Source organism: Budorcas taxicolor, chromosome 14, assembly GCF_023091745.1.
Source record: "Budorcas taxicolor isolate Tak-1 chromosome 14, Takin1.1, whole genome shotgun sequence".
NCBI classification, from domain to species: Eukaryota; Metazoa; Chordata; class Mammalia; order Artiodactyla; family Bovidae; genus Budorcas; species Budorcas taxicolor.
Genome location: NC_068923.1, coordinates 57,619,309 through 57,763,487, shown reverse-complemented (window position 1 = coordinate 57,763,487; position 144,179 = coordinate 57,619,309). Strand labels below are relative to the sequence as shown.

Sequence of the window (144,179 nt, the reverse complement as noted above, 5' to 3'; positions counted from 1 at the left end):
TCCCTCCCTATATTTGAAGTTTTAATATGTGAGCTATGTGATTCTAGACCAATTTTTTTTCAATAAATTGTTCTATATGATTCATCTTCTACTTTAATGGTTTTTACTATTTTGTACTTGTTGCATATATTTTTGCTTGCTTGAATGAGAAATGAACATTTTGTAAATTGCTCCCAAGAAGCTAAATCACACTTGTGAAAGTTTAGGGAATCCAGAGAGATAATCAGAAAATGGAGCTTAGATTTCGTTGAAATACCTCTACTCAGTTGCCAGACTGTTAGTACTAAGCATTGAGATGAGGAAAAAGCTGGAACTCCTCAGTAATTGTGGCATGGGGCGGCGAAGGGGTGGGAGTGAGGGCGGCGGGGAGGGAGAGAGGGGTGGCATGCACAGTGTAGGGATTGACCACTCAAATGGCACTTGGTTTTAATCTCTTAAAATGAAGTAGGAGCAAAGGGCTATTTTCCCATGCACAACACATGAAAACTTGTCAGCCAATATTTATTCTGAATACAGAAGCCACACTTAGAAATTGCAGTTAGGAATGCATACTATTAATACATTACATGCTGAAACTCAATCCAAATGCTGCTGATATTTCAAGGTAAGCTGCTCACCCCTCACTGTTTTCCAAGACTGAACAAAAATGTCTCCATTCTCAGATAAAGCTGTGTCAAGGCTCAGCCCCATAGAGAGGAAGATGGAGCTATTCCAAAAGGAATAACCAAACCGCCCTGTTCCCAGCCTGATGCTTCCAGTTCTTGGGGAAAGATTCTTTGCTCTATCCAGATAGTTTCTTATATGCAGGGAGACTTAACTTGAGCTGGGGAGACTACCTCAGGACAGAGACCCACCATAGCTAAGTTTAAGACTATATGTCATTATGGCTCATGGAGGAAATTTGGGAGAAAATTTTCTTTCCCTAGGAAGTCTCTTCCTAGGGGAAAAATAGGACAAGATAACTTGTTCACATATTAATTTTTAAATTAATACACTTTACTTTCTATATGAGAAATTTTCTATTTCTCATATTGAATTTGCTTTATGATGATCTGACAATAAGCTATGATCAAGCCTAAGGAGCCTAACCCAGACCTTGCATACACAAAGTGAAAGTGAAAGTGAAGTTGCTCAGTCATGTCCAACTCTTTGCGACCCCATGGGCTGTAGCCTACCAGGCTTCTCAGTCCATGGGATTTTCCAGGCAAGAGTACTGGAGTGGGTTGCCATTTCCTTCTCCAGAGGATCTTCCTGACCCAGGGATCAAACCCAGGTCTCCCACATTGTAGGCAGGTGCTTTACCCTCTGAGCCACCAGGGGGCTCAATAAATATTATTGACTGATTTTCTAGACTTTCTCAAAGGCTACCTTTAAAGAATTAATTGTTAAAAGTTTGATGTCAGTCTTACATGTGAAACTGTTATCTCTGGGATTTGCGATCTGCCAGACTTAAGTTTTGCTCCACAGGGATATTATTAACCATCAAGTTCTATTAGGAGCTTGTACCAAATTAGTCTATTATATTCAAATAGAGGCCTGATTTGGCACTTCCATACCACATACCATTCTTCTCTTGATATCATGTCAATACAAATCTTCCTGTATGCTTTCTTTAACTCAGTTAGGCCCTGGGCTGACATTAGCATAATTGACCTAGAAATTATAATAGAAGCAAGAAAAGGTTTTAACAGGCTGCTGCTGCTGCTGCTGCTGCTGCTGCTAAGTCGCTTCAGTCGTGTCCGACTCTGTGCGACCCCATAGACAGCAGCCCACCAGGCTTCCCCGTCCCTGGGATTCTCCAGGCAAGAACACTGGAGTGGGTTGCCATTTCCTTCTCCAATGCATGAAAGGGAAAAGAGAAAGCGAAGTTGCTCAGTCGTGCCTGACTCCCAGCGACCCCATGGACTGCAGCCCACCAGGCTCCTCCATCCATGGAATTTTCCAGGCAAGAGTACTGGAGTGGGGTGCCATCACCTTCTCCATTTAACAGGCTAGACAGTATTATTTAGTCTTTTTCTACAATTCCCTTTTTATTACTGTTATTTCACTCTCTTTATTCTATTTACCTCCCCTTGTTGAAGCAGTGAGCCCTAAGAGACTGCTACGAAGCCCCCTTTCCTCAAAGACGAGCTCCTTAAGATGTCATCGGTCTTCACAACAAACTTCAAGGTCAGCCTTAGTAATTCAATGTTGTGAAAAGAAATAGGAGACTTTAGGTTAAACGCCCTTCCCAGACTAATCAGGAGCACAACTGTGGTCAGAACTCTTGTCCTGTGGCTCCCAGCTAAATCAGCTAGAAAAACAGTGCATTCCTCTACCACACCGTTGCTGGGACTGTTACCAGGACCATTCAAAAGGTGTAATATAGTATTATAATTGTGGGCCTATATTTTAACTATAAAAAATGTGAAACCACACTCCTTCTCAGGTGGGACCTGAAACCAGATGCACCTCAGACTGGGACTGGAACTCATGATCTCTGACTTAGGAGAGGACTCAATCCGACTGTCTTAATTGAAACTGCTCACCTGGGGTCAGGACTTACTGAAGCCCAGGTTCTTTTGTCTCATCACAGAAAGAATTCAGCACGAGCCAAAGTGGCAGGTGAAGAGTGAATTTATTAGCATTGAATGCTTATGAGAGATTTAAGCAAGCCAGTAAGGGAGCATAGCCCTGAGAACAAAGAGGGCTACATTTTTATAATCAAAGAAAAAGAAGGGAGGGGGAGAAGACCACCTTCATCCTCATCCTTGGTTAAACGTCAATGCTAACATCACTAGTTCCTCCTTTGGCCCTATGTGGTCTAACTGGGACTGCGATGGTACTGTTTAAATCACATGTATATTAGCAAGAGTGTGGTAACATATACTGAAATATGGTAATTCATCTCAGGTTTCAGTACAGTGTCCCCTTTTACCTAGTTTCTTTCCCCTTTCCCCTATATTCCTGACTTGGCTACGTGCAGAAATGCTACTCTACAAAGACCATTAATTCCCTGACTTTGTGGAATAAGATTCAGACTCTATATCTACTGTCTTGTATATTAACTATCAGGGTTTTTGACTTGAATGTGGTGCTTGAATGTTCCTGGTCTTTCTTCAAGGTACAGTAGATGAGTGGTCATTAGCCTACAATAGTCTCCCAAACTCCCTTAAAATTCCCTTTCCATCTTTAATTCCCTATTGGGATTTCTAAACTATTTAATTATCCTACTCTATCTCTATCAAATGGGCATGCTTATCCCTTTTAGGTGACCATTCACTGGGCCTTGATCTTTCAACTTATCTATTAGGGTTTACATCAGGATTGAATCCCGGGCACTGCATGAAATTACAATAATAAAAACCTTTTGATTGGAAGCTTTCAATCAGCCTTAATGTTGAAAACTCAAAAAGCACACTTCTTGCCATAGGTGTAGCAGGATAACCTAGTAGAGCCTGTTCTACTGGCATATATGCCCCTCTGGCTCTAGTCCCATCAAATCTTAGCAACTATCCAAGGTCAAGTTTTGTCAACACTTAGATGGAAGTCATCCAGAGAACACCCCAGGTGTGGCAGGAGATATGTTGATGATTCAGTAGTTGACATTATCCCTTCTGAGTCAATAATTAACCCCAGCATGCTATTATTGGCATTCTGAAGACTTCTGTAATTTGCATGGCTTAAAAATTAGACTCAGTAGAAACTATTGTTGGTAACAGTAGTCAAGAGAAAACACCAAGCCTGGTATAACTACATTTCAGAACTAATTGACTACATAAGTTTTCTCAAGATCTTCAGGATTTTCTGTAGAGAAATTTTTTGCCTTAATTTAACCATATAATTATAATTTCCTAGGAAAAATTACTGTGGACAAGATAGCCATGAAAATAGCATCTTGACAGAGTTGTGGGAATAGTTTTCTCATGCCAGAGAATTGCTTGAGTTTCCCGAATGAAAGATGGCCCTATGTGAGTTGCTTGCTGTTGAGCAGTGAGACTATAGAGACCCTTCTCTTCAGGAAAAGGTATGTATTTGAAGAAACAGTAGCTGAAATATTTGTGCCTTTTTATTCTAGTCATTTTCACTTATATTAAGAATGTAGATACTTACGTGTCATAATTATATCTTCCTTTCATTGAAACATAACTTCCTGACATTTAGGAGCAATAATCTCACTACTCCCCTTACATAAGGGATTAACAGGACAGCCATACTAAGTAACAACAATACATACAGCCTGGATTTCTTCCTGGTTCATAGTCCAGATGATACATTCTAGGTTAACAAGTTTATGATGGTAAAATGTTCAAGCAGCTTAAAAAAATCACTTTCAATAAAGATTTCTGAGGAAAAGAGACTAACCTAAAGGAAGCGTGCTGCTGCTGCTAAGTCACTTCAATCGTGTCCGACTCTGTGTGACCCCATAGACAGCAGCCCACCAGGCTCTCCCGTCCCTGGGATTCTCCAGGCAAGAACACTGGAGTGGGTTGCCATTTCCTTCTCCAATGCATGAAAGTGAAACGTGAAAGTGAAGTCTCTCAGTCGTGTCTGACCCTCAGCAACCCCATGGACTGCAGCCTTCCTGGCTCCTCCGTCCATGGGATTTTCCAGGCAAGAGTACTGGAGTGTGGTGCCATTGCCTTTTCCTAAAGGAAGCATGAGGAGGTGTAATTGATCCAGACATACTGACTCTACCAAGAAATATTTTTTTATGAAAGGCCACAGTTAGAACTGGACATGGAACAATAGACTGGTTCCACATAGGAAAATGAGTACATCAAGGCTGTATATTGTAACCCTGCCTATTTAACTTCTATGCAGAGTACATCATGAGAAATGCTGGACTGGAAGAAACACAAGCTGGAATCAAGATTGCTGGGAGAAATATCAATAACCTCAGATATGCACATGACACCACCCTTATGGCAGAAAGTGAAGAGGAGCTAAAAAGCCTCTTGATGAAAGTGAAAGAGGAGAGTGAAAAAGTTGGCTTAAAGCTTCACATTCAGAAAACAAAGATCATGGCATCTGGTCCCATCATTTCATGGGAAATAGATGGAGGAACAATGGAAACAGTGTCAGACTTTATTTTTGGGGGCTCCAGAATCACTGCAGATAGTGACTGCAGCCATGAATTTAAAAGACGATTACTCCTTGGAAGGAAAGTTATGACCAACCTAGATAGCATATTCAAAAGCAGAGACATTACTTTGCCAACAAAGGTCCATCTAGTCAAGGCTATGGTTTTTCCAGTGGTCATGTATGGATGTGAGAGTTGGACTGTGAAGAAAGCTGAGCGCTGAAGAATTGATGCTTTTGAACTGTGGTGTTGGAGAAAACTCTTGAGAGTCCCTTGGACTGCAAGGAGATCCAACCAGTCCATCCTAAAGGAGATCAGTCCTGGGTGTTCATTGGAAGGAATGATGCTAAAGCTGAAACTCCAATACTCTGGCTACCTCATGTGAAGAGTTGATTCATTGGAAAAGACTCTGATGCTGGGAGGGATTGGGGGCAGGAGGAGAAGGGGACGACAGAGGATGAGATGGCTGGATGGCATCACCAACTCGATGGACATGAATTTGGGTGAATGCCGGGAGATGGTGATGGACAGGGAGGCCTGGCGTGCTGAGATTCATCGGGTCACAAAGAGTCAGAAACGACTGAACGACTGAACTGACTTACTGACCAGAATTTGACATAGCTGGGAAACAACTAAATTAAGAGGCCACTTAGAAGCCAAAACAGTAAATATATAAATATTAAAACTTCTCTAATAAGCTCAATAATTTTTGAAAATTTCAGCTCTACTGAGGAATAACTGACATTAAAAAAATTGTAAGATATTTAAAATGTGCAGTGTGGTGAATTGATATTCATATGCATTGTGAAGATTCTCACAACAATCAAGCTAGCACACTCATCCCCGAACATTTTTATATTTTCTGGTTTTTGATGGAACCATTTAAGTTCTACTCTCTTAACAAATTTAAGTTACACAATACAGTGTTATTAATGATTGTCACAGTGTTTAACATTAAATATTAGATCCTCACCATTTCCTTGGTGCCTCAGATGAGAAAGAATCTGCCCACAATGCGGGAGACCTGGGTTCGATCCCTGAGTTGGGAAGATCCCCTGAAGAAGGGAATGACAGCCCACCCCATTATTCTTGCCTGGAAAATTCCATGGACAGAGGAGCCTGGCAGGCTACTGTTCATGGGATTGCGAAGAATCAGACACAACTTTCATTAGATCCTCAGATCAGACCTTATTCGTCTTATAGCTGAAAGTTTGTACAGTTTCACCAAGCTCATCCTATTTCCCCAGCTCCAGTGCCTAGAAATTAGTTTTCTACTCTCTTTAACTATAAGTTTAACTTCAATTTTGGGGTTTGGGGGAGGGGGTTATTTTTTAGATTCCATGTGTAGATGATACCATACTTGTCTGTCTGACTTTCTCATCGTAATACACTCAAGGTTCATCTAAACTGTCACAAACAGCAAGGATTTCCTTCTTTTTAGAGGCTGAATAGTAGCCCATTCTCTCTCTATATATATATATATATAATGTCTATAATATAATGTCTATATATTATGTCATATATAATGTCTATATATATGTATATTTCTATATCTCCATTCATGTATCTATGGACATTTAGATTGTTTCAATTTCTTGCCTATTATAAACAATGGCACAGTGAACGTGCGACTACAGCTATCTCTTCAATATCCTGTTTTTCCATCCTTTGGGTATGTACCTAGAAATAGGACTGTTGAATCATATAACAGTACTGTTTTTAAGCTTTTGAGAAACCATCATATTGTTTTCCATAGTCAGTACACATTACCACTAACAGGGCGCAAGTATTCTCTTTTCTCCACATGCTTGAAACTCATCATCTCTTATCATTTCGGTAGTAGCCATTCTAACAGGTGTGAGTGATATCTCGTTATGCTATTAATTTGCATTTCCCTGATGATTAGAGATATGGAGCATCTTTTCATGTACCTGTTGACCATTTGTGCATCTTCCTTAGAAAAATGTTCGGTTTCTATGGCTGTTTTTTAATCATATTGTTTGGTTTTTCATTATTGAGTTTTATGAATTCTTTGTATATTTTGGATATTAACCTCTTATCAGATATGTAATTAGCAAGCATTTTCTCCCATTTAGTAGGTTGCCTTTTCATTTTGTTGACAGTTTCCTTTGCTGTGCAGAAGCTTTTTAGTTCGATGTATTCCCACTTACTTATTTTGCTTTTTTGTTTTGCCTTTACTTCTGGTGTCAAACTCAAATTATTTTCAAGACCAATATCAAGGAGCGTATCCTTTGAATTTTCTTCTAAGAATTTTATGGTTTCAGGTCTTATGTTCAAGGCTTTAACCATTTTGACTTGATTCTTGTGTGTGGTATAGGATAAGGGTTCAGTTTCATGTTTTCACATGTGGTTGTTCAGTTTTCCTGACACCATTTCCTGAAGCAACTACATTTCTTTATTACATATTAACTGACTATATATTTATGTTAGTTATATATTATATGTTTGTTATATATTAACTGACTATATGTTCATAGGCTTATTTCTGGACTCTGCTTCTTTGATCTCTGTGCCTGCTTTTGTGTCAATATCACACTGTTTTGATTGCCATACCCTTTTAATATAGTTTGAAATCAGAAAGTATGATGCCTTCAACTTTGTTCTTCTTTCACAAGATGGCTTTGGCTATGCAAAGTCTTTTGTGGTTTCATATAAATTTTAAGATTGTTTGTTCTATTTTTGTGAAAAATACCATTAGAATTTTCATAGAAATTGCATTGAATCTGTATGTTGCTTTGGATAGTATAGACTTTTTCACAATATCAGTTCCTCCAATCCATGAGTATGGAATATTTTTCTGTCTGTGTCTTCTTTTTCTTTAATCACTTATAGCTTTCTTATAGTTTTCAGTGTACACATCTTTCATCTCCTCAGGTAAATTTATTCCCTGGTGTTTTATTCTTTCCGATGCAGTTGCAAGTAGAATTGCTTTCTCAATTTCTCTTGCTGATAGTTTGCCATTAGTATATAGAAATACAACATTTTTATATATTGATTTTGTATTCAGCAACTTTTCTGAATTTATTAGTATTGATTTATTGGCTCTAATAGTTTTTTGATGGAATCTTTAGGGTTTTTACATATAACATTACATCATCTGCAAATTGAGATAGTTTTATTTCTTTTCCAATTTGGATGACTTTTATTTTCTTTATCTTGCTTAATTGCTCTAATTGTTTAATTCCAGTAGTATGTTAAATAAAAGTTGTGAAAATGGGTATTCTTATCTTAGATTTCAAAATTAGATTTGATGCTAACTGTGGGCATGTCACATATAGACTTTATTCTATTGAAGTACGTTCCCTCTGTACACAGTTTGTTGAGAGTTTCTATCATAATTGGATGTCAAATTTTATTAAATGCTTTTTTCTGCATATATTGAGCTGATCAGATGATTTTTATCCTTTATTTTGAATGTGGTGTATCACATTGGTTGTGGGTACTACCTCTACATCATCCTTGCATTCCTGGAATAAATCCCTCTTTGTGAAAAATATTTATTTATTTAGGTCTTAGCTGTGGCTCATGCGATCATCCATTGAGGCAGGTGGAGTCTCGAGTTGTGGTGCACAGGTTCAGTTGTCCTGAGACTTGTGGGATCTTAGTTCTCTGACCAAGGATCAAACCCACATCCCCTGCATTGCAAGATAGGTTCGTAACCACTGGACCATGAGGGAAGTCCCTGGAATAAATCCCTTTTGGTCATGGTGTGTGCTTATTTTAACGTACCATTGAATTTGGCTAGCTGATATGTTGTTGAAAAAGTTTTTACATCTAAGTTTATCAGGAATATTGAACTGTAATTTTTCTTCTGAAGCACTAGATATGAAGTCCAAACCCTGTGCTACTCAAGGAGAAGCTGGGAGCTGTGAATTCCCTCCCAGTAGTATGTCATTGTGCCAGTGGCAGGAATTACAGTGAGACTGTGTCTTGGACTTTCCTATGCATTTTGATATGAGTGTCTTCTCTTTAACCCAAAGTGTAAGAGTCACTCAGCTAGCTTCTGGCTTTCTCTCAGAAGCAATTGCTCCATGTGGAGTTGTAGATTAGGAGCATCCATGGGAGGAAATGAGTCCAGGAGTCTCCTACATCACCATCTTGAACCAGAACTAAATTGTTGTTGTTGTTTTTTAATTTAAGAGCTGGAAGGGGTCTTAGAGATTAGTTCATACTTGAAGTATAAAATTAGGAAAGTAGCATGTGTGTGTATTCCTGACAACTCTAAGCAAAACGAGGCAGTAAAGGAGATCTATTCAGAGAGCTATGACCAGCCTCTCGGTAGTCAGGCCCTCTTCCAATTCTAAGGCTCTCTCTTCAACTTTTTCACTGTAACATCCTTTTCCAGACTATGCTTATCTGAATATTTTACAATGTGCCTCCCCTGAAATGTGCCTGCTCTAGCTCCACTTCCCCTCACTACTGGATAGAAACGGGATAATCTAATAGACTCACTATGAAAAAAAATCTATCAATTGTTAATAATAATGTAATATGTTATCTCCTTAATGTTACCGTTTTGAAAACTGCTACCCATGCTATAACCCACTGCTTTTTAAATTAATCAGAAAATTTAAAAAATTTTTTAATGTTTTCTGATTCATGTCCTTTCGATAGATAGGTGATGACTAGTGACAGTATGAAAGGCTTATATTTTACTTCTGTTTTTGGACAAGTGAATCTGAAAAACTGTGGGGTATTCATTTTAAAACAACCATTTTTAGAAACCATAATGCATTCACTGGTCTTTTTTTTTTTTCTTTTAAAAAGTAAGAGAATTAGGAGGTGGAGTAATATGAGTGGAAAGGGGTAAGGAGAAGCATTAGGAAGGAAGTACTGAATAAGAACAAGGAACAGTGCCATTAGGAAAGGACAAAATAATTATATATAGTGGAAGCAGAATGCTGTTCTTGTCAAATGAAAAGGAACATATAAATGCTTGCCTGAAATTAAGAGACTTAGTTAAAATTAGTAAAATATTCTTGAAAAAAAATAACCACTTCTGAAATTATGCTGGCAATTTAGTGTTATTTTATGTGTTACTTGTGGTAAGCTAGAAAAAGAATTTTGGCTAAGAAGGAACTCTAAAAAGTGATTAATGTAAGTCCCTTGCTTATACATATAGAAACTGAAGCACAGAGAATTTAAATGACTTGCTTAAGATTGAACAGCAGTAGAACTGACATGTGAGTAAATAGCCCCTAATATAATGCTTGAGCTTCCCCTGTAATTCAATTGGTAAAGAATCTGCCTGCAATGCAGGAGACCTGGGTTCGATTCCTAGGTCAGGAAGATCCCCTGGAGAAGGAAATGGCAAGCCACTCCAGTATTCTTGCTCTGGCCCATGGACAGAGGACCCTGGCAGGCTACAGTTCATGGGGCCACAAGAGTCAGACACGACTTAGAGGCTAAACCACCACCTCAATGCTCAGTGGTAGGTTGAATAATGGCCACCCAAAGATGTCCACATCATAGTTCCCAGAACCTGTGATATGTCACCTTAAATGTTAAAAAATAAATAAATAAAGACTTTACAGATGTGATTAAGGATTATGAGGATTATGAGACAGGGAGATTATCCTGGTTTATCTTGGATCAGTGTAATTACAAGGGTCCTTATAAGGCAAAAACAGAGGGGTCAATGGGTCAGAAGCAGAAAAGAGATGTGATTATGGAAGCAAAGCTCAAAGTGATGTCTTTTGAAAATGGAGGAAGGGGCTACAGTCAAGGAACACAAGTGGCCTTGAGAAGCTGGAAACTCCACTAAAGCCTCCAGCAGGAATGAAGCCCTGCCAACACTGTGATTTTAATCCATAAAACCCAATTCAGATTTCCGACCTCTAGAAATGTAAGAAAATAAAGTTGTGTTATTTCCAACCACCAGGGTCATGTGAATTTGTTACAGCAGCAATAGGAAACTAATATGCTTTCCATTTAAACAGCTTAGTTCCTTCCTTAAAATAATCATGAGTGTTATTGAAAGGAACAGCAAAATGCAGGAACTTCACTGAAAATTCAAATTTCCGTTACCAGATAAGCTGTGATACAGTCAGGTGACCCAACTGGCTAGTTTCCCACAGGCTGGCATATGAACTAGACTCACCATTTTAAATTAAAAAACAGTAACAGCAAAATTTAAAACAAGGTCCAAAATATGATAAAGGGATTTTAAAATAAAATGGAAGAATCACTTTGTTAAAAATCATTTGGTTACAAGGAAACAAATTAATTCTGGCTAGCTTGAATACAATGGAAACTAGAGGCTGGAAGGGAAGCCAAACTATAGAAAGAACAGGGACTCTTGTAGGAATCACTGTCACCACTTTTTCTGTCTTTCTGTCTCACTCTGCATAGGCCTTTGGTACTTCCTATCTTTGTGCACAGGCTTACCAGAAGCCTACCTCTTCTCATTCCAGGCAATCATGACCACCCAATTTTGACTTTTTCTTGTATCCCAATTGTAATCTAACAGATATTGATTGAAGTCACTTCCTTCAAATCTGATCTTCTGATCTTCAAGGAGAGAAATATTTGATTAGTCCACTTGGTCAGATGCCCACCACTCCAATTAGCTGGGACTGGTTGAGTCCCACGGGGACCAATCATGGAATTGTAGGGTTCTATGTTTCAGCTCATTAGAGAGTTCATGGGCACAGGATCAGAAAAGGGGAATATGCAGTATAGATCAAATGATCAATATGTCAATCATATCTCTAAACAAGTAGAGTGGAGCTGGATTCAGACAGAAATTTATAATATTATATGAATTGAATTTCTCATTAAATACGTAAAAGGATTCGCATTCAAGCAAAGCAGTGTAAAACAAAACACATCAATAAAAAACAGACAAAATGTAGGATCAATCACCTAAAGTATATGCTCAAAATTTTTTATGGAATGAACCAAATGAAAAGTTAAACCTGATTAAGCCAAATGAAGAAAGAGCAAATGGACAACAGAAGTAAATAACACTACAAATAAGAAGTAAAATACAACCATAGATACCGAGAAGAATTAGAAAAACAAGAGAGTGCCATGTACAACAGATGGAAAAAAGGTGAAAGTTATATAGAAAATGATAAAATATTACTCCAGTTCAAATAGAAAACCAGTAATTCAGAATTTTTTAAACGTAAATGATAGCTCTCTTCCCATATTTTTTCTTGTCTGCTACCCAGTAGACAAAAAATATCTCATAATATATTTAGATGAAAAGCCACTGTAATTTCACAGAACTTACTCCATATTATCATTTAGCTGTTACCTATTCCCTACTCACTCACTTCCAGATCACAAAATAAGAAAGCCTTCTTTAACCAATGATTTGTTTAAGCCCTCTAAAAGAATGGTGTTTTCATAAACTACAGTAGAAAATACTGGAATCTGCACCCCCTTTTTTCCTTTCCTTGAAGTTATTGCTCTTCTGAAATTTTAATGTCTTAACCAGATAAGTTTCCCCGGTACCTCAACAGTGTTGGAAATTGGACTGGACAGAAATTCTTCCTCAAATAACAGAAATCCTGCTGCTGCTGCTGCTGCGTCGCTTCAGTCGTGCCCAACTCTTTGCGACCCCATAGACGGCAGCCCACCAGGCTCCCCCATCCCTGGGATTCTCCAGGCAAGAACACTGGCGTGGGTTTCCATTTCCTTCTCCAATACATGAAAGTGAAGAGTGAACATGAAGTTGCTCAGTCGTGTCTGACCTTCAGCGACCCCATGGACTGCAGCCTACCAGGCTCCTCTGTCCATGGGATTTTCCAGGCAAAAGTGCTGGAGTGGGTTGCCATTCTAAATAACATCAAAGAAACTGCAGAAAAATTATCAAGGCTGAACAATTAAATAATGATGAGTTCTTTGTTACTGTCTTCCACCGAGGGTTTCCTGGCAAATTCTAGATTTTACCTTGTTTCTTGGAAGGTGCAGAATAGTAAATCAACAGCACATGTTATCTATATTTAGCAGATGGTAGAGATGAGATTCTGCAGAAAAGCTGATATGCTCAGCTTCTCACATCAGTGGTGGAAAGGAGGAATAGTATTCAGAACCTCAGAATCCAACTACATGACTCATTACCTGGAATATCCTTTCTCTCTGAGAATTCAAAATATCAGATTGCAATTGAATACCAAAAAATTATATTCCTTTAGAAAATCTGACCTCAGTTGGAGTTGGAATAGTAGGTAACATTATAGTTTTAAAATATTCAGCCTCCTCACTGCCCCTGTAGAAGGAGTATCCTTCCCTGTCTCTAGGCCTAGGGCTGGCCACACAACTTCTTTGACCAATGAGCTGTTGGCAGATTTGATGTCAGCAAGAGCTTGAAATGTGTTTGTGCAGTTATCTTCATGTGCCTCTGCATTTCCCGCTGTGTATGTGTTTGTCCCAAAATAAAGACAAGTGGGGCCAACCAAAGCCAAGCCTGCAGCTCAAAGCAGAGCCATCCAGCTGAGTCCAGATCTGCCAACAAGCAGACTCATAAAAAAATTGTTGAGTGGCACTGGGATTTTATGGTTGCAGAGTAAAAACTGACCAAACGTGAGAATGTGTGGTCTATAGTCTAGGGCCTGAAGAGATCTGATTGCTTTTCAATTCTGTTGCCTGAGTAATTTTTCCTAATTTTAACTCAGGAGCTTTAATTTCCCCAGGCTAAATTGATTTGCTCCAGCTCCCAGCCATTTCTTTAATTTTGCACTCAGCTTTGTTGTCAATACTGCTGCTCCAATATTTACAGCTTCAATGACCATCAGCTCTGGGTTGCTTGTTGATGGCCTTTAACTGCTGTTGCTGAGAGCAATTCACAGAATCCCCAGGAACGTTGAAGGTATTTACAGATTTGGTGTCTGCATACTTTTTTTAATCTTCTGCTATAGTTATAAGAAGGGATTCCCTGGTGGCTCAAACAGAATTTGCTTGCAATGTGGAAGACTTGGGTTTGATCCCTTGGTAGGGAAGATCTCCTGGAGAATGGGATGGCTACCCACTCTAGTATTCTTGCCTGGAGAATCCCATGGACAAAGGATCCTAGAGAGCTACAGTCCATGGGGTCACAAAGAGTTGGACATGAGTGAGAGACTTTCACTTTCTTTCTTTCATAGTTACAAAAAAAGATGTTTCTAAGGTCACTATTTGTTCAGGATGGTTTTCATCACTGTGAGAATCTTATTTTCACATAACATTTAGAAAGTATATATTTATTAAATGATAAAATCTAAGTAGAATCCCATATGATTAAAGCTAATAGGATATCAAAATTGCTTTATTATGTTATAGTTCAACTTGTGTAGCTATCTATTGAAGTACATAAGAGAATGTAATTCAGACTTTCAAACTGCTGAGTTTTCAATCTCAGCACTATTGACATTTGAGGCCAGACACTCTGTATTAGGAGTGGCTGTCCTGTGCATTGTTTAACAGCATCCCTGGCCTCTACCCACCAGATACCAGTAACACCCCCTCCCTAGCTGTATCAACCAAAGATATCTCTATGTATTTCTAAATGCCCTTGGGAAAAATTATCCCAGTTGAACGTGTTAGTCTCTCAGTTGTGTACAATTCTTTGTGACCCCATGGACTGTGGCTTCTGTCTATGGAATTCTCCAGGCAAGAATGCTGGTGTGGATAGCCGTTCCTCTCTCCAGGGGATCTTTCTAATCCAGGGATTGAACCCAGATCTCCCACATTGCAAGCAGCTTCTTTATCATCTGAGCCACCAGGGAAACCTCGGTGACAGCTGCTGAATTAAAAGATACTCTATTTTCATTTATCAGCTAAAAATACCTAACTCAGAAATTATTCCAATTTCCCATTTCTCCCCAGTGACTGTGCTAATCTGACTGGTCTCTATACTCTCACCAAACTCAAAGGTAGTCAGTCTTTCCTTATACCCGTCAAAGTTTAAAAAAATGTTCCACAGCACTGAAGTCCACTCGCAATGCAGCGATAAATGTGAAAGCAACTTTCATGCAGATAAATTTTTAAATAGGCAGGACCTGGTGAACATAGCATCATTTATGCTAACTTTATATTGAAACCAGATCAATGGAATATTGTAATTATGGGTCATATATAAAAAGCCTGCACATAGTCTTACTAAGGAGATCTGGAAATTACTATAATATTCATCAAAGTGATATTTTACCTGTATTTCATTGTCCTCAATTGTACAGAGTCAAATTTCTCTACTGATTTAAAGCTTTGCACTCCAGAACAGCTACAACGTCTCATTCTTATAATTAGACTGTATAAGATTTTTGCATGCAAACACCATAATCATATTTTGCTTTCAATAAAAAGCCATCTGTTTTCTAAAGGCTGCACTCGCAGGCATGCAATATTTCATTTAGATATTATAGTGTTGCTGTATTTTTCCTTGCCATGTGAATCACAGTCATTGCAAGTGTAAAGTCCACAAGGTTTGTGTCGCAATAAGGTTATCTCCTTTTCCAGTGTTAGTTTTGAGGCAGCATATCAATATTTTACGCCTAGACTGACATAGCAAATATGGGAGTAATTAAAATAGTTCAGTGGAGAGCCAGCTACACTGGCAGATGGTGAAAGCCTCTTCACCAACCATTTTTAAGCAGAGGCTATTAAGTCAAGGATGTGTTCTTTAAGAGAGCATTGGCTAATCTAATCTCCACCATTCCCTGAGTCTAATATTATTATACTATTCTTATTGTTAAACACTTTGATTTCATTCAATGAACCATTAAACTGTTCTTGGGAACTAAGTACTAGGAGAGGTAATGCCTAATATTTATCACATATATTATCTCTTTTTGTCCTCTGATAGCATGAGTATTGTTATCCCCATTTTACAGATGGAAAAATTGAGGCTTAAAATGATTAAGTGACTCCTTCCAACTCAGTGTCAAAGTAGAGATTGAAGCCCAGATCCGATCTGGCTATACCCCCACTACCCTGAAGTGATAGACCAGAGGTCAGAGTCATGATCATGTGATGAATCTGTCCAGCTCATAATGTACAAGCCGCAGATCTTTTCCACACACAGTACTCTCCATATTTCTTAAAATCCTGTGCCTTTTATCACTTATGGTAAGGTTCTATACTAAATAAGAACTGATTAGGCAATGAAGAGAACAGTGTTACCAAGTGTCCTGTGACAAATGAAGCTTTGTTCTCTAGTTTTTAAGTAATCATATTGGTTCAAAAATATAATTACATGCTCTGTGCAAAAACTCAGTTAAAAGGGAAGAATAAAACCTTATCATTTTCATTTTGTTATTTCCTTTAAAATTGCATATACCAATTTAGTGAAATGGTTTGTGTGTATAATTTGTATGTGTGTATATAATTTTTAAGAAGTTAAGTTTTGACTTTTAAATCTTAGGTTTAAGTCTTAGTTTTAAGTCTTAGGTTTCATGTTTATGCCATTCCTTTCCGCATCTGTACAAAGATTTGTAAAGAAACACAACTAAAAATAGATCAAGAACCTTGTTTATGGTACAACTTTTTTCCTGAGGGAAGTTAGAATACTATAAAATGAGACAGTTTATTGTAGTGTATATATTATTTCAGAGTAAGATGAGGAAACATAATGTTAAAACCATGCACTAGAAATGCTATTTCTGTATAAAAATAATGAAATGTCAGAATCAAAAAGAATCCCATAAATCACTATTATTCACTTCTGCTCCTTATTTTATTACTTGAAATGCATGCAGCTATGAATCTGAGACCTTTTCTCCTATTAAACTAACAATCGACTAAATTGACACAATTCCACACTCTCATTAATAAAAAAAGCCATCCTATCCAAATTACATGATTTAGTTTTATCCATTATTTGACCTTTTCTCATCTCGTATTTCTTGTTTATAGCTTCAAGCTTTGAAAGCTGGCTTGATTTATAAAAATATTTTCCTCCCAGCAAACAAAATAAAGCAAGACAGTTCCCACCGAGCACTTTATTGTGTTTGTATCTCTTCTTGTTCCAAAAGATATTTGAGAGGACTTACAAAGTGATGGTACTAATATGACAATATTAAAAGGGATAAAAAGTCAGAGCCAAATAAAATAAGAATAACAAGAGGGAAACCTTTATAATGTGATTTACATAAAAAGTGAAAGTGTTTGACCACTGAATTGCTATTATTTAATATTATAAACAAAAGAACACGCTGCAGATGTATGTGCTTCACTGGTTGTACTTTACTTTTCTCCCTTCCTATGGCCCACTCTTGGGGCTTCCGAGGTGGCTCTGGCTGTAAAGCCGCCTGCCAGTGCAGGAGACACAAGAGACTCAGGTTCGTTCCCTGGTTTGGGAAGATCCCCTGAAGGAGGGCATGGCAACATACTCCAGTATTCTTGCCTGGAGAATCCCATGGACAGAGGAGGCTGGCAGGCCCTGGCCCCTGGGGTCATAGAGAGTCGGACACGACTGAAGTGACTAAGCATGCTTCACAATATCTTTAAAATTGTCTGCTTCTTCTCGTTCCTATTACCTGACTTACTGCCAGATCCTTGTGAGCTGATAATTACAATAACCCCAGGAGGTGATTATTGAAGTAACCAGCCTATATACGCTTCCAGTCTCCAGCATTTCTTCACTTCCATCCATCATCCATGTGACTGTCAAATGAATCTTTCTAGACACCACATCCATTCCTCTTGCATGTACAAATTGTTGATGGCAATTCCTTATCTTTAAATTACCTTCCAACCCCTGCTATAATTACTGCATTACTTTAATACTCCTCAAATGAGCTGAAATTTTATTACCATCTTAACATACCAAACACAGTTCTTCCTCCATACACTTTGCCCAATTCCTTCCTCATTCACTCATGACCTCCTGAGTCTCTGCATATTTATAGTATTTAAATCCTTGTCATGCATCACAACCCAGCTCAAGACTACATTCCTGATATCTCTGATTCACAAAATGTTGCCGACTTAAGATAGTCACCATACATTGCACGATGAATAAAAAGACAATATCAGTCTGGAATTAAAACGAAAAGAAGCTATCCATAAAAGATTTCTGAACTACTATTACACTTAATACTTGCTACATTCATCTAGAAATAAATAGCATATATCTTTGTATTTCCCACCAATGAGAATATTTCTCTATAGGAATTAGCTGAAATAGAATGAGATTACCAGAAACCTCTGGAAATTCCATCTGGAATTGTGAATGAAGGTGGGTCATTAATAAACCAGCTCTAATCAGATCATGCCAAGATAATTGAGCCAGAGTAAATGTGTTGTAATTTAAAATACAAAGACAGTGGCACTGCCTGCAGTTGTTTGTTTTCCTTGCCATTGTTCAATATTGTACGGCTTAATTGATTGAGGTATGTTTTCTATACAACACTTCACTAATAAGAGCAAGCACAGCTATCTTTCACTTAAAGTAACTTTATATGTCCCTGAAAGCTCTTAAAGCCGTAAGGGCCAAGCCCACATAATGGTACTTCTCTAATTGCACACACATAGAGCGAAGTCCAAAGAGCACCTCATAAAGTCATTTGTAATTTGTCCAACCCAAAGACTGGTAACAATATCATGAAACTTTTTCATGTTTATGAGTCTCTTCTCCCTCTTTAATTTGACTGCCTCTCGAAGTCAGAAACCAGGTCAAATCATGCATTCAATAAGTATTATTAAACATTTGTTCATGAGGATTCATTGGAAGTTATGAAGCTAAAATGTATGAAGTATTCAGAGTTCAGAGTTGTAAGTAACAGAAATGAACCCTGGCCAATTTCAGGAGAAAAGGAAAACAATATATTAAAAAAGCCATTGGGTGGCACACATACAATCATGTGGGAGACTGGTGAACCATTAAGAGAGAATAGGCAGGAAGGAAAGCCATAAAATTGACTGGGCAAGAATACTGATGCCCCACATATGACCATGGGACATGGGAACTTTGGACTCTGGAGGCCACTCCTGGCACTTTACCTGGGAGACTAGATGTTGCTGTCACTTGTTGCTTCAGATTCAGATTCTACAGCAGGCATGTCTGATTGGACCCATAACCTGGGTTATGTGTGTGCACTCAGCTGCAAGAGGCTGGCAAAACCCTGACAATTCTTTTGAGCTTCAATAGCAAAAGGTGAAACAGGTTGATTGTAAGAGTAAGATCCAGATGTCAGAAACCACAAGTTACTTTTTTTCAAAACAGTATGTATCCACTACTATGTATTTTGATCATTTTCTCTTTAGAAACATCACCCTAGTGGGAATGTTCAGAACAGATTACAGAAGCAAAACCTGGGTTTCAATTTAAAGTTGAATGCAAAAGATTATGAAGCTACGAGGAGACAGAGGAAAAAAGGAATTTGAGAGAAAATGAAGTGATCACCTTGGCAGAACCTGGAGACCAGTTGAACCTGATAAGCAAAGGACAGTTGTTGATAATTTCTGATTTGGGGGACCATATGAATTAAAACAGAAAATTCAAGAAATCAGCAAATTTAGGGAAGATAATAAATATTAGTTGGGGGCAGATCAAGAATAAGGTGCATGTGACAGTTTGATTCAGAGGCTGGACTCAGCTGAAATTGTCTGCTGAAGTATCTGCACATTCACAGTGTCTCCATTCAGTTTGGGCTTCCACAATGGGTTTTATATAAGCAAGAAACGAAACTTTGCTGTGCTAAACCACTAACACTTTGGGATTTATTATTGTAGCAGAGCTGGAGTAACCGTGGCCTAACACAGTGATTACCAAACATGTAGCTACATCATGGTTGTTCAGTTGCTAAGTCGTGTCAGACCCTGCAACCCCCTGGACTGCAGCATGCCAGGCTTCCCTGTCCTTCATTCAAAGGAAAGGCTCCCAGAGTTTGCTCAAACTCATGTCCATTGAGTCAGTGATGCCATCCAATCATCTCATCCTGTGTCACTCCCTTCTCTTCCTGATAGCAATCTTTCCCATCATCAAGGTCTTTTCCAATGAGTCAGCTCTTCACATCAGGTAGCCAAAGTATTGGAGCTTCAACTTCAGCATCAATCCTTCCAGTGAATATTCAGAATTGATTTCCTTTAGGACTGATAGGTTTCTCTCCTTGTTCTCCAAAGGACTCTCAAGAGTCTCCTCCAGCACCACAGTTGGAATGTATCAATTCTTCAATGCTTAGCCAGCTATATCATATAATGAAATATACCTTCATTTACCTTGTCTTCTTGTGCCTGTTAGCCTAGAGGCCAGTCTGAGGGACGCTCTTCTGTTCCACCACGAGCAATCTAGAAAGTGAGCTTCTGCTCAGTGTAGTACATGAAATACACATGATATGGGCCTGGGTGCCCATCCTGTCATGCTATCTACAAAGAGTGGAGCCTTGGATAAGTTAGAGAATATTTCTGGGCCTCAGTTTTCTCATCTGCAGAAAAAGAATAATGATCATAGTACTTGTCTCAAGATTGTCCTGAGAGTTAAACAAGATGAAATATCAATTATGTGGAAGGTGGAAAAAATATGACCATAAGTTTTCTTAGCAAGACATGGAGCCTGTTTCCCCATTCCTTGAAATAAACCTGTTCTATTGATTCAGTTTGACTGATAATAGAATGTGGCACAAGTGACAATACTGGCAAATCTCAGAGGCAAGTGGTCTCGTAGTTTCTGTTTTCACCCTCTAGGAACATCGTCATCACCTTGCAAAGAAACTCAAGCTAACCTCCTGAGGACAAGAGATCACATAGAGAAAGTCAGATCTAGCCATTCCAGCGTTCTCTGCTGAGGTTGCAGATATGTAAATGAGGCCATTCAAGACCAGCCAACTGCAGCCACCTAAGTGATTCCAGGCAAGACTGGAAGAACCACTCAGTTGAAACCTGCCTAAATTGCAGAATCACGAGCAAGTAAATTATTGTTTGTTAAAGATACTACATTTTACAATGCTTAATTATACAGCAATAGAACTGATATATTGCCCGTGGAATATCCAGAGCAAATGTCCATCTGGGAGTTGGATATGAATCTAGAGCACATAGGAAAGATAATATGATCATCATGATGACAGGCAATGCCAAGAACTGCATGCAATAATCCAGGGTGAAGTCATATGGTTTTAGTCATGGGCAAAGGTGATCATTTAAACTAACTTTAAGATATGAGTAGAGAAAAGAAATTAGTGAAGGAAATTATAAAGAAGAAGCCAGTGATAAATCAAGCAAATCCATTAGATCAAACAAGTAAGAAGTGACTTTGGTGGAAATAATGTTTTTTGAGTTGGTATGAAAACCAGGTGGAGATAGGTTGAGACACCAACAGGAAGTAAAGAAAGAGACACTAACAGATATTTTTTGTAAATATTTTCTTATGACTAATAGGAAACAATAGGGTAGAAGTTGAGGTGGTTTTTTTTTCCCCAAAGCTGAAAAAAGATATTAGTTTGCTTATAAAATGGCATGAAATTTTTAAAAAATATATTCAAATTATTCAAAGGTTTCAATGAGATGTAAGGTCCCCAAGGAAAAAGTAAGAGATGGGAATAGGCCCAAGCAGAAGAGAGCAGCCTTTTTCAGGAAGAAGAGCTATAAATTCACTGACCCTGGCATGAAGAGTAAAAGAATAGGTATCAGAAAGGCTGATTCCTGGGAATGGTGCCAAAGACTGGGGAAGGGGAGGGGACAGACACAATCTACCGTAAATTAAGTGCCAGGTGGCAGCAGGAAAGAAACGTCATTTATGCCTAAAATCCTCTGTTTTCTCTGTAAAGTTAGAGATCATTTACCTTCCAAAAATTGAGATATATGCAGTGCTAAAAGACCCAAGGGACATGGCAAAGATTTGAATAGGCAATGGGACATAGTGTCTGTGGTAATTTAAATGTGGCCATGAATTCCTGGCAGTTCTTAGCAAGAGTGGAGTCTGTCTCCTCAGCCCTTGAAATCCAGTCAGTCTTATGACTTGTTTTCACGGACACAGTTCAGTTCAGTCACTCAGTCATGACTAACTCTTTGCGACCCCATGGACTGCAGCACGCCAGGCCTCCATATCCATCACCAATTCCCGGAGTCCACCCAAATTTATGTCCATTGAGCCGGTGATGCCATCCACCATCTCATCCTCTGTCATCCCCTTCTCCTCCCACCTTCAATCTTTCCCAGCATCAGAGTCTTTTCAAATGAATCAGCTCTTCGCATCAGATGGCCAAAGTATTGGCGTTTCAGCTTCAGCATCAGTCCTTCCAATGAACACTCAGGGCTGATCTCCTTTAGGATGGACTGGCTGGATCTCCTTGCAGTCCAAGGGACTCTCAAGAGCTTTCTCCAACACCATGGTTCAAAAGCATCAATTCTTCAGCGCTCAGCTTTCTTTATAGTCCAACTCTCACATCCATACATGACTACTAGAAAACCATAGCCTTGACTAGATGAACTTTGTTGGCAAAGTAATGTCTCTGCTTTTTAATATGCTGTCTAGGTTGGTCATAACTTTCCTTCCAAGGAGAAAGCGTCTTTTAATTTCATGGCTGCAGTCACCATCTGCAGTGATTTTGGAGCCCAAAAAATACAAGATGGCTGAAATAAATGTGACTGGCACATTGGTTCAAATGCAAGCTCTGCCACTTTGAGATGTGGGACCCATGGTAAGTGTATTCATTCATTCAGCACCTATTTGTTGGAAAAGAGACTCTCATATGTGCCAGATAGTAGGCAAAGTGTTAGATATATAGCAGTGAAAAAAAAAGGCAGGGGGTAACAATAGAGTCACTACCTGCTATGGTCTGAATGATCATGTCCCCTCAAAATTCACTGCTGCATGTGAAAGCCTAATGCCCAATGTGATGGTATGAGTAAGTGGGGCTTTTGGAAGATGCTGATGACCTGACGGTGGAGCTCTTATGAATGGGATTATTGCTCTTATGAAAGTGTTCCCTAGCTCCGTCCACCATGGGGGAATCCAGAGAGAAACTGACAATGCATAATCCAGAGGGGTCCTTCACCAGAACCCCATCATGCTGACACCCTGATTATGGACTTCCATCCTCCAGAACTGTGAGAAGTACAGTTTTGTTAATTATGAGCCATTGTTGTCACATTCGGGGAAACAAACTCACTCAGAAGGACAATGCAGATAGTGGAGTGCAGTTTATTACATCGGCGGGCCCAGGCAGAGTCTCCTCTTAGTCAGGGACCCCGAGCAGTTTTTGTGAAAACCTTATATACCCTAAGTGTACATGTGCAAACCCACCTCCCCAAATTCTCTGAAACTAGTCTGAACAAAGGAAAAGAAAGATACAATCAAAGTTAACCCGTGATTCGTATGCCTTAAGCCTAGGTGGACAATTATCAATAGGCCTGCGGTCCTACCCCAATAAACATAATAGAATTTATGATTCTATTTGGTTACACAGATAATTAGGGTATTCTTTTAGGCAATGGAAAGTCTAGGTATGAGCCCTGGGGCTCTTCCATGGTGTGTGTGGGGGGGGTGGGGGTGGGTTTGGTTTTCCAGTTGGTAAGTCATTTCCATAGATACTGGGCATATAGCTCAAAGTCCACAGTCGGGCCGAAGATGGAGTCCTGCTTTCAAGATGGAGCCTGTTCTGTCTGTTTCCTCCTTCACCATCAGTTTGTGCTGTTTTGTTATAGCAGCCAGAACAGACTAAGACACTATCTTTATGTAATTTATAGTCCTTGGAATTACTTACTCTGTGTCTCATTTGTCTTTTCTGGAAAATAACTGCTGGTAGCTAGCACTTCAGTTCAGTTCAGTTCAGTCGCTCAGTCGTGTCTGACTCTTTGCGACCCCATGAATCGCAGCACGCCAGGCCTCCCTGTCCATCACCAACTCCCGAAGTTCACTCAGACTCACGTCTATCAAGTCAGTGATGCCATCCAGCCATCTCATCCTCTGTCGTCCCCTTCTCCTCCTGCCCCCAATCCCTCCCAGCATCAGAGTCTTTTCCAATGAGCCAACTCTTTGCATGAATTGGCCCAAGTATTGGAGTTTCAGCTTTAGCATCAGTCTTTAGTGACCATTAAACTATGTGTATAACACCACTCTCACCCTTAACTGTGCTATTTTTATCTATTCTCTCAGCAGCCCTAAGAAGTAGGTACTTTTATTTTTCCCATTTTGTAGATGAAAAAGCTGAGATCAAGAGGTTAAATAACTTTTCCTAAAGTCAAACATCTGGTAAGTCGTGGAGCTGGATTTCAAATACAAGCCAACTGACTCCAAAAATCTCCCTTCCTATAAGGAAATTTTATATAAACTAATCAATTAATGTTAGTGGAGAGAGGAAAAGAAGAACAAGGGGAAAATGAGAGACTCACCAGAAAGAAATTGCCATGGAGCAGAAAAAATTGTGACCAAATATTTAAGAGTGCATTAAAGCTGGGGGATGGGGGAAGAGAACCTAACAAAACAATCACCACTATGAAAAAATCACCACTAAGACAGAAATGCAGGAACTCAGAAAAGAGATGGTCGCCTGCTAAGCAGGAGACTCAGGTTCAATCCCTGGGCTGGGAAGATACCCTGGAAAAGGAAATGGCAACCCGCTTCAGCATTCTTGCCTGTAAAATCCCAGCACAGAGGAGTCTGGTGGCAGGCTGCAGTTCATGGGGTCCCAAAAAGTCAGACATGACTTAGCAACTAAATAACAACAAGAAGATAACAGGAAAGGATGAATTATGAGCTAGAGGAATTTAGGAATACAGTAGGAGAAATATATAATAACAGAAATACATGTAAAATTTGAAGGAGATTCAAGGGAAACGAGTATTGATGGAAGTCCCATGATAGAAGCAGAAATTAAAATTTCATAAATAAGCAAAATGAAACAGAAATAGTTACTCAAGAAAATTTTTCTGAAATAATGATTTTACACATATTGAAAATCAACCATTCCCCAGGTTAAATTTACCCAGAATGATCCATGCTGAGAAATACACTCATAAACCTAATAGATTTTAAAAGAAAGAAAATATTTGAGACATGCAGAAAAACCCATCTTAGGTTGGTTTCAGACTTTTTACACATTTCAACATCAGAATACAAGGGAGGAAAAGCCTACAAAATCTTCAAGGAAAAATTGTGACCTTAGCATTTTATATTCAATTTAATTGCTTTTCAGTTGTAAGGACAACAGACAAATTATCTTGAACATTCAGGGAATATTGTTCCCATAAATCCTTATTAAGGAATCAACTAGAGGAAAGACTTCAGCCAACCACTGGCAGTGAAAATTGCAACCAAATGACTCTAAAACAGAGACTAGAATAAATATAGAAATAGAGTGATAAACTGGAACATTTTTAATTTCTGACAAATTATAAAAGGCATAATGAAAAAAAGAGTAAAAGAGGGGAAAGTTTAAATATAGAATAATTACTTAGGCCTGGATTCCCTAGAAAGAAGAACTTGCAACAAAGGCTTTTGTGTAAGTATTTATTGGAGAGTGTGATCTAAAGAGTGGAGAGAGGAATGGAAAAGGAACAGAAGGGCAGTGAGTCCACACAGAAATGTGTTATTGTTTTATAGACTGTTACAGATCCCACCAGCTTATCCAACATGGTTCATTGAAAAGTCTACCTTCACCCTACTGATGTGGGCTGCTGCCTTTTTAATATGCTAAATCCTTTTATTTTAGACCTATTTCTTGTTTTTCAGCTCAGGAATTTGTACCAAATTGTTTTTATTTTTGAAGATGTAAAATATGCTTGAATACGTGGAAGCACTGATCCTTCTCACAACTCCTCCAGATTTTTCTTGTCTATTCTTGTTTTATTTTCCCATTTGAACTTTAATACCAGTCTGTCTGACTCCAAAATAAAAATGCAGTTGCTATTTTTATTGAATCACACCTTTATGATGTGGATTTTTTTCATCCAAGAAATGATACATCTTTCCATACGTAGTTTCAGTAGCATTTTAAAATCTTAAGTAGATCTTTATATAGACCTCACTCTTATTCCTCCGAGAAGGCAATGGCAACCCACTCCAGTGTTCTTGCCTGGAGAATCCTAGGGACGAGGGAACCTGGTGGGCTGCCGTCTATGGGGTTGCACAGAGTCGGACATGACTGAAGCGTCTTAGCAGCAGCAGCAGCACTCTTATTCCTAAACATTTTATTTTTTGTTGTTGTTGCATAGAGTTTTTCTTCCCTTATATCAAATATGTAGACTGTTTATTCGCAACCTTGCATGCATGCGTGCTAAGTCGCTTCAGTCATGTCCGACTGTTTGCAACCCTATGGACTGTAGCCCCCCAGGCTCTTCTGTCCTTGGGATCCTCCAGGCAAGAATACAGGAGTGGATTGCCATGCCCTCCTCCAGGGGATCTTCCCAACCCAGGTACGGAACCCAAGTCCCCTATGTCTCCCGCATTTAGGCGGTTTCTTTATTACTAGCACCACCTGGGAAGTCCATTCACCACCTTATTAAGCAGTGTAATTTTGACTGGTCTTTGAGTTTTTGTTAAAGAATCCAAATTGTGTCTATATTGATTCAACTTTGATAGATATAATGTGTCTTGAAGTCAAGAGCAGCAGCAATCCTTTGTATCTGATAAATGATATTACTTGAACTCAGATCACATACGAAAGCATTATTCATCCTAGTTTAGGTATATAAAGTTATGATTGCTATTGATTTGTTTGCTTTTCTTCAAAATTAAAAACAATACTTATCTGCTATTTTTTATCATCATTAGGTAATCCATGAGTATTCTGGGAACATATTTACTATAATGTAGAACTTTATCTCAAGAAGAAACATGTGGCTTTTACCTTTAAAATGTTTTAATTATTCTGAGCTATGTCTTCTCTCTTATCATGAAACATCCAACTGATTTTCCACACGTGCCTCAAGCTATACCAAATCCTTCTTGAGCAGCAGGAATCAGAAGCATTGACTCTTTGGAGCCAGGAATGTAAAGGATCAAGCAACTATCACTGATCAGATCTTGGTGAATTGATGCATGTATAAAAGCAGGTAGGTGAACTGATGCGTGTAGAAATCACAATAGTCAGAAACCAAGCAAATAGATAGTAATCCAGGGTGAAAGGGCAGTATTGAGTGGAGAATGAGAAAAATCAATGGCAGAAAGACTAGACAGAAGCATCATATATAACTCATGAATGGAAAAAAAACAAAATTGTCCAACAAAAAAGGAAGAACAATCAATAAATGTGATGGGCTGTTATGCAGCTGTTAAAATGACAATTCTGGTAATTGGCTAGAAATACTGAAATACTGCGATTCTAAATGAATAAAATACAGGACAGGACATTGACAACAGTATCCAGTATTGTTGTTTTAATAAAAAAATCAACCATACATGGACAAAATTTGTAAGCAAATATGAATAAATAAATATTAGAGAGTTAGAATTATGGTTAGATTAAGAAAATAAACTTTTCATTGGTTTAACAATAGTTTTTTAAACTCTGTTACTAAGATATGGATTTAAGAGAATGTGAAAAGTGATGGCAGCAAGAAGACCTTTTACTAAGGCAGGCATCTGCCTCAGTCAAGACATTTCATATATTTCCTGTTAGTAAGAACGAATGCTTTTTAACCATCTCCTGAATATTAAGTCTTTCAAGCAAAAGTCAGGTCTTAACCATGGTTAGTATCAGCTTTGCAAATATCATTCCTTGCACTCTAATAAGAAATGGATAAAATGAATATGCAGACAATGAGAGAGGGAGGGAGGAAGTAAAATAAAGACATTTCATGCTATTCTCTCAAGGAAGGTATGAAAGAAATGTGTGATGACCTCTGTTCTCAAGGCGGTGAGAATTTAGGTGAGTGAGGGAGAAGGAGAAATGGACTTGAAATAACTGGCAGTAAAATACTCTATTTCCTGTTATCTCAAGCTACAGTAACAGATTAAACTAGAAAATAAACATATAAACGCAACCCCCTCAGTGTTTCTTAAGAGCAATGTGGGTATTTGTAATAGAACAGTTCTATAATTGTGCAAGACTGTTTCATGAATTGCAAGACGGTTTGCTCAGTATCTGAAACAGTGTTTCTCAATTTTTATTTCATTATTCCTATTAAGACTTTCCCAGACATTTGTCTTTATAAATCCACTGCTTTTTGCATACCTGGAAACATATAGTCTATACCTAATACTCTTTAAATGAATAAGGGTTGTATCTATTCAGGAAAAGTTTAAGAGAATTTAGGAATCAATGTAAAACTGAAGGTATACATGGATTCTGCAAAGAAGAAGCATTTCTCAGTTGGGGGACTATTAGGAAGTTGTTGTTGTTCAGTCAGGCAGTCGTGCCCAGCTCTTTGTGACTCCACAAACTGCAGCACACCAGGCTTCCCTGTCCTTCACTATCTCCTGGAGTTTGCTCAAACTCATGTCCATTGAGTCGGTGATGCCATCCAACCATCTTATCCTCTGTCACCCCCTTCTCCTCCTGCCTTCAATCTTTCCCAGAATCAGGGTCTTTTCCAATGAGTCAGCTCTTCGTGTCAGGTGGCCAAAGTATTGAAACTTCAGCTTTGGCACCAGTCCTTCCAATGAATAGTGTTGATTTCCTTTATGATTGACTGGTTTGATATCTTTGCTGTCCAGAGGACCCTCAAGAGTCTTCTCCAGCACCACAGTTGGAAAGCATTAGGAAGAAAGATTTTCAACTGTATGCTGGGGAACACAGAGAAGTCATATTAAGTATATGAAGAGGAGATCTGACTATGAAAAGTCTTAAAAACAATTCTTGGGAGTTAGGACTAAAAGCTGAAAGTGAAAAGGAAGAAATCATTATAGGACTTTACAGAGAAACATGATAAAAATAGTCTTTTAGGAAAATTGACCTGGCAACAGTATAAAAGATGAATCAGAAAGAGGAGAGAATAAAAGAATGTAGATTAACTAGAAGACTACCAGTAATTGGATGTGCACTTAAGAGATGAGAATTGTAAGGGGGGAAAATGAGAAGATTGAGATTCTGCCAAAGAGAACATGGCAGAACATTTCCTCACTGAAAGCCCTTGGTTGCAAGTAACTGAAACTGGCTTAAACAGCAAGGAAATATATGGACTCCCATTGCTGGATATCAAAAGAAGTGCACCCTTTCGGAGGAACTTAATCTAGTTTCCTTAACTCCATTTCCTCGAGAACCATTGACTCAGCATTCATCCACATGTTGGATTCACCCCCAAAGTGATGCTAACATAATGACCTCCTTTCCAGATGTCACATCCATACACGAATATATCCTGAGGAAAAACAGGAGAAAGAAAAAAAGATAATCACTTCCGAAAGTTCTCCTGGAAGAGTAAGAAAGAATTTCCCCAGAATTTCCCAGAAGAGGAAAAAATTCTCCTTAGATCATTCTGGTGCATTCCTGGACTTGGGGCATGGCAACCCACTCCAGTATTCTTGGCTGAAGAATCCCAGCGACAGAGGAGCCTGGCAAACTACAGTCCATGGGATGGCAAAGAGTTGGACACGACTGAAGCGACAGCATGCATGCACACATGTGGCCTACCTGGGAGAAGATTAGCTGATGGGTTAATCAAATGGACAGTCAGCAATGATCCTGGGGCCTAGGGAAAATATCAGAGCTGGAAACAGAAATTTAGCTGTCACCCTTATAGAAGGGAATGAGCTCACCAAGAGAGTAAGTATAAAAAAGGAAATATGACAAGTCTTATTCTCGTATTAGAGAAAGGAAAAATAGATACTAGTGGATCTAAAAGAAAAAAAAGAGCCATCAGATCAAAGGAGTAGTAAATGCAGTATAATCATCAGGAAGAAAACATCAAATGGTCCAAAGAAATATGAAGAGGAGGGCTGATAAAGCCAGGTTTGGGGCTAGCGAGGTATGAGAAGTATATGAGGAAGTCATTTAAATATTCATGAACAAATTCCAAAGAGTATCTAAGGCTGAATTCAAGTTCTCAGTGTAAATTTGCAATGGGTCAGGTAAGTTGGGTTTCTCTCACAAACCAGTATGACTTCTGCACAGACAACAGCAACAAAAGGATGATTCCATCATTGGGGGATGTGTTATTGGGTTTGGGAAAAGATAAGTAGTGAGAGAGTTTAGAGTCCTGATAAAGCAATATTAGGGAAGGGCTTCCCAGGTGTTGCTAGTGGTAAAGAACCCACCTGCCAATGCAGGAGGCATAAGAGACTCAGGTTTGATCCCTGGGTCAGGAAGATCCCCTGGAGAAGGGCAAGGCAAGCAAGCATTCGCTCAGTCATGTCTGACTCTTTGCGATCCCATGGACTGTAGTCTACCAGGCTTCTCTGTCCATGGGCATGGCAACACAATCCAGTCTTCTTGCCTGGAGAATTCCATGGGCAGAGAAGCCTAGTGGCCTACAGTCCAAAGGGTCACAAAGAGTCAGCCACAACTGAAGTGACAGCACCCAGTCACGCAAGGCAATATTAAATAGTTGACCATGGAACTTAAAGTGGAAAAGGTATTGTAGGCCAAAGGGTGCTGATGGACAGATTTCCCTTGTTTATCAGGTGACACAGACAGTGTTAGGTTCCATTCAGTTGAATTCGCTCTGTAACAGAGTAGACTTGCTAGCTTTGTGTTTCACTTTGAGTTACCGTGAAAATACAGCTTGAATAAGAACTTGGGTCCAGGTAGTTTTTTCAGAGGCAAGTCTAGGAAGAAGAGAGAGTCCCAGGAGTAAGACAGGGAAGTGATTAAAAACCCATAGCTTATTGTTACTGATTTCAACCAGCTTTAGCAGACAGTTCAGTATAGATACCAACATCCCACCTCAGGCTTCAGTGGTGCTGTCTCTAAGTTTCTAACCCAAATCTTTCTCTGAAGCCCAGCAACAGAGGTGAAATGGCAAAGGTGTTGACAAACCTGGGGCAACCCTCAGCCAAGGGGAAGTGGGACTGGGTCAGTCAATACCACTGGGTCAGTCAGGGTCTGTTGTACCAGTTGGTTACCAATGTAGGCAACTGATTTGATCCCTAGGTCGGGAGAAGATCCCTTGGAGGAGGGCATGGCAATCCACTCCAGTATTCTTGCCTGGAGAATCCCATGGACAGAAGAGCCTGGTGGGCTACAGTTCATAGGGTCGCAGAGTCAGACATGAATGAAGCGACATGCAGGTAAGCAACTGAGACTCAGTTCATTTGGTTCATGCACAAAAACTGTGTGGAAAGTCCTCAAGTACCCCATCGCGTTGCACACTGATAGAGGATTGCCTCCAGGTGTTCACTCCCTGCCGTTCCCGGCTGCACCTGCGCTGGTGATTCAGAGAAAGCCCCGAGGCAGAAAAGCAGAGTCACAACTTCAGGTTCTGGTAAGAGGCTGGCCAACGCAGACCACAGTCTACCACAGCTGCTCTGAAATCAGTCACTGAGGGAGCTGTGACACGGGCATCACACGCAGCTGCCACACCGGGGTGGGGTTTCTTACCCGCATCACTGGTGACATTTTGGACCAGTGAGAATTCTTCGTTATGGGGGCTTCCCTGTGCACTGTAAGATGTTTAGCAGTATCCCTGGGCTTTCCTCCTTAGATACCAGTTGCCCCCTGCCCAGTTGTTACAACTTAAAATGCCTCTAGACATTGCTAAATGTCCCTAGGGAGGCAAAATCCCCTTTCATGGAGAACCAGTGTGCAACACTGTAATTTTGGGCAAGTTTCTTCACTTCTCTAAATCTCAGTTTCTCATCTGTAAATTGAGCATAATAGAGGACCAACCGCAGGGGCTCTGTGTGTGTATGTGTTCAGTTGCGTCTGAAGTTTCTGACTGTTTGTTACCCTGTGGACCATAATCCACCAGGCTCTTTTGATCTTCTTTCATTACCAAACACCAATTAATGCTCCTAAGTGAACATGACTATGTGTCATTTGTTGTAGCTAAGTGAATGCAGGATGTAAAGGAAATAAAAGAACTCTGCTTGAGAAGTGACCAGTCGAAGTTCCATGAATGAAACAGGGCACTCAAAGCCGGGGCACTGGGACAACCCAGAGGGATGGGGTGGGGAGGGTGGTGGGAGAGGGATTTGGAATGGGGGACACGTGTATAACCATAGCTGATTCATGTCAATGTATGGCAAAAACCACCACAATATTGTAAAGTAATTAGCCTCCAATTGGAATAAATTAATTTTTTAAGAAAGAAGTGAATAGAAAATTAGAATATCCTATTCAAGAATCATGGAGAAGGTAATGGCACCCCACTCCAGTACTCCTGCCTGGAAAATCCCATGGATGGAGGAGCCTGGTGGGCTGCCATCTATGGGGTCGCACAGAGTCAGACACGACTGAAGCGACTTAGCAGCAGCAGCAGCATTCAAGAATCATCTTGCAGTGTTTACACCTTAGTATTTTGCAAAATAGAGATTTAAAATGTACATTTACTGAAACAAATTTTTCGAACATAGTCAGCAACCTCAGGCTTAAAGGCATGAATATTTCAGGTTTATTAGCATAAACTGAGTACCAGCATGCAAACACTGAAATGAATTTATGGAAATTGTTAATGATTCATTATACAGAATAATTAGATTTTTGTATGATCTGAGCAAATGCATTAGCAAAAACAATTATGCACTGATACAGTGAAAAACCACTCTCAGGGAAAAAGCCATTAGTGTAATAAAAAGGACATTTTGCAGGGGCTCCTCCTGTACTTTTTTTGACTCAGTCCCAAACAGCTGTTGCCATCTGCCAGGGAGAGCCCTTGGCAGAGATATTTGACCAACTTCTGCTAAACCCTTCTCTGTTGAAAATGTCTACCCCAAAACTCTCAGAGGCCCAAGATCTTTGAGAAGTAGCAAACGAATACTCAATGAGCTGACTTATCTCATTCTAAAGGATTGTAAGAGAAAAATGAAACAACGTAAGAATGAAAAGTATATTCATGGGAAATTGCTAATGGTTTCTGAGTCTGTCTCTTCTCAAACTTTTAGCGGGTGTGTCTTTTTGCCCACAGTGGACTCACTGTTCAAACTTGTTTGCTTCATCTTGTAACTCCTTTTTTTCTTTTCTTCTATAGGTTATTACAAAATATCGAGTATAGTTCCCTGTGCTATACAGGAGGTCCTTGTTGATTATCTATTTTATATATAGTAGTGTGTATTTTTTTTTTTTTTCCAGAGAAGGCAATTGCAACCCACTCCAGTACTCTTGCCTGGAGAATCCCAGGGACCAGGGAGCCTGGTGGGCTGCTGTCTATGGGGTCACACAGAGTCGGACACGACTGAAGTGACTAAGCAGTGTGTATTTTTAAAACCCAAACCGCTAATTTGTCCTTCCCCAACCCTTTCTCCTTTGGTAACTATTTGTTTTCTATTGTGGGTCTATTTCTGTTTTTTGCATAAATTCATTTGTATCATTTTTTAAATATTTCACATGTAAGTGATATTATCTGATATTTGTCCTTGTCTGGCCTATTTCACTTGGCATGATAATCTCTGGGTGCATTCATGTTGCTGCAAATGGCATTATTTCGTTCTTTTTTATGGCTGAATAATATTCTACTGTATATATACACCACATCTTCTGATCTATGCCTTTGTTGATGATATTTAGGTTGTTTCCATGTTTTGGTTATTGTATATAGTGCTGCAATGAACGTTGGGGTGCACATATCTTTTCAAACTATGGTTTTCTCTGACTATATCCCCAGGAGTGGGATTGCTAAAAAATATGGTAGCTCTATTTTTAGTTTTTCGTAGTAGCAATTTTCTAGCTGTATGCTGCCACCCTGTTTGTTTAACCTATACGCTGAGTACCTCATGAGAAATGCCGCACTGGATCAGTTACAAGCGGGAATCAAGATAGGTGGGAGAAACATCAACAATCTCAGATATGTGGATGATACCACCCTAATGGCAGAAAGGAAAGAGGAACTAAAGAGCCTCTTGATGAGGGTGAAGGAATAGATTGAGAGAGCAGGCTTAAAACTAAATACTAAAAAAACTAAGATCATGCCATCTGGCCCCATTACTGCGTGACAAATAAGAGGGGGGAAAGGTGGAAGTAGTGACAGATTTCCTCTTCTTGGGCTCTAAAATCACTGCTGTTGGTGACTGCAGCTATGAAATCAGAAGATGTTTGCTTCTTGGCAGGAAAGCTATGACAAACCTAGATGGTGTGTTAAACCGCAGAGACATTACACTGCCAACAAAGATCCATATAGTCAAGGTTATGGTCTTCCCAATGGTCATGTATGATTGTGACAGCTGGACCGTAAAGAAGGCAGAGCACTGAAAAACTGATGCCTTTGAACTGTGGTGCTGGAGAAGACTCCTGAGAGTCCCTTGGACAGCAAGGAGATCAAACCAGTCAATCTTAAGAGAAATCAACCTGGAATACTCATTGCAAAGACTGATGCTGAAGTTGAAACTGCAGTATTTTGGTCATCTAATGTGAACAGCTGACTCATTGGAAAGGTCCCTGATGCTGGGAAAGAGTGAGGCAAGAGAAGAGGGCATGAGAGGTTGAGATGGCTGGATGGCATCACCAATGCAATGGACATGAACTTGGGCAAACTTCGGGAGATGGTGACGGACAGAGAGGCCTGGCGTGCTGCAATCCATGGGGTCACAAATATTCGGATGGGACTGGATGACTAAACAATAAGTTTTCTAGTAGTAGTTTGTAACCACTTTTTAATGTGACTTCAAACTCTTAAAGTGCTGGCATCTAGAGATTGTCATATTTATATTCTGGGGCCCTGGCACACAGCACTCAATAGATAATGAAAGAGTGAATGAATTAATAAAAATGTCAGTTAGTCCAACTTACCATGATTGGTGGAACAGGCCCTAACATCAGTAAAGAACTTAAAATATTTAAGTATTCACAGGGATATCTCTGTAAGTACTATACCTCAGAACCACCCAGCCTTCCTATCATGGCTTAGCCTTCCTAGAATAGATACAGTCTGGGGCAGCAGGAAATGAGGCAATCATGTGTAGACACTGAATGCTCAGAGCCCTGTGACATGAACGAGATCTATACCCCTCCATCCCTGCCCAAAAAAGAAGTTAGGCGATCTTCCAGATCACTGAAACAGACAAAGGTGTCTGCCAGAAATTGCCAGTTAACTCAAGCTAAGTAGGGTTTTTTTTTTTTCTGCTCAAATTAATAGCATAATTGCCTTAATTCTAGATTTGTCTATTCATGTGCAGACATAGCTTCAGATAAAATAATTTGAGGTGGCAAGTCCTAGGGGACTAAAAGGGAAGGAGCCCAGAGACAAAGGAGGAACTTTCAGAACTAGCTCAGCTGTGTCACAGAAGAGGCTGAGTGCATCCAGGTGGCAGTCTGGAAATTATGAAGCGAAACTGGATCTACACAAATGATTAGGAAATGCTTTTGTGAATTTTACAAGTAAGAATTACAGCGATTTTCATACTGTGAACCATTTGATTTTACCTGAATCTATCAACATTTCAAAAGTAAATCCCTGCGTCAATTCTTTCTGTCTGACTGCAAGGAACCTTTCCTCTAAGAATTCAATCTGGAAAGCTTCAAACAAACAGTGGTAAAGATAAGATGGTTTGAAAAACTAAACTTAAATAATTCTACTGTCTCCCAGGAAGTAACTCTGAATATAAAAATCAAACTAAGTACTGTAGAGTCTCACATTGATGTCATCTTGGAAGTTGGCTCTGAGACTGCTAGGGATGGACAAGTATTTTAACGAGCGTTCTGGGTTTTCATTACCAATCTCGGTTATATATCATCAAGGTAATGCACCCTCTACTGCCTTGGTTGTGTTGATAACCAGGCACGAACTTCAGACTTGAACAATCACAGCATAGTTTAAAAACTGACAGAAAAGTGAGCAGGCACCATATAAATTACAATGAGATAATCTGTGAGAAAACTTTGTGAACCACAGCACGCCATGCAAATCTGAGTTATTATGGCATGGAAGGCTCACTGGAGTATTTTTTTTCTTTTAATAAAATGATGTGACTAATTAGAAGGACAAAACCTCATTAAATTGTTTAACCTGATTTTCCTTTTTAATTATTGGAAGCTCATCTACTTTCTTCAAGCAGATTTCTTCTCTGAATGGAGATCTCTCCCTGCTGTGATTAGATTTCACAGAGACCATGAGATACATCACCTCTGGAACTGTTTGAGTCAAAGGAATATAGAATTAGTCTACCTGCATTAATTTTAATTCACCGTGGAGATCGTAGACCAGGAAAAAAGTGAATGAGAGAAAAGTAAATCCAGATTACTGACTCTTGAACCCAGGTAGTTCAAACTATGGCTAAGATCTCCTTGCTTACTTGAGATTCTATTCCTAGGCCTTGAAAAGAATTCACAGACATACTCTGAGTCACATTTGGGGCATAACATGAAATGACTGTTATTGTCAGCTAAATGATCTGAAAAAATATTTTTTTTTCCTGAAGCCTCAATCATTTCTTTTCCAGTCCTAATGGCTTAAAATGATTTGTGAAGTTGACATATATTTTAAAACAAAATACAGAAATGTTCATGCATTTAAAAAATAGACTTAAGGAATCATAAGACCTTGGTGAATAACATTATAAACCAAATAGTGATTTTCTTTGTTTTAATTTTCTTTTTCATTCTTTAGAACTTTTTTTTTCTCTTCAAAATTTGCTACACTGAGAGGGAAAAGTATGCTTTTAAATGTCTCATCAGATTAAAGAAGTTTAATGGGAAATTCTTTTGAAAAATTTGTCCAAATACTTTTGAATTCTCTCACCAGTTTTTTTTTTAAATGAACCTGTCCCCAATTGACCTATGTTAAAACATTCATAAAAATAGATATTTTAAAGATGTTTTAACAAAAATATTTCATCCTAAGAAGAGATAATCAACCATTACCTTGCTATTTATTTTCTTTTCCTTCACTGTGCCCTGGGCCTTGCATTGCTTCTTAAATTGCTTCTCAATGCCTCTATTGCTACTCTGAGTCTCAGCTAGGAGATACTTGGAACACATTATGATACAGTTTGCAGCAATGCTGTTTTAGTAGAGTTCAGTTTTTCTAAGACCTAGTTCAAATTCAGTTCAAATAACATCTCATGGGTTAATCAAATTCTCTTAACTAAAATTTTGTAGAATTAATATTCTATAAAATGACTAGTCTCTTATCATACATTTAAATTTCTTTGTTCAGAAATTTGGGTCACGATATTGGTCTGGTAAAGTATACTTGGGAATATCTATTTTTGTTCTTACCAGTTTCACTTTCTTTTAGATTTTGAAGAAAATAAACAGGAAGATTTAAAAAAAAAACTCACTGTGGTGTTGACTCTGATGCTACAGAGTGGCATCTTAAAAAAAAAAATGATACAAATGCACTTATTTACAAAACAGAAACTGACTCACAGACATAGAAAACAAACTTATGGTTACCAAAAGGGAAAAGAGAAAATGGGGAATAAATTTGGGGTTTGGGATTAACAGATACACCTCCCTATATATATAAAGTAGATAACCAACAAGGACCTACTGTAAAGTACAGAAAATTATATTCAATACCTTATAATAACCTGAAATGAAAAAGAATCTGAATCACTTTGCTATACACTTGAAGCTAACATAACATTGTAAATCAACTATATTTCAAAATTTAAAAAATAAAATTAAATAAGAAATAAACGACTTTAAACCATGCTTAATAAAAAAGTTTACTCAAATTTGTCTAAATATGTAGATATTATATGTTACCACAAGAGGAAATAGTATGGGAAAATTACATTTCCAAATGATTCTGAATGATCACGCATGAACACACATCTGTGACTTTTTCCCAAAGCCTAACCAAGAGCCTATACTAGGCTGAGGTCCTAAAATTAAATTATCTTAATAAGTGCAAGGGATTAGAATGAGATCTTCCAGTCATACTGATTTAAACCTAAGTGCAGTCTGACATTGGATTCTATTCTTGCACTCAAAATTCAGACAATGTGTTTAAAAATCAAATAAAAATAATGTTTAGAATCATATAGTCATTACCATGTAATCCACATCAGACATGGTTTTCCTTTCCATAGATAGTCAAGAGTTGGACATGTATTCTATTTTTGACCATATTTCTGATCCAGTTAAGTTGGTCATAATAGAGGAAAATTCAATTAATGCTTTTCAAGGCTTAGCCCTTTTCCTTTAATGGATTATCGATGCTTGAGTAATAGCTGAATGAGGAAGGGGCCTTAGATACTACTGTCCTAATGAGAGGAAGGAAATACATTCTATCAAATGTTCAGATGTACCTATTCTTAGGTTTTATTCTAACTAGTTCAGTAACATTAAAAATTAATCTTTTCCACTCTCTAGAAAAGTGAAAATTTTAGATGGGAGATTAAAGATTTATGTACGTATTTAATTATTTAATTATTTATGTCTATAAATGCTCCTACAGTTATAAATCAGTGCACACAGAGCTTGGTGCTTTGTGATAGTGAAGAAGAGGTTTTAGAAATCCACAATGGGGTGCTGTAAACCATAGGTATTACCCAACATCTTTATGGTAAGCAGTTTCCTAGGGCAAAGGGAAGCTATTCTTCTAAGGGTGGGTACTGTATTTCTCAGATTTTTGCTATAGCCAGTTTCATAATTTATTGCACCAGCTTTGTTCCTAACACACCAAATATTTCCCACCCTCCTCGCTAAGCAACCCCCACAGACTGAGAAAGAAATAATCAAGGGATATATGTCTCTTCTTTGGTTTCATCTGCTCCACACCTGCCTGCTTCCCCAGCTCACCTCCTTTTTGAAGACCACTTATTGCTGACACTTAACTGCCAGTATCCCTTATGACCTCAGAAAGACCCCATGGCAAAGCAGAAGGCTCTCAGAAGTACAGACAGGTCTGAAAACCTAGAATATGGCCTTCACCTACTGAGCTTCAGAAAACCCCCATATACACTACGTTCACAGCTTAACTCCCAGAGATTCCATGATAGTATTTTATCCTTCTGAAAATCTTTTCAGGATTTAAGTGAATTTCTCACAGGCAAGTAAAGAAATTGACATGAGGGTAACCAGCTGGGGACTAGAAACTGGAAGTAGATTAGGAAGATGCTAGCCGCTGATGGGAGCCAAACTGAATTCTCAACTGCTCTAAGAAAATGACGAAAAAAGAAAGGTCATCGAGATGAATGATTTGTGAGCATAAAGTAGGTGCTCTCTTTATTGGCAGACAGACACTTGTATCATGCTTTCTCTTTCTCCCTTCCTCCACGTTCCTCTTTAGGAGTGAAGTCTGAGGAGGAAAAGGCAGAGATCCAGTGGCGAAGGGGCAGAGTCTGGGGCTCCACACGAAAATGCTAAGGTTTCAGGTCTCCAGCAGGCAACTTCCTGTGTCTCAGTCATCTTACCTCCCAACATACTTCTCTATTTTCTATAAGGCTGAATGAACTGGAACACTCTCTGGAGGAGCTTTGCCTATTTCGCAGATTCTCTCTATTAACAGAAAACCACTTCATCATCATCAAAGAAAGAGGTCACCAAATCATTATGCTATGATTCTTCTTTGCTTAAATGTCAGTTTCCAGCAGCTATTGTAACACCTCCTCCAGCTGCCTCCCTGGATTTCATCTGCTTTCTTTGCAGTAGTTGCTGTGTTTCATCAGACCACAAGGAGATCATCCTCCATATTCATGATCCAAAGGAAAAAATAACTGATGGCCTATTTATAGCTGACAATTGTTGCCCTGCAGAAGAATGAGGAGGGAGGGTTTCTTACGCCAAGGCCCTGCATCCAAGCAGGAGAGGATGGTGTGTCAATGATTCCAAGGCGGCATTGCTCCATCTCTAATTACCCTGATTCATCAGCTGTTAATTCTGTCAGGAATTTTTGACAGAAAACCAGCACATCAGAGACAAAACTGAAGGCATTAATTCTGGTCTTTTAAGCCTAAGAATATTAACATAGCAACCAATCTGATGGAGGGGACCGGGCTGAGGGGGAGGGGATGGCACCACAGCTGTACAATTGCCTGTTGTAATCACTGCCGTTATCTTCTGTGCTTTATATTCAACAGTTCTCTGTGCTGATCACTGCACATTGATTTGGAGAAAAAGAAATGAGTTTCTGAACATATAAGGCCTTTCTGGTATACTTAGAATAATTCACTTCCCTTTTTTCTTTTCTGATGCATTTTCTGACTTCAAAGATCATGTGACTCGCTTATTTTTAACTTTTTTTTTTAACATAATTAATCAGGCAGGACGTTGGATGGGGTAAAGCATGCAAAATAAAATTTAAATTGAATTAGAAATGAATTTCTTCTTAATAAGAGCCCCATTCAAAGGTTCACATTTAAATGTTCTGAGATGGTGTGCAGGATATTTATGTAAATCATCCTACTCAGACATCTAAAACGTACATGAGGGCAGAGATTATGTTAAAAAGGCAGCACTTAGATTCCAACGTGAGACTCTATAGCTGGAAGCCTCAATGTTCTCCAACAAGAGATTTCAGGTTGTCAGCAGGCGCTGCTGTCTGTCACTCATGCCCCCCTGGCATTTCTGTCCCTGGTTGCAGACACGGGAAATGTATGCTTTAATGAGGGTGACTGGGGTGCTCATTGTCCATGGAGAGGGCCCGAGAGCAAGGAGAACCTTGTCTTGAGGGCAGCGTCACATAGAGCCCAGCCCTCCGTCCAATATGACCGAGCTTAAAAAGAGCACCCTAAGTGCTAAATTCTCTCCTCTGAGATGATGAAAGCTCACGTTAGCTCACATTGTTGAGTGCTAAGTATGCCAGGCATAATGGCAGACACTTGACTTAAGAAGCTAATTTAATCCTGAAACAACCCTGAGAGATAGGTTTTAATATTAGCCCCATTTTAGAGATGAGGAACCTGAGGCTTAGGAAGATAAAATTACTAAGCCAAACTCCCTGGGCCAGAAAGAAGTAACAATGAGATTCTAACTTATGCTCCTAACCAGGTGTAACCATCACTGCTCTGGACTCTTCCCCGGCTGTCTCCAACATGCTGCCATTGTGCTGAGCAGGAGTTCGTGTCTCATGAGATGACCCCAGGATCTGTTGTCAGACAATCTGCATCGGCACCTGCGCTGCCTCTTCCTAATGCATGTCCAGGGTGTGGAGATGTTCCCTACCCCTTGCCAGTAGCATGGGGGAAATTAGACTTATTGCAAAGGACTGCTGTAAGAATTAAATTTCTTTTCCAATTTGATCGGGGCTCAATTAATGATTATTGAGTATGATTCTTTACTTCTATAAAGAAAAATATGTTTGTATATTTTATATAGCTCCTCATTACATAGCAATCAGATACCATCTCAGTTCATCTCTCATTGTAACTTGATCAAGCCTCAGTTTATCTCTGAGAACATAATTCTCCACTCTATTCTTATCAGCCCAGGCATTGTTTTCCACATTTAGAGCTCACTTTCTCAGCAAAACGTTCACAGATATGTCAGGAAGATGCAAGCACTTGGCTCAGAGCCCCACAAAAGGAACTCAGTGACATGTTACTGAACCGAATCTCAGGCTTGTCAGTGAACTCTGCCCAAGCTTGTATTTACACACACCCATTTCCTGACGTGACCTCTTTGACCAGGCAGGGTTCCTGCTCTTGATTGTTTGCACCTCCTCCCAACCGACAGCCCACAGAACTCCACTGTCCCCACCTCAAGAAGGAGAAGATGTTGCTAGCAGTGTAGCTGGGGTGAGAAGATAAGTTGCACTGGGTGATAGAGAGACCAAGAGCCAAGGAGCGAGAGGAGATGCAGAACACAAGGATGACTTTGACTTCCTGGAGATGACGAACTGGCTAAGATGGGAGGGAGTGAGGGGTGCCCATGTGCTGTGAGATGGAGGGGTCATGAGAATACTCCCAGCCTTTGTGACGACGGAAAGGTCTGCACAGAACTGCAGATCTCAAGACCTTTGCACAAGTTCTATGGAGATCCTTTCACTCCAGGCTATGCAGCCAGTGTCTTCTCCCTAGGAGCCTTCTATGGCTTCTTTATTGGAAGCGGTCGTTATCACCCCCACGATATTGTGTCATCTCTGTAGCACCTTACCATGATCTGAAATTAAAGTGTTTATTGAGTTACTTGTTTTCTGATTTGTCTTCCTCCTCTAGAGTGCAAACTTCTTACTACTGCCTTCCCAATGTCTAGAATGACTCAGTGCATATTTATACAATGAATGAGTTTTACCGCTGACTTTTCATCCCCTTTAAAGCTATTAATTTCCTTTATTTTAGAAGATCTCCACTCAGATATCCCATTTTTATTCAAAACCAAGCCTCAAAATTGAGCTATAAATCCTTTCAGTCACCCGAAGAGCCAAGATACGTTCTGTCTCACAGCTTTTGCTTGTTGTTCCCTGTGCCTGCAACCTCATTGCTGCTTTTCTTCCCACAGAAAATGCTCTGCCCTGAGGATGGTTGTCTTTGATTTTCATCAAATTCAATGCTGTTTCTCAGAAAGAGCTTCCCTATTCACCATGATCAAGAAGTCTGTCTTTATTTTCTGCCAGAACAATCTGGATTTTTTTTCTTTTTCCATACTAGTTTCAGATGTACAACATAATGAATCGATACATGTATATATTGTGAAATGATCCCAGGAAGTCTAGTTAACAATCATTACAGTCTGGTTACAAATTTTTTGTAACAAAATGTGCAAACTTCCAGTTATAAAATAAATAAATCCTGGGGATGTAATGTACAACACGATAATTATAGTTAATAATATTGTATTGGATATTTGAAGGTCCCTTAAAAATTCTCATCACAAGAAAAAAATGGATTTCTTTTGTTTATTTTTGTTTTTTAATTCAATTGTTTATTTATTTGTTTCTTATCTATGTCCCTTCCTGGGCTTTAAGTTTTACCAGGGCAGAAACTGTGAATACTTCATTTTATAATGCATGCTTAAAATATAGCACAATGCCTAGAACAGTGTGGGTACTAGGCCAATTGTTGAATGTATGAATAATCTTAAGTCTGTCCACTTTTGAACTAGAAGGAAAATCTTACTTCCAAATTTACTAATACTTGAACCCCTTACCTCTTTTAATGTCTACATAGACTATTCCTTTGCAAAAGTGAAAAGTGAAGTCTCTCAGTCGTGTTCGACTCTTTGCAACCCCATGGACTGTAGGCTACCAGGCTTCTCAGTCCATGGAATTTTCCAGGCAAGAGTACTGGAGTGGGTTGCCATTTAAAGGACAAGTTAAAATTCTACTTTGTCCATGGAACTTCACTAAATTACTCCAGCTGCTGTCACCTTTCCCTTTGCCAGACTCATTGGTTTAATTTATAAACTGGTGCTCATGCCTGTAAGGGATAGAAAGATACATCGGATATGGTTCCTGACCTCAAAGAGATTTAAATATTTATCACACACTTTTGGACTTCAGTGTAATGCATATGTGTTGAATGAATAAATAGATGAGCTTAATTATAGCTTTGTTGACCTCTTATATCATTTTTCTTGATACTGAACACAAAGACTCAGCTTCTTCCCGTAATTTTCGTAGGAAGGCTCAAGAAAGATCATACTTGCAGAAGAACTGAGAAAGTGGCCTATTTGCAGTGAAGAATCGGTGCTGGGAAATAAAGTAGCTTTCTAGCATCTCCTAAGTCCTATTTATACTCTTTTAATTCATTATATTTAAATGAAGCTCCTGAAAACCACACCCTCATGTGCCAAGTGCCAAGTCACTTCAGTTGTGTCCAACTCTTTGCGATCCCATGGACTCTAGCCCACCAGGCTCCTCTGTCCATGGGATTCTCCAGGCAAGAATACTGGAATGGGTTACCATGCCCTCCTCCAGGGGATCTACCCAACCCAGCCACACCCTCATATTTAAATATAAACTTGAAAACATTTTCCAAGCCAAAGGTAAAGGTTTTTAATTTTTAATAGTTTTCCTATGAAATGACTTCCTCTCATTAGTCTTTTAACCTTTTATCTCCCCCTGGTTTCTCAGGTCATATATGGTAGCACTGTATTTGTGCCCCACCAATTTGAAACCAAATTTGAAATCAAATCCAGATTTTTTCCTCCTTGCTTCATCCATTACATCCAATCCTTGAAGAAAGTTTTCTGTCTGTAGCGTTAAAAAAAAAACTAGCTAAAATGTGTGAGTGTGCGCATGCTCAGTCATGTCCAACTCTTTGTGATCCCATAGACTGTAGCCCGCCAGGCTCCTTTGTCCTTGGAATTTTCCAGGCAAGAATATTGAAATGGGTTGCCATTTCCTCCTCCAGGGGATCTTCTCAACCCAAAGATCAAACCCTTTTCTCTTATGTCTCCAGCACTGGCAGATGGCTTCTTTACCACTAGTGCCTCCTGGGAAGCTCTAAAATGTGGGAAATGCAGTCAGTCTATTGGCTACATTTGTCTATGTGAGGCTCAAAAGACTTTTCTCTGCATTTGATTAATGGAGTGGTTGTTTCGGCAGCGTCTTGGCGCGATTGTTGGGCTACCAATTTTCTTTAACGTTTCTCCGGTGTTTTTTCTTTCCAGTGTCATTTTTTTCAATCACTCTCAACTGCAGGCTGTTTAAGTGACCTCTCGTTCTAGTTTCTCTTTCTCCTTTCTTCCCCACCTGTCTCAGCCACAGTGATCAAATTCCAGTATTCTATCTGCGTGTAATTTCCAGATTACTCCTCCTCGCTAGCTCATCGATTCAAACTTCCAAAGAACAGACCTTGGGAAGCTCATCGTTAGTCCTCACCTTCTATAATGTCCTGGTGATATTTTCTACTTAACTAAAACCAACCTGTTTGTTACCCTCTGCTGTCCACTCAGTGTTCATCGCCTCATTAAATGCTTTTTCTTTTTCAAGGCCTGTCAGTTCCCCCCACCAGTACAGCCTTAGTCAAAGCTGCTATCACATCTCTCCTCCACTTGGACAAGGCCTCCCTGACCCTCCTCCACCACCACCTTCTGCAGAATAAACATGAACAACTCTGCAAACTTACTTTCTGAGACATAAATCAGGTTATGTCATTCCCCGGCTGTAAGTGTGCTGGCATCTTCCCCTTTTATCCAGGATAAAAGTTGGACTTCCCAGTCCTTCACCCCTTTCTTCTGGACACACTGGCCTGTTTGGCTCTCCCTAATTCCCTTCTTACCTGGTGGGCTGCAGTCCACGGGGTCGCTAAGAGTCAGGCACGACTGAGCGACTTCCCTTTCACCTTTCACTTTCATGCATTGGAGACGGAAATGGCAACCCACTCCAGTGTTCTTGCCTGGAGAATCCCAGGGACGGGAGAGCCTGGCGGGCTGCCGTCTATGAGGTCTCACAGAGTCGGACACGACCGAAGCGACTTAGCAGCAGCAGCAGCAGCAATTCCCTTCTTAGGACCTGAACTTTCTTTCCTCCCCTTGATGATGTTCTCTTTCATTGTATCAGCGTGTGGCTTCCTGGGCCTCACAATCTCATATCAGTTCCAGTGTCACCATCTCAGAGAGGCCTTTTGTGTCCTCTTAGTTAAGCGACATCCCTCTCCTCCCTCTACGACGTCTCCTCTTCTGGTGTATCATTAGCGCCCATCTGTGTGCGAAATCATCACACTTCTTTGTGTATTGCCTACCTCTCCCCTCTCAGAAGGCAAGCTGCCTATGGTCAGGTTGACTGTGAGTAGTATTCACCATTGTTTGTCTAGCATCTAATACAGAATCTGGCACATAGCTGGCATGCCTTTCATTCACTCAACAAAGGCTTATTCGGCAATGTCTATATGACAGCCACGGTCCCAGGCACTAGGATATAGCTGTGAATAAGATTGAAAAGTGCCTATTCTCAGAGGATCTATGTAACATTTTGATGTGCACACGGTCAAAAAAAAAAAAAAGTTAATAAACGACATGTACTATCTCACGTGATGGGAAGTACTCTAAAGAAAATGACTAGCAAAGGGAAGTAGGGGTGTCTTACGGAACATCCCCCACTCCAAAATAAATAGGGTGAATTACTCCTGCCTTTATTTCCATAGCACCTTAGATACAGTTTTTTCCCCACATTTATCACATTCATCCTAGTTACATGTTCACATGACTTTCTTCATGTAAACTCATCTGACCATGTGTTCTAAAGTCAGTGAAGATGTTACACCTATAATTCTTTATGCCTGGCATATAGGAAGACTCAATTCAGACTTCAGTTCAGTTGCTCAGTCATGTCCAACTCTTTGTGACCCCATGAACTGCAGCATGCCAGCCTTCCCTGTCCATCACCAATTCCTGGAACTTGCTCAAACTCACGTCCTTCGAGTCAGTGATGCCATCCAACCATCTCATCATCTCTCGTCACCTTCTCCTCCTGCCTTCAATCTTTGCCAGCATCAGGGTTGTTGCTGACAAGAGCTGATGCGACAGGCTGCCTCTTCGCAACAGGTGGCCAAAGTATGGGAGTTTCAGCTTCAACATCAGTCCTTCCAGTGAATATTCAGTGAATATTCAGTCCTTCAGTGAATAATCCAGTGATTTCCTTTAGGATGGACAGGTTGGATCTCCTTGCAGTTCAAGGGACTCTCAAGAGTCTTCTCCAACACCACAGTTCAAAAGCATCAATTCTTCGGTGCTCAGCTTTCTTTATGGTCCGGCTCTCACATCCATACATGACACTGAAAAAACCATAGCTTTGATTATACAGTTCTTTGTTGGCAAAGTAATGTCTCTGCTTTTAATATACTATCTAGATTGATCATAGCTTATCTTCCAAGGAGCAAGTGTCTTTTAATTTCATGGCTGCAGCCACCATATGCAGTGATTTTGGAGCCCAAGAAAATAAAGGCTCTCACTGTGTCCATTGTTTCCCCATCTATTTGCCATGAAGTGATGAGACTGGATGCCATGATCTTAGTTTTTTGAATGCTGAGTTTTAAGGAAGACTTATAAATGCAATTATATAAAAGAATTAAAGAATTACTGTTTATGTTTTCTTCTCTTACCCTCTAGAATATCTTCCATGTACCACTTCATGAAACAGCATCCCTAGGAGACCTGGAGAAAACATTTTTGATATTCAAGCACACAGTCAGTGCCACGTGTGCGGTCTCTGTGTTTCATTTACTGTCTCTGTGCTATGTTTGCTGTCTCTGTGGATCAGTGAATGGAAGGAAAACCTTGTAACTGCTGTGTACTTTTTTTTCAATTTTTTCCCATTTTCTTTTTTGTAATTAGTTAATTTTAATTGGAAGATAATTACTTTACAATATCGTGATGGTTTTTGCCATACATCAACCAACAAGAATCAGCCACAGGTATACATCTGTCCTTTCATCCTGAACCCCCCTCCCACCTCCCTCCCCACTCTATTGTTAAAGCATCCTCTGATCACAGAAGGACAAAGGTCCGTCCTCCTTTCCCTCAGGCCATAGTGCTAGGGCTCATGCTCATTAACCCTTTATATGGCACAGACTGAAAGTTTGCCCATACGGATTTCCCCGGTGGTCCAGGGACTAAGAATCAGCCTGCCAATGAAGGGATAAAGGTTCGATCCCTGGTCTGGGAAGATTTTACATGCCGCAGGATATCTTCTAAGCCATGCGCTGCAACTACTGAGCCTGTGTGCCACAACCACTGAAGGCCCTGTGCTCTGCAACAAGAGAAGCCCCCGCAATGAGAAGCCTGCTCGCTGCAGCTAGAGAGTGGCCCCCCCTGCTCAGCCTAACTAGGGGAAGTCTACAAGCAGCAGTGAAGACTCAGCACAGCCAAAAGTAAAGAAATAAAATTTAAAAATAAATAAATAAATGTGTGCTCATAAAGGAGATACATAATACATATCATGAGCTCATTTGGCTTCCTTTGTTGCAAAGAAAATCGTCACAGAGCAGAAACTGTGTATTTTGTACTTCTAATCTAGGTCCTTGGCACACAGCCACGCATCAGGGATAAGTCCAATTTTCCTGCAGAAATGTTGTGATGGATCTGAGGTCCTTCTTCAATGACATTACACTGCTTTCCTAGACAGGCAAAAGCAAACGTCTGTCCTTTTCTGTGCTTCCAGTGTATTTCAATATTAGAAGCAATCAAAGGCCTCCAGCCCTCTTTTATTTTTCGAGAATTGGTTCCCAGGTTGCATCTTTGATATGGCTAAGGAAACTATAGATAAAAAATAATGAAATCTGACTCTATATCCAATGAGGGATAATAAAAGGAAAATTGAGTTTTCTCTAAGAATCTGAGTGGTTGGAGAGCACATCAGGAAAGCAAATTCTTCATTACCAGCCAAGCAGTTCATTTCATTATAAAGACTCCTTATATACCCTTATGAACAAGAGAAAAAACAGCCTATTTCTCTAGTAAAAGACTATAGTAGTCACTATATGGTGTGGGATAGAGAAGAGGAAGAGATAATTTTGATGCATATTATACCGGATTTCAAAATACATGTGGTTTCCTGCTAGAAACTTAATTTCTAGCCCTGTCTCCAAGCAGTTTAGGCTGAGTTGTTGCAGATTTCCTGTGTCCCTCTCTGATAATATATTTATAAAAATAGAAAACGAGAAGAAAACACTTCTCAGCCAAAATATATCATATCATGTTTCAAGTGTAAGAGATTAAAAGACTACACTGTTAGTTAAATCTCTTTTACACATTCAGCTTTTATGCCCTTCAGACTATCTTTCTAACAGTGATTGGTGTGAAATACCAGAGACCCTTGGATCGAGCACCTATTTAACAAGTGTGACCCAAGCACCTGGAGAAGATCTGTGTTTTACAAAATAGCCAGGGAAAAAACAATGCAAGTATGCATGCAATCTACATGGAAAATAATATGGAATCATTTTTGTTTCAGGCCCTAAAAATGAATGACCATTTCATGAAGCCTGGACATGTGGGTCTTTCATGCCAGTCTGCCATTGGTACGGGAACCACTAATAGATCCAACTAATCATCTTTTAGCTGGCTCATAGGTGGGATCCTTAGGGATACTCAGCAAATGAAGCTTCTTTTATTCATCCATCTTTGACTAGCCATTCTACACAGTTCACATCTTGTTTGCTAGGCCTGTGAAAAGAAGTTCTGAATGATGAACACTATTGTCAAGGATTTTCCATATATTTAGAGTTTTAATTATTACAGGTATTTGGTGAAAGAACTTCTCAGATGCAGTCAATTATTCTGCTACTCTGTACGTTAGAGAGGGATGCACACATGTTAAATAAAATTGCATCAACTCAGATTGGGATGTTTTGACAGCAAGAGACAGCAAAAGGTTATGCTGGTATTACAAAGCAGCGAAGCATAACAAGTGATTTACGATGGCAGCAGAGGCACAAACTGAATCACAATGAATAGAGCAAGCTGGCTGTTAAAAATATAGAGTAGTTAACAAAACTGCATTTCATTAGACGAAAATTTGGGGGATCCTCTCTAATGGATCATGGATAATGGTTCTAATAAAGTCAAGTGGATTTTTAAACTTTTATTTATAATACCTGCTCTTTGATGGATCCTCTAGGTATATGTACAGTAGTCCAGCAGAATTCAAGTATGTCAAATTGTCAAGAGAATCCAAGTCCATTTTTATCAGGAAAATCCTGATTTAACAGATGTGCTTCGTGTAATGCCATGAAGGACAACATTTTCTGAGTCTAAAGAACAAAATTCCAGAGACTTTCATTTCTTTATAAAACTCTTCTATTCTCAATCCTTAACTAAAAGACAGTTCAGTCAATTCTCAATTTTGACTTTAGAACAATACATCTTTTCCCTAAGCCTAAAGATAATTGAATGGCATCGAGGAGAATGGCAAATATATGTGATTTTCGCTATTCAAAAAAATTTTATACAAGATACAGGAAAGGAGTATGTGGGTGGATATGAAATGGATTAGATCAGATTGGGAGGATGTCATGGATGAAACAAAAAATAAATAACCAGAATCTGTGATCAGCCTGTGGGGTAATAATGTTTTCTATTTTTTTTAACATTATGTTGAGAAAGCATGAACTAATTTATGGAGGAGAAAGAGAGTGATGGATCCTATTTTGGAAAATGTGTTTATTTTTTAGTGTGTGTTTTAAATTTTTTAGTGCAGCAATTTCACTATTAACACACAAAACTAAAATCTCCCAGTTGTTGCAGCCCAATATTGCAACGTTAGGAATTAATAGGAATCACTATTCTTCATTTTTTTATACATTCTTTTAAAAATATTTATTTATTTACATGGCTGCATTGGGTCTTAGTTGTAGCACAAGGGAACACCGTTGCATCATACAGGATCTTTCATTGTGGTGCACGGACTCTCTAGCTCAGTGCCAGCTTAGTTGGTCCAAGGCATGTGGAATCTTAGTTCCCAGACCAGGGGTAGAACTCATGTCCCCTGCATTGCAAAGCAAATTTTAAACCACTGGCCCACTAGGGAAGCACTGAAACCACTGTTCTTCTTGATGCTACATGTAGACATTCCATGCTAAGAGTCAAGTGGGGAATATTAGGAATAAGTGATTTTTATTGTTTTTATTGAAGTATGGTGAATTTACAACATTGCATTAGTTTCAGGTGCACAGCATAATGATTCGGTATTTTGTAGATTACATCCCATTATAGATTATTACAAGATATTGGGTGTAATTCCCTATGTTCTGCAGTAAATCTGGTTGCTTATCTATTTTACGTATAGTGGTTTGTATCTGTTAATCCCATACCTCTAATTTGTCTCTTACCCTCCCCTTTCCCCTTTGGTAAGCATACATTTGTTTTCTATGTCTGTGAGTCTGTTGATGTTCTCTATATACATTCATTTGTATTATTTTTTTAGATTCCACATATAAGTAATATCATATAGGATGTCTTTGATTTATTTTACTAAGCATAATATTCTCTAAGTCCATACATCTTGCTATAAATGGCAATATTTCATTCTTTTTATGGCTGAGTAGTATTTCTCTGTGTGTGTGTTTGTGGTGTGTGTCTTTGTGTGTGTGTGTGTGTGTGTATGACATCTTCTTAAGCCAGTCTCTGTTGACAAGCTGCTTACATGCCTTGGCTATTGTAAATAGTATTGCTATAAAGATTGGGATATGTGTTTCTTTTTTAATTAGTGTCTTTGTTTTTTTCTGGATATATATCCAGGTGTGGAACTGTGAATCATACAGTAGCTCTATTTTTAGTTTTCTGAGAAATCTCCATACCATTGTCCATGGTGGAGGCACCAATTTATATTTCCACCAACAGTGTACCAGGACTCCCTTTCTCCACGTCCTCTCCAGCATTTGTTATTTTTAAACTTTTTGATGATAGCCATTCTGACTGATGTGTAGTGCTATCCCACTGAGGTTTTGATTTGCATTTCCCTATTCAAGTCAAATAAGTGCTTTTTCAAAGTGGCAGAAATTTTCATTCTTTTTTTTTCCTGAACAAGCAATGTCATATGATTGTTCATACAATATTTCTCTCCGAAGCACATGAATTTCGTTAATTTTCTTGGAGTCAGTAACCAGGTGATACACAGACGAACATGATTATCTCTCAATTGCAGCAAAAAAATAATCTCCAGGTATAATGAAATAGTCCATCTTATTGCAATAAAAAGCAAGAAAACCAGGACACTGAGACCTGATGCTTTCTTTAGTTTACGTCCCTGAAGACCTCTGGAGGTAATAATCATTCCAGCTTCCATTTCCATAGTGCCTGATGGTTTGCAAAGTACTTCACATATATTATTTCATTCAACGAAAAAAATGCATATTCTATAAGGTCCATTCCTGAAAGAAAATAAAATGTCAAGTAAATGAAAACTACCTCTTAGAGTGAATAATTCAAGGAGCTGCTCTGTCAACGCAGTGAATCACTTCATGAGAAATAGGGGAGCCAAAAACAAAATCATCGTTCTGAGTATAACTGTGAAATATATGGGCCTTGTTAAATGTTTCTCATTTTGTTCCTAATTCAGGGACTGTAATTTTTTCCAGATTTGTTGAAATTAGGAAAAAGATGATAGACATCCTAGATCTTAGATGCATTGTGGAATTGTAATGCTTTGCCACCTGAGGCAAAATGTATATGTATTGTTTGGTGGTAATGACCTTCCTTTCCTTCCTTTCCCTCTGATTCTGTCCAGAGCCCACTCTGATGTGATACATGCTCCATCTTTAGCTCTGTGTACTTACTTTCCACTTCATCCAGGCCAGAATGTTCCCTTTGACAAAAATGGACACATTCCTGCCCCATACCGGTCTTCATATCTAAAATCATCTTTCTTCCTCCAAGAATGTTCCCATGCTACTCTGAGCTACACTCTCCTTTTTTAGTCTTCCAGTACTTCATGTTTTTCATTCATTCAACCACTATTTAAAGAGAATCCACCATGCACAAGGCATAAACTAGGAAATGGAATAATGAACGAAAAAGAAAAAGACAAACAAGATCTCTAATCTTGGGGAGCTGACATCCTCTGTGAGAACAGACAACAAACATATGTACAATAAAAGATTATTTTAGATGCTCTAAGTGTTATGAAGATCCACAAGGGGTGATACGAGACAGTGGCTGAAGGAGATGGCTCAAGCCGTGAAGATTCTGCCTGCAATGTAGGAGACCTGGGTTCCGGAGAAGGAGATGGCAACCCACTCCAGAATTATTTCCACAGGTTACAGTCCATGGGGGTCACAAAAAGTTGGATGCAACTGAGTGACTCACACACACACACACACACACACACACACACACTGAATGGAATGAAAGGAGCCAACCCTTCAAAGTTCAGATGCAAAGTTTTCTAGGCAGAATGGATATCTGCAAAGGCCCCAAGGAGGGACCAAACATGGAAGTTTCCAGAAGGAAAAAAGACAGGAGGTATGGTCAGAGAGTAGCAAATGATGGGAAGCTTGGCAGAGATAGAGCTGAGAGGTAAGCTAGTGCTGGATCACGTAGGAACTTAGTGTTTAAATCGAGTGCATCCAGAAGCTATGAAGAGGGCTTTAGGCAGGAGATGACAAGACAGGATTTGTGTTTTTTGAAAGCTCTCCATGGCTACTGTGCAGACAGTGGGCCGCAAGGGAACAAAATTAGAGTGAGGGTCACTAGTAAGGAGATTGTTGCAGGTCCAAGGAGTACAAGTGATGCAAAGACTAAAGTTATATGTGAAGATGGAGAAAAGTTGACGGACTTGAAACCTATTTTGCAGCTTAAATCATCAGGACTTATGAGAAAATTCAATGCAGAAGGAAAAAGAAACTCAAATTCATACTCTACCCCATCTTAATTAAGCTATTTAATGTGTTTGTACATGTGTTCCAAACAAGATTATGATTACTTTACAGCCAGAAATTACTTCCATCCTACTTTTTTTGTCTCAATCACAGAAATGCGGATGGCTCTTCGCAAAAATGAGCACACAAGAAAGGCTTAACTTGGATCCAATGAATATTTTTACCTCTTCTGTGGGGACCAAAAATAATGCAATCCAACTGACCATTGCAAAGCAAAGTGTCTACCTCCATTTTTTTTCCCACATGCTGCCATCCATAACTTCACCTCCTGCTACATTTTTGGTATCTGTAATTCTCTCTGTGATTTCTTGGCACCCACTGTCTACTGATGAGATCTCTGGCTTGGTCAGAGTACCCACTTCCTTGCTTACTGCACACAACTCTGATGAGGCTCACTGCAGCCAGTAACTCTGCACTCACTCTCTGCCACGGCCTCGGCAGGTGATGGGAACCCAAAGATAACCAAGAAGAGGCATGAGAAAACTTGCCATCTAGTCTTTGCTAAGAACTAAGTGGGAGAATTCTGGACTACATGGGTACGCATAAGAAAGAAAGGGAAGAATTATATAAGAAAATGCAAACATGAGTCTCTCTAAGGGCCTCATGACATCATCAAGTGACTCAGTAGTCAAGAATCCACCTACCAATGCAGGAGATAGACTCCTGGGTCAGGAAGATTCCCTGGAGAAGGAAATGGCAATCCATTCCCGCATTCTTGTCTGGGAAATCCCACAGACAGAGTAGCCTGGCGGGCTATAGTCCACGGGGCCACAAAGAGTCGGACATGAATGAGCAAGCGAGCAAGCAAGGGCTGCATAAAAGGAAGCTCCAAGTGTTTCCCCATCCCTTAGCTCTTTTGTAAACACAACATGATTTCAGTTCCAGGAAACAGAATCTTGAATCTCTCCACAAGAGGCAAAGAGGATGTGGTGAACACGTGTGCAGAATTGTCTTTGAGGTTGGTGAGCTAACTCCATCTCTCATTCCCCCATCCTCTCTTCTCAAAAACAAATGTCCTTTCTTGTATTGGAGTTAGTTTCTTTTCAATAAATTTTTATCAGATTACAAATAACATACATAAGACTCCAGAAGGGTCCTAGAAACATAGTCCTTGTCCACTAAATCTTTGAAGAAAATATGTAAAATAAAGTATAAAAGAAATGTATGGCAAATAAACAACTGCATAGGATGTGTGGCACGAGGGAAATGTGCTAAAAGATCACAGACTGCTCAATAAAGGCAGGACAGAGGGGAAGGTATAAAGGAAGTAAGAGAGAAGGGAATGCTTGATGACAAAGAACGTGCTTGCTTGATCATCTACATCCTGAATGGATGATTCGTGAAAGATGCTTCAGAGGAGAAGCAGTCGGTGTGGATGTGGAAAGGTGAGTACTATCGTGAGCAGCTGAGAAGAGTACGCACGTAGAAGACCAGCTGGAGCAAATCTCGGAGACATCACACTGCTTTGGAGCACTGAGGAATGGTGTGGAGTTGTCTGACTGGAGAACAGGAACCAGGGTGAGTATGTTAAAAGCAGACAAGGTAAATGAATCCCACATCAGGGTTGCACGTTGGACATTATTCTGTAGCCAACAGGGAGTTCTTACAGACTTTCAGATAGGGACACACCATGAGCTGGTCCGGAATAAGGATGATAATTCTGGTGGAGTCATAGGAATGCCCCTCTCAGGTCTCCACTTAAGAAAATCTCTTAGGCATTGAAGATAATTTTATGGTTACCAAAGGGAAAGGGGGGAGGGATAATTGAGAGTATGAGATTAAGAGGCACACACTACCACGTGTAAAAAATAACAAGGATTCACTGTATAGCACAGGGAACTATATTTAATATCCTGTAATAAACTATAGTGAAAAAGAATTGAGAACAAAGACTATATCTAACTGAATCACTGCTGTACAACTGAATACTGTAACAAAATACTGTAAATCAACTATGAAAAGTAAGTGAAAGTGTTAATCTCTCTGTCATGTCCAACTCTTTGAGACCCCATGTACTGTAGCTCATCAGGCTCCTCTGTCCATGGGATTTTTCAGGCAAGAATACTGGAATGGATTGTCAATTCCTTCTCCAAGAGATTTTCCTGACGCAAGGATAGAGTCCAGTCTCGCACGTTGCAGGCAGATTCTTGATCATCTGAACTATCTGGGAAGCCCCACCAGTAAATCAACTATACATCAACTTTAAAAAAGCAAGAGAAGGAAAATCTCTTGGGGAGCAGAGATGACTGATGGTCTCCAGAAGTCACTCCTTTGAGTTCAGCCCAGTGGTGAACACCCTAAAGCTGCCCATCCTGATCACAAGGAAGCTCTTTGGTGGGAAACTTTGTCTCAGCTTTTTCCCATCGTTCTGACTGAGACTGTCTCCACCCTGGCTGTTCTCTGTGGTTCTGGGTACCAGTGCTTCCTCCTCCTTTTCCATTTTCAGCTGTCAGGGCTGCACGGCAGTTAGAGGCTCCCTCCACCCCCATCTGTTCCTACTCCCTTTCTTTGTTTTCTCCATAGACAACACCCCCGAATAAACCTCTTGCACCCTTGCCATTGGCTTCCCAGAAGACCAGTGTGACACAGCTGCTGACATATGAAGGATGAGCAATACTGATCCACCCATTTGGGGGGTAATAGCTAAAGGACCACAGATAGGTCGGTACTGACAGGGCAGAACGTAGAAGTAGAAGGGAAATGAAAGAGAAGGGAATACTTGATAACAAAGAAGAACGTGTGTGCTTGATCATCTCCAATGACCCTGTAGGAGGGAGATTGCTATTTTGAAATCACTCAGTCATCAATGTATTTTTCAGCTATGGTGGGGATGGATAAATATTTGTGTTTTTGTCACTGGTGAGTCACTGTCTGTTCCCTCCCCACCATTTATGTCCCTGACCCTGTAACTGTGCTTTTAGTGTGGGATTGATTTAGTAACCTGGACCAAATGTAAGAAAACGTTTGTTATTGTAAGTTTTAACATTTATGCTCTTTTTATTAATATCGATAGCAACATGAACTAATGATTTAGATAATCAAATTTTCCTAATTAAAGACTACCACTACCATTTATTCATATGCTATGGGGCATAACCCTGAAGAGGGTTTATAAAGAATACAGTTAGACTTTCTATTTTCACAGAAGAAATCATGGCTTTACAAAAGTGTTTAGCTGAGAAAAGTAATAACCTATTTAAGAAACTAACTTTATTTTCTTATTCCAAACTATTTTTAATGTTTAACAAGGGAAGACTAATTATAATACATAAAGCCAATTTAGTGATTTCTAAATATTTTCTTTAAGTTTTTATCAGATTACTTTTCAAATTTAATTAGGTAGAATTCATTGTGGACTTTCTATTCTGATTTTCTATGTTTCCCTTTGTTTCTCTACTAAATAGATACACATTCATATTCAGAGTGAAAAAAATATGAACTTTTTGGAAAACTGAATGGAGTAATTAATAGTTCTCCACTACTCCGATTTGATAGGAACAAAGATTACTTTACAATTAAGAATAACTGTGTAGGTCCATTAAAACTATGGAATATTTGAGCTGACCATATGACCACCTAATTAAAGATTATTTAAAATCCAAAACAACTTGACAGTAATTATACAGTCAGTCAGTCAGTTCAGTTGCTCAGTCGTGTCCAACTCTTTGCAACCCCATGGACTGCAGCATGCCAGGCTTCCCTGTCCATCACCAACTCCCGGAGCTTGCTCAAACTCATGTCCATTGAGTCAGTGATGCCATCCAACCATCCCATCCTCTGTCATCCCATTCTCCTCCTGCCTTCAATCTTTCCCAGCATCAGGGTCTTTTCCAGTGAGTCACCTCTTTGCATAAGGTGGCCAAAGTATTGGAGTTTCAGCATCAGTCCTTCCAGTTAATAGTCAGGACTGATTTCCTTTAGGATTGACTGGTTTGATCTCTTTGCAGGACAAGGGACTCAAGAGTCTTCTCCAATACCACAGTTTAAAAACATCAATTCTTCAGTGCTTAGTTTTCTTTATGGTCCATTTCTCACATCCATACATGACTACTGGAAAAACCATAGCTTTGACTAGATGGACCTTTGTTAGCAAAGTAATGTCTCTGCTTTTTAATATGCTGTCTAGGTTGGTCGTAGCTTTTCTTCCAAGGAGCAAGCATGTTTTCATTTCATGGCAGCAGTCACCATCTGTAGTGATTTTGGAGCCCAAGAAAATAAAGTCTTTCCATTGTTTCCCCACCTATACACTTGTGGGTAAATATGGAATTTTTTAACTAAAAAAGAATTATTTTTTCATCTCATATGATTCTTCCTAAACTGTCACATATAAACTGGTTTCATAACTTGTTTTCATCTCCACATCCTATGAAGTACTTTTGTTTATAATATTCTTTTTGAAGTAAAAGAAAGCCTTACAGATGAAAGAGATAGCACAAGCTCATATTTTAATATCATAAAGTAAATAAGTGGAGTTGTCCATTTGATCAGTAGCTGTCACTTTGAAATAATTTTCCACTGAGTCCAAAGTCTTGGAATTCTTTGGAAGAGAGCAGTCACTCCTAGCAACCTTTATAAACCACAGGGACAACTGAGTGGTTGATTGCCTTTGGCATATGAAGAAATTCACATTTCAATAGTATGTCAGCATTTAACCTTCAAAATCTAATCCACATGGATTATACTGTATTTATAGTTAATATGAAATACTGACTATATTCCCTATGTTGAATGATATAGTCTTGCAGCTTCTTTATTTTATACATAGCTCTTTGTATCTCTAAATCCCATACCCCTATCTTCCTCCCCCACCTTCCCTTTCCCATTGGTAGCCCCTAGTTTATTCTCTGTACCTGTAAATTTGTTTCTGTGTTGCTATATACAGGCATTTGTTTTATTTTTTAGATTCCACATATAAGTCATGTCATACAGTATTTGTCTTTCTCTGTCTGATTTATTTCACAGAGTATAATATTCTCTAGATTCATCCTCATTGCTGCAAATGGCAGAATTACATTTTTTTTTTTTAATGACTGGGTACTATCCCACAAGAACTTTTTTCCTCCAAAATTCTGCTCATCAAAATGGCTCAGCTCAAATGAGAAAGTTTCCTTGAACTCATCGGTCTCCCACCATGTTCCCTTAATGCTTTGCACTAGCCTCATATTTACTGAGCAGGCCAAGGGATCCTTGAGGAAAGGACTCAATTCCTATTCTTTGAATTATTCCAATACCATTATACTGTCCTCAGTAGATAACACAGTACCAGAAGCACTGGGACAAATGTTTCTATTTGTTGAATCTTACATTTTCGAAACTACTTTAGGAGATAATCTTGATCTAATCTCAGTTTTTTTCATTGAGAGGATTTCCTTTGGTTTAACTGAAGTCATAGTCCTTCTCCACCTGACCATCCTAGGTTTAGCTATACACAGATATAGCAACTGGAAAAGGCAATGGCACCCCACTCCAGTACTCTTGCCTGGAAAATCCCATGGGCGGAGGAGCCTGGTAGGCTGCAGTCCATGGGGTCACTAAGAGTCAGACACGACTGAGCTACTTCACTTTCACTTTTCACTTTCATGCATTGGAGACGGAAATGGCAACCCACTCCAGTGTTCTTGCCTGGAGAACCCCAGGGACGGCGGAGCCTGGTGGGCTGCCGTCTATGGGGTCGCACAGAGTTGGACACGACTGAAGTGACTTAGCAGCAGCAGCAGCAGATATAGCAACAGTCTTTCTGAAGGACAGTTTACAGCAACAGTTATAACTTTAAATGTATATAATTAAAATTTTGAACATATATAATTTTTATTCTAAGAATTCCAATTCTAGAAAGTTAGCCTAAAGATATATCATACAACTGGCCAAAGACATCTGCACCTAGATATGGATTACAGCATTGCTTATAACAGCAAAAGCTGGCCACTCTATAAGTGACATGTTAAATAAATTATGGCACATCCATTTAAAAAGAGAATATTGTGCTACTCTTTAAACAAACCAGAAAATCTATGTATGGTGACATGTAAGGACTGCCAACATATATCACTAAGGAAAATAATTCAGTTGTACAAGAGTATATTTTTATCTTTCAGTAAAAAATACATACATTGAAATAATCAAGATGAATAAACCATAACTTATAAATCATGATTAGTTCTAAGGTTGGGATATACTATCTTAGATTTAGATGTTGGTATTGAAGGGATTTCTGTAAGCCATATGTATACATTATCTATGATCAGAAACACATTACTAGAGAAACAGATCTTCGGTATTTGTTCTCAATAATAGGAGGAGGCCAAGAGTGTTTGGAGGGGTGCTGTCTCTATGCAGAAAAGAATAAGCGGGTTAAGTTTGAAATGCAGGATAGAGAAGGGCTGGAAATGGGCAGTAAGGTTCGAGGTCCAGGGAAGGAGAATATATGATGAGAACTGTCCAAAAATGGAGCGAATTGCATTAAGTAGTGAGCTCCCAACGCATCCAACTCTGTAAGCAAGAAGACCTCAGAATGTTCCTTTATACCTTTCTCTCCCTTCTTTCTCAAGATTCACTTAACACAGACACTTCTCCCCATATCTTTCAACATTACTTTTGTCCTGATAATCAACCTCTCTTGCCTGAACTATTAGAATAACTTTCTAACCGGTGTCCCTATATCAAGTGTAGAGATTACAGTACTCAGTCTCTCAGTCGTGTCCAACTCTTTGCAACCCCATGAACTGTAGTTCCACCAGGCTCCTCTGTCCATGGGATTTCCCAAGCAAGAATACTGGAGAGGGTTGCCACTTCCTCCTGCAGGGGAGCTTCCCAACCCAGGGATAGAACTTGTGTCTCCTGCATTGGCAGGAGGATGCTTTACCACTGAGCTACCTGGGAATATCAAGTGTAGCAGGCAGAATTTGGGCCATGACCTTTGTCCCCAGTGTCATGACTATAAATAACTTCTGTGCTGTGCTTCATCGCTCAGTTATATCCGACTCTGTGACCCCATGGACTGTAGCCCACCAGGCTCCTCTGTCCTTGGGGATTCAACTCATATTACATGGCAAATGGCCTCTGCAGATGTAATGAAGGTTGTTCATGAGCTTGGCTTTAAAATAGAGAGAGTATCCTGGATTATCCAAGTGAATTCAACATCATCACATGCACCCTTTCAAGTGGAGCTTCCCACCAGCCCAAGACAGAGGAGGAAATAAGAGAGAGGTAGCGGAAGGGGAAGTTGGAAAGATTGGACTTGACCTGGAGGAATTATGGGCTCAAAGACCAGAGGAGCTTGGAGGTGAGAAAGAAACAAATTCCAACAACCTGTGAGCTTGTGATGAGAACCTCAGCCACGCCAATACTTTCTTTGATCCTTATCTGGTGAGATCCTGAACAGAGAACTCCTCTAAGCCTTGCTGGGCCTAACCTCCAACCTACAAAAAATGTGATACTGTTTTAAATGCCTAATTTGTGATCATTTCTTTCAGCAGCTGTAGAAAACTAATACACCAACCCTGGCCCATCTCTTGTCAGTTTTTCCAAATGCAATGAGACTGATTTCTTTTTTCTCAAAGTACAGATCTGGTCATGACATGCTTATTTACATTCATTATTTGCTCTTCAGAAACCCTGTGAATCCTAATCCAAACCTTAATCCCTCACACAGCACTCAAGACTTGTGTGGTTTCCAGCTCATATGAACCTCTCCAGCCTCATCTTCTATCAGCCCCCAACTTTGAGATTCAGCCATTCACAGACTGCAATGCTCCTTTGCATGTATGGCCTTCACACAAGCTGTTACCCCTGCCTAGAATGTTTTTCTCTCTTATATTCATCTTCTGGCCACTACTATTCATTCTTTGTTTTCTGCTAGGGTTTTCTTCTTTTTGATATTTGAAAATATTTATTTGTTTACCTTTTTGAATACAACTAATACCTTTTTACTTTGGAATAATTTAAGATTCACAGAAGTTGCAAAAAACAGCATAGTTATTACATTACCTTCCCCTCTAGTGATAATATCATATTCTTTTTGAATTGCCAAAAAAGAACTACTTAACATATTCTGCTGCTGCTGCTAAGTCGCTTCAGTCGCGTCCGACTCTGTGTGACCCCATAGATGGAAGCCCACCAGGCTCCCCCGCCCCTGGGATTCTCCAGGCAAGAACACTGGAGTAGGTTGCCATTTCTTTCTCCAATGCATGAAAATGAAGTCGCTCAGTCGTGTCCGACTCTCAGCAACCCCATGGACTGCAGCCCACCAGGCTCCTCCATCCATGGGATTTTCCAGGCAAGAGTACTGGAGTGGGATGCCATTGCCTTCTCCTACTTAAAATATTCATTACTTTTAAATACTTTCTACCTATCCAAGTTCACAGCCAATTCAGAAGGTAGTCATATCATAATTGTATTTTTTGTGTGGTTTAATGTTTTATTTTTTTAATTTATTTTAAAATTTTTATTGGAGTATAGTTTCTTTACAAAGTTGTGCTAGTTTCTACTGTATAGCATTCATCCTTTGAATTTAAGTCCGCACACCTTCTACTCAGAGAAATCTCTCATGACCTCTCTGACTAAACCAAGCACAGAAATTAACAGGCTCCTGTAGAATTACTTATCTATTCTTCCCAGCAATTGTCATAATTACAATGGTTTGTGTGATTAGATGACAATTTGTTGTTGTTGTTCAATCTCTAAGGCATGTCCGACTGTTTGCAATCCCATGGACTGCAGCATGCCAGGCTTCCCTGTCCTTCACTATCTCCTAGAGTTTGCTCAAACTCATGTTCATTGAGACAGTGATGATATCCAATCATCTCATCCTCTGTCGCCCTCTTCTCTTCCTAACCTCAAACTTTCCCAGGATCAGGGCCTTTTCCAATGAGTCAGTTCTTCACATCAGGTGGCCAAAGTATTGGAGCTTCAGCTTCAGAATCAGTCTTTCCAATGATATTCAGGGTTGATTTCCTTTAGGATTGACTGTTGATCTCTTTGCAGTCCAAGGGACTCTCAAGAGTCTTCTCCAGCACCACAGTTTGAAAGTATCACCACACTGTAAACTCTATAAGGACAGGGAGTGGTTTGTCTTTCCTTACCATAATCAACAACTCTTAGTAGAGTGTCCAAAGCATAGGCAGTTCTCAAATTATATTTCCCACCTGAATAACTGAATCAATGAGGCACACTGAATCAATGAATTGGTTTTCTAGGACAGAATAGATGAGAACATAAATACCAGCCATAAGTAGAAGGTTGAATCAGTGACCACATATTATCCTACTGGCTCTGAGACTGCACGATGTTTAGTATTTTGTGGCTGTCCCACAGTGTAACTGCCATTTAATTTTACCTTTCCCAGGGAACCTTGGTTTTTCTAATGAAAATAGCTGTCAAAACATCACTGTATCACCAGTATATGTCCTGACTCACCAAATAAACTTAATAAATATTTAATGGGGAATGACCAAGTAGAAGACACAATATGTGTCCCAAATGATGTAACATGCCCTTGATTATTGATTTGTTCATCTTATTTATTAAATTTCACATAAACCCCTCCCTTAATCCTCACAATAACTTTGTAAAGGCTTAGCTTGTGGGTTTTTTGTTTGTTTGTTTTAAGCTTTTTTCAGTTTAGCATGGATCAAATCAGAGATTCACTGCTCAGAGGTTAATTGACATGTTCAAGTTTAGTAAAACCAGAATTCCATCTCAGGTCTTCCTGCTCCATGGCCAGGTTTTAACAGCATAGATTTTCAATTTAGGAACTGAAGCCTTGCATTTTCCTGTGTATTTCATTTCTCTCGGTCCCCACTCGCTGGCGCTCAGCACAAGTGCCTCAGAAGTGGCCGGGGCATCCATCGACCACACCTGGTGTAATTTCTATTTACATCTGCCTCTGCACTTCCCAGAAATGAGACGAGGAACCATGGTGGGCAATCAATAGTGTTTACCAAATGGATTGTCTGCTTTAGCCTCACAATTCACACTCACATGGTAAGCAATTATTCAAGCTTTAAGCTTCTCAGTGAATATAAATTTTTTACACAGGAAGCATTCTCATTATTGATTATTTTGGGGTTGACTTTAGAGCATGCCTCTTCTTAAACAGTTATATCTAGAGGGAAAATACTGGTGTAATTTCTGAGGGATGTGTTCTTTTTTTCTATGAATTTATATCATGTTATCATAGATCAATGTGGAGTGGGCCTTACCCAGAATGACTGGAACTGGAACACAGAAATGAGCTCAAAGATAAACTTCTACTTTATTGAAGTGGATAGAAGATTCCAATAATTCTGTTGAATGCACTGGAAAATCCAAAAATAAGTTACAGAAAAACAGTTTTAAATAAATAATTCTGAAATAAGGACATAGTTTCACCTCCTAATTACTTTTTTAAAGAAATTGTTTTTATTTGGATTCTTCTCATATGTTCTATTTTCAGCAAGAAACTTAAGATTGGAATTAAGTCAAAGGGCACAAACATCTTCTATATAATTGTATTTCTTTCTGATTGTTACATTAATGCATGTTTCTGTAGAAAATATAGAAAATACATAAAAGTGCCCAGAGGGAGAGAAAAATTTACTTATAATGATCATTATTCTATCCTGAGGCAAATATTAACATCTTGACACGTTCATCTCTTCAATAATCCTGTTTATTTTTCTTAGTCTAGATGTAGTCTATTTTTTTTCCTACTTAACATTGCTTTTTCACAATGTTTTTTCAGTGTTTTTCATTTGGGTCAATGCTCTTATTAAAACTGCTATTCCTCTGAATTACAATTCAAAAGTTTGCCCAGCTGATGTAACCACTGTTAAAGATTTGGTATGCACATCCCTTACTTGGGCTTCCTAGTTGACACAGCTAGTAAAGAATCTGCCTGTCAGTGCAAGAAACATGGGTTCAATCCCTGGGTTGGGAAGATGCTCTGGAGAAGAAAATGGCAACCACTCCAGTATTCTTGCCTGGAGAATTCCATGGACAGAGAAGTCTGGCAGGCTACAGTCCATGAGGTTGCAAAGAGTTGGACACAACTGAGCCGACACTTCTTCCTTACTTATTTCTTTGCTAAACTATTAATAACATGCACAATATACATATGAATACCACTGCTCCCACTGTTTTATTTTTACAAAAATGGAATTGTACACATAATTAATTTTTCTTAATATCATCACATTGTTCCAATCTCTTCAAATACATCTATCTCATTCCATCAAATAATTGCATAATATTCCATAGAGTAAAAGTATAATAATTCATGAAACCATTTCCTGTTGATGAAAGCTCATGATTTTTTTCTTATTTTTTTCCTATTGTAAGAAACAAAGTAATAAAAATCATAGTACATATATTTAAATAATGGCACTTTTAATTTTAGAAAATATTTCTTGGCTAACAATTTTACTAACAAGTGTAGTTGGGTTCTTTCCATTGTTTTCCATGATGTTATGACCCATATTTGTTCAGTTCATTGCTCTTTTGCCCAAAGAGAACATAGAGCATATAGAACATATAGAAAGCTTGAGTCAACTAAATATTTGCCCAATTGAACAGAACAGATGATATTATTGTAGGAGTCCTGAATTTAAAAGTGGTCAAGACGTGAGCTGTGCTGTATGTTGTTTAGATAGAACATCATGGGCGTACTCAGTACATTCAAAACCCCCATCTACATCCAGCTTGGCCATCAATGGGCAGTATGTCTTTGAACTTGGTCTCCTTCCACTTCATCTTTTCTTTATTTATAAATTGGTTAACTGGCATGCATCTCATGTTGCATAGACTTGTTCTACTTTAATACTCATTTCATTCTTATCAGATGTCTGATGACAGTGTACTTAACAAGTTCCTTTAGCATTAAAATAATAAGTTAAAATAATACATTTGTAATTATGAGCATACTCACTGACATCTCTTTATAGCACATTTCACATGCAGAGGATGAAATGATGATTAAATTAAATTCTTCCCACTCATTGACTGAGCTTTAACATATTCAAAGTCTATATGAGAGTCATCTCCTTTAGTCCACAGTCACCCTGATAAATAATGGACCATCAGAGGATGAGGAGAGAATGATGCGAATGAATCAGTATAAACTCATCAATTTCAGCAGGAAAATCAGAGGGCCCTTGGGGAAGAGTCAACAGTCAACATCGTTTTGAAAGTCAGAAATCAGAGGTACTCAATAATGAATGTCTTTTTTTTCCTCACTTGAAGAGCAAATAAATTAAGACATAGATAGAGACGTTAGGGAGATAGAGGACACAAGGAAGAGTCCCTGGAGGAGGGCACGGCACTCCAGTATTCTTGCCTGGGAAGAGGAAGGACATCACAGTCAGATATGGACTGGTGGGCTACAGCCCACGGGGTCACAAAGAGTTGGACATGCCTGAAGCAACTTAGCATGCACCAATAAAGATATTAACAGAGGAGGTGACTTAACACAGCAATGTTGGCCAGAAGGCCTTCTGACACAGCAGGTTTGTCTTCTCCAGAATTAGAAGCTTCTCTGCCCTGTTGTGGGTGCGGGGGTGGGGGTGGGGGGAGGGGTAGACTCCCAGAGCAGATCTGTCTCGTCATACAACCCAGCGAGGAGCAGCACTGAGGAGGGCTCACTTCTCAGCAGCTTCCACCTAAAAGAGAAGAAGAGGTAGGCTATGCACTTCCTGTTTCTTCTTCCAGCCTCACCAGTTAGAAAGCCACTGAGCTCTTCTGGCTACTATTTTTCCTTCACCTTGAGAATCATGCAAATGATAACTGACTTGTCATGGATTACCCTGGTTTACCAATAGGGAGGAACAACTGCTGCTTCTCCTCAAACAAAAGAGCTGAGACAATGGAGGTCATGTCAGTGTCATGGAGTTGGAAAGACTTACAGGAAGGAAAATAACAATAATAAGACATCGCATTTATTTATTAGATAAGCAGCAGAAAATCATGGTTAATTAGATAAGCAGCAGAAAATCGGAGCCATAAAATGAGTGGTGGTGATCTGCTGCTTGCCAGCTGTGTGATCTTGAACAAACTACTTAGTCTGTATGTGCCTCAGTTTCTTCATCTATAAGATGGGAATGCAGTAATTCATACATGAAAATTAAATGAGTTACATATATAAAATGCACAGACCTCACCCAGCACACCAGTACTTTCTGGTTGTTATCTGAGCACTTTCTAGGTTTCAGAGACTGCCAGAAGTTTAAAAACCATTATTTCATTGATCATGTAATTAAATATCAATTAAGAAAAGCCATTGCTACGTTTTGCAAATGAGAAATCTTGAGACACTGAGAGTAAAAGCAACTTGATTAAGAGTCTAGTACCTGTCAGTGGGGACTTCCCAGTTGGTTCAGCGGTAAAGAATCCACCTGCTAATGCAGGAGATGTGGGTTCAATCCCTGGATTAGGAAGATCATCTGGAGAAGGAAATGGCAACCCATCTAGTATTCTTGCCTGGAGAATCCCATGGACAAAGGAGCCTGGTGGGCCACCATGTGTGGGGTTGCAAAGAGTCAGACACGACTGAGTGACTGAGCATGCACACGCATGTCAGTGGAGGCCTACAAACCAGGGTTATCTACCCCCAGAGCCCACCCTGCCAACCACTGTGCTGGGGGCTGAATTACTGGTTCTCTCTTTCCCACAAAAAAGGAGAAAAACTGCTTTGGGGTCCACACTGCTACAGGCACAACCATGCCTTTTTTCTATAACAGGTCACCAAAAAAGGTTAGAAAAAAATCTAACCAAGCTTCCATCAGTTCTCCTGCGGCCCCAGGAGGGTGGACCTACAGCAGGCCATATCATTCCTGAATTAGAAGAGTCTAGATTGGTCTGGACTGTGAATTCTGGAATTTTGGAATGGCTCTAAGTGGGTCTCAAAAAATAACTGTACTAGACTCCCCTGGAATTAAATACTATTGATGTAATCAAAATCAGGCCAATCTCTGGGGCCTTCTCCTAAACACTCAAGTGCCCAAGTCCTCCATACCAAAGCTTCTGTGGAACAGACATCCCTACTTATCCAGGAGTCTTCTGGAAAGAAGGGACCATGGACTTTCTCTTAATTGCAATGTCCATGCTTAGTCACTCAATTGTGCCCAACTATTTGCCATCCTTTGGACTGAGAAGGCAAGAGATCCTTCCCAGGCAAGAATACTGGAGTGGGTTGCCATTTCCTCCTCCAGGGGATCTTCCCAACCCAAGGATCAAACCCATGTCTCCTGGGTCTCTTGCATTGCAGATGGATTCTCCACCCACTGAGCCACTGGTTGCTTAACTGCAAAATTCTCACAAAAATCTCTGCTTTGACTCAAAGAAAGCCTCACAGGTATGTCTAAACTTAAGACTCCAGGAAACAATCCTTTATGTCCACGTTTGCCATTTTAGATAAAACTCTTAGGGAAATGTGCTGAGAATCAGCCTATTCATGCAAGTTTATTATCAAGCTTGTTAGTACTCAGCATTAGGTTAAATAAACCTTGATGCTTTCTACCACACATTTGAGGGCAATTTAAAGCTCTTGATGGACATGATTGCATGTTGTCAAATGGAATGTTACCGTAATGACTCTTCCTTAACTCCAGTCGCTGTCATTTTCAGAGATTCTGTTAGTAATAAAGTAAAAGTTTGGTGTATTAGAAAAGCAAGTGATTACTTCTGAAGAGTAACATTAAATCAGATCAATTAAAGCCATACATCTCTTCTGTTCTCCTTCCTGAAATAAATTGTTAGTTGGTATCCCTCAGTCATTAGAAACTCCTCTGGTTTCAAAGTTATTGTTTCAGTTCTGATATAAAATATGAAAAAGACAAAGAGTGAGTCTAGCTGCAATTCAATAGAGCTACCTAAATTTTAACCTGCTAGAGAGGCAATACAGTTATTTCTATATACTCAAGATTTTTTTTTAAGTGTTTCTGTTTTGTCAATGCTTGAAGTCTATTTCTTTTCCTTTTTACAAGTATGTGTCTTAAGCTAGATTCTTAACATTTTCTATCAGTATAAGTGACTCACCAACTTAATTTGGCAAAATGAGTTTAACTACTAGCATAAACATAAGGCTAAATGAACAATTCAAAAGTGAACGACAAGCTTACTGTGAATAATAGAATCTGTTTCTGAACTTCAACGGCTATATCACTGTCTAGTATCATTCATAGAATTATTGGAACTAAGAAAGACCAGTAGCTCTTAATACTTAAAGAGGGTGTGATAAGCTAAGTCACAAATGAAGCCCAAATGGGGTGGACTTTTAATTTCAGGTCTGGTCCTGACTTACTCTGAGATTTTAGGAAAGAGGCTTATCTATGGATTATCTTTTCCTATTTATGAAATAAGGAAAGAAAAAAATATGAAAGTAACATCTGTAGAAACAAGATTGTTAAGTAGGCATGAAATGAAAATAATGACTATTATCATTAATAAGTACTTATTTGTACATCATCATATCAACTATAAAGCATGTCATTAGTACTTAGAATTTTTTAAGATAATTCATGAAGCATGGTTTGAAATACGAAGACACAGGAAATGTGGGCTTGACTTCCACAAGCACACAATCCAGCTGGGGAGACAGAATGCTCATACTAAAATGTGTTGATTACTTCACTGACCACCAATCAACTTGATCAGATTGACTGGTGTGGACATGATCATACTGCTATAATTGCTCTCTTCCTCATCTTGAGATGCTGATGTCATTTCTGCTCGATGATAATCAACACTATAAATAAGACGACATAAAATATCGTGTGTATTTTAATTACACAGGGTAATTCTGTGTTCTGATGCCAATTCCCTGACACCAACTGGGAGTCCTACAATTCAATTCAATTCTAATAATAACTGCAGTTAGCATCAGATACTATAAGCTAAAGCGCAAAGTCCCTAACAGATTTCCCTTACATCAGATGCCAGCTGCAAGTGGGGTCTCCAAGCGACCTATACTCTGTCTGACTTGGCTACAAATTCAGAAGTTCCTACGATGCTATTTCAGATTCAATAATTGGCTAGAATGACTCAGAGACCTTAGGAAAATATATTTAGGATTATCAGTTTAGTATCACCTTTTCAAGGTTCTGAGACTATTCTCATTGTATTTTGGTTAAAACCTCAAATAAGTGTAAAGTAGGACAGAACAACCAGCGGAAGGTATTCAATACAGTAATGTACAGGAATGCGTCCATGTGAGGTCAGGTGCATGATCCTCTGAGTCATTGACATATGCATCAACCAGGAAGTTCCTCAAACCTTGCTGCCTTGAGCTTTTCTTTTTTTTAATTGAGGTTTTATTGCACAAACATGCCTGATTAAATCACTGAGCTCAGTCTCCACCTCTTCTCCCTCCCCTCGCCAGGGTCAGGGAGTGGAGCTAAAAGTTCCAACTTCTAAGCATATGGATGTTTTTTCTCCAAATCTTACCACCAGAAACGCAAGCATGGCTCAAAGAGGTTCATTATGTATATCATAAGGCACTCTTATCACTCAAGAAAGTCCAGGGGTTTTTGAAGTTCTGTGCTAGGAACCAGGGAGAATTTGGAATTAGTGCCATGTGGATGATATAGATAGTAGGTATTACAGATGCCCACAGGAGTAGAGATATCTCCAGCAAGGAAGCCAGGATGATCAAGGTCAACTACATGGACATGAGGAGACATGTATTAGGCATTCAAGTTTGGCTAGTATTTGAAAGACAAGAGGTTGGAAAGGAGAACTTGAGTAAACCACAACAGTAAAGAAATAAAGTATATATTAAAAAAAAAAACTCAAAACGCATGTGAAGGTTAAGCATTATGCTGGTAAATAACCAATGGGTCACTGAAGGAATCAAGGAAGAAATTTTTTTAAAAAATGAATGGAGACAAATGAAATTGGAAACACAATGACTCAAAACCCATAGTAAACAGCAAAAGCAATTCTATAAGGGAAAAGAGAAAGTGAAAGTCACTCGGTCAGATCTGACTCTTTGTGACCCTATGGATTATACAGTCCATAGAACTCTCCAGGCCAGAAGACTAGAGCGGGTAGCCTTTCCCTTCTCCAGGAGATCTTCCCAACACAGGGATCGAACCCAGGTCTCCTGAATTGTGGGCAGATTCTTTATCAGCTGAGCCACAAAGGAAGCCCAAGAATACTGGAGTGAGTAGCCTATCCCTTCTCCAGCAGATCTTCCCGGCCCAGGAATCAAACTGGGATCTCCTGCATGGCAGGTAGATTCTTTACCAACTGAGCTATCAGTTTATAGCCAAAAAAGCTACCTCAGGAAAGAAGAAAAATCTCAAAAACAACCTAAGCTTACACCTAAAGGAACTAGAAAAAGAAGAACCTACAAAACTCAAACTTAGTATAAAGCAAAGAAATCATAAAGATCAGAGAAGAAAAAATGAAATAAAGATTTTAAAAAGTAGTGCAAAAGATCAGTAAAATTAAGAGCTAGTTCTTTTAAAAAATAAACAAAATTGGTAAAACTTTAGCTAGATTCACCAAGAAAAAAAAAGAGAGAAATCTCATATAAGTAAAATCAGAAATGAAGGAGAAGTTAACCCCCAAACCACAGAAATACAAAGGATCATAAGAGATTATTATAAAATGAGCAACTTAGAAGAAATGGCTAAATTCTTAAAAATGTACAATCACCCAAGATTGAATCAGAAAACTAGAAGATATAAACAGATTGATTAAATTGAGTCAAAAAATTTTTTTAAAGTCCTAAAAAACAACAGTCCAGAACCAGACAGCTTCAAAGGTGAATTCCACCAAACATTTAAGGAACTAATACCACCCTTCTCAAATCCCAAAAAACTGCAGAGGAAAGAATATTTTTGAACTTATTCTATGAAGTCAGTATCATCCTGGTGCCAAAGTCAGTCAACAATACCACAAAGAAAAGAGGAAAATTACAAGACAGTATCACTGATGAACAAAGAGGCAAAAATCCTTAACAAGATATTAACAAACAAAATTTAAGAACACATTAAAAGAATCATATACCATGATTAAGTGGGATTTATTCCAGGGATACAAGGAGGGTTCAATTCCTGCAAATTAATCAATGTGGTATACCCATTAATAAATTGAAGAAAAAAAATCATACGATCATCACAATAGATGCAGAAAAAGAGTCTGCCAAAATTCAACATTCATTTCTGATAAAAACTTCTAACAAAGTGGGTACTGAGAGATTATACCTCAACATACTAAAAGCCCTATATGACAAACCTAGTCAACATAAAACTCAGTGGTGGAAAGCTGAAAGCATTTCTCCTAAGATCAGGAAACAAAACAAATGTGCCCACTGTTGCCACTTTTATTCAATGACAATCAGATAAGAAAAAATAAGATAAAAAGAGTCTAAATTGGAAAGGAACAAGTAAAACCATCACTGTTTTCAGACTACAGTAAACAAAGTCCTAAAGATACCACCAGAAAACTATTGCAAGATACAAAGTAATATACAGAAATCTGTTACATTTCTATACACTAACAGCTAACTGTACTCAGAGATTATAAGACATTGATGAAAGAAGTTGAAGACAAGAAAACAAATGGAAAGATGCTCGTGGATTGGAAGAACTAATAGTTAAAACTATCATACTCCCTAAGGCAATCCACAGATTCAAAGGAATCCTTATTTTAAAACTAGTGGCATTTCTCAGAACTAGAACAAATAATTCTAAAATCTGTGTGTGTGTGCTTAGTCGCTCAGTCATGTCCAACTCTCTGTGACCCTGTGGACTGCCTGGCCCCTCTGTCTATGGGGATTCTCCAGGCAAGAATACTGGAGCAGGTTGCCAAGCCCTCCTCCAGGAGATCTTCCCAACCTAGTGATCAAACCCAGGTTTCCCACATTGCAGGCAAATTCTCCACCTTCTGAGCCACCAGAGCAGCCCCTAAAATTTGTGGAAACTCAAGATTTCAAATAGCCAAAGTGATCTTGAGAAAGAAGAGCAAAGTTGGAGGCATCAAAGCTCCCTGATTTCAAATTATACTACAAAGTTACAGTAGTCAAAACAGTATGATAGTGGCACAAAAACAGATATATAGTTCAATGGAACAGAATAGAGAGCCCAGAAATGAAGCTACACTCTAAGGATGACTAAGCTATGACAAAGGAGGTAAGGATTTACAATGGGGAAGAGACTGCCTTTTCAATAACGATACTGGGAAAATTGGGCAGCTACATGGAAAAGAATGAAGCCAGGCCACTGTTCCGCACCATGTACAAAAATAAACTCGAAATGGAGTAAAGATTTAAATGTGAGACTTGAACCCCAAAAATACTTAGGAAAAAAATATAGCCAGTACATTATCAACATGGGTCTTAGCAATATTTTGGGGGGATACGCCTCCTCAGGCAAGGAAAACAAAAGCAAAAATAAACAAATGGGACTATATCAAACTAAAATTTTTTTTGCACAGCAAATGAAACTCTCAATAACATGAAAAGACAGCCTAATGAATGGGAGAGATATTTGCAAGTGATATAACTGATAGGGGATTAATATCCAAAATATACAAAGAACTCATAAAAATAAACAACAAGAAATACAAAAAAAACAGATTAAAAAATGAGCAGAGGACCTGAATAGACAATTATTAACATGATAACAAATAAAAAGTGTTTACAAGGATGTAGGGAAAAAGGAACTCTTGTGCAACATTTGTGGGAATGCAAATTGATATGACTACTGTGAAAAACAATATGGAGTTTCCTGAAAAAATTTTAAATAGAACTATCATATGATCCAGCAATTTCACTCTGAGTGTTTCTCCAAAAAGATTAAAAACATTAATTCAAAAAATATATGCACCCCTTTGTTCATTGCAGCATTATTTACAATTAGTCATGATAAGAAAGCAATCTAATTGTCTATTCATCAGTTCAGTTCAGTTCAGTCGCCCAGTCGTGTCTGACTCTTTGCGACCCCATGAATCACAGCACTCCAGGCCTCCCTGTCCATCACCAACTCCCAGAGTTTCCTCAAACACATGTCCATCGAGTCGGTGATGCCATCCAGCCATCTCATCCTCAGTCGTCCCCTTCTCCTCCTGCCCTCAATCCCTCCCAGCATCAGAGTCTTTTCCAATGAGTCAACTCTTCGCATGAAGTGGCCAAAGTATTGGAGTTTCAGCTTCAGCATCAGTCCTTCCAATGGACACCCAGGACTGATCTCCTTTAGGATGAATAGATGAGTGGAAAAGAAGGAAAAGAAACAAAATATCAGCCACAGAGAAAAACGAATCTTGCCATTTGTAACAACATGAATGGACCTAGAGAGTGTTATGCTAAGTGAAATAAATCACACAGAGAAAGACAAATACCATATGATTTCACTTATATGGGAATCTAAAAAACAAATGAATAAACATAACAACAGAAACAAAGTCATAGATACAGAGGACAAACAGGTAGTTGCCAGAGGACTGAGGGTGGAGGGATGAATGAAATAGGTGAGGGAGATTAGGAGGGATAAACATCCAGTTACAAAATAAATGATTCATGGGGATGAACTGTGCAGCACTGGGAGCATAGTCAATAGTCTTGTAACAACCTTGTATGGTGATGAGGGAGCTAGACATATCCTGGTGATTATTTTGTAATGTATAGAAATATTGAACCACTATGTTGTACACCTGGAATTAACATAGTGTTCTAGGTCAATTATATTACAAGTTTTTAAAAGAGGGGAAACAAATAGTTAAAATGGGAAAATTTTATCCACGTAAAAGTCAAATTGAATATAACTGAATAATGCAAGGAATGAAAAAACTAAACAGGGAAACACATAAAGCAATAAAGCCCAAAGGATTGAAGCAATGAAGAAGAGCAAACCAGTTTGACCAAAGCAGAAGAATCCGGGTGGGGTAAAATAAAAGATAAAGTAGGTTTTAATTCACCACTGTATACCCAAGGCTCTTTCTATCAAGACGCCCAATCATGTATTTTCAGAACAAAATTCTAATTGCTAATATAGACAAAGCAAACCACTATCAAATTGCCTATAATTGGTTTTTTAAATCTAATAGTCTAGCATTTTCTAGGGAAAAGAAATCACTTTAGAATGGCATTATAGTTGGTTGGATACTGAACATTCCTTGAATAAGTGATTTGGACAAAGTTTGTCAAAGGAATATAAATAATATTAAAATTGCTGTTACTGGCTCTACAAACCAAAATCATGTCTCTTGGGCTCAGCTGTCCATTGTATATATAAACAACACAGCCCGTACACTTTGTTTCTTTTCTAGCCAAGAGAAATTAGGCTCCCATGGCTTCAGACAGCTGTCATGTATTTCCCGGCCTGCTGCCACATGAGCGTCAGGCTCTGCAGATCATTCCCAACACCAACATCTGGCTCTGCCTTCCTTCTTTCAAGCAGAGCTTAATTTTCTTCTGTTTCCAGAAACAGGAAATGCCATGTGCACTTCAGTGGAATTTGGGATTAAATATTTCTGAAACCAACTGCTGTTTTTACAAGATGTCTTGGAGTGATGGTTTATTTTATGGCTTTTGCCTCTGGGAATTCTTCTGTGTGAATTTCTGTGAAATCTCCAAGGTTTACTTTTCTATCGGGCTACATGCTTGTGCTTTTTTCCATCCCTCAAAGAATACGGTTGGATTCCAGGGTGACCACCAACCGTACAAGTAACATCTCAAATTCTAAGAGCTTCAGTCGCTTGTTCCGAATAGTAGGTTTGGCCACCAAGTATGTGGAAACTTTGAGGGGCTCTCATTCTCCCTGGTCTTTCCTAGCACCCTGCTCTAGAAAGTGTTTTCCTCTTTGGGCATAAGGAAGCAAAAAGAGTTCAGCAGAAACTAAATGCTCCTTCTTCACGGGGGAGAAGGAACAGGTAAATAGTTGACTCTTTCCGAGAATAACAGCCACATTTAACATTCTCATTTTGCAGATAAGTAAGCTTAGGCAGACTGAGGAAGAAATTCAAGTAAACAGCGCATGTCCCTCCAGTCCTAAATGGACTTCCGACTGAAAAGAAAAAGCCACAGTATACTGAATTTCCCCTCCTTGTCATCTTGTGTCCCTCCATAGCAAGATATGGCTGCATGCCAGGGACGATGCAAGACTGAGAGCAGGAAAGTCTATTTGCTGAAAAAACATTGAAGGGGTGGAAATGGAGAAAGAAATGACAGCCATGCTTTAGCCCCTGAAAGCTCTTCATACCTTTCTGACTTTGGAGAGCAACCAATTAGCTCCTCCTGAAAGTAAAAATCTCGACAGCTTTATACATCTTCCTTCCTCAGTCTTGAATTTTTGTTTGTTGGCTGATAATGAAACACATGATTTTTTCTCTGGTGCTTACTTCCAACTGGAGTGTGTGAGAATTACATTCTATGGAAGTGATGAAGTGAACAAGTAAAAAGTGAACAAAGGAATCTCTGTCAACATTATGAGTAACACATCCTCACGTTACTTTTAAAGCCACAAACCTTAAGCAGTGACATCAAGATAGAAATTTAAGGACTAGGTAAGGTTAGGATGACAAAGGGTGATGGGAACATCCATTCTTTAATCTGTAATATAAAGACATCTCCTTAAGGCACTCTCTGCTCTCACTTTTATAAGTACTGTCTCTTTTCCCACTGTAATTTCTTTCTCCCAGTAGAAAGATCTGGAAGTGTCTAGTCCTAAGCCCTGCCTTTTCCTTTGCAGTACATGTGAGGCTACAGAGTAACATTAGCAGGCTTTGTCTTGATCTCCCCTGAAAGCCTTTTCTACAAGGTTTCCCTATTCTCAGAGGAGCCCTAAAGTCACTTCTAAGTCTTCTGTCAAAAAGGGAAAGCACTCTCCGTTGAACCACAGTTAATCACTGCTTACATTAAAATGATAAAACAGGCATTAGGAGACATCTAGCTATAGATTTTGACTCTAGGAGGAAAAAAAAGTTAATTCTAATATCTGGCATTCATTAGGAACTTACTATGGGCTTTCCAGGTGGCTCAGTGGTAACAAATCTGCTTGCTAATGATGGAGATGCAGGTTCAATCCCTGGGTCAGGAAGATCCCCTAGAGGAGGAAATGGCAACTCGCTTTAGTGTGCTTGTCTGGAAAATTTCATGGACAGAGCAGCATGGCAGGCTACAGTGCACAGAATCACAAAGGATCAGACATGACGGAGCACACAGGCATGTGCTTAAAACTATTGTTACTCCGTGTTAGGTAATCAAAGATAGTAGTCATGTGATTGCAGCTGACAGATGGGGATGCCAGAAGCCAGGGCCAGCCAACTCTGTGTGGTTCCAACTGTGCCCGTGGCCTCTCCACTGGCCACCTTCTCCTTCTATTAGTGGGTAACAGGTCTGGGAGAGAGGAGTAGGTAATTCTTAGACATTAAAATTGAATGTACATTTCTGGAACACTTCTTTAAAGTATTTATCCATTTGTAAGGGATTTATAACCTATTTAGTAGTCTCTGATCATTCTTTCCTATGCTGCTGCTGCTGCTAAGTCGCTTCAGTTGTGTCCGACTGTGTGTGACCCCATAGATGGAAGCCCATCAGGCTCCCCGTCCCTGGGATTCTCCAGGCAAGAACACTGGAGAGGGTTGCCATTTCCTCCTCCAATGCATGAAAGTGAAAAGTGAAAGTGAAGTCGCTCAGTCGTGTCTGACTCTTAGCGACCCCATGGACTGCAGCCCACCAGGCTCCTCCATCCATGGGATTTTCCAGGCAAGAGTACTGGAGTCGGGTGCCATTGCCTTCTCCGATTCTTTCCTACAGATTAAGACAAATGTGAGGCCCTTTACGCTTTTAGTAGATGCAAGCACTAAGCTGCAGGTCCAGTTTCAGCTGATATTTCTCTTCTTGGTCACAGGCCAATACTTATCCCAAGTTTATCTCAGAGGCTACTGATAAGTAATCTTTATCAGTCTCTGCTTCTCAGCCACCAAGACCATAGGCAGTCTTCCTCTTTGGCCCCTAAATTCCATTCTCCCCTGTCCCAGACCCCACTCTTATCATTGGGCCAGAACCTTTACCCAGCAACTATTTCCTTTCAGGCTCGGAGTTGCAATTGAACACTGTATTAATTTATTTTAAAAAAATATTTTGGAGCTAGCCTGAAAATCAGGCTGCTCTAAGTTCTAAAGATATTTAGCACAAACAATTGAAAAGTAAGCATTTGAAATTCAGGCACTTCTTAATCTTCCTGTGTCAGGGAAAGAGGAATTGAGTTTTTCAATGACCATTAGAGTTTCCAAAAGTTGCTCAGGATAAAAAACAAAACAAAACAAAACAGAATGTTCACCTAACTATCCCCAGTCCCACCTCCTCCCACCCCCATAACCCACCAGGGATTCAGTTATGATTTCTAGGGAATTTACTAGCAGCTGCATGTGTTCAAACAAGGCAAACTTGGTAATAAGCCATGTCCAGAAATCAAACACAACTTGTATTAACCTTTTATGGCAACCTCATTCTTTCCAAGTGAAATCTAATTCTATGTTCCCATTTTTGTCTCAGCTTTGCCAGTCACCTGGACTCCCCACAGTTCTCTGAGCTGGACTGTAACTATGAAGCAGGCAGAAGGTAGAAGATTTTCCTGTCAAAGAATCTCTTTGAGTGAAATGGATAAAGAAATGTAATTAACAAATACAAAAAATTGGGGGGCCAGAACCTCTCAGCGCAATGATCAACCTGTGATTCTTAGCAGAAAGAATTGAATAAGAATCTATTCTAGGTACAGTTTCTTGAATGAGCAGAAAATAAGTTCAATGGAGTTGCTAGCATCTGTATAATTGAAATCCTTACCATTGGGACTTTTAGAGGCATTGAATGAAGAAATTCTCAGCCAAAGAGCAAGCTTTGCTGACCCATAAGGAAATCAATCCTCAGAGGGGGAAAAAAAAACAAAAAACATTGCTGCTATTCTTGCCAGACAACAACAGAAGCTAATGAGAAACAAGTTCTAAATCAGACACAATCAATATTAAGACACGGTCAATATTAGAGCAATGTTATATATTTCATGTGTTTAATGCCAGTGATAGTGGCTCAAAATACAATGTCAGTGGGTCAAACTAATTAACTTTTTATAAAATTAAATCCTGGTTCTCAAAAAGTCAATATTCAAATGAATTCATACACTCTACAGATAGATATTTTGACTGGAGTTTCTAACACTTCAGAAAACAAGATCACAAGTTGGGACACCTCTCCTAAAAATCCCAACATGACTATTATGTTGACTTTTTAATAATTTTTTTTTCTTTAAAATATTTTCTTATTAAAAACTGAACTAACAGAGTTCCACAATCAACTCCCTAATTTACAGAGAATTCTCTTTTAATTAGGGTGTTCATTTATTAATTTTTTCATAATCACAGAGAGGAGTAGCTCTAATTGAAGTAAAGATGTTACATTGCCTTTACATTGGGAGTAAAATGGGCTGGAATGGGTGAATTTAACCCAGATGACCATTAGATCTACTACTGTGGACAAGAATCCCTTAGAAGAAATGGAGTAGCCATCATAGTCAACAAGAGTCCAAAATGCAGTACTTGGATGCAATCTCAAAAACAACAGAATGATCTCTGTTCATTTCCAAGGCAAACCATTCAATATCACAGTAATACAAGTCTATGTTCCTACCAGTAATGCTGAAGAAGCTGAATGGTTCTATGAAGACCTACAAGACCTTCTAGAACTAACACTCAAAAAAGATGTCCTTTTCATTATAGGGAACTGGAATGCAAAAGTAGGAGGATGGTGTGGAGGGGGGAGATGGGAGGGGGGTTCGGGATTGGGAACACTTGTACACCCATGGCAGATTCATGTTGATGTGTGGCAAAACCAATACAAAAAATAAATAAATATATATATATTTTTAATGTAACATATAAATTTAAATTGTAAAATGTTAATTTGATGCATATTGACATTGTAACATGATTGCCATTGTAGTGATAGTTAATACCTCTATCACCTTAGTATCCTTTTTTTTGGAAGGTGGAATAAATTTTCTAACGATTTTGAAAAAAAAAGTAGGAAGTCAAGAGATACCTGGAGTAACAGGCAAATTTGGCCTTGGACCACAAAACAAAGCAGGTCAAAGGCTAACAAGTTTTGGCAAGAGAATGCACTGGTCATAGCAAACACGCTCTTCTGACAACACAAGAGAAGACTCTACACATGGATATCACCAGATGGTCAATACCAAATACAGACTGATTATATTATTTGCAGCCAAAGATGGAGAAGCTCTACACAGTCAGCAAAAATAAGACCGGGAGCTGACTGTGGCTCAGATAATGAACTCCTTATTGCCAAAATCAGACCTAAATTGAAAAAGTAGGGAACACCACTAGACCATTCAGGTATGACCTAAATCAAATCCCTTATGATTATACAGTGGAAGTGACAAATAGATTCAAGGGATTAGATCTGATAGAGTGCCTGAAGAACTATGGACAGAGGGTCGTGACATTGTACAGGAGGCAGTGATCAAGACCATCCCGAAGAAAAAGAAATGCAAAAAGGCAAAATCGTTGTCTGAGGAGGCCTTACAAATAGCTGAGAAAAGACAAGAAGCAAAAGGCAAAGGAGAAAAGGAAAGCTATATCCATTTAAATGCAGAGTTCCAAAGAAAGCAAGGAGAGATAAGGAAGGCTTCCTCAGTGATCAATGCAAAGAAATAGAGGAAAACAATAGAATGGGAAAGACTAGAGATCTCTTCAAGACAATTAGAGACACCAAGGGAACATTTCATGCAAAGATGGGCTCGATAAAGAACAGAAAAGGTACAGACCTAACAAAGGCAGAAGATATTAACAAGAGGTGGCAAGAATACACAGAAGAACTACACAAAAAACATCTTCATGACCGAGATAACCATGATGGTGTGATCACTCACCTACAGCCAGACATCCTTGGAATGCAGTCAAGTGGACCTTAGGAAGCATCACTATGAATAAAGCTAGTGCAGGTGATGGTATTCCACTTGAGCTATTTCAAATCCTAAAAGATGATGCTGTGAAAGGGCCGCACTCAATATGCCAGCAAATTTTAAAAACTCAGCAGTGGCCACAGGACTGGAAAAGGTCAGTTTTCATTCCAATCCCAAAGAAAGGCAATGCAAAAGAATGCTCAAACTACTGCACAATTGCACTCATCTCATATGCTAGTAAAGTAATGCTCAGAATTGTCCAAGCCAGGCTTCACCAATACGTGAACCGTGAACTCCCTGATGTTCAAGCTGGTTTTAGAAAAGGCAGAGGAACCAGAGAGCAAATTGCCAACATCCGCTGGATCATGGAAAAAGCAAGAGAGTTCCAGAAAAACATCTATTTCTGCTTTACTGACTATGCCAAAGCCTTTGACTGTGTGGATCACAATCAATTGTGGAAAATTCTGAAAGAGATGGGAATACCAGACCACCTGACCTGCCTCTTGAGAAATCTGTATGCAGGTCAGGAAGCAACAGTTAGAACTGGACATGGAACAACAGACTGGTTCCAAATGGGAAAAGGAGTACGTCAAGGCTGTATATTGTCACCCTGCTTATTTAACTTCTATGCAGAGTACATCATGAGAAACGCTGGGCTGGAAGAAACACAAGCTGTAATCAAGATTGCTGGGAGAAATATCAATAACCTCAGATATGCAGATGACACCACCCTTATGGCAGAAAGTGAAGAGGAGCTAAAAAGCCTCTTGATGAAAGTGAAAGAGGAGAGCGAAAACGTTGGCTTAAAGCTCAACACTCAGGAAACGAAGATCATGGCATCTGGTCCCATCACTTCATGGGAAATAGATGGGGAAACAGTAGAAATAGTGTCAGACTTTATTTTTCTGGGCTCCAAAATCACTGCAGATGGTGATTGGAGCCATGAAATTAAAAGACGCTTACACCTTGGGAGATAAGTTATGACCAACCTAGATAGCATAGTGAAAAGCAGAGACATTACTTTGCCAATTAAGGTCCGTCTAGTCAAGGCTATGGTTTTCCCAGTGGTCATGTATGGATGCGAGAGTTGGACTGTGAAGAAGGCTGAGTGCCAAAGAATTGATGCTTTTGAACTGTGGTGTTGGAGAAGGCTCTTGAGAGTCCCTTGGACTGCAAGGAAATCCAACCAGTCCATTCTGAAGGAGATCAGGCCTGGGATTTCTTTGGAAGGAATGATGCTACAGCTGAAACTCCAGTACTTTGGCCACCTCATGCGAAGAGTTGACTCATTGGAAAAGACTCTGATGCTGGGAGGGACTGGGGGCAGGAGGAGAAGGGGACGACAGAGGATGAGAGGGCTGGATGGCATCACTGACTTGATGGATGTGAGTCTGAGTGAACTCTGGGAGTTGGTGATAGACAGGGAGGCCTGGCGTGCTGCAATTCATGGGGTCGCAAAGAGTCGGACATGACTGAGCAACTGAACTGAACTGAACTGAACTGATGTATGGATGCGAGAGTTGGACTATAAAGCTGAGCACCAAAGAATTGATGCTTTTGAACTATAGTGTTGAAGAAGACTCTTGAGAGTCCCTTGGGCTGCAAAGACCTATCCAGTCCATCCTAAAGGAAATCAGTCCTGAATATACATTGGAAGGACTGATGCTGAAGCTGAAACTCCAATACTTTGGCCACCTGATGCAAAGAACTGACTCATTGGAAAAGACCCTGATGCTGGGAAAGATTGAAGGCTAGAAGAAAAGGGGACAAAAGAGGATGAGATGGTAGGATGGCATCACCGACTTGAGGACATGAGTTTGAGCAAACTCCAGGAGTTGGTGAAGGACAGAGAAGCCTGGCGTGATGCAGTCCATGGGGTCACAATTGGTCGAACATGACTGAGCGACTGAACTGAACTGAAAGACAAGGGTGGATCAGATGTAGTTTACAATACAGCATTCTGAAGCAAACTTCTGGATTGGTAGACTGTGTATAAATATCCCACCCTCTGTCCACGGAATTCTCCAGGCAAGAATACTGGAGTTGGTTGCCATTCCCTTCTCCAAGGGAATTTCCTGACCCAGGGATCCAACCCTGGTCTCTCACTTTGCAGGCAGATTCTTTACCATCTGAGCCACCAGGGAAGCCCAAATATCACGCACTTTCTTCCAAAACTTTACTCTACATTGGAAATACAGTCCTGAACACTTACTACAAGAATTTTTCTGACACTTACGGTTCTACATCAAGGAGTGACTCTGGAATATCTTTGGGTTCTAATTTACTGATGGAAAATCAGTAAAAATTTGGAAATGAAAAACAACATTCAGGAGGTCATTTGGTGACAGGAGAACAGAGAAGAAGGACTGAGGCCTGAGACTGGCTCTTGCCTGAATTTTGTCTAAATCACTTAGTTTCTTTAGTGAAGTCGCTCAGTCATGTTGGACTGTTTGTGACCCCATGAACTGTGGCCTTCCAGGATCCTCCATCCATGGGATTTTCCAGGCAAGAATACTGGAGAAGGTTGCTGTTTCCTTCTCCAGGAGATCTTCCCAACCCAGGGTTAGCCCTGGATAAAATAAGGATGATGATCATGCTTGTCACCAGTAAATGTGAGTGTTGCTTTTTGAAGCTCTCAGTGAAGCCTGTACTATGCAACTGCAACATCCTAAAACTGAGATGATCTTGAGTGAGTGTGTTAGTCACTCAATCATGTTCAACTCTTTCAATCGCATGGACTGTAGGCCACCAGGCTCCTCGGTCCATGGGATTCTTCAGGCAAGAATATTGGAATGGGTTGTCATTTCCTTCTCCAGGGCATCTTCCTGACCCAGGAATCAAACCAGGGTCTCCCGCACTGCAGACAGATTCTTTACCATTTAAGCCACTGGAGAACTCAGAGTCAATTGGGGGTGGCTGGGAGGGATGGAGGCTCAGGGAGGAGGTGATATTCTTTTCAAGTCCATGGACTGTAGCTTGCCAGGCTCCTCTATGCATGAAATTCTCCAGCTAAGACTACTGGAGTGGGTTACCATGCCCTTCTCCAGAGGATCTTTTTGAACCAAGAATTGAACCCAGGTCTCTGGCATTGCAGGTGGATTCTTCACCATCTGAGCCACCAGGGAAGCCCTTGAGATGCTGTTAGGACAACCTTTTGCATCCCAATTTGTGCAGCTGCAAAACTGGGGTGAAGATGCAAAATGGATTTCTTCTCTCCAAAAATGAAACATTTGCTAACTCAGAACTTAGGCACAACCTTAATCAGATGTGAATAATAAACAGAAACCTTTTTCCTTATAAGAGCTTACTCGTTTTTCTTAGAGTTATAGAAGCTGCATCTAACACACAGATCTGTAGTCTCATTCAAGTTCCATTGTGTGAGCAAGGCAATTTTTTAAAATTAGTAAAATGAGCATACTTTTTTTTTATATTCAATTTACAAGACCATTGTGAGATTTCAGTGAGGTAATGTACATGACTTGTCATACATTCAAATGTTCTGGAACACTGAGTTTCACCTGATGGTACCGATCAGGAGACCAAGTCTGGTCCTTGGTCCAGGAGACCAAGTCTTCTCCAAGTCACTTTTCCAGAACCTAGGTTGAGTCCAGGGTTTGTTTCTCTCCATGCATCCTTCCCTCTATGTGTGCTATGAAACAGGCCATCTAACATTTCTTACTCCATCACTTTGCTCTCTACACCCACACCTCCCCTCCTAATCAACCTTCTTCCCAGGCCAGATTTAAGCCTCCTTTAATAATATGTGTAGAAAAGGCAGAGGAACCAGAGATCAAATTGCCAACATCTGCTGGATCATCGAAAAAGCAAGAGAATTCCAGAAAAACATCTATTTCTGCTTTATTGACTATGCCAAAGCCTTTGACTGCGTGGATCACAATCAATTGTGGAAAATTCTGAAAGAGATGGGAATACCAGACCACCTGACCTGCCTCTTGAGAAACCTATATGCAGGTCAGGAAGCAATAGTTAGAACTGGACATGGAATAACAGACTGGTTCCAAATGGGAAAAGGAGTACGTCAAGGCTGTCTATTGTCACCCTGCTTATTTAACTTCTATGCAGAGTACATCATGAGAAACGCTGGACTGGAAGAAGCACAAGCTGGAATCAAGATTGCCGGGAGAAATATCAATCACCTTAGATATGCAGATGACACCACCCTTATGGCAGAAAGTGAAGAGGAGCTGAAAAGCCTCTTCATGAAAGTAAAACAGGAGAGCGAAAAAGTTGGCTTAAAGCTCAGCATTCAGAAAACGAAGATCATGGCATCTGGTCCCATCACTTCATGGGAAATAGATGGGGAAACAGTAGAAACAGTGTCAGACTTTATTTTTCTGGGCTCCAAAATCACTGCAGATGGTGATTGGAGCCATGAAATTAAAAGACGCTTACTCCTTGGAAGAAAAGTTATGACCAACCTAGATAGCATATTCAAAAGCAGAGACATTACTTTGCCGACTAAGGTCCGTCTAGTCAAGGCTATGGTTTTTCCATTGGTCATATATGGATGTGAGAGTTGGTCTGTGATATGTGTAAGGAATACAGCATGTGTGTTGTGTATGTAGTGTGATTTATATATTTTTCTTAAGTAATGCATAATAATTACAGAAAATTTGGAATAATCATATAAAGCTTCAGTGGGAGTTGGGCTTGGAGCTGAACTTGGACTTGGGAGTCAGACTTGGACTTGGATGTCCTGAGTTCAACACCAGGCTTGGTGCTTCCCACTTCAAAGGTCTATTCCAAACTCCTAATTGCTGGTCTAATAATCTGAAGTGAAGTCAAGTCACTCAGTCATGTCGGACTCTTTGCGACCCCATGGACTGTAGCCTACCGGGCTTCTCAGTCCATGGGGTTTTTCAGGCAAGAGTACTAGAGTGGATTGCCATTTCCTTCTCCAGGGGATCTCCAACCCAGGGATGGAACCCGGGTCTCCCACATTGTAGGCAGACGCTTTACCCTCAATCGGACTCATCACAGTGCTCCTTAGGAATGAAATTCCAGGGTCCCACCTTTGCCCAGGGCTGAGCCATAACCACTAAGATAAGGCCTGGAGATATTTTCAGATAGCCACAAAAGTGATTCTCATGCAGAAGGAAAACTCTGCTCTAGATTCTAGACCACACTTGAGTAGTAAAGATGGGGTGGTCCAGACCTGCAGCAGTGATATCAATAGTGCTTGTTAGAAATGTAGAACCTTCCCACAGTGCCCTAACTCACTGAATACAAACCTGCATTTTAAGAAAATCTCCAGAAGATTCTATCACACATTAAAGGTTTAAGAAGCTCTACTGTACCTCGATCTCAACTGGGAAGCTTTACAGCCTAATAATAGCTGGGCCCCAACCAGAGATTCTCACGTACGTTCTATTCTGGATTCTGGGGTGCGGCCGGGGCAAAAGGGCTCCTATTAGCTCAGTAAGTTATTTTAATGTACAGCCAAGGTACATTGTCCCCTAAATCCCAGCTCCTTAAGGTTAAACCATAACATGAGTTAAACTGACTTTTGTAGGTTTGCCCAGAGCCCTAGAGGATCACTTAGAGTAAACATTAGTTTTTAAGGGACAATGGACTCTGGAGCAAACAAGTTCAACCACAACAGCTTTAGGTTCGCAGAACCCCAGGCGGCAGACTTCCTGTACCTTCCCGCGGGGTAGCTGGGCGTCTCTCTCCCACCCGGCCCCGCCCGGCTCACCCCCTCCCCGCCCCTTCTCGTCCCTCCCACCCCTCCTCGTCCCGCCCCCCCGTGACGTGCCGCAGCCAGCCGGGCTCATGCGCAGTGGCACCCCGCGCCCCGCACGGCTGCACCGCCTCTGAGCTTGTCATTCTCCGTGGCGCGGCTGCGAGTGCGAACTGCGGTGCATGCTCGCCGGCTCGCTTCCCGCCGCGCCCGCGATGTGACCGACCGCTTGGGAGCGGGCTGGCGGCTCTCCGGGCAGCAACGCCTCGGCTTTTCCCCGGCCGCCTTTCTTGTAGAGCCGCGATTCCCTCGGAGCCGGAGACACGCACCAGGGGCTCGGAGCGCTGCACTCCGGGGCGGGCGGCTGCGGCAGCGCTCGGGACCACGCGGACCCGTGTAGTTTTCGTTGTCGCCGCTGCCGCCAGGCGGTGCGTCCCAGCGAGTGCCGGGCTCCGGGCACCGCGGAGCTGAGGCGGCTGGTGCAGAACGGCAGCGCCTCGCCCCGCACCCGCCGCAGCCGCCGGGCAGTGCGGGGCCAGCGGGGCTCTGCGCAGCCGGAGCGCGGTCCCCCTTGAAGGCTCCCTGTCGCCTGCATCCCAGTAAGTTGACTGTAGTTTCTAAAGTTGGAGGGTTGCGCCGCGGGAAGGGGAGGTTTGTTTTTATTATCTTCACGTCGTGGGAAGCACCTTTTGTTAGCGGGGCTCCAGCTTGGGGAGTTGAGAAAGCGAAGCCGCGGACAGGGTACGCGGGGAGAGGCAGCCGTCCCTGGCGGGCTGGCTCCAGTCTCTGCTGAACGTGCCAGTTGGAAATGTGCTGTGAGAGGACAGGTGCTCCGAGGGCATTTCGCCTGCTGCTGATTGCTCATTCCGAGCTCCTTGACTCTGTGTGTGTGTGTGTGTGTGTGTGCGCGCGCGCGCGCGCACAGGAGGTAGGGGGTTCTTGTCACCTCCGTCCCAGGTCCTCAGGGGAGTGACTCCAGTAATATTCCTGAATGCGCTAGGTCTTCAGGGATGGAGGCTAAATCATTCTTTCTCCGGCCTCCAGGCTTCCCGCGCATCCCACTTACCCTCTAGGCAGAAGTTCCCAACGTTTCCCTAATTAGAGCCCAATCCTTTAGGGGAAAACAACTTAATATGTCAACCTACAGTTTTGTGCTATAAGGCAAATAAAATGAGAAATCCGCTCAGTGTTATGTGATTCCATTTATGTGAAGAATGTGAGCAAATCTCAAAGCAGTCGTGTTCAGATGATGACACTTCGGTTTCACCCTGACTGTCCTGCACCTCTTATGTAAGCCTCCTGGCCAGATAAGTGTGTCTCTCTGCAGTGACTGCAGCTGTGATTCTCCCTTCCATTTGTTTAAGGTCCAGCTTGAACGTATTTAATGAAAATGCTGACATGATATAGCGCCCTGCAGTCTGAAACAGAGTGCGCTCTTCAGATTGGAGTGTCTTCTCCTAATAAGGTGCATGCAAGGAAAAACCCAGTATATTTTTCAAGGCAGCTCCAGGAATTAGACACATAAATCATGTTTTAAAATAGCATGCATTGTACAGGGAGCTTGCAGAGGACCCCTTTGAACACATCCCCTTTGTTTTAGAAAAAGTGGAAATTGTTCATGCCAGACAATTGTTGAGTCTGTAAGTTAAGTGTAGTGTTAGGCTTAATTATCTTAATAAACAAAGAGCATGATTTATAGGTAGGTGCCCTGTCCTACTTTGAAGGATAGAATTCTAGAATTCTTTAACCTTTCTCTCTCATCTGTTCCCCCAGAGATTCCTCCTAAGCAGAGAAATAGATTATCATCATTGATGTTTAATATTTGAGTTGATTAAATTTGTAAAAGGATAGTTTGAAATACCATACAGTACTGCTGTGACTGTGAAGACATGAATATTAGCGATAAGGAGAATATTCAGATTTTTTTGGTATGGAAGTCATTAGTTTAATAAAACAGATAACATTCAGACTGCCCTAATGTATCTTCTTTTGATTTAGACTTGTATTGCAAAACTCAGGATTGTAGTTTAATGTGAGATTTATTTAGGTGCTCCTTAGAAAAAGAAGCACATTTATTTATAGTATTCTGGCACATGGAACAAGATGAACTAGTTATAGGCATCTCATTTAAAAGACATCTCATTTAAAATCATAGTATTTTAAGGAATTCTAAGAAAATACACAAAATGTTATTTCAGAAGTTGATAAGTTATTCAACACATTGTAGTTGGTGGCGACAGCATCCATTGCTTATCTCAAGATATATATCCAAGTAAAGCAGCTCAAACAGGTTGACCCCCATATACTCTGTCACATCAAGGTTAGGAGGACAGGCTAGGGAGACTTGCTGCTAACTCAGGTACCATCTCCTTGAGCCTGGGCATGTTACCTGAACTCTGTGCCTGAGTGTGTTTGTCTGTAAGATGGGGATTACAGTACCTGCCTCCCTGGATTGTGATGATGATTAAATGAGTTCATAGATGTAAAGCTGACTTAATTAAACTGGGTAAAATTATCACTGTTACTAAAGGAAGTGCTTCTGTGGATACTCTTGACATTGAATGATTGAATGACTGCAGACAGAGGTTAACAGAAGCTATTCGCATGTATCATAGGATACAGGGTATAAGCATTTATTGAACACCTCCTGGTAATGTAGACACCAGCTGGTACTTGACCAATCGTCTCTTTCGATTCCTTTTCAAGGTGGTGGCTTCATCTCCACTTTGGAGAAGAGGAAACTGGAACTCAGCAAGATTAAATCATAGAAATCACATTGGGCTTTTAACCCATGTCTGTCTGTCTCAAACCCTATCCTTTTTGGCCCTGCTGTCTCAACTTCGAGTGCTTGTTTCTTCTCTTCTCCTGGAATCCTCATAATAACATAATAAAATAGGTTTGTTCTTATCTTTCACTTACAGATGAGGACATTTACATTAAGCTGTAAAGTATGCAGAGTGCTTAACTCACAGCATAGTTCTCCATGACTGGGAGCTGTTATTATCCTCATAATTATCGTTAAAAGGTTTGTCTGTCTTAGCACACGATAGAGATACCAGCAGGTGAAATGGGTTTTATGCTTTGGTTTGAAGTGGATTCCATTGCTTTTTCCTTTCACGCTCATATATTCAGAGAATTGAGAAAAAGAGTGGTGTGTTGCGGTTCCTGGGTTCCTGCTGGAGGCCGCCCCTCCCGGGTTTGTTTGCTGCCTGCTGATGAAGCTGTGGAATCCACACAGCCTAGTGAACCACCACAAGCAGGTCATTCATCTGCAATTGGTGTCATCTGTGAGCATGAGTTCAGTCCTAGCTGGAGAGTACCCCTGGGGCAGAGAGAGAGAGAGCACACACTTTGTTGCATATTGTACTGTTTGTTCAGAAATGGCAATAATTTATATTTCATGTTAAATAAGCATGCTTCCTCTGGGCCTTAGTACAGTGTGGTCGGAAGCAGTTTCAGGGGTCATGTGTGAGCTGTCCAGTCGGCCTTCCGTATCCAAACTGACCATGGGTTGAAAATATATTTTTTAAAATTCCAGAAAGTTCCAAGAACTTACTTTGAACTTACTTTGCTCCAGCAGCTATTTATATAGCATTTACATATTTATGTTAACGTGGCATTTAGATTGTATTAGGTGTTATAAGAGATCTAGCGATGAAGTATGTGAGGGAATGTACTTTAAGGTTATATGCAGATATAATGCTATTTTATATAAAGAACTTGAGCATCCACTGATTTTGTATCCTCGGGGGTCCTAGAACCTATTGCCCATGGACTGGTGGACTGCGCTTTGTTAAAACTCTGGTCCACAGCCTGTTGAGCATCTTATTTGACTTCTAAAAGTTGAGAATGATTGAAAAGTTACTTTTTTTCCTGTGGCTTCCTTAGAATATCATCCAGATCTACATAGTATTCTGGCCCTTGGTAAATATTAACTCATTTTCTAGATATTAAAATGTAATTGCTATCACGGGCACATAGGCCACAGGCAGCTTACAGACTGATTTAATATTTAATTAAACCTGGTATCCTGCTACTGAAACGTGCTTCAAGACAGATATTCTGCCTTGGCTTTTTTGAATAAAAAATTCTCTGTACAGCATAGTGATTAAGGTTAATAATACTGTATTGCCTATTTGAAAGTTGCTAAGAGAGTAGATTTTAAAAGTTCTCATATGAGATTATTTTTAACTGTGTTTGGTGATGGATGTTAACTAGACTCATCTCGACCATTTTGTAATATATACAAATGTTGATTCATTATGTCGTACCCCTGAAATTAATATGATTTTGCATGTTAATTATATCTCAATTAAAAAATTTAAAAGTCCATGGGTGCAAGGTTCCAGGAGGGTGTCAGAAAGGGTCCTTGCCATCAGCTGAGTCTTTCCACCTCTCTCTGAAATATCTTCTGCTTCAGTTTTAGCCCTCCTGCCAGAGCACAGATATTCCCTTTACTCTTTCAAGTGCTTTTACATTTCAGATGTTCCTCTGCTCTGGGTGATTTGATAATACAGGTCTTCCTCAGTCACTTCTGTGACTCACGTTGGGGCCAGAAGTTACTTTCAACTAATTCTTTAGAATTTGCATAGTGTTATTTCTTGTCCCTGTTAACCGTTTGTTGGCTTCTCTGTGACCACCTCTGTTTCCAGACAACTTTCTTCCAACATCCAGCTGTCAGAAGATATAAGTACCAGAAATGCAGGCTAATTATGGTATGAATAAAATGAATGAAGACCATTTACTCTTTCCAATCAACTCTCCTGTTTTGAATTATCTTCCCTGTAGGCTTGGAGAGTTGGGGGCTGATTGTATTTCTAAAGCTCTGGCCTCAGACATCTGGGAGAAACACGTGGAAGGTGATACCAGTTCTCCAAATAAACAATGCATGTGCAACATGGTAGAGACAGCCCCTCAAGGCTGGGATGCTGCTGAATTTGAGGGTGGGGGTGATTGTGGGGACAGACAGCTCCACGATTTGTCTGCCACATCCTTACTGGATGGAATGAATAGCTAACACAGAACCTTTATGTGTGCTGGCTGCTGTGCTAGGAACTACATACATGATTTACTTGAATCCCCACAATGACCTTATGCGGTTACTTTGTTATCATTTTTTGCACAAGCAGAAAGATCAGAGCACTTGTCCAAGAGCACATTAGTGAGTTTCAGACCCAGGAGTGGATCCCAGGAGTCTATGAGGCCTAGTGTTCTACTGCGTAATTTGGGAGCCTTCATATCGTCCAGCTTTGTTGCATAGATGTCTTGTATTGTGCTTCTTGAAATAATCCTATTCAGTCTCACTCCATCCCCACAGTGACCCTGGGAGAGAACTGAAGGGATGGTTGAAGATTTGTGCGCACGGTCTTCTAGATCTTTGTGGAGGAAGAGTTTAAAGCTTAGTTTCATTCAATGATCTCAGAAAAGAAACCCACATGTTAGCACTGTGAAACAGGAAGCATACAGCCATCCACTGATAACGGGACGCAGTGAAGAAGCTTGCAAACTTTATCTGTGTTTGATGTCACATAGTTACGTCATTCGGAGAAGGCAATGGCACCCACTCCAGTCCTCTTGCCTGGAAAATCCCATGGACAGAGGAGCCTGGTAGGCTGCAGTCCGTGGGGTCGCTAAGAGTCGGACGCAACTGAGGGACTTCACTTTCCCATTTCACTTTCATGCATTGGAGAAGGAAATGGCAACCCACTCCAGTGTTCTTGCCTGGAGAATCCCAGGGACGAGGGAGCCTGGTGGGCGGCCGTCTATGGGGTCGCACAGAGTCGGACACGACTGAAGCGACTTAGCAGTAGCAGCTGCGTCATTCTCATCCAAGAAAGAGCAACCTGAGATTTTCTCAGGTGATTTCTAAAAAGTAAATCAAAAATTTATTTAATCAGCCGTGAACATTACTGTAGGGTTGTCATGTGTCACAGCGAGACTGTGGTTTTTAAGTAAATGAACATGTGTGTCTCAAAAGTAAGGTGCAAGCAAGTTGTCTCAGAAAATGACCATTGTGTCATATCTTCTGTGTCTGCATCCTAGTCTTTCTAACTGCACTCGAAGTGCAGCGGGAAAGGGCAGAATTTAAAACCAATGTCCAGTATTTTCAAAACCCTTTACCATGAACGGCACCTCCTCTATTTTCTCACGATTTCACACTGGAGCCAATATTTGTTGCAGAGTCTCTGTAATTTGCAGCGATACTTTTGTAAGAAGCATTTTTTCCCCCAAATAAAACAATTTTTTAAATCCATTAAAAAAATTAAAAATCCATTAAAAAGTTCTTCATATCCCTTGGGTTTTGAGTTACTATATTTGTTGTTGTCATTGTTATAATATTTAGTATGTTAATGTCTAACCTACTCCCCCTTCTTGGTTTTATAGGACTGTATAATTTTCAAGTCTGTGAGTGATTAAAAACTTAAGAAAAATTAACTTTTCTACGTGTGGGTTTTATGGTAGAGGACAGGGAAGCTTGGCCTGATTGAGGTGCGTGCCTACTAAACTACAGAGCACTTGAAACCCTGTGAACCTCATGGAGTAGGCAAGTATTTTTTTTCAAGTGTCTTATTTTAACAACAGTAGCTTTGTACTTTGGTTTAATTTCATAGGACCCAGTCCCTGCATCTTTTGTTCTAGTGTTCATTTGTAAGTGATCAACTTCAGTTGATTTTCTAAAAGGACCAAAAGCTGGGACTAGTCAGCATTGCTACATCTGTTATTTCAGTCTTCAGGGAGCTCCAGGGTTGCATATGGAAGCTCTCCTGTGAGTTTGTTCCCTAAGGAATAAAGGGCATTCAGATGGGTCGTTGAGGTTCAGGTCTTGAGGTATTTGTGACTCAGTCATTGCTGTTAATGTTGCTTCCACTCACTCTGGCCTTTCACCCTGACCCATACTCACTTTTCCATCACCCCTGTGTGGATGAACTTGCTGAAGCTTTTGGGAGACTTTAATGTTGAAGTAGTGCATGTTATAGATCACAGGCAATAAAACCACACAAGACAATTTAAAAAAAAAACAAAACTGTAAAAGAGCCAGTCTGTAACATGGCCACACAGGGGAACACCACGACTTCTGTATTCAATACTTGGGAATTGCAGCCAGAGTGGCCTTATGATATTTTCCATGACCTCTTTTGAAAAGAGCTGTGAGCCTCTCATTCACACATAATCAGCCACTAGCAGCTTGGCAGTGTTTGAGTCAAACTTAATTGGACTGGTTTTTACTCATTTATGCATTCACCAGATATATATTGATATACAAGGCATAGTGTTAGATAATGAACCCTCAGACGTAAGAGGATTCCTTTCACATCTCTCAAAACTCTCAGTCTTGGGAGGGGAAATGATGCTTAACTCCAGTTTTAACCAGTATGTAAAAGATGCTGGGCTCTATTAGGGGTACCTGACTCCAAAGAGATGACTTACCCCTAGGGAATAGGGCAGGGTCTGAGTCTGAAAGAGTGAGTTGGAAGGGACCAGGCAGCTGAGGAGGAGTGGGATGGCAAAAATCTTTCTGAGCAGAGAGACCAGGGAGAATGGTGCAGTGAAGACGCCAAAGAGTGTGGTGTGTCTATGAGACAGCTGGTTTTTCCCTGTGGCAGGTGCACGTGAGGGGCAGTAGGTGGGGCTGGAAACGGAGAGTGGAGGCTGGAGCCACTTTGGAAAAGGTCTTGTAGGCCGTATTTGGTCCAGATGAATTTGAGCATTTCAGGCTGTTCTTTTACAAGGATCAGTCTGGTGTGTTGTAGAGAATGGATGGGATGTGAGGATGGCTGTGTGGAAAAAAGCAGTGTGTGCAAAAGCTGTTGAACCCTAGTATGGATTTAAGATCTGAACTCAGACTGATGGGGAGGTGGGAGGGACAGAGAAGGAGAAGAGAAGCAGGAAGGGGTGGGGACTTTAGGGATGACTCCCAGAGCTCTGGCTTGAGTGATTGAAAGGACAGAGTTGTTCTTGATAGTGAATACAAAAGTCCTGATAGTGAATACAAAGGATGACGTGGTTTGTAGGGGGAGATAATGCATTCAGGTGTGGATTTGTGTAATGATACAGGGGACCAGCGCAACATCGAGGGCTTGGGATTCTGTTGACAGTTGCGCAGGCCTGTGGTTCTAGAATTTAAGACAGAGGCTCAGCTGGAGATACAGGTTTTCAAATCTTCTATGTATTTGGAGTTGTTGTTGAAGTTGTAATCTGACTGAGAAGGTGCGTTGTTGTTATTGTTCAGTTGCTCAGTCGTATCTGACTCTTTGCAACCCCATGGACTGCAGCTTGCCAAGCTTCCCTGTCCTTCAGTATCTCCCAGAGCTTGCTCACACTCATGCGCATTGAGTCAGTGATGCCATCTAACCATCTCATCCTCCATCATTCCCTTCTCTTCCTGCCTTCAATCTTTCCCAGCATCAGGGTCTTTTCTAATGAGTCAGCTCTTCACATCAGGTGGCCAAAGTATTGGAGCTTCAGCTTCAGCATCAGTCCTTCCAATGAATATTTAGGATTGATTTCCTTAAGGATTGACTGGCTTGATCTCCTTGTGGTCCAAGGGACTCTCAAGAGTCTTCTCCAACACCACAGTTCAAAGCATCAATTCTTTGGAGTTCAGCCTTCTTTATGGTCCAGCTCTCACATCCATACATGACTACTTTAAAAACCATAGCTTTGACTAGATGGACCTTTGTTGGCAAAGTAATGTCTCTGCTTTTTAATATGCTGTCTCAGTTTGGCATAGCTTTTCCAAGGAGCCTGAAGGCCAAGGTGGCAGGCAGAGGGAAAGGAGATGGGGGGATAGTAAGATTAAGTGAGAAAAGTTATCTACAAGTGCTTGGACACAACGTGGTAGAAGCCAGAGGCAAAGTGGAATGAGGTGCTTGATGGAATGGGAGCCAAGTGACAAAATGAGTGAAATACAAAGAAAAGGCAGAGAGCAGAGGAACAGCCTGACTGTTAATGCACTTGTAACTACACACAGGACAGTGACTGTGTCTCATATAGCTTTCAAGGCTTGTGAAGAAGTATTAAGAACCTACTGTGTGGAAAAGGGATGGGGAGTGGGGTAAAGGAAAGAAATAAGAAATAAAATCATGAATAAAGCATGATCTTCGATCTTAAGCTGCTTATAGCATAGAATTGTCATTTCTTGTTTTCCCTTTTCATTCATTTTTCTCCTTCGTTAACAGCAGGACATGGGCACTTGGGAAAGTGGGAAGAATGAAAGAATTACTTTCTTGGCACATAAAATTCTTGATTCTCATAATAGGCACGTCTGGTCATGCCTATGGATGAGCACGCTGAAAGGGACAGTGATGATGACCCATCATTTGGTAGTTTACAAAAATAAGTTTTTCTCATGGCTACAGCATCTTTGGAGGGTTGGACCTTTGAACCAATCTCGTTAGAGTTATTAATGAGCCTTTTGGCTCACTGGATTATTTGATATATATTAGGTACTGCTGCTAAGTCGCTTTAGTTGTGTCCGACTCTGTGCGACCCCATAGACAGCAGCCCACCAGGCTCCCCTGTCTCTGGGATTCTCCAGGCAAGAACACTGGAGTGTGTCGCCATTTCCTTCTCCAATGCATGAAAGTGAAAAGTGAAAGTGAAGTCATTCAGTCGTGTCCTACTCCCAGCAACCCCATAGACTGTAGCCCACCAGGCTCCTCTGTCCATGGGATTTTCCAGGCAAGAGTACTGGAGTGGGTGCCATTGCCTTCTCCTATAGTAGGTACAGTTTCCTGTAATTTTCACTTGCCTTATAAGAAACAGGCAACATTAAGTCATAGACAAGCTGGAGTATTGAGGGGATGATGAAAATAATTACCATGTGTTTTAGTTAATATCATGCATATCAGTCCTTGCTCCTTTCATTTTGACCTAAAGGTGGAATTATTCCCATTGCAGAGATGAGGGAACTGAGGTGACTGTGGGGAGATAACAGGTAATAAATGGTAGAGTTCCTAGGACCCCAAATAAGACATTCTGACTTCAAATTTTGGCTTCTTGCCACTCCATTATGTTGCTTGTGTCTTCATGACTAGCTACTAAAGAAAAATTAGGGGGTAGCTACTTAAAAAAAAATTTAAGAGTTTTTTTTTCATTAGTCTGCCCAAAGCACCAATAGTGGAAGCTATATTGACTGCAGTCTTTATATTTGATGGACCACAGATTCTTTATGCAAATGTATGCAATCAAGTCCAACTGGGCGAAAGCTTTTTTTAGAGACAAACATCTTTTTCTTTCATTATCTTAAAAAGCTCTTAAAAAGCAACCAAGTTTAAAAAGAAAAGCATTCAACATTTTAAACTGTAAAACTGTTGTAGTTAAACTTGCTGTTTGGTATCATGGAAATGTGTTTTTCAATTGTTATAATGGCCTTTGTAGGTGAAAAGTATGTGTGTGTGTGATATAATTCAGTCAAATTAAGTTTAAACTATTGGTTTTCCTTTTATAATATCATTCCTGAATTCTCCAAATACATTAAGTGATGTAGCTTGCTTTATCTTGCCAAAGCAGCTATCATGTTCCCCTTTTAATGCCAAAGCATTAAAGCATTTGTCATTTTCTTAAGCAGTGTAAAATTATGCAGGATAAATCGAAAGGGCCTATTTTAGTTTTACAACTTGTATTTTAGCTTCAGATATTCAGAAGTTTACCTAATTTTGCTACTGTTAAGGCAGATATTAACTATTAGTATATAGAAATGTTTAGAATCATGAAATGTTCATGGAATCTTACAGCTGTTTGAAAAGTTTATGATGCTACATTTATTTCATAAAAAATATCTGTGGGCCTTGCTAAATAGCAATTTTCAGATAAAAGCAATTTCTAGCAAGTAGCAAATGCTGGTACCAGTGCTTATCTTTAAATCTCAATTTCAAGCTTCATGGTGCCAATTTTACGTTTTAGCTTTAGTGGAAAAAAATTGAATCCGAAAGGGCTTATACATTTGTGGCATTTGGTGGGTTGATTCTTTATTATTACTGCTGATTTTTTAAAATCACCATACACTTATAAATTTTTTTAAGTTTTATAAAAATGTTAGGCAACTATATTAGTTCTAGTAATTATCATTACATGTGGTGTATTATAGTAGCCTTAGTCCATTGCAGTTGAGAAATTACAATATAGGCATATGAGAATTTAAATAATAATATCAAATAGTATTGTATTTTGTGTGTGATTTTCGTGCATTTTATAATAATATGTGAGGAAATTCAAACGAGGTAAAATGAAACTTAGTTTAGCCATTTCATGCCTCATGTGTCCTAGTTTCATCCAAATGCAAATATGATAATCCAGGGCACAGAGGTAGTATCCTGTAGAGGTGATTTGACAATACTGTGTTTATTACTCACCACCAAGATGAGTAAGCTGCAATCCTACTGATCTTTCCATAAGTATGTATTTTAATATTATGTACTAGGAGTTTTCATTTTCTAAAGAGACTAATTAAGTTTGCCTTACCTCATTTTTCTTCCTGTTGAATTTTTTTTATGTTAGTGTCTACTTGACATGATAGAACATGTCTGAATTAGTAATCTAATTTGAATAGCATAGTTATGTATACAGTCACAGCTTGTTTGAATAGAGGGCTTTTTGCATATTGTGAATGCTCTTTCTCTTAGCAGATTGAGGAATTATATGCTTAATGTTTCAGAATCCTAAACCTACTCATGTTTGCCAATAGACATGCAGAGATATAAATATTTTTACAAACATAATCTTAAAAGATATGCTTCCTTTTCAGATATTAGGAATTGACAGTTAAACTGTCTGCTATAGCCGTTTCTCATATGTGATAGACTGATAAATCCAGAAGTGGCTGAAACCAACGATGTCATTAGTAGGGCCTAAATTGTTAGTGTTGAGGTTAGGAGTGTATTTCTCTGTTTTCCTAAATAAAAAATAATGATGCTTTGCAGTAAAGTATTATGAATCTTGATAACGAAACACAGTCAAGTAATATAATTTTTTCTTTGCTGTACTTTATTATAGTCATTTTGCCCAAAATACACATCTTAAGTGTCTAACATCAGCATGAAATTCCCAATATCTCCAAAGTAAGAGTCGAAACTGAAATGTTCAGGGACTCATTTAAAGCATACAATATGGATAACAGCTTTTCAGATTTTATGCCAGGGTGTATGGAAGAGGATTGCTAAGCACTGGTGGTTGAGAAAAAACAAAATGCCAAAGGATCAGACTTGCACTTAATGGTTTTTGCCACCACAGTTCTTAACCTTTCCAACTGGTTGAGTGGTTTACTAATAGCAGCTGGTCAGGACCTGCATTATTGCAGATCTTTTCTTTTAATAAATATTCAATAGCATTTTCAAGATTGTTCCCCTAGCTACAGTTCATAATAAACAGCCCAGTGCTGGCAAAGAGCATGCTGCTTTTATACTGTTTTACAGCCATAGGCCATTTGACATTTGGACCCTTCTCATAGGGATTTTTCCAGCTCCGCGTATCCTGAAAACTGTCAGCCTTGGATCAGAACAAGCCTTTTGCATCTTCACACTTACAAGGAAATTAAAAAGAACTTCTTTTCTTCTCCCCATAAAATGCCAAGGCCCATGGTCAGAGAATTATCATTTGCTAGTCATATGCGTTTTCTTTTTGATGTTCTCACTGGCTTTAGGAAGTAATAACATGAAAAGCACTGCTGAAACGTGAACACAACAGTTTGATTTGATCTTCAATATACTCTTTCTGTTTAAAGCTGTGGTTCTCAAGGAAGGGTGACTTTGCCACCCAGAGGACATTTTGGTTGTCATAGCTGTTGGGCGAGGGTGGGGGTCGGTGGGGCGGGGAGGGGTATGCAAGGGCTACTGCTGTCATCTAATAAACGAGTAGAAGCCAGGGATGCTGTTATACATCCCACAGTGCACCAAACAGCCCTCCTCCACAGGGAAGAATTATCGGGGCCAATATGTCAACAGTGCTGTGCTTGGGAAACCCTGGTCTGCAAAGTAGGGAATGTCTTTCTAATTTGCTTTATATTGTTCAAGCAAATGGAAGTGTGTTCAGTGGTTCTGATGAAGAGATCCTTCCATTCAATAAACTCATATATTGAACACCTGCTAGGTCCTGAAAATGTGGGGAAGACCATGACATCATCCTCAGGAGTTTCCGCCTTCTTTGCAGGATGAATGGTAAACAAAATACTATTGTTTGATGTGATGTATGCTGTAATTAGCGAGGCACACATGGCATGTTAAACTCGAAATAATTTCAATTTCATTTGCTAAATGTGGGGGAATATCTAGAAGAACTCATCTCTGCTGTCTGGATGTTAAGTTAGTCATTTGGGAGCAAAATTTCTCCTTTTCCCTTAATGATCAGGAATGTATCTCATTTACTGCATCCTTCTTCCCCTGTTTGCACTGGTGTTAATTTGAAACATCAGGACAAAAGAAGAGGTGTTGACATAAACAGTATTACTCCCAACATTTAGGATTAGTTTTTCCACATCTTCATTGAGGTATAATTTACATGACATAAAACTCTCCCATGTTAAGTGTACAATTCACAGATTTGTAGAAAACTGATAGAGTTATGGGACTTCCATCACAGTTTAGTTTTAGGGCTTTTCCATCACCCCAGAAAGATCCCTTGTGCCCCTTTGTGTTCATTCTGCATTCTCACTGCCAGTCCCAGGCAAGAGCTAATCTTTATGTCTTTTTTCTCTTCTCTGTCTCACTTTCTGTCTCCATTTGCTAAAAGACACATCTATGGACATTTTATTTGGAATGTTAATTTTTGAAATTTATTTAATTAATGATACTTTTGGTTGCGCCAGGTCTTTGTTATGGCATACAGGCTTCAGTAGTTGTAGCACACAGGCTTAATTGCTCCACGGCTTTTGGGATCTTCCTGGACCAGGGATCAAACCCATGTCCCCTGCATTGGCAGGTGGATTCCTATCCACTGCACCACCAGGGATGCCCCGGAATATTAATTTTTTCATAAAATTTTAAAAGAATTAAACATTTTTACAAAAATTAACACAGTTTGATAGCTTCTTTTTGAAAATCAGCATCATGTTTTTCATACTACCTGCATAGTACACCTGCTATGGCCCAGACTGGGGATGCTCAGTGTCAGAACTCCCAGACTTAGACTGTGAAAAAGGTGACAGAGGAAAAGATGAGCGCATGTGTTTAAGGCAGCATATCTGAAATCATACATGGTATGCCTGTTTCTTAGCTTTGTCCTGTTTAGTTCCCTGTAAATGGGTCTACTAAAATAATATTGTAGAAATCATTGAAAAGCTGAGATCTGGTAAACACCTGCATGATGTGGGAAAATAATACAAGGCTTAAATCTGGAGAACTCACCTGTCTGAGGAGTTGTATGCAGGTCAGCAGTTCTTTAGCCCAACACTCTGGGGCCAAATGTCTTTTAGAATCCATCCAGCTTTCAGAAAGGGAATACAGTTTGCATCCTATAGGTTAGGTAATACTCCCGTGGCATACGGGAGACACAACCATTTCTACAGCAAAGTAGATGAATATTCTCATTTAGTTGGACAGAAAAAGACTTGTCAGCTCAGGTCAGGGTTTGGAACAAATTCATTTAGTAGCAAAATAACAAAGACACTCTGTTTTCACAAAATTTTGCATTTTAAAATTGTGGCTAAAGGTTTGTGAACCTGTCCAGGATATTACATTCAAAAACAATTGTCCCATCCTCCTTCAGCCCCACCCCCAACATCTTCTCTGCCACATACATGCTTCATACAGCTTAGCCATGGGTATACTTGTCTTTCTTTCACATCATTAACTTCCCATCAGACTTGACAAAATGCCAGATTAGCTGTTCAGTTTCAGTGGATGAGGGCCAGGTATGGATGTGTTATGGCCAGCCAGACCCACATTCTCTTATGTCTGTGGTTTCACCTCCCTGCTTTAGGCCTGGATTGTAGCCATGTTCATCTAGCCCAGCCCCTCCTCCACCAGATCCAGGGTCCCAGAGGATGAAGATAGCTTTTAAGGGTCAGAAAAGATGGCCTTGAAGAAAATCCAAATGTAACAATGGTAGACATCACTGCAGCAACCCCAGACTCATGCTTGGTAACCATCACACCTGTCACAAAATCGTGGGCTGTGAGACTGAACACCTAAAGGAGAAGAGAAAAGCCAAGGTAGGGAATCCACTGGAGTCAGTTCTCTTGAAGATATTTAGAAGCTAAGAAAGGAAGACAGGAAGAAAACAACATAAGGGTCTTTACTGGGATCACAACTTAGAAGGAGGATACCCATTAAAGCAAGATATTTCAGACTTGTTCCAGAATGCTTAAAATCCTGCATAATCATCTTTTTTATTTGCCTAATGGCATTTAGCAAACCTTGTTAGTCTTTTAACCATAAATTTCACATCTCTATTAATTTCCAGATTCCAGTGGTGAAATTGTAACCGAGATGGCAGTGGGTTTTAGCTGGCCTTCTCCTTTAGAATGAGCTGTAGAATGAGCATTGAGTATTTTGGTCAACATGTACATTTGCTTTTGTGGCATGTGAGCAAGCATGCCCTTACAGTGGTGTTACATAAACAGAATTGTGCTCTAGACTGTGGGACCCATTTATAAACAAGGGAACTCCATTTCTGCAAATGAGAAAAAAAAGAGGGTATAGAGTTGCATTAGCGAAAAATTGCACGTTTGTAGGGACATCCAAGAATTTTGCTTTTCTAAGGCTCAAAACATCAAGGCAGTACTAAGTTCTTACAGAGCAACGTGAGCCAAAGTTAGTGGGCACATGCTGTAATTTGCTGCCTCTTTCTTTCTTTCTTTCTTTTTTTTTTTTACAGTTCTTAATTGCTTCAAGGGTGACACCAAAATTTCTGTCTAAAGGGGAACCATCCATGTGTACAGGTATTGAGTCATTACCGTTTGGCAGTGGAAGTGCGCACCCCGCCTTTTCTAGCGTAGATTTCTTTCTGGAGCATCTTAGTTGACACCTCCTTCTCCAGCTTCAGCCAACACTTTCCTCACAAGTTTTACAACCTCTTCCCAAGATTCGTTTTCTCTCTTATCTCCCAGCTTTAAATAGCCCCACTCGTTCTGCCTTGGTTAGCCAGGACAAGTTTGTCTTCTCGTGCCAGGCGTCTTCCTTTCTTGAGTTTTCAAACATTGCTTGTTGTTACCACATTTCCTGTTATCAAAGGGCTGACAGCACACAAGGGCCCCACCTTGTTACTGCTACATCTCCTCGTTTAAACATGCCCCCCACCTTCTTTGTGCTGTGAGGATGCTGCCCCCTTCTGTTGGAGTGGACCCTCTGATCCCTCTTATGTGTCTCTCTCCCTCTCTCCAGCGGCTTTTAGAGCAGTGGTTCTCCACGCTGACTGCAAAAAACATCGCCTGCGGAATTCGCCTGCAGTGTGGGAGACCTGGTTTGATCCCTGGGTTGGGAAGATCCCCTGGAGAAGTGCATGGCAACCCACTCCAGTATTCTTGCCTGGAGAATCCCCATGGACAGAGGAGCCTGGCGGGCTACAGTCCATGGGGTCACAAAGAGTCAGACATGACTGAGTGACTAACAACCTGGAGAGATTTAGTCCTTGGTGATGTCCAGGGCTTGCCTCTAGTAATTGTGATTACCGATTACCATACTGTGGTCGGGGGGAGTGCCAGGGGGAGGGTGCAGCTTTGCCAGGCTGGTGCTTGGTTCTCAGTGTAGCCATCACTGAGAACCACCTGTGTAGAGGCGGCAACACCTGTTTATTGTTATTGGTAACAAGCCATCGAATCACTAGAAGGACCAGCAGGGAAGTTTGGTTGCCAAGGGGGGAGAGTTGGGGGGAAATGGAGTGAGAAGTTGGGTGAGCAGTTAAAGGCTTTTATATTTAGAATGTATGAACAACAAGGTCCTACTGTATAGCACAGGGAACAATGTTCAATATCCTGTGATAAATCATAATGGAAAAGTATTTAAAAAGGATGTGTGTGTTTGTGTGTGTGTACATATATGTACATACTGGAGAAGGCAATGGCAACCCACTGCAGTATTCTTGCCTGGAGGATCCTATGGGCAGAGGAGCCTGGTGGGCTATAATCCATGGGATTGCAAAGAGTCGGACACGAATGAAGCAACTTAGCAGCATACATACATATAATATGTGTGTGTGTAACTAAATCACTTTGATGTATAGTAAAAATTAAGAAATTAACACAACATTGTAAATCAACTATAGTTTGAAAAATACTGCTTTTAACAAAAGGACAGGAAGAGACTAAACAATAGCAACATCCCCGGTTTATGGTGGGTTTCAGCTCAGGGTGTGGATGTCTATACGGGGCAGCTGCACACACCCAGCTGATGTGACGACTTCTCCCCCTGAAACCGTGTTCTCATGAGTATATCCTGGTGGCCGCATGGCCTCTGCAGGCCAGAAACCATTTCGGGTGAAGCCTGCGCTTATCTCCTCATGAGGCTGGCACCCAGGGGCCTGATTTCCTTTCAGAACTTTCGCTTCCAGCCTTGCAACCAGCTGTTTTCTTTTTTCCTCTGTGTAACTCTGTAAACCGAAACTAGGCGCCCTCCTGCCTCATCTGCTGCCAGTTCACTTGCAACTCACTCCCCACAATCACACACGCAGGAGAACCTATTAAAGTTCCCAAGTGGAGACTTGCACTTTGCCTTTCCTTTACGAGAAAGATGGGCGGCAGGGTCTTTGCTGGAAAACTATTGTATAGAATGTAATTTCTCTGAATTAGTGGGAGAGGGGAAGCTGGTACTAAAATGGAACTGTCATCTATTCAGAGTTTGCTTTCATTCTTAATGCACCTATGCGTCTCGGAAATCTTTCCTTACGCATTAATGAGTCCCGGAGTTGGACAGAAATGCATTCGAATAGGTTTCTTTATAAAGGTCTCTTTATACAGCCTCTTCTCGAGACATGCTGTGGTCAGAATGCACGTCCATTTTCTGGGAGCAGCACACAGGATCCTTTGGACTGTGCTTCATTGTCCCGCAGTGTCTAAAGGAGCTGAGAACAGTTATAACAGGAGTGGGCCTACCATACTCTCTGGACCCTACTGCTTCCCCTTGTTAAGGGATATTTTGTTCCAAAGACTGTGACAATACTTTTATTTGTGTCGGTAAGTAGAAAATTGTAAGTGAGGTGATTTTGGCATTAATGATGCACAGCTAACTGTTTTAAGGGCGTCTTGTGAAATTTTTGGAAAATTCAGTTGTGCAAAGAAAGAAAAGGAATATTTCACTTTATGGGCTACTGTAAAGATATAGGAATGACTTAAAGGCCAGCTTTCTTTAATGGGATCAGTTTACAGAAATTATATTTCTGTAACACTTTCCCCTGAGCACAGATATCATGTAATTGAAACTTTGTCCCACAGTTGTTGTCTTGCATGGAAAAATGCACTTTTTCTGCCTCCAGCATACAGAGTGAGAGCCTTGCCAAGGCTGGCACTGCAGGCCAATGATTAGTTAATGTGTTCATCCATTCAGTATGCGTTTATTGAGTTCTTTCTGTGTTCCACACACTGACTTTCTCATGGGAGGAGATAGTCACATAAACAAGAGAATATCAGCAGGTATTAGGTTCTAGGAAAGTAAAACATGTTAATGTTACTGAGAGTGGCTAGGTAATTAGGGAGGGCACCCTGGAGGAGGTGACATTTAGGCTGACATGTGACCAAAACAGGCAAAGCTGACCAGAATTCAGAGAGCAGCCTTGTCAGAGCAGACTCTGGCAGTCAGAGGAGGGCAGAGAGCAGCCTGACCAGATTTGTATTTTAGGAAGATCACTTCAGAGCAGGACAAAAGGTGAACTTGAATCAGAACAGGGATTCTAGTGCCTCAGGCTGGAGTCTGGATCTGGAACCAGGGGACCAGCTGAGAGCACAGTGGGCAGCCTGCTGACTTGATGCTAGACTGCTGATCTTGGGCTCTTCTTCTGCCCTCTGTCCTGACTCACAGGGCCTCACAGGGCTGACATCACCAGCCTTCATCCACTTGCTAAAATGCTTGTTCCGAGTACTGACTTCCAGACCCCAACCTGGTCTAGTGACAGAGAGTGGGACCCAAGACTTCAGCAAGACTTCATTAAGCCTCTGGTGTCTGATGCGTGGAGTCCATGGACCTGATTTTTGAGAAATACTATGTCTAGGGGCTCTGCTTACTTGACTATCCCACGTAATTCTTACAACAGCTCTGTAAAAGGAATGTATGCTCCCTGGGTTACAGATTGGGAAACAGACTCAATGTGATTAAGCCTCTGGCCCAAGGTCATACTGCTCACGCATGTTGTGACTGGCAAAGTAGTCTGCCCTTATTTGTAGCCAGTGCTGCCTGCGTGAAGATGGGAAGAACAGCTCTGCAAAATTTCAGAAATCTTTTGCAGGTTAATCATCTCATGAATGAACATGGTCCTTCTTGCAAATCCAGTACATCCCATCTTGGGACAGAACCAGAAATGTCCATTTTTGCTGACTTTTCTGGAGGAAAAGTTTAACATTCTTTCTTAAAGATAGAATTTTAAGTCCTGGAATTGGGAGGGGTGTGTATATTACAAAGGAGAGATTTGATCTTCATTGTTCTTTCTGGGTCTCTTTTTGCCTTTCCCCGCCCCCCCCCCCCCCCATAAAAGAAGCCAAGAGGTTTAAGGAGTAGCATTTTTTTTTTAATCACCGTAAACCTAGAAACCCAACCATCATTCCTCACAGAAAATGATCGTGCTTTCAGTTGCCATGAGTTATTTATTTCTTAAGTGGCTCTTGAACCAAGAGTTGTGCAAATGATGTTGACGAGGTGGAGGAGGGTTGCTGTGTGGAAAGCACACTGATAATTAGAGATCTTGTGTAAAAGCTGGCATGAAAACACATTGACTTCAGTGTGACCCACCTGCCTCCATTTGAGAGTGTGAGGGAGGTTCCCGCTTTATTTTCTTCTGGTGATGGCATATTGGGTGTATTTATCTGGAGATTTAATTTCATAATAAATTTTGGGTGGGCCTGAATTTAGGGACTTAGCATGCATGCCTGTATTGGAAAAGGAAATGGCAACCCACTCCAGTGTTCTTGCCTGGAGAATCACAGGGACAGAGGAGCCTGGTGGGCTGCCATCTGTGGGGTTGCACAGAGTCGGACACAACTGAAGTGACTTAGCAGCAGCAGACTTTGGGGAAGGAAGGCATCCTGTATTATTAGTCTGTTAGGGCTCCCATAACAGAGTACCACAGATTGGATGGCTTGAACAACAGAAATGTATATCCTCACAGCTCTTGAGGCTGGAAGTCCAAGACCAGCGTGCCAGCAGGGCTGGTTTTCTGCGAGGAGTCTTCTTGGCTTGCACATGGCAGTCCTCTCCCTGCCTCTTGATGGCGTTGTCCCTCTGGCACATGGATCCCTGATATCTGCATGTCCTCTCCTCTTCATATAAGGACACTCTTCAGATTAGATTAGGCCCCACTCTAGTGACCTGATTTTTAACTTAATTGCCTCTCTAAAGGCTATATAACTCCAAATACAGTCATGCTCTGGGCCACTGGGAGTTAGGACTTTAACATAGGAATTTTGCGGAAATATCACTCAGCTCATAGCACACCCTTGCCCCTGGGGAATATGTAGAGATGAAGAGCATGAACAAAGCAAGAAAAAATTCTCCCAGAGCAGGGTGCCCACCCCCCACCCTCCGCTGCCACGCCCCCTCTGTTGGGTGCCCTGCTCAGGCAGGCCAAGGCGAGGACCAGCATCCCCTAGGTTGTCGGGCTCCACCCATGCTGTACCCTAGTTGTGAATGGCCTGCCTCAGGCATGAACCCAGTTTGAATGAGCTTCTAGGAGGATGAAGGGGCTCTGTCTCCCTTAAAGTCTGACTGTTGGGTCCTGCAAATTGCCAGGGGAAAGGCTGGCCCTTCCAGATCCCAAAATAATAGTCACAGGTTTTCCCAGTGTGGCATTTTGTTGCTTATTTATGGGGGTCAGCCTCAATTCCATCATTAGTGCTGGAGGTCTTACATACAAGACAAGCAATTGCATTGTGAAAGCAAAATGTCCCCCAACCCCTCACCTGCCAGCATGTGTCTGTAAGCAAAAGAGGAACTTCAGCCACAGTCTTGAAATGAGAAGCAAAGCAAAAGATCTGACTGCAGTTTAAACAACATCGATTTGTGAAGCAGGAAGAGACTTTGGCTCTTTAATTGCAGTGAAAGCATTTTGTGTTGATTTTGTAGAGTGTCTATAACGTCTGGAAATAGACATATATGTCCTAGAACATATTGTGTGTTGTAAAGTAATACAGTAATATTACTTCCCAGGTGACTGTGGTAAAGAATCTGCCTGCCACCGCAGGAAATGCAGGTTCAATCCCTGGCTTGGAAAGATCCTCTGGAGGAGGAAATGGTAACCTACTCCAGTATTATTGCTGGAAAATTCCATGGACAGAGGAGCCTGGTGGGCTACAAAAAGTTGAACATGACTGAGTGTACATGCATACAAAGTAATATTAATATACCATATGTTATGTGTATTCACCAGTTTTTAGAGTTTATGACCACCTTCAAGTTAAAATTAATTATGCTAGGTTATTACCCCCAAACACTAGCTACACCCTTGATTCCTGGCTCTGCCACTGAAGGTAAGATGACTTACCTGGGCAGGCTTGGGGCAGATACATAGTTTTGTTTTTGTGCAGCTAGTTTTGATAGTGCCAAAAAGATTGTATACTATTAGCATATTATTTTCTTCATTTTGTAGGGTTTTTTGCTCAGTATATATCTTGGAGGCTTCATTCATTAAACATTAGTTGAAACCCAGGTATTTTTCAAGCACATTAATGTGTATCGTTAAGGCCTCACAATTCCCGCTTTGTAGGAGAGGAGATCTAGTTGAAGTGGTGGCGTGACTCACCTGTGCCATGAACTGAAGAGATCTCTGCCTAGTCGCTCAGTCATGTCTGACTCTTTTCGATCCCATGAACCATAGCCCACAAGGCTCCTCTGGCCCATGGGATTTTCCAGGCAAGAATACCAGAGTGGATTGCCATTTCCTCCTCCAGGGGATCCTCCTGACTCAGGGATCGAACCAGAGTCTTCTGCACTGGCAGGTGATTTCTTTACCACTGAGCCACCTCGGAAGCTCTCTCTTGGATTTAAGGGCGATCTGATGAAAGTTGTGTTCTGTGCTTTACTCCCTCTGTTTTCCTGTGATTTCTCTATTGGAGCTCAACACCACAAGAAGTTGACACTATTTTTGCGATCACTTAGGGATTAAAGAATGAATTGTTGGATCAGATTACACATCCTTCTAATTTAGGCAAAATGGTATACAATACCATTGACTTGACAAATAATTTTCTTTCTTGTTTCTTCTGTATTATGTGCAAACGCATGTTGCTAAATGGTGAACTTAATTTACAACGCAGTTATCAGATCAGTTTACTGACAGGGATAAAATTTTGGACCGAGCTAATATTGTTGAATCTCTGGAGATACATCAACATTTGATGATGAATTGACTGACATTTTGAAACCTCTTTGCTCTCAGATGGGGCTTCCCTGGTAGCTCAGATGGTAAAGAATCTGCCTGCAATGCTAGAGGCCTTGGTTCGATCCCTGGGTTGGGAAGATCCCCTGGAGAAGGAAATTCCTACCCACTCCCAGTATTCTTGTATGGAGAATTCCATGGACAGAGAAGCCTAGTGGACTACAGTCCATGGGGTCCCAAAGAGTCGGACACGACTAAGCTACTAACATGAACATTTGCTCTGAGATGCAATGGATTTGTCATATTTGACAAAGGTGAAATCATATTCAGAATAAATGTTTTCTCTGAAGCCTCATTGTAGAAAGTAATGTCATTTTAACATTCATAAATGGATTTATCTTTATTCAGACAGATGTCCAAACTAATATTGTCAGGGTCTTTTGGTTTACCCTGTAATCTAGGATACAACTACTGTGGTAAATACAACTCATTGTTAAAATTGGCCACTCACTGTTGAAGTGACCCTAGTGTTTATCAATTATTTCTATGAATAGTTTATTCATATATGTATATTCTTCTTTTTAATTGGAATATAACTGCTTAGAATGTCATGTTAGTTTGTGCGTACAACAAAGTGAGTCAGCAATACATATACATATATTGCCTCATATATGTGTATTCTTAACCAGACCATAGAGGAAAAGAATTGTGTTTAGTGCTTCTTTTGGAGTTCCTCTTGGTGCCTGACACAACATGAGTATTTTCTATATGATATTCTAACTGAACATGTTCAAATACCCAGCTGCTCAGTCTGCTCCCATAGGCTATCCTCTGCCACATTTTATCTCTTCCTGAAGTCTTTCCATCACCACTTCAGTAGACCTGGCAAATAAAACAGGAAGTCCCTCTGATGCCTCTGTATCCTTCACTCTTCTTAGTGCCTGGTCATCAAGGTTTATACACTGTGTCTGTTAAATACTGAATCTGCCTTTGAATTTCAAATCCCTCTGCCGTTCTCTTAAGAGTCTTACCACCTGGATGAGGTATAGCCCATGATTTTTAAGGTTATCTAACTGGTCTCCATTCAGCCATACTTAGCCGGAACTGTTATTTTCTACCCTGGTGCTGGGAGAATTACCTAAGGTGCAGAGTTATTCCTGCCATTCTTTAAAATTCTTCATTAGTTTTTCTAAAAGTGGTCTCCAGCAAAGAGCACTAACTCCTTAGCGTGGATACAAAGTCTTTAGTGATCTGGTCCCTGATTGTCTGTCTAGCCTCATTTGTTACAATTTCCTGTGTGTTCTGTGTTCCAACTATGCATCAACTCAAAGTTCCTTAAATGTTGCATAAAGTATTTCCTGAATCCCTTAACTGACTTAACTCCTGCTTCTGGTTTCAACTGCCCCTTCCTCTGAGCACCTAGCCCTGCTTGTCCAACCAGCCCTGTCGATTCTGGTTTAGGGGTCCTTTATTTGCATTCCCGAGGATGAGATGGCTGGATGGCATCACTGACTCAATGGACGTGAGTCTGAGTGAACTCCGGGAGTTGGTGATGGACAAGGAGGCCTGGCGTGCTGCAATTCATGGGGTCGCAAAGAGTCAGACATGACTGAGCAACTGAACTGAACTGAATGCTTCATTAGAGTATCCCTTATCAAGAGCAGCTCACACTTGATCATGGTCGCCTGGTTAGTGGTCTCTCTTTTCCATTTGGATTATGAGTTCCTTAAAGGTAGACATCACAACATATTAATGTTTATTTCCCCAGTGTCTAGGATTGGGGCTTCCTGATGGCTCAGCGGTAAAGAATCCACCTGCCAATGCAGGAGACACAGGTTTGATCCCTGGGTTGGGAATATCCCCTGGAGGAGAAAATGGCAACTCACTCCAGTATTCTTGCTGGGAGAATACTATGGACAGAGGAGCGTGGCAGGCTATATAGTCCATGGAATCTCAAAGAGTTGGATATGACTAAGTGTCTGAGCATTAGCACTGAAACTGGTTTATAGTTCAGTTCAGTTGCTCAGTCATGTCCAACTCTTTGTGACCCCATGGACTGCAGCATGCCAAGCTTCCCTGTCCATCGCCAACTCCCGGAGCTTGCTCAAACTCATCCCCATCGAGTCGTTGATACCATCCAACCATCTCATTTTCTGTTATCCCCTTCTCGGACCTTCAATCTTTCCCAGCATCAGGGTCTTTTCCAATGAGTCAGTTGTTTGTATCAGGTGGCCAAGATATTGGAGTTTCAGCTTTAGCATCAGTCCTTCCAATGAATATTCAGGACTGATCTCCTTTAGGATGGACTGGTTGGATCTCCTTGCAGTCCAAGGGACTCTCAAGAGTCGCCTCCAATACCACAGTTTAAAAGCATCAATTCTTCGGCTCTCAGCTTTCTTTATAGTCCAACTCTCACATCTATACACGACTGCTGATAAAACCATGACTTTGACTAGATGGAACTTTGTTGGCAAGGTAATGTCTCTGCTTTTTAATATGCTGTCTAGGTTGGTCATAGCTTTTCTTCCAAGGAGTAAGCGTCTTTTAATTTCATGACTGCAGTCACCATCTGCAGTGATTTTGGGAGCCCAAGAAAATAAAGTCTCTCACTGTTTCCACTGTTTCCCCATCTATTTGCCATGAAGTGATGGGAGCGGATGCCATGATCTTAGTTTTCTGAATGTTGAGTTTTAAGCCAATTTTTTCACTGTCTTTCACTTTCATCAAGAGGCTCTTTAGTTCTTATTCACTTTCTGCTATAAGGGTGGTGTCATCTGGTGGTGGTGAAACTGGTTCATAATAACCAATCAAACATTTGCTGAATTGATTCTTAAATGAACTGAAGATAAAAACAGGATGACTGTCACAGACACTGCCAAATCAGAGTAAGGATCAATACCTGCATTTTTAGAACAGTTTGCACTTCATCTACATATTATGATGTTTTACCCAATTTGCTGTTATCCTCTCCCTTTTCTTTCAAAGCCTGTGAAATTGATAGAACAAGCAGCATTTTCACTGTGGTTTGAAAACAGAGACTTAAGCAGGTCTATTACTTGCCTGCACTCATCAAAAAGCCAGAGGTGATGCTGACTTGAGGTCCAGGGTGACACTTCAACCAATCCTGAAAACTCCCAACTAGAGAGGAAAATCACTGTTACACAGGAATTGACATTTTCACACCTGCATAAATCTTAAAGCTGGACTGATCGGAAATCGTTTAGATCCTAAGATATATTTACCAACGTGTGATCTCAGGCAAGTGACATATTCTGTTTCATTGACTTCATCTAAATAATAAAATTTTTCTTAGAATGTTTTGAGAAATTAAAAAACTACTATATACCCAGCACACAGCAAGAGCTCCATAAATGCTTAGCCGTGTTTATAGTCTGCCCCAAGGACATGTATTACGGTACCTGCTGCATATTTGCAGAATGCTGTTGACTGATTGATAAAACAAAGAGGGAGTTCCAGAATTTACCTGGGGACAAGTTCAGAAAGTTATAGGATATATCATCATTTACATAATTGTTTTATATAATATAAAAATATCATGTATGTTAGCAAAGCCTTTGACTGTGGGTCACAATAAACTGTGGAAAATTCTGAAAGAGATGGGAATACCAGACTACCTGACCTGACTCTTGAAAAACCTGTATGCAGGTCAGGAAGCAACAGTTAGAACTGGACATGGAACAACAGACTGGTTCCAAATAGGAAAAGGAGTACATCAAGGCTGTATATTGTCACCCTGCTTATTTAACTTCTCTGCAGAGTACATCATGAGAAACACTGGGCTGGAAGAAGCACAAGCTGGAATCAAGATTGATAGGAGAGATATCAACAACATCAGATATGGAGATGACATCACCCTTATGGCAGAAAGTGAAGAGGAACTAAAGAGCCTCTTGATGAAAGTGAAAGAGGAGAATGAAAAAGTTGGCTTAAAACTCAGTATTCAGAAAACAAAGATCATGGCATCTGGTCCCATCACTTCATGGCAAATAGATGGGGAAACAGTGGAAACAGTATGACTTTATTTTGGGGGGCTCCAAAATCACTGCAGATGGTGATTGCAGCCATGAGATTAAAAGATGCTTACTCCTTGGAAGGAAAGTTATGACCAACCCAGACAACATACTAAAAAGCAGAGACATTACTTTGCCGACACAGGTCCATCTAGTCAAGGCTATGGTTTTTCCAGTGATCATGTATGGATGTGAGAGTTGGACCATAAAGAAGGCTGAGCGCCAAAGAATTGATGCTTTTGAACTGTGGTGTTGGAGAAGACTCTTGAGAGTCCCTTGGACTGCAAGGAGATCCAACCAGTCCATCCTAAAGGAAATCAATCCTGAATATTCATTGGAAGGACTGATGCTGAAACTGAAGCGCCAATACTCTGGCCACCTGATGTGAAGAGCTAACTCCTTGGAAAAGACCCTGATGGTGGGAAAGACTGAGGGCAAGAGAAGAAGAGGACGACAGAGGATGAGATGGTTGGATGGCATCACCGACTCAATGGACAAGAGTTTGGGTGGGCTCCGAGAGTTGGTGTTGGACAGGGAGGCTTGGTGTGCTACAGCTCATGGGGTTGCAAAGAGTTGGACATGACTGAGCGACTGAACTGAACTGAACTGAATGTTAGCAATAGAAAGCTACAAAGGAATCAAGAACGATCTTACTTTTATGAAGTGAAGTATAAAACTTTATCTGAAACACATGTTGTTTTTGTTCAGTCGCTTGGTTGTGTCTCTCTTTGTGACTCCATGGACTGCAACACGCCATACCACATGTTTAGAGCTAAGTAAATGGAAAGACCTACAGTGTTCATTGCTTGGGAACCTCAGTATAGGAAAGATGTGGTCCTTCCCCAAATTAATCTGTAACTAGAATGCAATTTCAGTCAGTCTTCACAGGGTTTGTTGTTTGTTTTTGTTTGTTTGCTTTCAATGAGAGTGTTGGAAAAGCTCTCACATTTCTGCATGTCTTACAAATAGAAGCAATATTTTTTCAAGGGTGTTTGTGATGTGAACAGCGTTAGAGGACAGGGATCCTGTCCACATTCAGAGCAAAGGATAGGTTTATTTACTATCCAATATAAAAATGCCTCCATTCAGAGCAAGGCTTTGTGATGAATAATTCATGTTCCCCAAACTCAGGGTTCTTTAGGTGTGATGCAAAGGCTCACTGCAGGCACGGCAGCCACCTGAGCCCCCAGCCCCCAGCACCCCTGGGACCTGAGCACCAAGCAGAAGTGACTAAACAGGAAACCCATGCCGCTTGCTTGCCGGACCCTAAGTAATACAACCCTTTGTCTCTGACTCAGGAGTCCTGTGTCTTCTTACAGCATCCATGAAATGTGGCAGGCCAACTTGTTAGTTTCCAAGTTGGATATAATCTCAGAGCCTTCACAGTTCTGTCTTCTTACAGCATCCATGAAATGTGGCAGGCAACTTGTTAGCTTCCAAGTTGGATATAATCTCGGAGCCTTCACAGTTCTTGACAGAGTTGTGATAAATCTCCACTTGTAAAATAATTTAGCAAATTGAATTTCAAGAGGAAACAGTAAGAATTTCGTACTGTGATTTCTCTGAAAGCTAAAAAACAAACAGACCAGCTCTTATTGCCAAGAAGGAAACTGTTCTTTGCTGATTTAACTTTTTCCCCCTAAGGATGGTAAATGAACCTATTCATTTTGTCCAAAGCTTCTCATTTTGACATTTTTGATAATAACTTTCCCTTGCCCTTGTTAGAACTTAGCATCTCTACTTCTTTCTACTGGCATGTTAAGCTAGTTTCCCCCCCCCTCCCCCCGGATGTGTGCATTGTAATTTGGTTTAAATGTTTGTTTGGCAAGGCAGATTTATTTGGCTTCTTTTTAAAGGCTTAGCACCTTTCCAACTATTTTCAAGATCTCCTTACCCAGTTTACTCTAATTACATCTAAAGATATCATAATCATTTTGCTATTTACCCATAGCAAAGATAAACACAGGGTTATATGCATTGGAGAAAAAAATGCATGCATGTATTTTTTCACTTCAGTTGTGTCCGACTCTTTGCAGCTTTCTGGACTGTAGCCTGCCAGGCTCCTCTGTCCATGGGATTCCCCAGCAAGAATACTGAAGTGGGTTGCCATGTCCTCCTCCAGGTGGTTTGATTTAGTCGCTAAGTCATGTCCGACTCTTTGTGACCCCATGTACTGTAGCCCACCAGGATCCTCTGTCCATGGGATTTTCCAGGCAAGAATACTGGAGTGGATTGCCGTTTCCTCCTCCAGGGGATCTTCTCAACCGAGGGATCAAACCAGCATCTCCTGAAGCTCCTGCCTTGGCAGGTGGGTTTTTTTTTTTTTATCACTAGCATCACCAACAGAAAGGAGAAAAGAAAAGTCCCTGACTAATAACGATAATAGGATGTTTATTTTAGTACTCTGGTCTCTTCCTTTGGAGAGAAATGCACTTTGGGTGATTAAAGATCATAAATGTAAGATTTACATCTAGTTTTGATTTTAGTGAGCTTCTGTTACAATACATGCACTTGGGTTTAGTACTTTTTTTCATAAACTGATAGATCATTTAGACAGCTTCAGATCCTTTTAGGAGGGAGTTGGCATGCAAATAATACATCGTCAAAGACGTGTACCCAAATGTGAAGCTCTCTTAAGATAATAGACATTAAAGAGTTATTTTTTGATAAAACTTGAGGTACTTAGGCAACATTAAAAATGTCTTAAACTTAGAGTAAATGGGTAGTCCTAAAGAACCTTAAGTTTTAAATCAAATCAATGTGTTGGGTTTTTTTTCCCTGATCCTTGACATATCTTGGGAAGAGCCCAATGGCATTAAAATGCCTCCCCTCCCTATAACTGAAGTCTTAAAACCATGATGGGCAGCAGACAGAATTGCCCACCTTCTGTGTCTTCAGCAGTGCTGGCTGCCTGGCCCATCCAAGTGACCTCCCACAGGGCAGCTCCCTGGCCGAGGGTTCCTTCTGATACTGCTCACCTCCACTCTGGAAGGACATATCACTTGTCCTTTCCAGATAAAGGGGTAATATGTCTCTCCACTAGCCTATGTGTTCCTCTCTGCTGGTCAACTCTCTTCTTTGGAGATAGGAAGGGGAATGTACTATTTATTTCCTAAGCAGATTTTACAGTGGCTAGCGGGCTGTTTTGGACTAGCTTGTTGAGTACAGGTGTTCCCCTGGTGGCTCAATTGGTAAAGAATCTGCCTGCAGTGCGGGAGACCGGGTTCAATCCCTGGGTTGGGAAGACCCCTGAAGGAGGGCATGGCAGCCCACTCCAGTATTCCTGCCTGAAGAATTCCATGGACAGAGGAGCCTGGCGGGCTACAGTCCATAGCATCGCGAAGACTCAGTGCAACTAAGCACACTGGGTACAGAACTGTTGTTCAGTCTCTAAGCTGTGTCTGACTCTGTGACCCCATGAACTTCAGCAGTCCAGGCTTCCCTGTCCTTTAGTATCTTCCGGTATTTGCTCCAACTCATGTCTGTTGAGTAGGTGATACCATCCAACCATCTCATCCTCTGTCGCCCTCTTCTCCTCTTGCCCTCAGTCTTTCCCAGCATCAGGGTCTTTTCCAAGGAGTTAGCTCTTCACATCAGGTGGCCAGAGTATTGGAGCTTCAGTTTCAGCATCAGTCCTTCCAATGAATATTCAGGATTGATTTCCTTTAGGATGGACTGGTTGGATCTCCTTGCAGTCCAAGGGACTCTCAAGAGTCTTCTCCAACACCACAGTTCAAAAGCATCAATTCTTTGGCGCTCAGCCTTCTTTATGGTCCAACTCTCACATTCATACATGACTGCTAGAAAAACCATAGTTTTGACTATACAGACCTTTGTCAGCCTTTTGTTATTCTAGTAATGGACTTGACTGATCACGGAACACAATACACCTTTTCATGGTTTTAATGCTTCTGTGGGTTATTTCATTTTTTGTGTGCTGCTTGTCACTTCACTGTTCATTTGCTTTCTAGGGTGCTTTTTTTTTTTTGCCAGATTGGCTGTGAGTCAAGCTGGTCAATGAAGCTTAATTTTTGCTAACTCTCCAGAATGGCTTGTTAATCCTTACTTTACATCTCACTGAGTACTGTACCATGCAGTTTCCTTCTGTTCACCCAAGGACCAGAAAACAGCTCCGTGAAGAAGTAATGTGGTGGATTTAGAGTCTACCCTGAGGAGTCGCCATTTTCTGCTGATTAAAAGTAGAACATAAAATTCAAACCCTGGTTTTTGCAGAACTGTTCTGAGTAAATGCCAAATCTTCCTAACTCAGAGCTCCTCTTAGGCTCTTTTCAAGTGCCTTTATCTACTTGAGAGTTCTTTTGATTTACACATTTCTTGCTACTTACTATATCTTATTTGATTTGGGTACTTTTTAAACCTAAAGAGTAACCTTTCACATTGATCTGCAAAAAAAAAATTCTGCTGAAAACAGATCTCATCTCACTGTATTTTCAGCAGACTTTTACTTACTTTTAGCCATGCTTTTGCCACTCTGTCTGTTCCATCTAAAAATAGAGGGCTGATTAAAGGAAAATAGATGTAATATTGGAAATGTGTCTGCTCTTTATTAATGACTGGCATCCTGTAGCATGCACGCATCTCGTTCTCTTAAATTCTATAAAGATGTCACATGGGAGAAAAGCTTTCAAAAAATATACATACAACCCCACATAATATCCATACTACCAGTTCTTACAGAGAGCTGAGGAAAGAAAAATGCCTTCAGAGATGAACTGAAGTGGGGAGGGAAAAACCTACTAAAAACCTCAGTATTGTAGGTAACTGATTGCTAAACAACGCCCACCGAGGAAAAGTCCCTTTCTTCTTCTAAAATTATCTTTAAATTAAAAGTTAACTAAAATCTTGGTGGGTATTTTTTTGAGAACACAGTTAAAAGATATTCTTTGTAAACTTAGTTTTCTTATGAGTTAAATGCCATAGCACATTTTAAAAGTTTTCCTTAACTTATTTGCTAAGTATTTGAAATTGATTTGATGCATTCTTTTGCTGTTACTTGATGTAGTGTCCTCAGCATAGTTAAGTGCAATTTCCTTGCTTGATGAGGTTTCTAATTTTAACCTCAAAATGAAAGAAAGGACTACTTGTGCTATTGGAAAGGTGGGGTAGCCATACTTTTCCCTGTTATTCTGACTAGTACAAGTGAAACCCCTAGATACTCTGTAAAACAGATATAATAAGACTGAAAGGTGGAGAAAAGAAGGCAGATCATCTGTGGACCTTAAGACCCAAGGATGATGATTTGTTACATGGGTTTTCTTTTTGCCTCATATATTTGGCAACATACATCAAATGTAGATGTTGGGAAAGATTGAGGACATGAGGAGAAGAGGACAACAGAGAATGAGATGGTGGGACAGCATCATCAGCTCAAGGGAGATGAGTTTGAGCAAACTCCAGCAGACAGTGAAGGACAGGGAAGCCTGGCGTGCTGCCGTCCATGGGGTCACAAAGAGCGGGACACGACTGAGTGACCGAACAACAATCCAATTCAGAGTCAGAGAAGCCAGCAGTCAGGAAACACTAACAGGAGCAGACAAAACAGACAGTGACAACAACGAGAGCCTGTCCTCTTTAGCCGAAGGAGCAGGAAAGGGACAGAGAACTTTTCAGTAATTGCTGTCCTCCAGCCAAACGTCCCAGAAAAAACTATGGCCCCACCCTGAGAGCAAAGGCTGACTGGGAGGCTGGAATCCACCCTTGCCAGGCTCCAAGGAGGCACCCCAGCCCCCTCCCTCACTGGGTGGTGTTAACAGAGAGCTGAGCAGTAGGGAGCCAAGACTTTGATTTCTGCTGGGTGGTACCAAAACCTGCCACCTCCACCCCTGTGCAAGTGGCAACCACACGAGGAGTCGAGTTGCACACCTCCCAGCCGCCAGGGTGGTGTCAGTAGAGACCACACAGGAAACAGTAACACTACCCCTCCCAGCCAGGAAGACGTGGGTTGGGGCCAGAACCCCCCTGCCCAGTGGCAGAAGGGAGCCCTTCTCTCAGATGTCAGTGGAGGTTAGTGGGGCACCTGATTCTCTCTCATGTGGCAGTAATGTCACGGTCTTTCCTTTTCCTTTGCCAGAGTGGTGTCAGAGGAAAGCAGCTAAAACACAAGGTTTAAATAAGATCCAGAGTCTCATAGTATCCTACCTGTCCAGATTTCAATGACAAAATCACATGTCCTTCCAAGAGCCAGGAAGATCCCAAACTGAGTGAGAAAAGGGCATTCAATAGAGGCCAACACTGAGCTAGATGAAATAGACAGTAGAATTATCTGAAAAAGGATTTAAAGCAGCCGCCATCCACATGCTTCACTGAGCAGTTGTGAACAGTGAACAGGAAGTTTCAGCAAATAAATAGGACATATAATTTTGAGCTTGGTGGATATTTTAGGCTGGAAGAATAGAACTGAAACAAAAATCTCAGTGGATGGGATGAACAGCAAAATGGAGGGGACAGAGGAAAGAGTGAGTTCCCTGGACAATAGAACAATGCAAATTGCCCAAATCTTAGCAAACAGAGAAATAGACTAAAGAAAACATAAAAACAGAGCCTTGGGGACCTGTGGGACTATGACTACAGATCTAATGTTTGTAGCATTGGAGTCCCAGGAGAAGATGAAGAGAGAAGGGCTGAAAAAGTACTGGAAGAACTAAGGGCTGCAAACTTGCAAATTTGGCAAAAGATAAAAATGCTCAGTTACAGGAAGCTAAGTGTGGTAAGCTGAATAATGGTCCTCTTAAGACAGGGATTTCCCTGGTGGCTCAGATGGCAAAGAATCTGCCTGCAATGCAGGAGACCCAGGTTGGATCCCTGGGTCAGGAAGATCCCCTGGAAAAGGGAATGGCAACCCTCTCCAGTATTCTTGTCTGGAAAAACCCAAAGGAGAGAGGATCCCGGTGGGCCACAGGCCATGGGATCACAGAATCAGACACGACTGAGTGACCAACACAGTGAATAATGGTCCCCTTAAGATATCCACGTCATAATGCCAAGGGCCTCTTAAATTGGTTACTTTACATGGTCACGGGATTTCACAAAGGTAAATTACAGATTGTTAGATGGAGAGACTCTCCTGGATTATCTGGGTGCACCCAGTGTATTCACAAGAGTTCTTACATGTATGAAATAGGAGGGCCAGGCAAAGAGATGTAAGGATGGAAGCAATACGATGCAAGGTCACAAGACTAGATTTACAGACAGCCTCTAGAAGCCGGAAAAAGTGAGAAAAGCGATTCTGACCCTTAGCACCACCAGAGGGAATGCAGTGGGTCTTCTGACGTCCAGATCTATGATTTTATAAAGTTGAGATATTCTTAACGACTGACTTAGTCCATTTGAGCTGGTCTAGCAGAATACTGGAGACTGTATGCCTTATAAACAACATGAAGGGATTCTGATTTTTGACAAAGATGCAAAAGCAATGCAGTGAAGGAAAGTTATCCTTTTCAATAAATAGCCTTGGAGCAGTTGGGCATCCATATGTTAAAAAGAAATGAACTTTAACCTGCCTCACATCTTCTACAAAAATTAATTCAAAATGGATCATGGTCTTAAATGTAAAACACAAAGCTATAAATCTCTTGGGAAAAAAATATAAAAACAAATCTTTAAGGTATAACTAGGTAAAAAGTTTTTAGACTCAACACCAAAAAAGGAAAATTTGATAAACTGGATGTAAGCAAAATTTATAAGGATGAAAAGGCGAGGTACGGGGTGGGAAAAAATATTTGCAAACCATGTGTCTAACAAAGGACTAGTAAAAGTCAACAATAAAAAGAAACAAACAAGGCAATTATGAAATAGACATTTCACTGAAGAGGATACACAGATGGCAAATAAACACATGAAAAGAAGTTCAACATCATTAGCCATTAGGAAACTGCAAATTAAAACAAGATCGAAATGGCTCTACACGCTTACAAGAATGACTAAAATATAAAATAGTGACAACACCAAATGCTGGTGAGGATAAGGAAAAACTAGATCATTCACATTGTTGTAGAAATATAAAATGTTGTAGCTACTCTGGAAATGAGTTTCTTCAAAAACTTAAACATGGGCCTTTTTCCGAGAGAAATTAGTAAGTATCTTCTCACAAAAAACTTTACTCAGATATTTGTAGTAGCTGTATTTGTAGCAGCCAAACCTGGTTCATACGCCCTTCAACAGATGAGTGGTTAAACAAATGTGGTATATGCATACCATGGAATATATATATATATATATATATACACACACACTCAGCAATAAAAAGGAGCCAGCTACTGATAAATGAAGCAAATTGAATGAATCTCCAGGGAACTGTGCTGAGTGAATAAGGTCAATCAAAAATGGTAACATACAGTATGGTACTATTTACATAATGTTCTTTAAAATGACAAAATGATAGAAATAGAGACCAGATTTGTGGTTTACAGGGGTTAAGGATGTGCTCGGGGCAGAAGGGAAGTGGCTGTGGCTGTAGACGGGCAATCTGGATAATCCTGGTGGTGATGAAAATGTCTTGTGTCCTCACTGCATAGCTGTCAGTTTTCTGGTTGTGATGTTGTACTGTAGTGTTTCCAGAAATTACACTGGGAGAAACTGAGCAGCAGACACATGAGATCTCCCTGTGTTACAAGCAACTGCATACGGATCTGCAATCATCTAGAAATAAAAACGGATTTAAAAAATTAAGTCAAGGGACTTCCCTCATGGTTCAGTGGTTAAGAATCTGCCTTCCCAGCACTGAAGACGCAGATATAGAAAACTGACTTATGGACGTGGGCAGGAGGAGGAAGGAGAGGGTGAGAAGAATGGAGAGAGTAGCATTGAATCAGTCAGTTCAGTTCAGTCACTCAGTCGTGTCCGACTCCTTGCGACCCCATGAATCACAGCACGCCAGGCCTCCCTGTCCATCACCATCTCCCAGAGTTCACTCAAACTCAAGTCCATTGAGTTGGTGATGCCATCCAGCCATCTCATCCTCTGTCGTCCTCTTCTCCTCCTGCCCCCAACCCCTCCCAGCATCAGAGTCTTTTCCAGTGAGTCAACTCTTTGCATGAGGTGGCCAGAGTATTGGAGTTTCACCTTTAGCATCATTCCTTCCAAAGAAATCCCAGGGCTGATCTCCTTTAGGATGGACTGGTTGGATCTCCTTGAAGTCCAAGGGACTCTCAAGAGTCTTCTCCAACACCACAGTTCAAAAGCATCAGTTCTTTGGCAGTCAGCTTTCTTCACAGTCCAACTCTCACATCCATACATGACTACTGGGAAAACTATAGCCTTGACTAGACAGACCTTTGTTGGCATATACATTACCATATATAAAATAGATAGCTAATGGAAATTTCCTGTATGACTCAGGGAACTCAGACCAGGGCTCTGTAACAACCTAGAAGGGTGGGAAAGGGTGGGACGTGGGAGGAAGATTCCAGAGGGAGGGGATATATGTATACCTATGGCTGATTCATGATGATGTATGGCAGAAACCAAAGCAATATTATAAAGTGATTATCCTTCAATTGAAAAAAAAAAAAATCTGCCTTCCCATGCAGGGGACAAGGGTTCCATCCCTGGTCAGGGAACCAGGATCCCACATGGCCACAGAGCAACTAAGCCCACGTGCTCTGAACTCTGCTCACCATAATTATAGAGCCCACGTTGGGCAACTAAGACCCGACACAGTTCAGTCGTGTCCGACTCTTTGTGACCCCATGGACTGCAGCATGCCAGGCTTCCCTGTCCATCACCAACTCCTGGAGCTTACTCAAACTCATATCCATTAAATCGGTAATGCCATCCAACCATCTCATCCTCTGTTGTCCCCTTCTCCTCCTGCCTTCAATCTTTCCCAGCATCAGGGTCTTTTCCATGGAGTCAATTCTTTGCATCAGGTGGCCAAAGTATTGGAGTTTCAGCTTCAGTATCAGTCATTCCAATGATTATTCAGGGCTGATCTCCTATAGGATGGACTGGTTGGATCTCCTTGCAGTCCACGGGTCTCTCAAGAGTCTTCTCCAACACCACAGTTCAAAAGCATCAATTCTTCGGTGTTCAGCTTTCTTTATGGTCCAACTCTCACATCCGCACATGACCACTGAATAAACAAGACCTGACACAGGCATAAATAAATTTTAAAAAAAATTTTTTTTGAGTGAAGAGCTTTTAAAATGTCCTGTAGATCATTTCAGTTTGAGTCAGTATCATACTATACAGAACTTTCCGTATCCAAATTCAGAAAGTTATTACAATGAAATTGCCTCTTAAAGTATAGTTATTCTTTGTTTGGTGGAGGTTGTGAAGGAAAGCAAGGGATTCTGTTATATTGATCATATGTGTCCAAAAATTGTTAATACTTGTTGAATCCCCAACACTCTGTGATGTCAATAGCGTTTTAAAGACAAGGACACTCTGACACAGAGAGGTGAAATACTGCCCTGATGAGTAGTGAGGCAGAGTCTGAACTGGTTCTGAAACCTGCATTCTCTCTCAATGACTACACTCTTCTCCCTACTCACACTAGCTGCTTATTTCGCCTCTAAGTATCTTTGTGGTGCATGGCACTGCCTTTAGGAAGTTTAAGCACTTTTCCTAGGCCCTGCAGTAGTACATCTGAGATAGAAATTCCAGGCCTTTGCTATCTAAATTCCATCCTGCTCCCAACCTCAGCAGAAGCTATATATCAGATGACCCTCAAATCTGATCCTCAAGCCTGTTTTGTGGACCTGCTTAGTGATGGAAGGTAGAGTATTATTTTTCAAATCATATTAGTAGTAGCATGTATTTAAACATAGTGACATATCATGTGAAAATCCATGTTTCCAGCTTCTCTTAAAGGAAAAAAAGAAAGGAAAACAGTCGCCAACACTGGCTTCACATTCCCAAGTTCCCCAAAGGAGTTAGATGTTAACACATGTGCTTTGTGGCTGCCCAGTTATACAAGGCATGTTTGCCACAGTCCTTACCACTCCTTATTGCCTCCCAGATAATGCAGCCAGCCACCAGCTGCCTTTTTATCATGGCGTGACACTTGTTTTCCTTAGGATAAAGGAAGGCAACATCGTTCACCTCCCTTTCTACCAAATCATAGACCGTCTGAGATGGCTTTGTCTTCTTCTGACACACTTCACTCATATATGGTTATATATCATATCTGATCATGCCTGACCCTGTCATCACTTGAATTTATGAGTCACCCTTCATGATAGGACAAAGCTGTGACTACTGCTGACACCATTGTCTCCTCTTCCTCACCTGCCCACAAGGGCCTCTTTCTTCCAAGTTTATGCAGCCTTTCTCGTCTCTTCCCTAAGAATCTATTGCTGCCTTTTTTTTCCTTTTTTTTTTTTTTAGCACACAAGTCACATTTCTTTCTCATGGCTTTAATATTCTACCTTTTATATTAGCAATTTGTCTAGATGTATCATCCCTAATTATAAACTATTTAAAGTTTTATTTCTAAAAACCTCCATTATTAGAGAATTTACAGTTGTCGTACTTAAGACTCCCATAGAATTGGAGGAGTTGAAATCATTAGTCCAACTAGGGAAAGATAGTCACTGAAATAAAATCGGCATACACAAAATAAAGTGTCTTCTCTGGCATTTCTTAAGTTAGTAATAAAGAGTATTGTGCAATTACTTCATTGCTATGGTTACTTTAATATTTCTTGCCAAAGACTTTCTGGTAGTTCTGTCAGAGTTTCAATGAGGTACTCATCAGTTGAATTAATTTCATGACACTTAATATGTGTAGTAAGTAGTAATATTTCTTCTGCGGGATTCCCAGGTGGCACAGTTGGTAAAGAATCTGCCTGCCAGTGCAGGAGATGTAAGAGATGTGGGTTCGATCCCTGGGTCGGGAAGATCCCCTGGAGGAGGGCATGGCAACCCACTCCAGTATTCCTGCCTGGAGAACCCCATGGACAGAGGAGCCTGATGGGCTACAGTCCATGAGGTCACAAAAAGTCAGACACAACTGAAGTGACTTAGCACACACACATTTCTTCTGCATCCACACGCGCATTTCTTCTGCATCTGACTTTCTAACAAGGTATTCAAGGTGTTTTCAATTTTACAACTCAGAGGTCCCATCTCTACCAAGAAGCCCAATTCTGAATGTCTCTACTGATTCTCACATTGGTTGTTGTTTAGTCACTAAGTCATGTCTGACTCTTGTGATCCCATGGACTGTAGCCCACCAGGTTCCTCTGACCATGGGATTTCCCAGGCAAGCACACTGGAGTGGGCTGCCATTGGAAGCCACCAGGGAAGCGCAATTCTTAGATACTCAATCTGAAATAGTTGCTCTATTAGGAAATAGAAGTAAGGAGTTTCACAGAAGGGGAATTTACCACAAGGGAAAGGTTAATCAGTTATTCATATTGATATACTTAGCACATTGTTGTTACAGAACAGACGTTCAGAAGGAGCTAATAATATTCTGTATAGAACTCTTAAGTAATTCACTACTGTATTATGCTTAGAAGTGTTTTTTTTCTTCCTGTCCAAACCGTAAATGACAAGAGGCTGCCATGTTTGTAGCCATTGTGTTAGGATTGAGGGATGATGGAAAGTTCCAGGAAGATGATAACCTTTCAAGCTGGGCATGTGACTAGTGCTGATAGAAGATGGGGGGGTGGGTGGGGGATTGCAGGAATGGAAAGCTGCTTGGGATCTAAGCTGTGGGCCCTACGCCCATCTCGCTGCCAATCCCTGTTATCTTTATTTGCAGGGAAGGTCTGAGAAGGCTGAGATGTGGCTCAGTTTTCACCAGACCCAGACATCAGTGACTTCTTAACTCATAATGCCACTGTGGGAGAAACTCGAGCATTTCCAGGAGAGAAGGAAGGTGATGAAGTGAGTGAAAGGGTGTGGAACAGAGTAAAATTTGAGAGGATAAGAGCTTGTACTGTGGAGCCAGACTATCTGTTGCTATGTGTCTGCCTCCCTGCCCCTCCCCCATCAGCTCTATGACCTCGAGCAAATAATTAACCTCTCTAAATGTCAGTTTCCACGTCTGTAAATGGGGATAATAATTGTATTTCCCTCATAAGGCTGTTCTCATATGAAAGGTACATAGAACATGCCTGGCATAAGATGTCAGCCACTGTTAGTGTTACTGTTATAGAAGGAGAGGCTCACAGAGCTGGGACCAGAAGACAGGCTTGTTCTGTCCTGTACCAGACAGTCAATGTTTCCTTTCATAAGTAGCAACATCTCTTCACTGTACAATTTTTTTTCCCCTTCTTTGTCAATTGCTCTTTTTATTCTGTACCTGCAAGGTCATCTGAAACAGCCTGTCTTTTAATGTAATAAGTCAGGAGCCTAGAAAATAGACAAAATAAGGCAGGATAAAGAATGGCAAGTCAAAGCTCTGCATGCTTTTGGGATGCTTATCAATGTGTTTTCAGACATCTCTTTGGAAAACCTATTTCCAGCTTTAGATGTTTTTTCAGGCTTGGTCTTTGCATTAAACCCAAATATCTTATCATTTCCGAAATATGTCCATCCATGACTTATAAAATATTATAGAGATCTTTGGCTCTGTTGGAAAAGGCCTTAGTTCTTATCTCTACTTCATTAAGGACTAGAGAAGAAAAGCCTTCATATTATAATAGAATTGATTGTCCTCAGTTCTTTTCAAGATACTTGTTTTTAAAGCTATTTTTCATACTAGACTAGATTCAAATCACTTTTTAAGTTGATTTTATTAAACAGATTCAAACTTTATCACTTTATCTCAAGAAATGAAAGAGTGAAAGCGTTAGTCATTCAGTTGTATCTGACTCTTCCCGACCCCATGGACTGTAGCCCACCGGACTCCTCTATCCATGGAATTCTCCAGGCAAGAATATTAGAGTAGGTTGCCATTCCCTTCTCCAGGGGATCTTCCCAACCCAGGGATTGAACCTGGGTCTCTTGTCTCCTGCATTGGCAGGCAGTTGTTTTTTTCCCCACTAGTGCCACCTACGAAGCCCTATCTCAAGAAACAAGTACATAATAAATAATATGCAACTGAGTGTGTAATTTGAATCCAGAAACTCTGACATTGAAAGAAAGAAACTAGCAGACGCTTGCTGTATTTTTCCTAGTTCTGTGTGTCAGGAGTTTTGCTGAATATATTTATAACAATGCCCCTGTAAGGAAAACTATTCTTGAGTTCAGGGGTTTCATAAACCCAGTTCCATGCACTGGGCTTGATTGCTGTGGGCAGGACAAGTCGGCACAGTTCTCTCCAGGTGGACGAGGTGGGAGCTGCTCCTCCAGCGCCCAGTGTGGCTCCTTAGAGTAGACTTAGGGATGGAGGAGAAGGAGCAGAGAGCATTATGGGATGAGGTGTTCATGTTGCCATGGAGACAGTTGGGACTGAGAAGGGGACATAGGAGTGAATGGGGTTGAAAGACTTTTGAGATGGCAGGCAAGGGTGACTTGAGCTCTGACTGCCCTTCGTTATCCAATATCTTGTCTCTTTCCTGTTCTTTCAGCAGCTGCAGACTTTTATCTCTGATGTGCGGGACTATGGAGAGCGGGTTATGAAGTCGTGAGGAGGAAAAGTGGGAATGTTTCTTGCCCTGTCTTTTGCCCCCTCCTCCTCCTCACTGTTGATCCCGCCTTGTCGCATAGAACTGACATCCTCACTGGGTTGGAGAGTGGAAGCCTGGAAAGCGAGTTCCAGAAGAAAATGAAGCAACTTTGTTTTCTTCATCTCTTCTGGTCTCCTTTACCACTTCATTTCTTTCTAGGTCTCGTGGGAGTGGGAGATCCAAATAAGCAAGCACAGGAATGCCTCCCCTGCCCTTTTTACCTCCCCTCTTCCTCCTGGCCTCGATGCCAGCAGTTACCCGCTTGCCACACAGAAACACACACAGTCACATACACACACACACACACACACTGTAGGCCCATCGTGAGGCGTGCATGTGTGTGTGGGACGGGGTGATTAGGGCTCCAATAGAAATAGGCTTGAGAACATATAGCTGGATGTTGTGAGCAAAACAAGACCTTAAAATTGTGAGGGGAAAAATCAGATGATTCAGCTATTGGCCTAAAATAGAGTCCAGAGAACTAGTTCTAAAATTTTAGTGAAAATGTTAACCGTTCAGTTGTGTCCACCTCTTTTCAACCTTATGTACTATAGCCCACCGGGTTCCTCTGTCCATGGGATCTTCCAGGCAAGAATACTGGAGTGGGTTGCCATTTCCTTCTCCAAGGAATCTTCACAACCCAGGAATCGAACCCATGTCTCTCGCACTGCAGGCAGATTCTTTACCATCTGAGCCTCCAGGGAAGCCAATGATAAAGCAGAAGATTCCAACTGACTGGGTCAAAAAGGCTGCAGAAGCCTTGCAAAGTGAATTCATTGGGCAGATGGGAGAAGGGGGCCAAGGAGCAGAGCATGTTCCTGGCAGAGGTAGCAGCTTTATGCAGGTAATAGCATTAGCTAGGGCAAGAAACCAGAGAAGGCAATGGCACCCACTCCAGTACTCTTGCCTGGAAAATCCCATGGATGGAGGAGCCTCGTAGGCTACAGTCCATGGGGTCGCTAAGAGTCGGACACGACTGAGCGACTTCACTTTCACTTTTCACTTTCATGCATTGGAGAAGGAAATGGCAACCCACTCCAGTGTTCTTGCCTGGAGAATCCCAGGGACGGGGGAGCCTGGTGCACTGCCGTCTATGGGGTCGCACAGAGTCGGACACGACAAGCGACTTAGCAGCAGCAGGGCAAGAAACTCAGATGGGTACCAAAAATGAGTGAGCCAGAGGGTCTCAAAGCCCTCTAGGATGTCAGCAGATGGGAGATGGGTAAAACTTCATCCCTTTCCTTTTATTCTGCTTTAGCAACAGCACTGCCACGCAGTGTTCAAAAGTAGCTGGTGCTTGGCTGCAGTATCTGGGAGACAGCAGGGAGTGGTAAGGACTGTGGCCAACAGAGAGCACATGCCTCATCTAAAGGGCGGCAGTTCGAGCTTCACTCAGTTGCTGCTTTGGGGGAATTTGCAAATATAAGTCCAACACTGAGAGATTTTTATTCCACATGATATACAGTAGGCCCTGTTCTGTGCGTGCTAAGTCGCTTCAGTCGTGTCCGACTCTTTGCGACCCTTTGGACTGTAGGCCACCAGGCTCCTCTGTCCATGGGATTCTCCAGGCAAGAATACTGTAGTGAGTTGCCATTTCCTCCTTCAAGGGATCTTTCCAACCCAGGGATCGAACCTGTGTCTCCTGTGGCTCCTGCATTGCAGGTGAATTCTTTACCACTGAGCCACTGGGAGAGCCCAGGCCCTGTTCTAAATGCTTAATATACTCATTTAGCACATCTCCAAAAATGTAGTGAAGATTTCCCCAACCTGTTGCCTCAACCAGTTCATGACAGACTTCCTGGGATGTGCAGTTCAGCAGTATCTTCTCTTTGTACTTTTTCCCCTTCATGTACCAGTATTTCCTGGAATGCTTTGTACCCCCAGATGACAGAATGATATTCTCTTATGAAGGACGTTGCCTTGAGAGAGAGGAGAGTGCTTCCAAGGTAGGATTGGGTACTTCTGGCTCTCTTTGATTAGCAGTCCCTCTCAAGGATTATTTAGGAAATGCTGCCCACAACAATGTCAGTCCGTCCTGGTCTCCCACTAATCTAACGTTTGACTTTCAGCAGAGTGCTCACATTGTTTCCAAACTTCTACACCAAACTTTGAATTTTGATTCAGTTAACCTTTTGTGTTTTTATAACATGCCTTCTTCAATGCAGTGCTTTTCTTTTACATCCAACAAATTATTTCTGATTTCTAAATGCATAGAAAGAAACTGAAACTTGTGGGGAAAAGTACAGCCAATCTTTTTAATACCTGGAGAAATTTTTTTCCAGAAAATCACTGTGCTGAGAGGGTTCCAGTTGGTATTCAAATGTGAGTCAGGACAGATGTCACATACAGTGATGAAAGTGTATGCCAGTGCTTATTTACCTTTTGGAAAATAGTGGCCCAAAAGGGATGGGATTTGAATATTATTGAATATTCCCCACTAACTACTTTTTGTGGCTGGAATCCTGAAGAAACTCATAGTAAAGTTTCCCTGATGCTGGGAAAGACTGAAGGCAAAAGGAGAAGGGGGCGGCAGAGGATGAGATGGTTAGACAGCATCACCTTCTCAATGGACGTGAATTTGAGCAAACTCTGGGAGATGACTGAGGACAGAGAAGCCTGGCATGCTGCTGTCCATGGAGTAACAAAGAGTCAGACAAGACTTAGCGACTGAACAACAAAATAGAAATGAATGGCTCCCAAACTGAAACAGGAAGAATGAAGTGCGGCTGGACAGAGAAGGTGTGGCGGAAACTGGTTTGAAAGATGCAGTGACAGATCAGCAGATCGAGAGCGACTCAGAGTGTTTACAAGTTTTCACATGGTTCTAGCTTTGTTTTGTTTTCCTGGGAAGGCATATCCTTGAGGGTGTGAATCATATTCACTTGGTTGGTCTCCAGAACTCCAAGGCAGGGCCATGTGTAGCTGGGACTTAGGAGCAGTTAGTGAAGTAGGGACCAAAGGTCGAAGGTGAAACACTGAACCCAAAAGGTACCACAAATGTGAGATCCAGATCTTGAGCAGGAAGCCTGGTGGCCAGTTCCACACACCATCACGACGTGGGCACTGTGTCACCAGCAAGCCCTCTACTGTGTTCTGGATTTGCGTTTCCAGCATCTCTAAGTGTATTCACAGTATTGAAAGATGAAAGGAATCGGTGACAAACACAAACAACCGGTGTTCTCAGCAGCAAGCTGTAGATACACAGAAGAGGAATTTAAGGGGGAAGAGTCCTGAAGGAGCAGGAGGGGTTGGAAGGTGTGAGACCTACTTGGGTATCTGCAACGGCAGACTTTTCAGCCTTTCCTCGTCTTTAGAAGGAAGCTGCTGAACAGGATGGTTCTCTGGCCTGTGGTTCTCAGACTTGAATGTGCACGCAGATTACCCAGGCATCCTGTGACATTGCACCTTCTCAGTTCCTAAGTCTCGGGTGGGGCCGAGGTTTGCTGTTCTGACGGGCTTCCGGCGCTGCTGCTAGGCCACAGACCACACGCCGTTCAGCTCGCTCTGCGTGATCTCTCAGCCCAGGCTTCCACGAGCTCTGCATGTCTCTGAGCGAGTGATCATCTGGCATTTCAGAAAGACAGGGAGGTGGCAGGAAACACGCCTGCCGTGGCAGTCACTTCTCATTCTTCATAATCAACTTCATCAAAAACCCTTTATGTGCCTAATTATGCATGACAATTTCACATGCTTTACAAAGAGAACTAACTCGATTTGGCCCCCGCATTATCGGACTTGACAGCCTAAGACAGCTGGAGAAATATGCATAGAGACAGTAATAAATATTGAGGCAGTAATAAATATGGAGTGATAAATATTCATCCATATATTAATATAAAACATTAAAATAAAAGAGGTTATGTATTTAGCATGGGCCCTAGGATATTTATCTTTCGTACAGTGTTTGTACCTTTTCAAAATCTGAGAAACTAAAAATGTTGACTGTGATTTTTATTTAAAGAGAAAGAGTTTCTGTTTTTCAGATGGTGGCTGGGGAAGGGGAGGGTCCCTTTTTAAGGTTTCTTATTGTTTCTGTTGTTGTTTTATTTATTTTTAGCTTCACTAACATTGAAAGCAATATTCTATGAGCCCCATGTGCCTAACCCTAATTACCGTGTAAGTGTGTCTTGGCCTGATTTTGTGTTGCTCAACACTGAGCATGTGGACACAGTTTCATTAACCTCAGGTCTTTCTACCTAAGGGCCTTAAGCCCATCAAGTCATTCTCACATAGTCCTTGGGAAGCAAAAGAGGCAGGACCAGACATTGTTATCTCTGAATCGTGGTTGCTTCTGATGTGTCCAGAGTCTCGTGGTAATTAACTCACACAGGAAGGCTTAGATTCCATTCTGTTTCTTCTGTACGTGTGCTAAACTCACCCAAGGTCTTGGCTGCCTTGGTGGAGAAAGGGATCCAACGAGCGGCCATTGCCAGCATTCTCTCCTGACAGCAGAACAAATTTTGTTACTGATGGGCCACCCACCCACTGGAGATTGCATTCAGGTCCCCATGGTGCTGAGCAGGTTTGTTATAACTTATCACAGTTTAATAGAGTGATTTCAGATTCATCCCTTTCATTGATTTCTTCTAGCCGAGAAACGGCTGAAAGAATTATCACAGAGCTAGAAAATGGTCACATCTCACCAAGGATGCCTGTGTCTGATATTAGTCATCATGGGATTAGAGACGGTTGGCTTATTGGTTTATCCTTTCTTGATTCAGGTAATATAATATTTAGTGGTGACTATGTATGTGCTTGGGCTTCCCGGGTGGCGCTAGTGGTAAAGAATCCGCTTGCCAATGCAGGAGACAGAAGAGACGTGGGTTCGATCCTGGGTCAGGAGGATCCCCTGGAGGAAAGCATGGTAACCCACTACAGTAGAATCCTGTGGACAGAGGAGCCTGGCAGGCTACTATGGTCCATAGGGTCACAAAGAGTCGGACACGACTGAAGTGACTTAGCACTCATGCATGCATGTATGTGCTTAGGAATCTGGCCACAGTTCTAGGTGACAGCTGTGTGTTATCCAAAATGATCTGAGTGAGGTGTACCTCTGGAGTCAGGTACGCTTGCTTGAAACTTGGCTTCGCCACTCACTGGCTGTGTCACTTACCTTTTCCAAACCTCTGTTTCCCCATCTGTAGAATCAGCATAACAATAGAACAGATTCCGTGGAATTCCCAGGAGATCCCATGAGATGAGGGTGTATGGAATGTGCAGCACGGGGCCTGCAAATATTAATAGGAAGCCTTGTAACTGGTAATTTTTAGTAATCATAATAAAACTATTACAAATGACAGCATCTGAAATCATCTGAGTCTTGAAAGAGAGCAGAGATTCTAAATTCAGCATTTTCATATTATTTCATGAGTGAGTATTAGTGTGGGAGTTTGTATCTAGGTTAATGAGAATGTCACACTCTGTTTATTAGGAATAAAGCTGTTATTGAAGCAAAGCCTGCATTAATTAGGCTCAACTTCATCTTTCATTCAGTTATGTCACATACAGCTGTTGTTTCCCTCGTTTTGTAAAATTAACTAAAAGAGTGAAGGCAGTCTGCTCAGATTAAGAAGACATAAAAACTCTGAGTAATTATTAGAGCCAGAAGCTAAGCCTTTATGAAGCCACAGTGGCAACACTATGTACTTTGCATTAGTGCCTGGTAATAGACCTTTGTGGGCACCGGGAGCTGTGCAGGCCAGGTCGAGGGCACTGAGTAGGTGGTTGCCCCTCAAAGCTAATTGAGAGCAGAGGGGGAGGGGTGTCTGGAACTTGGTCTTAGGAAGTGAGCTGATGCCATTTGCTGCAGACAGGGTGGGAATGCAGATGAGGCGCTCCAAGGGCCCCATGCTTCCATAAATGGAATCCAAAGCCTGCCAACTGTATATTGTAAGACTGAAAGGCAGGACCAAGCAAGGGCAAGAGGCAGCTGAATGGAAACGCAGGAAGCCAAAATGAGCCATTTAAGGTGGAAGAGGGGAAGCAGAGCACCAGGAAAGTCCCTCAGCCCAGAAACCCATTCAGTAACACTTTTTATAGGGTGCCTGTGGCTTCTGGGCAAGTGGAGGTTGAGACCAGCTTGGCACAAACAGAAGCCAGTTCTTCCCCAAATTCAGTGTGCACGTGGCTCACCTGTTCAAATGTAGATTCTAATTCAGTAGGTGTGAGATTCTGCATTTCACACAAGCCACAGGTATGGTTGGTGATGCGAGGCCGGGGACTACACTTTGAGTGCGTGAATGCGTGATAAGTCGCTTCAGTTGTGTCTTACTCTTTGTGACCCCATGGACTGTAGCTCACCAGGCTCCTCTGTCCATAGGATTCTCCAGGCAAGAATACTGGAGTGGGTTGCCATGCCCTCCTCCAGGGGATCTTCCTGACCCAGGGATCGAACCCAAGTCTCTTGTGTCACTTGCATTGGCTGGCAGGTTCTTTACCACTAGCGCCACCTGGCAAGCCCATATTTTGAGTAGCAAGGGTTTGACCCACTCTCTCTACCCGCATTCCGTTCTTGGTCACCACCTCTTTCTATTTAACCCCGCTCTTGTGCCTTAACTCCAGCCACTCTTGCACTCCACCCACACCTGCAATCCACATGTCCTACTAATCTCCACGGCATAACTCTCTCTACCTCCTCCGCGGCTTCACCTGTGCTGGAATGTGGCTGAAGAAACATACACTGCTGTATGAGTAGGTCTCACGTTCATCCCCGTGGGCCCTTCTTCCTTGTTGGTTTACTCTTTCCCTCTCCTGGAGGACTTCTTCCTCCTCCCTGCTCTCCTGTCAGACCTCCACTACTTCCTTCCCCACCCTTAGTGCCAGCTAATATCCCTGCCTCCACTTCTCTTCTTTGTATCATGACTTAGACAAGAACTTCCTCCGGTTTCCTCCGCTGGATCTGCATGTTTGCGTGTGGGTCACTGGCCCAGGCCTTCTCTGCAGCAGCCATGGGAGCAGGGAGCAGAGTTGTCATGTGCTGGCCACTATTCCAGGTGGAGTTTCAATACTGATGGAGACACACAATTCCCAGCCCTGTGGGGCTTTCTGGTGCAGGCGGGAGACAAACCAGCCTTCTGACGAAACAGTTACAATAATCACTGAGGAAAATAACAGAAGCCAGTTTGGGGCCGAGTGCTGCCCTGGGGAAGGCACTACTTTAAGTAGGGAGTTGGGAAAGACCTCAGGGGGTAAAATATGCTAAGCAGAGCCCCTGAAGGTGGTGGGAGGGGCTGGGTGAGGGAGTAGGAGGGGCTGGGACTGGGTGGGGGCTGGGAGGGGAAGTGGGCTGGGGGTAGCTGGGGGGCTGGGGATGGTGCTGCAGGATAGGCTAGAGGTTGAAGGGCGATCAGGGGCCAACCGTGGACATTGCCGCTCCCTGGAGAGTGGTGGGGAGCAAGTCAGAGAGGGGCTGGTCACCCTAGGCCCCGAAGTGACCACAGTGATGCACGATGAATCGGAGCATGCTCCCTGCTCCCATGGCTGCTGCAGAGAAGGCCTGGGCCAGTGACCCACACGCAAACATGCCAGTACTCTGTTGTTTAGTTGCTCAGTTGTTTCCCTATCCTTCACTGTCTCCAAGACTTTGCTCAAGTTCATGTTCATTGAGTTGGTAATGCCATCCACTCACTCTGGATCATTTGAATTGACATGGCTACCTGTTTTGGGACTCTTTTTCACCTGACTGTCCTGAATGTAATAGAAATCATTGAGCTTTCCAAACCCTTGAGGGATCAGGAGGGAAAATGACTAGTATTAAATTCTTTCCAGAAATTCCTGTTCTTCCTTTTCTCTTTAATTGCTTTCAGGGAGGTCAGTAGTTAAGTCAGGATTTAACCCACCACCTGCTCGGGGCTGCGGGGCTTCTTATCTTCATGTGGGACATGGACAAAGAGCTGTAACCTGTTAGCACTTAACAACAGTTCCTCAGGCCAAATGCCCACTTTCCTTAGGGCTGATGGTAAGGAATCCACCTGCAATGCAGGATACCCGAGTTCCATCCCTGGGTCAGGAAGATCCCCTTGGAGAAGGGAATGGCAACCCACTCCAGTATTCTTGCCTGGAGAATCCCATGGACTGAGAAGCCTGGTGGGCTATAGTTCATAGGGTCCCAGAGCGTCAAACATGACTGAGCAACTGACACGTTCATGCTTTTACACACTTCAGCCTGTACATACTTTTTGTTACTTGTGTCTCTCTGTATCTTATGTGTTGGTTACTTGGTTTCCTGAACTGAGCCTCTTTGCTTTTGTATAACATAGAGGTCTATCAGTCTTAGACTCATTAGAAAAGACCCTGATGCTGGCAAAGATTGAAGGCAGGAGGAGAAGGAGATGACAGAGGATGAAATGGTTGGATGGCATCACCAACTCAATGGACATGAGTTTGAGTAAGCTTCTGGAGATGGTGAAGGACAGGGAAGCCTGGCGTGCTGCAGTCCCTGGGGTCGCAAAGAGTCGGACATGACTGAGCGACTGAACAACAACTATCAGTATTTAACTCAAAATAGTTATTGCTCTACTTAAGAACAGGTGCTTTTCCCAAACCCTTGTTTCTGTTGCAGTTGTTTAGAGCTTGAAATGCAGCTTCGTGGTTTTATAAACAATGGTGTGGCTGGTGTGGAAACCTTCCAGAGCTCATAGCTTTGCTGAGCTGTCTTTGCGTAGTACTTGAGAATGGGGAATTCCCCACAGAAGGGCAAAGAGGAGAGAATTTCCATTGCTTTTCTATGTTGAAAGCAAACCCTTTGCCAATGTGATCTTTTGCCCTTTTCCTCCTAATCAGACACTCTCCCTCATCTTCTGCTGCAGCTTTCTCTTGCAGCTTCAGCCAGGGGGCTCTTAGCTCACGTGGTCAGGGGCCCTAGGACATGGGATGGGGGCTGAGGACCTCCTGTCTTGCTGACCTCTGGATAGTCTGAGCTGGCAGGCCATGGAGGGACCACCACCTTGCTCACTATTTCCCTTTGCTCTTTCTCAAATTGCTTTGCATTTCATTTCTTTTTAAGAAATAGCTCTTTCTTTTCTCTTTTAAACTCTTATCAAAAAGGAAAAAAAAATCACATTGGTTTACCTCAGTGGGTACTTTTTCTAAGACTATTCGATCTAGTTATTGGATCATTTTTTTCACTCAGTGCTTTTTACTTCCGCCTAATAGTTTAAGATACCTTCTAAGATCCTCAGTCTACAAAAACAGAATATTAAATTTGTGATTACGTTCCTCAAACTTGAATCACACATCCTCTTGGAGGAAGTGATCTTTCTAAGTGATACAGATTTATCTTAACCATAGGAAACCATGCTAACAAAAATATGGCATGTTTCAAGATTAAGATATAAAATAGTATGGCTAAATCTATTATAACAATTATCACACAGTTCTATGCAGTTGGGGAAGATCCCTTGGAGAAGGAAATGGCAACCCACTCCAGTATTTTTGCCTGGGAAATCTCATGGACAGAGGAACCTGGCAGGCTACAGTCCGTGGCGTCACGAAGAGTCAGACATGACTGCACAACTGAGCGCACAGACAGACAGACTTTTGTTCCAGTCTGTTCCAGATAAAATATGTCTTTATTCTGATAAGACTGTCATCTTCTTGAGGCATGAAACCATTTTTGTTTTTGTTTTAATCTCTAAGTACCTTGCATCCTGAAAGGTACACGTTTGTGATTCGAAGTACTAAACCATAGTTACCCTTAGTGTCTGTGAGAAGAGATGGAATGGAGTTATGAGTAAGACATAAAGCATGGGCATAATTAGTAATCATTGACAGCACATGTGACTAATGCAATCATTTTTACTTTCCTACTGGTATAAAATTTGTGATAATACATAGATCTGTGAATATTGGCAGAGCAAGTTTTAGCTTTTGTTTTTCAGCGTTATTTTCTACCTTCAGTTCAGTTCAGTTCAGTTGCTCAGTCGTGTCCAACTCTCTGCTCGCAGCACGCCAAGCCTCCCTGTCCATCACCAACTCCCAGAGTTCACTCAGACTCACGTCCATCGAGTCCGTGATGCCATCCAGCCACCTCATCCTGTGTCGTCCCCTTCTCCTCCTGCCCCCAATCCCTCCCAGCATCAGAGTCTTTTCCAGTGAATCAACTCTTCGCATGAGGTGGCCAAACTTTTGGAGTTTCAGCTTTAGCATCATTCCTTCCAAAGGACACCCAGGGCTGATCTCCTTTAGGATGGACTGGTTGGATTTCCTTGCAATCCAAGAGACTCTCAAGAGTCTTCTCCAACACCACAGTTAAAAAGCATCAATTCTTTGGCGCTCAGCCTTCTTCACAGTCCAACTCTCACATCTATACATGACCATTGGAAAAACCATAGCCTTAACTAGACAGACCTCTGTTGACAAATATCTCTGCTTTTGAATATGCTATCTAGGTTGGTCATAACTTTTCTTCCAAGGAGTAAGCGTCTTTTAATTTCATGGCTGCAGTCACCATCTGCAGTGATTTTGGAGCCCCCAAAAATAAAGTCTGACACTGTTTCCACTGTTTCCCCATCTATTTCCCATGAAGTGATGGGACCAGATGCCATGATCTTCGTTTTCTGAATGTTGAGCTTTAAGCCAACTTTTTCATTCTCCTCTTTCACTTTCATCAAGAGGCTTTCTAGTTCCTCTTCACTGTCTGCCATAAGGGTAGTGTCATCTGCAGATCTGAGGTTATTGATATTTCTCGGCAATCTTGATTCCAGCTTATGCTTCTTCCAGCCCAGCATTTCTCATAATGTACTCTGCATATAATTTAAATAAGCAGGGTGACAATATACAGCCTTGACGTACTCCTTTTTTACCTCACTAGAGGTTAAGTAATTATTTTAGTTACTTTCTTTATTGCTCAGAACTTTAATAAGTAAATGAAAAAGATCATCATCTTACCCTTCATTGTGATGTGCTTAGTCGCTTAGTAATGTCTCTTTGCAACACTACTGACTCTTTGAGGCACTGACTCTGACACTTTCTGACTCTTTGCGACTCCATGGACGATATAGCCTGCCAGGCTCCTCTGTCCATGCAGATTCTGCAGGCAAGAATACTGGAGTGGGTTAGCCATGCCCTCCTCCAGGGGATCTTCCCACCCCAGGGACTGAACCCAGGCCTCCCACATTGCAGGCAGATTCTTTACCATCTGAGCCACCAGGGAAGCCCAAAGAGTGAATATGACAGAAAACAATGAGAAGTTGGCCTGATTTGAGCAGTGAACATGTAAGTAGCCTGCGTGCATATTCATGGGATTCTCTAGGCAAGAATACTAGAGTGGGTTGCCATGCCCTTCTCCAGGGTCTTTCCCAGCCCAGGGATCGAACTCGCGTCTCTTGTGTCTCCTGCATTGACAGGCAGGTTCTTCACCCCTAGAGCCATCTGGGAAGCCCTTTATTACTGCAGTTTCATCCAGTTCAGAGTTTTGAAATTGTTTCCTGTTGTGTTTCCTTTCCAGAAAACCCCGAGGTCATTCTCTTATTTCAACAGTTGAATGCAACTTCACAGCTGGGAGAGAGTGATTGTGAGGTATTCGTTTTTCTGGTTTATTCTACACTGTTTATCCATGTTTGCTTACAGTTTAACTTTGTACAGGCATCAAGGGTGTATTTGGGTACTCTGAGATGTGGGACTGGAGACACACAGCTTTGAAGTTGAAAAACCTCAAGGGTATTTGCTAATTCAGTTTTGAAGTTAGCACCGTGGGGCTTCTGCCCCAGCCTCTAAGACACCACCCACCATGCTTCCTACAACATGGTGTTTCCCTTTGGTCAGTGATGGACATGAGCTTGGTTCTCCCTTTTAATGTCTATGTGAAATTAGGCAAAGTGCTTAACCTCATTCAAGTTCTGTGTTCATCTTTGAGATGGAGACTATAATTGAATAGCTTGATGAGTTTCCAGTTCCAAACAGTACTCACCACCACCACCAATACCAGCAACAAAATATATATTGGACTGTGTTCTACTTGTTATTATTATCAGTAGTATTGGTCATCTCATTTAGTGCTGATAATGAAGTTATATAAAAATTCTTTAATGACTTCAAGTCATCTATGAACACAACTGACACCAGAAAAAAATCAGCTAGCCTAAACAAACAAGTTAACACAAAGGCATTCTTTATTTGATGTTAGCAATTAGTTCGCTGCATGGTTATCTGCTTTTCTAATGAATCCTGGACTTTGAAGTGCTCTGCCCACCCATTTAAAAGATTTACAAACCTCAAGCACTGTGACCTAACTGACCTCTGTCCATTATACGTCATTATCCAATTCCTCTTATGGGCCAGAAAGGAAAGAGTACATCTGGTCTGAATCTCTTCACAGAAGCAATCTTGTAAAATAGGCCACTGTCTTTCAATCAAATCTCTCGTTTAACTTGCTGAGAAGCTCTTTCTTTTGCTAGAGGAACCCTTTCCTCTTAGGAGAGCAGGGTGCTATTTCAGGGTCATTGGGGTTCCCCTTGGAGATCTTTCTAAATATAACTGCAGATCCTGGAAAACAGCCTGCCTTTTGTTAGTTAAGTTCAGCTTAAGAGTCAGTGCATTAGGAGCTTCGATTATCCGTGCTCCAAAAATGCCTTCCTCTGATCTCCTAGCATTTGACAAGAATCTCGAATCAGGGATTATATATTGTTTTCTCTAATGTACTTCCATTTTCGCTAGAGCTGCTTGCCTTACACATTTTATTTGTGGGCCTGAATTATAGAGCATTTTCTAATTAGGGGGGCATTAAAGATTTAACTCAAGAATCTATATATTTTAGAATAGGGCTCAGATGTTTCTGAGGAGGAATCACACGGTCCTCTTAAGTTTTTAGAAAGCATTGTATTGACTGCTTTTTTTTTTTTTTTTGATAGGTGGTAGATCGCTTCAGTCTTACTGTGGGGATATTTTTCTGCCTTTTTTTAAAAATTGATCTGGAATTTGCAGTTTGCTCTCTGCCAAAGTCTTGACCCCAGCTTTTGGTTATCATCATTTGTATATCCCAAGCAGTTTTCAAAACTAATCTGTGCACAGTGGAACCTTCTTCCCCACCCCTCCTCACTTGTCTGCTACTCACAACTGATACCTTCTCCTGGAATCAGTATTTTAATTAAAGGCATCACTGTTGACCTGGTAGCTCAAGCCAGCAGTCTCCATCCTGACACTGCTTCACTCTTTGCATTCAGTCCACACTGGATCCCGGATTTAAGAGAACGTATGAAAAGTTCCCCAAACAGTGGCGCTTGGTGAGGTCAATATTGATTGCCAGCTGTCACAAATGTTAATTGTAAATATCCTTCCGGTCTAGCTATCCTCTGCCTCTCACTGTCGCTACATCAGTTCTGGTTCTCATCAACTCCATGCCAGTCTGTTGCTGGAGCTCACTAGTATAGCTGTCTTTCAACAGATTGTCCCCACTCTAGGTACCCTGCTCCCCACTTTATAGTGTGATTTCTTGTTCAGTGACTTCTGTGGGCCCTTGTAACCTTGAGAATAGACCCAGGTATCTTGGTGTGTACCTCCACTGTCAGTCTTGTGCAGCCTCTAGCACACTGCCTGCCTTCCCCTGCTTTGATGTCTGTGCTTCGTTAGGACGGAGTTTCTTGGGCTGTTTCAACACATCCTGTCCTTTCAGGCTTTGCACGTGCTGGTCTCACTCCTGATAATGCCCTTGCTCAGTTCTTGAAAAATCGCCATGCATCCTTCAAAGTCCACGTCAATTTCCATCTCCTCTGAGAAGCCTCTCCCACTCCCACGATTTCCTCATGTGAACTGGGTTCCCATGATTCTTTAGCTGTATCTCTGGTCAGACTATACTTAATTATCCATTCATATGTCTGACCCGCCTATGGACACTAACCTTGAGGGTAAGATTCAGATATTATTTTTGTATCTATAGCATTTAATAGATGCCTTGCACATAGTAACACTCAGTGGATGCTCTAATTTAAATGAGTGTATCTCTGATTCTGTAACAAAAAGGAAGGTGTGTGTGTAGTCACTTAGTCGTGTTCAACTCTTTGGACTATAGCCCGGTAGGTTCCTTTGTCCGTGGGATTCTCCAGGCAAGAATACTGCAGTGGGTTGCCATTCCCTTCTCCAGGGGATCTTCCCAACCCAGGAATTGAACCCACGTCTCCTGTGTTTCCTACATTGCAGGCAGATTCTTTACCCACTGAGACACTGGGGAATCCCAAAAAAGGAAGGTAGTGTTTGTAAAAAGGAATCTCAAGCTGTGCTTATTCTCTATGTACAGACATTTTTCTCAACAATGTTTTGTTTTTCTGTTAGACTGTTAGTATCTATGGATTAAAGAAGAGCTGCCCAAACCAATTTACAGCCCCTTTCTCTTTTCTATGGGCTTCCCTGGTGGCTCAGATAGTAAAGAATTCACCTGCAATACAGGAGACCCGGGTTTAATCCCTGTGTCAGGAAGATCCCCTGGAGAAGGAAAAGGGCAACTCACTCCAGTATTCTTGCCTGGGAAATGCCATGGACAGAGGAGCCTGGGGGGCTACAGTTCATGGGGTCGCAAAGAATCAGACAAAACTGATGAGCCAAGCAAGAGAGGGGCCATGGCTGTCAGAACTGAAATGCTGGCTGCGTATCCTGGAACTTGCAACTGTGTAGTCATTTCCACCTAGAGAGTAGATTCAAGTCAGTGCATTCGCCAATCTAGGTGAGGATAGTAGTTACTTGTATAATGTTTGAATTTGGGATTCAGAAATTAAATTACCCTGACCCATTTTCAGGCTTCTCGTGTGCCCCTGTCTTGGAAGTGTGTTTCAGATCACCAGAGTTGTTCTTTCCACGCATGAGAAAGACAAGCTGGGAGAACAGCATCAGTAACTGACTGCTGGGACAGGAGCCCTATTCCCAAAACAACAAGGCTGCAGTTAACACAGTTAGCAATGGATTGTGTCTTTGAGGAGCTCGGGAAACATAATGGGATTCATTTTTAATTCCAACCAATTCGAGAAACAAAGCAAAAGCCTTGGCCTCTGGAGTGGCTTTGTAATCAAAGGTTACCACAGGCCTGTCAGAACTCTCAACAGCTGTCTCCACTGTGAAAATAGGCTTAAGTTGTACGGTGATTTCAGAACTGAGGAAATGATGACTTTAGCCAGGTGTTGTCTGCCATGTGAACTCTGACTCGCAAAGATGAGGTTAATTTCAGTGTACAGTGTTTGCTTTATTTTTCAAACCAATTTTAATAGCAACCTCCTTGCACTCTGAAAAAATGTCTGAGAGCAGTTATAAAAGAGTTGATGTAAATAAGCATTACAATGTGTATCTTAGCTGTCTCTAGGTCAGTAGTCAACAAAATACTTTGCAGTCAATTAATTAATCCTGTTTTTTTTTTCTCTTTTTTACTATCCTGCCTTGCATTTATTATGTGAGTATCTTCTGAACTATAAAAGCAGTATACATATTCAGTATAGAAAGTTGAAAAATATGAAATTCCAAAGAAAGAAAAAAGCTTTCCTATGAGGCTGTACCCTAGAAAGAACCATTGTCAACATCTTGGTTGATATTAGCCTTAAACAGAGTTTTTTCCAGGCAGGGATGCATACTTTTCTTATTATGAAAAAGTTTACATCCATGAGAGAATGAATAATACAGTGAGTTCTTATATACTCACTGTATAAATTCACACATTACCAAGATTTTGCCAGTATTGGTTTGTCAACCTCTTTTTAATCTTTCCCTTCCTCTTTTATTTTGGAAGTATTGGCTAACTACCTTGAAAAGGAAAGAGGAATCCTGATTCCTGAAAGAGGGCTGTGGAAGGCAATCATTTGCCTTCCAATTTCATACACCTTCACCCAGCTTTTACTTAGGAAGCAAAAAGTATGGTTTTCCATTTACTATTGTACTTGAGGGATAAGTAGCCTTAATGCTCAGGTCTATCACATGCTAGATGGGTATTGATTTTTCTTCTTAAATCAATGTTTCCCTAGAGCATAGTTTTATTTATTCATAAAGCCAAGATGATGTCTGACAGGAGTTATGGCAGTGTAAATCTGTGATGCAGGCACAATACGAAGAGCTTTTGTAAGACTCAAAAATCAATGATGCTGGAGGGTTACTTCATAATCTTGAGAGAGTGCATTTGCTGTGCTTCCAAGTATAAAAGGAGAATTTCAGCCTCTAGTTAAGTTTCATTCTTCTGTTTTCTAGGCCACTGTCCAAATGAAGTACAGTTAACCCTTGAATAACGTGGGTTTGAACTGTGCAGGTTCACTTATACGTGGATTTTTTCTGATAGTGAATACTATATATAGTAAGTACTAAATGAGTCACAGTTGGTTGAATCCATGGAAGAAGAACCATGGGTGGTTACAGAGGGCCCACTATAAATTATGCACAGATTTGCACCCCTACCCCCACATTGTTCAAGGGTCAACTGTATAGCATCAGACTGGATAGAACCAAGCTTCAGCATTGGTCCCTTTTTGATACCAATCTGTTGACTTACTCTCAAAAGCTGTGCTGGCCCTGCTGATCATAACACTGTCATTTGGCTTCATGGTATAGAATACATTCTAAGAGTATTCACTTTTTGTCACTATATTTACTTTTTGGCATGTGAATATATCCTGACAATATTCACTTTTTGTGTGTGTTCTATTTTCTTTTTAGAAGTTTTTAATATATAAAAATTACTATTAGAATTTTTTAACTTAAAATATGTTTCAAATGGTTTCCCCAACGTTAACTGACTTTTTAGTGGTTAAAATTGCATCTAATCACTAGACTGTCCCCATCTAGACTTGTAAATATCAGTTTTCTATTAGGTATGTGATCTCAACAAGGTAGAACTTGGTTGGGAAATCAGATGACCTAGACACTGCTGTCATTATTTACTCCTGGCTTCTGTATGACCCCAGGTAAGTTCCAGAACTTCTCTGGGACTGTTTTTATTTATTTTGTTTTGAATTTTTCATTTAAATAAAGGTGAGTGAAGGCGCATGAAATTGGCAGGCATTTATTTGACTTCCATAGTTTTCTGTATATCAGGACTCTTTTTTTTTCCTTTTAAAATAACTAGCTGATATTAAAAAAAAAAAAGAAGAAGAAGGAAAGAAGAAATGAAAGACCAAAAAAGGGACAGGTGAAGTGAGGATTATTTCTTCGTGAAGGATAAAGTTTCTTCCAGTGTGAAAATACTGTGATTTTCTGTGAAAAGATTTCACATGCTGAGCTGTTATCAGTAGTCATGATTTCCTTGGAAATTTCTGAGCCATCATGGATGTACTTTGATTTCAGAATCTGAGGTCCCCAGCACCTGCTCCTGAGAGCAGATAGGGGCTCTGGCCAGACCTGTGGTTCCCTGGGACCCCAGTTCCCCACAAGGGCTTCTCTGGTGGCTCA

The 144,179-nt window shown here is 40.9% G+C and overlaps 1 long non-coding RNA gene across 1 annotated transcript; it reads left to right on the top strand.

Annotated features, from left to right (window-relative positions):
• Nucleotides 1-86,313: 86,313 nt before the first annotated feature.
• LOC128059097 (uncharacterized) lies at nucleotides 86,314-143,614 on the top strand. The gene is made up of 3 exons (XR_008200582.1): nucleotides 86,314-86,371; nucleotides 138,277-138,347; nucleotides 143,603-143,614. It is a non-coding gene; the product is annotated as an uncharacterized LOC128059097 (long non-coding RNA).
• The last annotated feature ends 565 nt before the right edge of the window (nucleotides 143,615-144,179 follow it).